The sequence below is a fragment of the Nesoenas mayeri genome (assembly GCF_963082525.1).
Source record: "Nesoenas mayeri genome assembly, chromosome: 20".
NCBI lineage: Eukaryota > Metazoa > Chordata > Aves > Columbiformes > Columbidae > Nesoenas > Nesoenas mayeri.
Genome location: NC_137569.1, coordinates 10,748,600 through 10,869,069, shown reverse-complemented (window position 1 = coordinate 10,869,069; position 120,470 = coordinate 10,748,600). Strand labels below are relative to the sequence as shown.

The window sequence follows — 120,470 nt, the reverse complement described above, 5'->3', positions numbered from 1 at the left end:
GTGCTGTGCTGGGTGCACAGGACACGGGTGGCCCACTGGCTCCCAGGCTGTGCTGGCTCTTGTTCAAAGACATTCATCCCTGGCTGTTCCACAGCGTCACTTGCAAGGTCTCGGGGCACCCAGCTCTCTGGAAGCAATCAGCTGGCTGATGAGCAAACTGCTTGTTCCCTTTCCATGGCCTACTCCCACTCTCCTTCCAGCACCCCGTGCTCCCCATGGCTCTCCTCCAACACTCTCCATGCACCCCCCCACTTGCTCCAGGGTGGCACTACACACCATCATGATCTGTATGAGTGCCCGGTCCCCTTGCTGCCGCTGCCGCCCCCCGGCCACACGCCAGCCCCCGGCAGCCCCAGGCTGGGCGCGGGGCACAGCGGGACAGCGGTGCCGGGGCTGGCGGGAGCACGGCCAGCCCAGCCCTCCCACAGGCACACACACCAAGTAAAGCTGCTCAGGTCTATTTTTACAACACTGAACCACATTAATTGTCTTATTCTCCTTTAATTCTCTTGATCAAATTCCACTTCAAATACTCCACTATTTTGCCCAGAAGCAAGGTCGGGTTTATCAGTCAATAATTACCCAGCTCATTCCCTCTCTCTTCCTTTAAAAATTGACTCTGTGCTACGTGCTGAGCTCCTAGAGCCCATCAGGTATGTGGATACTTATTGGAAATCAACGCTAATGGCAGAGGCAGCCTCTTACTCAGCTCTCGGAAAACCTCCCCATCAATAACTTCAGGTGGACTGGACCCAGCAGTGTCTGTTTTTGGTACCAACTGTTCAGTAACAACCGGAATTACTGTTGGAATGTAAGAATTTAATAATCAAAAGATACCCCACATGTTTTCTCAGACACTCAAAGAAAGTGTTTCTCATATGCTTCTCTCCCTTCTATTATACATTATTCTCCCATTTTCCTTTATTAATTTACCAAAACAGCTGAAAGGTTCCTGCTCTTCTTCAAGTATGCCACAAAAACACTCAGCTCATCCTTCGGGCTGGCGCTTGCTGGACTTTCCAGCTCCCTGCGACTCCCAGGTCCAGCGTCTGTGAAATATCCTCCTCCTGCCCACCATGTATGGGCAAGCAGAGATCAATGTAAATCAATGGCAAGTAAAACTCCAAAAGTAGGAGTTACAGAAAACAGGTGAGAAATACAAAAGGATGCACTGAGAATATAGTGCTTTAAATTTGTTCTGTGCACACATGATACAAAGGAGCAAGTCATGATCATTTATACCAAAGCTGCTCACTTTTCACCTTGTCCTCAGTTCCCTTTATCTGCTGAGACAAAAAGGGGATGAGGCTCTTCAGCATGAGCACAGCAGGTCTGCACAACACAGAGCTTTGCCTCTCATTCTCCCAGGCTCAAGGCTGTGGTGCTGACACCGGTCACCCCAGCGCCGAGACCTGAACACGAACGGTGCTGCTGCACGGGAGGTCCCTCCCCAGGCTGTGACAAGGACATTCCACATTTCAGCAAAGCAAAACCTTCTTCTAGGTCTGAGTAACACAAACTAGGCTGAATTTGGGATCACAAACGAGCAACTGCAATTCTCTGGTTTATTAATTGCTCTTGTAACAGATGTCTGGGGCAACTAAATAATTTATTTTTGTTCCGTGCTTAATCTTAGGATCATGGACTTACAGAGTAGTTTGTGTTGGAAGGGACGTTCACAGATCATCCAGCCAAGCCCTGCCATGGGCAGGCACATCTCCCACCAGAGCAGGTTGCTCAGAGCCCCGTCCAGCCTGACCCTGAACACTCCAGGGATGGGGCACCCACAGCTTCTCTGGGCAGCCTGTGCCAGTGTCTCACCACCCTCATCGTGCAGCATTTCCTCCCCATGTCCAACTTAACCCCATCTTTGTTAAGTTTAAAACTCTTGTCCCCTGTCCTGTCACTGCAGGCCCTGGTCAAAACTCTCTCCATCTTTCCTATAGCCCCCTTTAAGTACTGAGGGTCCACCAGCAGGTCTCCCTGGAGCCTTCTCCAGGCTGCACAGCCCAGCTCTCTCAGCGTCTCTCCAGGGCAGAGCTGTTCCAGCCCTTGGACCGTTTCAGCGGCTCCTCTGGCCCCGCTCTGCCAGGTCCGTGTGTGTCTTGTGCTGGGGACCCAGAGCTGGACTCGGTGCTCTGGGGGGTCCCAGGAGAGCAGAGCAGAGGGGGAGCATCCCCTCCCTGCGCCTGCTGCCCACGCTGTGCTGATGCAGCCCAGGAGACACTTGGCTTTCTGGGCTGCAAGCACACACTGTCGGTTCATGTCTCATCTGTCATCTACCAGCCCTTCTCCACAGGGCTGCTGTCCATCTATCTATCCATCCATCCATCCATCCATCCATCCATCCATCCCCCAGTCTGTGCTGGTACTGGTGTTGCCCTGACCCAGGTGCAGGACCTTGTACTTTGCCTGGTTGAATTTTATGAGGTTCACATGCCTTGGTAACTTTATTCCTATCACCCCGGATGTACACTAAAGCATTTGATCTGTTTATCCTCCACTCCTTTGGGAGGCTGCCTCTGAGCCACCATCAGGAGAGCTTCTTCCTGCAATGAGCGGTGACCCGGCCATACTCTCCACCACCCTGAGCACCCCAGCCCACGCTGCTTTCTTGTTGGTCTAGGAATAGCACTTGTTTATCTGACCTTGTTCTAGAAAGCTGAATGTAATGCCAGCTCAATCCAACTGAGTTATAAAAACTAAAATAAAAAGTTTTGGACCTCTCCGAAGCCCAGAGCAGGAGGCAGAGCTCTGGAGGGCAACAGCCATCCCAGCCCCCACCAGACACTGCTCTGCAGGACAGCATGATCACACATGCCACAAGCCTGCCTCGGGACCTTCCTTGGACATGTCCCTGGCCTGTCCGGTTAGCCAGTCTCCTTCAGCAGGGGCAGGAACAGCTCTGCTGGGAGCAGAGGGCTCCGATGGGGAACGTCCCACACATCAACCAGCACAGCCCACTTCTGCATGACCCATCATGAGCCCAGCGCTTATTTGACCCAGGACACACCATGGCTCTTCCCAAAAGCAGATGTACCCCAAATGCCATGTTTAAATTGTTCAGGATGTGAAAGCAAGTCCAAGCCAGAGAGTCTATGCCAGCAAGGGGCCCTGGGCTCCGAGCAGACCGCAGGGCAGTGGAGAAGCAGGGCCTGACCAAGGGACTGGGAAATGTTCACCTCATGCACAAGGTGATGCAAATCACATATGGTGACCCCATTTGGACACAGACAAACAGGGCTTCGTGCGGAAAGGCAGCCAGCCAGGGAATTGTGGAAAAGTTCTTTTTAGAGTTGCACATTTCCATGGTAAAGAGCAAGTATCACCTCTTGCTGGAAAGAAAACCTTTTCTAGCACTGGTGGGAAAAAATGACCTGAAGACGTCCTACCACCCAGAGCTTCAGCGTGAGCCGGCATCCTTCAGGACACTGCTATTCAGTACACAAAGCCACACGTGAGGAATGAAGCCTCAGAAAGAACCCACTGAAGAGTACGGACACCTGTGCTGCCCAATCCAGCATTTTATTTTCCTTAAAAAAATGCTCTGATTTATGTTTTTAAACACAGACTGAAGTGCAGGGAACTGAGTGACTGTTCACTCAATTCCTGCTTGGATTTGGAGAGCAGCATCATTAGGTCCAAGCGAGTACAACACGTAGGCAAGACATGGTGGCCAGAAAGAGCTAGAGGTCGTTCTGCAGCCGCTCCACCTGCAGCCGGCATCCTTGCGTATTTGTCGTCTGGTGCTTTCTTCAGAATCCAGTAACTAATGGCAATGGTATAGACCCAGCTTCCAAGCTGGAAGGTATAACCACATGAACTTACCCAAAAGGAGTTTCTTAAGTGGCTCCAACATTTCTTAAGAGGCTCCAACATTTCTTAAGAGGCTCCAGCAGCAGCCTCTGCTGAGGCTTCTGTGCTTCCCAGTGTGACGCGGAGGACGCCCGCACTGTGACCCAGAGGAGGGACGAGCACGCCCACCCTCTGCTGCGCCACCGTTTTGCTCATAGATGCATGAGTTACAAGTTGCAAGTTATGAACTTGAGTAGTTTTGAGTTCGAAATTGCATTAATTGAAGAACTAATGAATTTGCATGTCAGGACTAGTCTGTGCAAAGCGTATTGAGCCCTTGTTTATCCTGTTTGTTTTCTTCCTAATGAGCTCACAAAATCAAGTTTAATTTACAGACTGTGTTGTCCTGTAAATCTGAGAGATCCAAACGGACCATGACAAGCTGCGTTGCTAGTGGCCCATTCCCAGGCAGGATGGCTGGTATTTCTGCTGTTGTGGTTCCCTGTCCCACTCACCCTGACTCCCCCAGTCTCCCTGCCCCGGGCGCTGAGCACGGCAGCAGCCGTCTGACAGCTCCCACCCCAGCTGGAGCTCCACAAGGTTTGCTAAGGGAACACCCTGTCCGAGTCAACCAGTCATTGCAACCTGTGGCTCTGCCGGGTGGCCGAGCAGACGCTTTGTGCACAGAAAGGCCGGGAAGGTCCCTACGAGCCACCCGCTGCTCGGCAGCCTGCTGCATCTCCATAAATAGCAACACACAAGCAATCATCATAATGCATTTAATCAGAAGAGAAAATGGGCTTGGGTCATCAGGAGGCTTTAGCAGCAGCCCAGGTCACAGAGTGTCACTAGTGAGGCAGCAGGGAAGAGATGGAAAATGGCAAAATGGGAAAATATCCAATTCACAGGGTTTGGCACTTGCTTCATTATCTTTTTCAGAGGATCACTGACTCAGAGTGGTTTGGGTTGAAAGGGAACTTCAAAGATGATCCAGCCCAAGCCCTGCCATGGGCAGGCACATCTCCCACCAGAGCAGGTTGCTCAGAGCCCCGTCCAGCCTGACCCTGAACACTCCAGGGATGGGGCACCCACAGCTTCTCTGGGCAGCCTGTGCCAGTGTCTCACCACCCTCATCGTGCAGCATTTCTTCCTTACATCAAACCTTAATCCTTTTGCTTGGCCACCTGTCAGGGATGGTGCTGGCACGGGCTGCAGAGCCCCCGGCCGCCTGCTCTGCCAGGCCCCTGCTGAAGGTGCTCGAGGGCAAAGCTGGCTCTCCCTCACCTCAGGAATCGGCTTCATTCACTGAGGCTGGGGTCACTCAGGCCCCAGGGCCATGGATCAGGGCAAGCAGGTGACTGCCGGGGGAAGGCAAGGTCTGCTCCTTCCACCTTCTCATGCACCCACCGCTCCAAACACAAAAGCAAGCCAGCTTCATGCCTCCGTAAGACACACGTGCTAGGGCTGTGCCCTCTTTCCACAATCTCCATCACAAGGCTGCCCCACTGCTGAGCTCTTCTGTTCCTTTATTAATTTACAGAAATCAGAAACAAATTGTTCCTGATCAGGAACTTCCCCCTGATCCAGCTCAGGAGCACAGGAGTGCACCTGCTGCTGCCTGGAGACCTCCCAGCCCAGGCAGGGCGAGCACATCGCTGGCTCCGGACCATCCTCCCCACCGCCACCGCCCAGCTCTGCCCAGCACATCCCCATCCACCGGCCCCGGCACTTTTCCTGCTGCTGCTGCTGGTGAGCCCCTCCCGCTCCCCCGTGCCCGTGCTGCCTGAGCAGGCAGGGCCTGCAGCCGCGGGCAGCGCCAGACGCTGCCTGCCATGGCCGCAGTGCCGACGTGCTCCGCAGCACGGTGCTCCCAGGCATGGCGCTCCGCGGCACGGTGCTCCCCAGCACGGCGCTCCGCGGCACGGTGCTGCCCAGCACGGTGCTCCCCAGCACGGCGCTCCCCGGCACGGTGCTCCCCGGCACGGCGCTGCCCAGCACGGCGCTCCCCGGCATGGCGCTCTGTGGCACGATGCTCCCTGGCACAGTGCTCCCTGACACAGTGCTGCCCGGCACGGCGCTGCCTGGCACGGTGCTCCCCGGCACATTGCTGCCCGGCACGGCGCTGCCCGGCATGGTGCTCCCCGGCACGGTGCTGCCCGGCACGGCGCTGCCCGGCACGGCGCTCCCCGGCATGGTGCTCCCCGGCATGGTGCTCCCCGGCATGGTGCTCCCCAGCACGCTCACTCCAGCCTCCTGCTCCTCCCCAGCGTGGCCTCAGTAGCCAGTGTCACCACACTGTCACCAGCCACCTTTTCCACAGTGCTCGTTAATTCATTGGAGGGGAACTCTCCCTTCTGATGGAGGAGGGAACAGGGGATCCCAAAAGCAAGGGGAGCACCCAGACCAGCAAACCCTGCTTGCTCCCCACTTTACAGCTCCAAACTTCCAGCACTGTCCTTGCTCAGCGCCCCTCAAAGAAGGGCAGGTTACCTCTGACTGCTCAAAATAAAAACACAGAAACTGGAATGGCAGTAGGAAGGGAGAAAAAACAACTTGCCTTTAACAAGAAAGATGAAACAACACAGCTGGAACAAACAGAAAATTGCAGAGACCCTACAAAATCACTGCAAAAGAATGCAAGGATGTGTTCAGGCTGCATGGAAAGGAAGGATGCAGGTCAGCAACTGCACAGACCAACTGCCAAGGACTCATCCGCCCTCCTCAGCTCTTGCATAGGAAATATTTTTGTGTATGGTCTCGTGTTGATCCCAACAGTCCCTCCTCGGCACCCACTCACCCTTTCCCTTCTGGCCCCACATCTCTGCAGCCTCTTCCAAAGCCCTGCACCCCCTCGCTACATTGGACTCCTCTTGCTCCTGCCATCTGTCTCCTTTAATTACAGCTTCCCCAGCCTGTTCCCTCTCCACACACTGGGATTCACCCTCCCCTGCCACTTCACTCTCTTTCTTCATCAGGATTTGCCTTCCCCATTCGCGGTGCTGCTCACTCTCAGCTAATGACCCGGTACAGCAGTGGGCTCTGCCCCGGCAGCCTTCACACTCTGCCCCAAGCCCCTGCTGCGGGCAGCTGGTTGGCCAGTCACTGCTACCTGTCTGATCATTTGCACACTTAAAAAAGTAGGTCTAAAATGTCACTGCTGTGCAAGCAAAGCCGTCTGCAGGCACCGTGGCCCCTGCTGCCATGTGGCTGGGCAGCCCCACATGTCCGGCAGAAGGTCCTCAGGCAAGAGCACTGCCCAAGGCTCACCCTCCTCAGGACCTGGGTGACCCACACACGGCCAGGGGAGCCCTTCTGCCCCCCAGCTCTCTCAGGGGGGACTTCCCTCTCCCTCCAGGGTGATCTTTCTACCTTTTAGACAGCAGGTTTTGCATTCCCCAAGGGGAAGACTTGGGGAAATCTCATGCCGGCATTTCTTCTAAACATCTGTGGACATCCTGGGTCACAAGATGTGGCTGTGTTCCCCACCTCATACACTATGGTCGTGGTGCATCCTCATCCTCCTTCACAAACCCTGACAAACAGAGGCTTTTCACCATCACCCGCCTTTTTCCAAGTTATCCCGCCTCACATTTCTGGCCGCTCGATGCAAACCCTCCCACTCACACCACGGGCGTGGGGCTGCTCCGTGCACAAGACACGTGGCCATCGCCCACGCTTCGCATCCAGACGCGCATGCGGTCCTGCAGCAGCTCTCGCAGGGGCAGCAACGCTCTCCTCGGAGGCTGCAGAGCCCGACGCTAACTCCCAGCGAACAACAGCTTCCATACACACCGGTGACGCTCAGGAATGACAACAGAAACCTCCAGCTGCTGCAGATGTGAAAAGGCACTGCTGCTAGAGTGGCGTGGATCTAACACCACTCAGAAGCAAAACCAGGCGCCGGACAGCTGAATGCTTTAATTGAAGTAAAACGTGAAAGGAAACAAGAGTGGCAAGGAGAGCGCACCTTTGGTTCTTCTGCAGTTTGCAGCAGCCCGGCGCTAGGCAGGGACGTACGGGTACACCACATCCATGATGTCAGGCTGGACACAGGGACCAGGTAATTAAAGATGTGGAGTCAGATTGGGGAAAAATGAGGAATGAGTCCCATGCAGGGGTCACTCAGAGGTCCAGTTCAATTCAGTACTTTCATTAAGAGCTTGCAGGCTGGTGGAAAATCCATTCCCCGTCTGGCAGAGGTGGCACAGAGGCGCTGTGCTTGCTTCACCTATCTGATTTAAAGACACTTGATTAATGACAAAACCAGGCTAAAAAACAATTAGAAAGATACTGAAAAAGGGCCAATCTCAGCTGGTTCCCATGGAGAGCAATAATCTAATGGCCAAATGCAACTCCAGGACCTTGTATCTGCTCGTACGCTGGCAGGAGGCTATGGAAGAGTCAGCAAGGAAGGCGGCAGCCGATGGCAGGACAGTAAGGACGTGGATTGAAGGCGTAGTTAATCCAGTTTTCTGGAAGTCATGCCCACTAATGCTTGGCTTGCCCGCTTCTCGCAGCCTGTGGAGAGTGAATCCCCTGTTCAGTTCTGTCCTTCTGGGGCCAAGGGATGGGCAGGATTTCCCACACCAGCCTCAGCGGGGCCACAGCACCTGGTGCTGGGACAGGGACTGCACCCAAACACTGTGTTGCAGAAGATCCAGTGCCTGTGTGCAATGGTCAGGGGGCGATATGCTCTTCTCGTTTCCATCTCAGGAGCTAATAATGTTCTTTGAACAACTTCTGAAGACAGACACTAGCTATCACCAACATGGTCCACTTGATAATGAAGATATATGCCCTCAAGAAGTCTTCTCTGATCCAAAGCTCATATGCTCTGGATCAAAATAAGCACCAAATTTGCACTTGGGTTGTCAGGAGCCTCCATCAACTGGGGCCCCATCTCTTTCATGGAGGACTTATCACCCAATCAACTCCTTTGGCACAGGAGGATTTCAGTCTTTCCTGCTTTTGACCTGCCAGAGTGTCCAGAGGTGGAGCGGAGGTCCCTGCCAACCTCAGCCAGCCTGTGGTTCTGTAAGGAGTTTTCTACTGCGATGGTGACTGATCACAGGTCACCTAGAGACACTGAGGAGCCTCCCTCCTTGGAGATATTCGAATCTGGCCATGGTCCTGGGCAACCTGCTCTAGGTGACACACCTTGAGTAGGGGTGTTGGACCAGGTGACCTCCAGAGGTCCCTTCCCACCTCACCAATCCATGATTCTACAAAAAGAGGAGCTGCAATGCTCTGTGACTGTAACGTACCAGATCAGACAGAGAAGCTCGTGTGCCGTGTTTCATTAAATGTATGGAAAATAGCTGTGCCACAGGAGGTTACACGGCTGCAGATGCTGGTGGTTACTGATGCTGGACCGCGGGCTGGGGGCAAGGGAGGGGAAGGAGGAGCCTGCACCTCGCTGGACACGTGCAGGGGAACGTCCTTGTCTGGGAACTGGCTGAAGATGGGAGGGGATCCAATAAAGCAAAGAGATGGCACCAGTGGAAGAAATTGTTCAAGAGGAGAGAAAACGCCTTACAGAAGGAGATTCCAGAGCCCAGGAGAAGACTGTCTTGTTACAGTCTGCTCCCACCTCACAAGGAGGAAATGTTGAAAACTGAAGGTGTGGTTAGTCTTTACCTGGTCCTTATATCAACACCTTGGTCTTGCAGACCACGTCCTTTGTCAAACTCAAGTTACCACGTTCAGAGGAGGGAGAACCAGGACCAACACCACAGCTCAAGGCACACGGACACCCAGGCAGCACCACAGTGCTGCCCAACCCTGCACCATTTGGCCAGACAGCACCAGCCAAACCCCCATCCACGGCTGCCTAAACCAACCAACTGCCTTTTTCTCTGCATGTTGCACCTGGCCACGTCCTGCAACACACGATGTTCTCAATCTCCTTCCCCACACCGCCCGGACACCGCAGGAACAAGGAACAACGGGGAATATGCAGCAGCATCACACTCGACAAGGATGTGACATCCGACAGCGGGAGCAGTGCTGCTGATCCCACAGTGCCTGTGCACAGCCAGCTCCAAAGAGGTAAACCTCCACAATGGTTTTTGGCAAAAAAGTCCATCAATTTCACACTGAAAACACTATCCAGAGCAGCAATAATTAAGGTTAGCACCGCCTTTCCGTACCGATTATATACACGAACACTGGCAAGGAGAGCAGTCACCCTCCTGGCACACTCAGTATCTCATCTGGCACAAGCCCATTTCCTCTTAACATTAATTATTACACATTAGGAGCCTGCAAAGTTTTAATAGTCAATTCCAAAGCTCTTCCTAGTTGTTTCAGCATTTTCCTTCTACCAAAGCATGGTGGGACCTTCTGCCCCCACGCTGTGGAAGACACCGTGTAGTAGAAGTCCCCAGCCCCCAGGCCAGAGCTCCTGCACCCTGACAGCATGGACAGGATGAGAGGAAACGGCCTCAAGTTGCACCAGGGGAGGTTGAGGTTGGATCTGGGAACAATTTCTTCCCCAAAGGGCTGTGGGGCATTGGAACAGGCTGCCCAGGGCAGTGCTGGAGTCACCAGCCCTGGAGGGTTGGACAGACGGACATGAGGTTCTCAGGACATGGGGCAGTGCCAGGGGTGGGTTATGGTTGGACTCCATGATCTTGAGGGGCTTTTCCAACCAAAATGATGCTGTGATTCTATGAGAGAGGGGAGCGAGGACCTTTTCCCACCGCTAATGCTTTCCTCGAACAGACACAAGCGTGATGCTTGGCGGCACAGCGGGGCAGGACACAGCTTGCAGCGTTGGCCCTTTCTCCACCAGCAACGGGGGATGTCTTCATAGCGCCTTTTCTCTAGTGCATTCTCAGTGCTTGCTCCAAGCCACATATCTAACAATGATTTAACAAGCCCTTAGCAGGTGCCACATCCCCTCAGAAAGCAGAGGACGTGCACCCTGGCATGTGGCAGCGTTTGTCACCACCGTGACCGCGGCAGTGCGCTTTGCCTGCTCTTCCTGACACCTGCACAGCTTCCACAGGAGCTATTTTTGTCCACCTGCCGTGTGGTCTTTGTCGAGGGCTGGGGAGGCAGGAAAGGGGAGGCGAGCGGGATGCAGGAGCCGAAGCCCTGGAGAGATGCTCCTGGCAGCAGTGGGTGGTGCAGATGAGCACCACTGCCAGCAGGCTCATCCCATGGCAAACCTGCACTGTGTCCCCAGCCACATGAGCTGCTTGAGAGCAGATCTGCCCCAGGCTGGGGTTTGGGAACCCCCAAAGGGCCATCCAGAAGGAAGACACGGAATCACCCCACCAAACCTGCCAACCCCCTTCCTACCCCCACCAGCAGCAGCACCTGCACGTCCCAGCGTGAGCCTGTGCCAGAGTGGGACCAGCTCAGCTGAAAGCCAAGGAGCCTGCACAGCATCAGCCTTGGGAGGATGAAGTGAGAGCGCAACTCACCACCAGGAACCAAGCCTTGGGAACAGCTGCGGCTGGCAGCCCGCGCCAGCTGCTGCACCCAGCCCTTCTGGGAACGTTTTTGCCTCTGCAAAGCAGGGTGGATTTTGCATTTGCATTCATTCAGCCATACGAGTTATGACCCCCCAGGCACATGTAACAAAGGAGAGGTTTCCAAGCTCCAGGTCTCACCAAGCCAGAATTTGCTGCCTAAAACTCCAGGTCACACTTTAAACAAACTTGGACAATTCAGAAGTTAGTGTCTTCACGTAACTTGACTTGGTGTTTTACAGAATTCAAAGTCTGGAAACAGGAAACAGTTACTGCCTGAACACCAATCCTGACGGGCAAGCACCACGGTCCGCTTGCTGGAAATGGAGCAAGGCGGGCTCCAGGCTCAGCGCCTGCTGCCCGAGGTGCCGATGCAGCCATCTGCAAGAGACACCGCTGGCAGCTCACAAAAGCCCCTTTCCATCGTGACATTCTGGATTTTTCACTTAACAAATTACTTCAATCAAAAAATAGGTGTTTATTTCCCTTCCCAGTGAGCGGATGGGATGCCATTCCCAGCCCCTTCATCCCGGGCAGTCACCCCCTTCCCACCAGAGGTGTGCTCAGTGTGGGCAGCGCCTGGTCCCCGTGGGAAGCCTTTCAGCAAACTACTGGCTTCTTCACTTCAGGCTGCTGAAAGAAACAGCTCAGAGCTTCTTCAGTGAGAGGTTCAGATGCTGTGAGCAACACCCTGTTCAGAGTTGGTACAGAGCTGAGTCCACCATGGAAATGGAGCTATGGTGGTGCAGGTTGATGACTCCTTTTAGACAGCATTTTTTCACATAAAACTGAACAACAGGACAATGAAATAAGCATATGATTGAGGGTTTAGATATGGCTTCATTTGATTTGCAATTAAGAGCACAAATTAGACAGCCTTCCAAAGCTAAATCTTGAGAGCAACTCCAGTTGACGTGGCTCCACCAGTGCAGAAGTGGAACTGCTGAGCAGGATCTTAAAACTCCGAGGAAAATAAGGTAGGTGGTGTTCTGCTTATGTTCTTCAAACTGCCTTCCCACTAGGCTGCTTTCCTGGAGCACCATAAGCTATTAAAAGCCCTCGCAGTACTCTCAAGGCACAGAATTATCTTCCAGACTGGGAGCTCCAGATTCCTTTTGGTCATGGTGAGATATATAATCCACACATGGTGCCATTACCCACTCGAAGCACCATCTCTGTAAGAACACAGATGGATGCCAAGAATAAGGCACTTCTTATAGCTGTAGCATTTTTAAGAGGCGTTAACATGCCTTGCATAAAAGTGTCCTAATTTCTGACTCGGTTGAACACACAGAAGGCTGCATCCTTCCCAAAGCCTACACCTGTACAGAAAAATCCCACCTTCTCTCTCACATACCCAACCGGCACAGAAAAATGGGCATTAGCATGGACACAGTGGCTTTTTCTTCGTGATTCAAACCCTTTAAGCTCTCAATGGAAAAGCTGTTACTATGCATATCATTTCCAAATGCTTTGCGAAAAGCACTCCTCAGCGGAGGATGCAACACACAGTGTCAGCTTCTGCCGTCACCACAGGCTGGTGCTTCCACGGGTGACCCTGTGCTCAGAAGAGCCTCTACCCCCAGATCCTGTGAGTCTGCATGAGGTCTGAATTCTCTTTCATCAAAGGTCAGGAAGTGGGGTGACACGAAGCAAAGCTGAGACTGCAGTGGCCTCCTGGGCTGAGGGGGCAGAGGGAAGACGTTCTCCAGCACACAAGGACACAGCTTTGCTGCCTGCGTTTGGAGAGTGGATTTAGCGCCTGGCTCTCTGCTGCTTCTCCTACAGAAAGGGGGGCCTTTCAACATCGGCACCTCTTCTCAAAACCTCCTCACTGTGCTCCAAAGAGCAAGAAAGGAAAGGACCAGTGGAGGTCACACCAGTTATGACTTGGGCCAGCGAAGAGAACTTTGTAACTTCAGCCTCATTTCTTCACTGGAAAAGCTTCAAAGAGAAGACCTGGCAATGTGTGCACAGCGGCGCCCTGCAGGGAGGCGCCATCACGGGTTTTTCCAACAAGCCCAGAAAAACCCTCCAGTGAGCCTGTCCTTGCTCTGCTTCCAACACAGAAACTTCTTAGGAGAAACCTGTGGTCTTCTATCCACTGATTAACTGAGGCGACCACAGAAACGCACTGCAATGTCGTCTCATCTGTGCATTTTGCTCTGGATCAGCACTAATGCACGCCGAGCTGCCCAGCTGCTCTAGCGCTCCAGAGACTCCCGGAGGCCTCAGCTCCTTCTGGAGCTCAGGCGCTCTGTATCTGAGGCTGAGGACCTCTTTCTTCTGAGCCTTTTATGATTACATCTTTTAAGGCAGCACTTCATTTAAGAGATTTAAGGCAAATAATCTTTTAAAGTGGAAATTAAGACCTGAAGGTAAAAAACGGTGAACTTGAAACCCTTCAGCACAACCTGGCCAGCTGGAATAGCCCAATTGTTTATTACAATTTTTGAAATATTAATGCAACTCTAACCCTTTCCATGTTGCAGTAAAAAGCCAAGCACTATTCAAAGCATCAACCACGGTCATGGAACAAGTGATGGTTCCATGGCTGGAACTGACACAGGCTCAAGTCTGCAGGTGGGCACAGCAGGATGTTATTATCTTCCACCAATACGTCCCCAGCACCTGTTCCCTTCCTGCCTGTGATTAGAGGGACAGAGGAAGACGTTTTAACACTCATATCCAACACTTTTGACCAGACCCAAGAGAGAGAGGCTTCCAGCAGGCTCAGCCTGGGGCCAACGAGGTGACAGCTACAAGAATGTCAACAAAGAAGCCTTCGGGTTGTAGGAAATGGCACACGTGCCCCTGCACACACACACGCACACTCACCAGCTGCTTCGGAGACAGTGTCCATCAAAGCAGACTAAAACAACATCGAGAGCATTTAAATGAACATCTCTGATCTGACTTGTCTCAGATGGGGTCAGTGAATGGGCCAGGTGCCCATGGGGGTCCTCCATGTGGGCACAGTGCCATATTGTTACAATAAACCCCCAAAACTCTGCTGCATGGGATCCACCATGGGACAGCTCCTAGCTCTGTAACTCACACGGGGTGACGGAAACGAGACAGCACAACTCAGACTAGATATTTGGAAGAAATGTTTTACGGTGAGGGTGGTGAGAGCCTGGCCCAGGTTGGCCAGAGAGGTGGTGGCTGAACCATCCCTGGAGACATCCCAGGCCAGGCTGGACGGGGCTCTGAGCACCCTGAGCTGGTGCAGATGTCCCTGTCATGGCAGGGGGGGCACTGGATGGTCCTTTCCAACCCAAACTGTTCTATGATTCTATGGCAAGTGTCAGGCCCAGCCAGCAACTGCTATAGGAAATTCTTGAGTCAATGCATCTCTTGATGGCCTTCAACCCTGAGTCAACAGGGAGACTGGAGGGCACATGGAGGAAGCAGAAAGGCTCTGGGGTCCACTGGGCACATACAAGGCCTTGCACAAACAGGCTACACACGCACCTGCCCAAAATAGGGAACAGCCATGTTTTTACCCCAGGGACAGAACACCACTGCTGTTCCCTAAGGCACAGAGTGAATCTAGCGCAGAGATACAGAACAATGCTAGTCAAGGAATAATCAGATTTCTCGCTCATCCTGCGCTCCTCCTTGCAGCTTTCACCACGTCCAGGATGAGGTTTCACTTTGTCCTGGATAAAAAGTCTTCTGATTCTTATTGACACAACATGGCTGGACTCAGTACCCCGAGTACTGGGCAACCCCCCTCAGCCGAGACTAACGGGAACACCACAGAGCTCAAAACACAAGGGCAGAAACGCTTCCCCCAGGTGCAGCGCAACGTCTCACACGGGGTCACATCTCACCTCTGTGCCACACAGCTTCTCTTCTCGCTGATGACCACGTTGTACAAGCACCAGCATCAGACATTTCCAGAGCCTGTCTGTGGGCACTGCCACCAGTGCAGAACACCAGGGCCACCGCCTCCCCTGCTCCTCAGTGCCACCCTTGCAAACGGGAGAGGAGCTCTACATCCCTTCCCAGGCACAGTTACCTTAGATTTACAGGTCAAAATGTCACTACCAGCACCACTACCAATCCCTGGCAGTTATCTGAGCAACAAATGATAGATCACTCTCCTATTAGAAGTGCACAAAGAAGTGGTTCGCAAAGGGCTGGAGGCTAGAAATAAATAATATCTGCAGCAGACAGCCCTCGGCTGTGTGCACATCAGTATTTACAGATCAGAAGCCAAGTTCTGATCTGTTGGATTCTACACCAGTTGATTAATTATTTACCTCAGAGCTAATTAATCATCCATTAACTCTTCGTGAGCTCTTCTACCAGTAGGGTACACTCAGGAAGTGACTCAATAAATGCTTCTAACATCTACAGCTTCAAACAATTAAGAAAAATCTTTCATGGGAGAGCCCCAGGCCAGCAACCAGAGCGGGCCCATCCCCCTGGCATTTTATCTCCTTTCCCTGGCAATTATTTGGCCTTGTCTGATCCTTCATTATCTGCTATGTGGTGTCACAACAGAATGCTTCTCCAGACACTGATTTTCCTCTTTTACTTGCAACCAAAGCAGCTCTTTCATTTGCATTTTTGCTAATAATCTGATAACTTGATTAGAAAAACACAGTTCTGCTCCGCCTCTGTGGGGCCTGGAAACTCATTAACGGCACTGGGAGATTGCAAGAACCTTAAACTTATTAAGCAGGCTCTGCTGGCATTAAAACCAAGCTCAAAATGTATGCTGCCTGTCTTCAGAAAACATTTGTCTCCAGTGGAACCACAGAAACTGAGTTGGGGTCAGCAGGCAGGTCTGCAGGGCCACGGGGAGAGAAATGCCACCCAGAGGGCAGCCTCAGGCCACACAAATCCATGTTCTCCTCTTGAGAGCCTTCAGAACCAGTGCTGCTCGGCCCGAGCCTCCGCAGCCAGCCTGCCGCAAACTGCAATCATCTTTGTAGTTTCTCAAAAAAAATGCAAACTAAAGGCCTCCCCAAGCCCCAAAGGTCTCAGGTTTATGCTGGTTCTGCTATGACACCATAGCTCATCACTACTTTGCTTCCCATGTGAAATCCCTGCATCAGCATCCACCAGCAATGCACAGGCTCCCCTCTGCTATTTGCCTCCATTGATAGTCGCAGTTGCTTTTGTCAGAGGAGCTTCCTTTTCTACGTAATTTGAGGCTGTAACTCAGCGGATTTCCTGGATGGTAGAAGTGCTGCGAGAAGAAAAGTCCCCCAGTAACTTTGCATCAAGATCCTCCATCTTCCAGCTCCTGTGACGCTCACGTTCTGCCACCTCTGTGCACGTGTCTCCAGACACACTCTGCTCCCATGTGCAGGGTGTTTCCCACACACCCTTCACTTCAATCCACTCATTGAACTGGGACCTCAGATTGGGATGTTTAAGGGGATTAAGTGTCCCGCACGTGGCTGACAGGTCCCTGACTGGAGGTCCTTGACTGCCTGCACTATGGTGTGACACAGCTGCCACATGGAGCTCAGCCCCAGTCCCCCAGTAACGTCACCTGCCTCTCTGGGGCCCAAAACACTCGTGTGAGGGTCCTTTGAGCAGCAGGATGCAGGAGCTGGTCACCTGCTATTTGCAGCTCTGCAGGCTCAGTGCTGGAGAAAGTCCATGTCCATGGCGTGGGGGAAGAAGCCAGGGGACACGCTGGTCCAGGCTTTGGAATGCACTTGAAGCCAAGCCTCCACAGAAACATAAAATCATAGAATAGTTTGAATGGGAAAGGACCTTCCCAGCTCCCCCAGTGCCCCCCTGCCATGAGCAGGGACATCTGCACCAGCTCAGGTTGCTCAGAGCTCCGTCCAGCCTGGCCTGGGATGTCTCAGGGATGTTTCCCCTCTAGGCACGTCTGGAGATGGCAAAGGAGGAGCTCCCAGTCATACCCAGAAACATCACAGAGATGTGTCCCTGGTGTGCGGGTGGCAGAGCTGGTGACCACCCATGGGGATGTCCATGCACACACCATGGGAGGGCTGACCAAGACGCCGCTGGTGTCTGCACAGGAGGGAGCAGGGCTGGAGAGCAGCAGCTCCCAAAGGCAGGAGGTACAGCCTGCACCTGCCTGCAGGTGCTCCCCCAGCAACACCCTTGCAAAGCATCAGGCTACCTCTACCAGCGGAGATGTCGAGCCCTCGCTGTGCAGGCAGCTCAGTGCAGGCAGCGCTGTGCAGGCAGCTCAGTGCAGGCAGCCCAGTGCAGGCAGCCCTGTGCAGGCAGCCCTGTGCAGGCAGCTCAGTGCAGGCAGCCCAGTGCAGGCAGCCCTGTGCAGGCAGCTCAGTGCAGGCAGCGCTGTGCAGGCAGCGCTGTGCAGGCAGCTCAGTGCAGGCAGCCCTGTGCAGGCAGCGCTGTGCAGGCAGCCCTGTGCAGGCAGCTCAGTGCAGGCAGCTCAGTGCAGGCAGCCCTGTGCAGGCAGCTCAGTGCAGGCAGCTCAGTGCAGGCAGCCCTGTGCAGGCAGCGCTGTGCAGGCAGCCCAGTGCAGGCAGCTGGGCTCTGCCTGCCCAGGCTGGAGCCGGCAGGTGCTGGAGCAGGACAGCTCCGAATCAGCAGCTTCCAGTCACTTACCAGGAGGCAGAGCCCCGTCACCCAGCTCTCTGCAGGGCTCCCAGTTAACAGCAAATGGGCAGCAGTAACTCCCGTGATGATTAATCGCCTTCCTGGCTTGCAGGGAAACGGTTATTTCCAACAAAACAGTTATTCCCAGCCACCCCCATGCAGCTGCAGATGCACCCACACACCCGGGCAGGACGCACAGCCCGGCAGCAACAGGGGTGAGGCAGGAGCCCCCCAGATCAGAGCCGCGGGTGCCGCAGGAGTGCGGCAGCAGAGACCCAGGAGAGAGGGGGCTGGCGTGCCGTGGCGGCAGCGTGGGCAGGAGCTCCATGCTGACGGTGGGCGGTATCATGAGGCACTCAAAGACGGGGATTTTTTAGGGATTTAGGGGGAAAGACAAGATATTTTCTGCGTGAATGTTTTCTCCTAAAACAAGCACTGAAAATATTTGGAATGACATTCAAACACTTGATTACTGCAGCAATTCCATAAAATACACAGCAGCATTGTGTTAACTACCTTTGAAAAACAAGAACAGGATTATATTCCAAACTTTCCCCTAAAAATACATATTTTTTTTGCCTTACTGCACTGTAAATTAGGCCACACTTCCGTATGCTCTATTTGAGCACTGAGTAAAATATTGGTTTGGGTTTCCAAGCCAAGAGCAGAGATTCTCTCTATTTTCAAACTTCTTTATTTCCCATTTTTCAAGCACAGCGGTTTCGGCACCTTTGGGTGCAGATCCTGGTGCCGCACAACCCTGCTGCTGTGCAACAAGCCAGCACAGCCGAGCCGACCGTCCCACCAGCCCATGCTGAGCATCTCTTCTTCTTAGGTCAGAGGCGTCTCATCAGCACTTCCAGCAGCACTGTCAGCGCTGCCTGAACAACTCCAGTCTCATTCTTGAAGGACCAAAGGAGGCTCAGCAGTGAGCACCCACTGCAGACCAGCTGGGAAGGGTGGCAGGTCCTGGCAATGCCGGGCAGATGTGCCCAGCAGCTGGGTTCACCATGGGCCAGGGCAGAGCAGCTCAGTTCACTGGTTCCTGCACCTGGGTCTGGGCAACCCCCAGTATCAGTCCAGGCTGGAGGATGAAGGGATGGGGAGCAGATCTGTGGAGAAGGACTTGGGGTGCTGGGAGGTGAAAGACTGGACATGAGCCAGCAACGTGCGCTTGCAGCCCTGAAGGCAAATGGTACCCTGGGCTGCACCCCCAGCCCCGTGGGCAGCAGGTCAGGGAGGGGATTGTCCCCTCTGCCCTGCTCTGTGAGACCCCCTGCAGTGCTGGTCCAGCTCTGGGTCCTCAGCACAGGACACACATGGACCTGCTGGAGAGGGGCCAGAGGAGCCACAGGAATGACCCAAGGCTGGAACAGCTCTGCTGGGGACAGGTGAGAGAGCTGGGGGGTTCAGCTGGAGAAGAGAAGCTCCAGGGAGACTTTAGTGTGGCCTTTTTGTACTTAAAAGGGGCTGATAAGAATGATGGGGACAGACTTTTGAGCGGGGCCTACTGTGATACGACAAGTGAGGGAGATTGAGGCTGGACATGAGGAAGGAATTGTTGCCCTGAGGGTGGTGAGAGCCTGGCCCAGGTTGGCCAGAGAGGTGGTGGCTGAACCATCCCTGGAGACATCCCAGGCCAGGCTGGACGGGGCTCTGAGCACCCTGAGCTGGTGCAGATGTCCCTGCTCATGGCAGGGGGGCACTGGGGGAGCTGGGAAGGGCCCTTCAACACAAACTGTCCTACGATTTCCCAGCCTGAACCACTCAGACACTGGCCACACTATTTCCTGAATTGTTTTTTTGAGGACATCTCTCCAGCAACGACTGTCAGGGTGGGACAGGCTCTCCTTCCCAGTGGCGAGCCGCCCACCCTGACAGCAAACCCATCCCCAGTTGGGCTTGTCCAGCCTGCTGCTCCCTGGCTGCCCGCAGGTTTCTCCCAGAACTGCTCCCATCACCACCCACCCTGCTCTCCCACCGGGCACCTCGGCTGTCAGCCCTTTGGCTGCTCCCCCAGTTTCTCCTCGACATCTTTATCATTTGATGCACATTGTTCTAACACCATGGACAGCCAAACTGGCTGCAGCACTTGTGTCCATTCAGACAACACACCAGACACAGTGACTCCCCATTTCCCACCTGGACATGACACAACCCAACGGGCAAGACGAGCCACTTCTGGCCACTTTAGCCCTCTCTAGCACAGTGTCCCATGTTGCAGCCATGGTCTCAACTTCTTGATGTGGTCATCTACCTACCCAGCCCAGGCCCTGTGCCAGGGACCTGTCCCACCTCCTCCTCGAGACTCAGCCCACATGTGCTCCTTGCTGGGCTCCTGTTTCTAAACACTGTAAAAGTTCTCAGGGTCCTTCAGTGCTGAGATTTCCTGCTCCATCTACCCGCTTCCTCCTACCACTTGCCTAAAATCTCCACTTTAATCACCTCCTCCTCTCTTGTGTTCCACCTGACACACAACCACGCACGCCCCCCGCAGCGTGCAGGCCAAGGTCACCCAAAGGCACACGCACTGCTGCTGTTTTCCCAGCTGCCCAAGACCCAATAGCTTTTTACCAGTTATTCCTCCCCCCTGCTATTTCCAGCAGTTTCCAACACACCATCTCTGACCTTTTCATCTCTCTGTAAATTAGCTAGAGCTTTGAAAAGCCAGTTCTTGGAATCCCCCTGCAGCAGGAGTCCCTTGCCTGCAAAGGTGATGCTGTGGACTCAGGAGATCACAGGACCACCGGCCACCCCCTGCCCTGCTCTGCCAGCCAGACTCCGGCTGCCCCCCTGCTCTCGGTGTGCCTAGAAAGCACAAAGTCACAGCATGCAGGGAAGTAATCCTGGGAAAGGACAGCAAAGGATTTATGGCTTGTTCATCTCAGCCCGCCTAAACTCATTTATCCAAATAAGGGATTATCCCCCAGTGTCAATACTGAGACAATGGAGATTCAGCGAGAGAAAGCTGCGCTCTAGCTGCAGAGCATATGCTGCGGGCTTTGGAAGAGGTCTGCTAGAGAGCATCCGACCCCACCCGGGGGTCTCTGTCCCTCTCCGCCTGTGCAGGCAGCCCCCCCAGCCCCCTGCGCTGTGGCAGCCCCGCCGCGGGCAGGCTGGCGCGCAGCGAGCCACGCTGCTGGCACACGCGGCCGCTGATACAGCGGGACACGGTTCCAAAGAGCACCGGTGCTGCAGAAGCCAGGCGCACAGGCGTGCAGGGCAGGGCTCGCCTGCTCGCTGCGCAGCCGCTGGGTTGCAAACCCTGATCTCACCATTTGCTTTTCCCAGCACCTCCCGAAGCAGCCCCGCATTGCTGTTCTTCCACTGTTTGGCCTTTCAGCCCCCCATCACCTGCCTCCCCCGCCAACACAAAGCCTGGGAGATAAAAGCATTAGAAATTGCAGTAATTTTCATGCCATGTGGAGCACAGAGGGGATGGGATCCTGCCTGCTGTAAGCAGATGAGAGAAACTCAGGTTGGAGCCAAAAGCAACGCCCAGGAGCAGTGCCGCTGCACGGTATGTCATCATGTCAACCAGCGCACTGCCCGCCGGGCCCGGTGCTGCACCCGACTGCTGCCCACTGCAGCAGGGCCAGGGCAGTGACCGTCCCTGTGCTGGGACCTGGGGAGCACAAACCGTGAATCCTGGGGGCAGTTTTGGGCCCCTCACGCCAGGAAAGGCCTTGAGGTGCTGGAGCGAGTGGAGAGAAGGGAACGGAGCTGGTGAGGGGCTGGAGCACAAGTGTGATGGAGCGGCTGAGGGACCTGGGGGGTTCAGCTGGAGAACAGGAGCTGAGGGGAGACCTTCTGATCTCTGAACTGCCTGAAAGGAGCTTGGAGCCAGGGGGGTCGGGCTCTGCTCCCCAGGAACAAGCGCCAGGAGCAGAGGAAACGGCCTCAAGTTGCGCCAGGGGAGGGTGAGGTTGGATGTGGGAACAATTTCTTCCCCAAAGGGCTGTGGGGCATTGGAACAGGCTGCCCAGGGCAGTGCTGGAGTCACCAGCCCTGGAGGGTTGGACATGGAGATGAGGTTCTCAGGACATGGGGCAGTGACAGTGCTGGGTTAACACTTGGACTCAATGACCATGAGAGTCTCTTCCAACCAAAATTATTCTATGATTCTATTTCTCTTCTCTGCTTGGAATCCAGGGACCAGCTGGCACCAACCACTACGAACCCGGCCAGGAGAGGCAGGAGAGCCCAAGGAGGCAGCAGCCCAGCCTGCCGAACCCATCGCTTGCTGGAAGACCTCTAGCCTGGCCAACCTACTGGGCAAGAAGGACTAAGCTCCTCCAGCCAGCGCTGCAAGGGGCAGAGCTGCCAGATCCCCTCTCATTTTTGCTCCTTTCCCTTCTCCTCCATCTTTCCAACCTCCCAGGCCAAACAACCCAGGCTGCAGGAGGCAGCAGGCGGCCTCGCCATGCAGCCAGCACCGCGGCGTGGCACAGCCAGCACTGCGGCGTGGCACAGCCAGCACCACAGTGTGGCACCGCCAGCACCGCAGCGTGGCACAGCCCTGGCGCGGGTCACCCCTGCCTGCCCCCCAGCCACAGCTCAAGGATCAGCCAAGGCTGGAGAGCCCAAGGAGAGGAGACGTAAGGTAGGGAGCTGAGCCAAATCAGCACACAGACAGGAGAAGCCAGTGGAGAAGACATGAGGGTGCAATGGGCAGCGGGGCTCATGTCTCTGTACCCCCAGGGCCACTCACCTCCTGCCAGCCACTTGATCCCAAAGCCCAAGAGAGGGGAAGCAAGCAAGAACAGGGGCTATGCTGCTGCGAGACGTGTGAGTCGAGGAGCCATGGGAGCTCTCCTGCACTACAACAGGAGCAGTAAAACCTCTGTCAGCAAGGACGCACTTCTGTTCCAAAATGTGCCTCCTCGGAGGGCACTGCCGTGCACCACGCAACAGGCACTGAGGTGCAATGGGGTACACAGCACAAAGGAGATAGAGTTTTTCATCAAAAGCTGCACCATGTGGCAGCAATAACATGTCTTCCAGGAGTGCCACTGTTTGGTCTAAATTAAGCCCCAAATAATTACAGAGCAGCTGATTTTCTTTTTTTTTTTTTTATGGCGCAATGAATCAGACTACGGTTAATTGATATTTACTCTGCATTCACTCGGTGTCGCGGATCACCCACCGCTGTTCTGGATGACAGAGCAGACAATAAGCACCAGTGATCACAAAGCTCGAGAATGCACGGGGCTTGCACGGGAAAATGGAATCTCACCTGGGCTGACACGTGGCACGTCAAGGGGACACAAAAGAAAAGCCACAGGGGCACAAGGGAGAGAGGACAGACCTGCAGCTCCCGCAGCCCTGGGAGCCGCTGCGGCTCGTCCTGCTCCCAGCGGGTACGACACGGCGGTGGGAGCCCGACACGGGGCCGTGCTCAGCGGTGGTTGTGGCCGGGGCAGGACCAGCGTCAGCAGCCCTGCACCCACACTGGCCCCGGCAGCCCTGCACCCACACCGGCCCCTGCGCCGCCTGGACCCCGCGACACCCGCTGAATCGGTGCCGGGAGATGCTGGGCTGGTTTGGTGCCGGAGGGAGGCGTTTTGCCAGCTTGACCCCAGTTCCCCCAGATCCTTTCAACAGTGCTCTACAGAAGCACGCATTCCTGAAATATCGAGTGTCAATTTTGATCCGCACACTATAAACCTTAACAAAATAGGAATTAAGAAATCAATTTTTCCATAAAGATGTTAAAAAATCAAAGTCTGTAAACAAATACAGAAAAGAGATTATATGATATCCTAAATAATTCAAGTTAGTACTTTGAATTTTAACTGTAGAATTTCATTGGAAAGGGACCTTTTACAAGGCATGTAGTGAAAGGACAAGGGGTTATGGCTTTAAACTGAAAGACAGTAGATTTAGTTTACATATAAGGAAGAAACTCTCCCCCATGAGGGTGGTGAGACACCGGCACAGGCTGCCCAGAGCAGCTGTGGGTGCCCCATCCCTGGAGTGTTCAAGGCCACGCTGGACGGGGCTCTGAGCAACCTGCTCTGGTGAAACGTGTCCCTTCCTATGGCAGAGAGGTTGGAATGATATGATCTTTAAGGTCCCTTCCAACCCAAACCGTTCTATGATACTATGAAGACACCACAGAGGGCTGCACTGCCGGCTCTCCACACACCCATCTCCACAATCCAACGCACAGCCAAACCTCTTGCTCACAGGCAGAGGTGCCACCACAAGCCACCAACCCTCGCTCTGCCCGTCTCCTTCAAACACTCATCGCGCGCAGGTGCCCAGGCCCAGCACCCACCACCTGGGCACGGCAAACCCTGGCCACCCCACACAGACACAACTTCCATGGGGGCAGCGACATGACGAGGTAAGATAAGGGCAACCCAGTCTTAAAAGCTCAAGAAATGATGACCAACATCCAGGGCACCCCAAAAACCCTTGAGACCTCATGCCTCAGGGTACCCCAGCCCTTTAAAACCAGAGCTGGGGTGGGTGACAGGGACAGGGAAGGCAGAGGCTGTGCAAAGCCCTTGCGAAATGACCGAGCTGCTGCATAAACCTGACAGGATGAAGCCAGAAGGGCAAACAGCTCTTTAAGCTAAATATATTTGTTCTTGGGATGACGTTGGTATGTAAATCGATCATAAACAGACTCAGGCTGGAAACGAGAAGATGTCTCCTGACCACTGGAGATTAAGACCTAGAGCGGCTCTTCAACAAGAATCACCAGGAGAAGAAACAAAATTTGTTCAAGATGGAGGTGGAGAAATGTGTGAAATGGTGACAAAAAGGATCCCTGTGTGACACAGGGAAAGGATGCAGCCACCTGAGGCAGTGCTGTGACCACGGGCATCATTAGCACAGCTCTGCTGGGGATGCCCAAGCCAAGACCTGGAGCTGCTCTGCACGAACTGCTGGACCTCCCTGGTAGGCAGAGGAACGCTCCCCTCCCCAAACCAGGCACCTTCCAGTTTCTCCATCTCACAGCAGGTTTGCTACGCCAGGCAGTGCCAGCAGAGCCATCCCTCGCCATGGCTGAATCAAGCACGGGATGCAAAGCCAGCCTGAGATCACCTTCCCCACAGGGACCTGCCCAGAGGAGGAAGAGAAGTGGGGCCACCAGGAGGCAGGACACTGACAGCCAGGGCAGCCAACGGCACCCCCTCCTCCCACCGCATCCCTATAAGTGCCCATGCGTGCCCCAAGGGGCTGAAGAACCATCTGTATTGGTGGGATCCTGCCACTTGAGGAACCTGAGCACACATACATCCATGGGACCCGACTAGATGCATCCCAGAGTCCTGAGGGAATTGGCTGATGTAGCTGCCAAGTCATTTTCCGTGATATTTGAGAAGCCCTGGCAGTCAGGTGAAGTCCCTGGTGACTGGAAAAAGAGAAACATGGCACCCATTTTTAAAAAGGGTAGAAAGGAGGACCCCGGGAACCGCCAGCCTGCCAGCCTCAGCTCTGTGCCTGCGCAGACCATGGGACAGACCCTCCTGGAAGCTGTGCTGAGGCACATGGAGGACACGGAGCTGATTCGGGACAGCCAGCACGGCTTCACCAAGGGCAAGTCCTGCCTGACCAACCCAGTGGCCTTCTATGATGGAGTAACTACCGCAGTGGACAAAGCAAGGGCTATGGATGTCGTCTGTCTGGACTTCTGTAAAGCCTTTGACATGGTCCTCCACAACATCCTTCTCTCTAAATTGGAGAGATGTGGATGTGATGGGTGGACCGTTCAGTGGATGAGGAACTGGCTGGATGGACACACCCAGAGATGGTGGCACAATGTCTGGATGGACACTGGTGACAAGTGGTGTCGCTCAGCGGTCCATACTGGGACCAGAACTGTTTAACATCTTCATCAGTGACACAGTGGGATCAAGGGCACCCTCAGCAAGTTTGCAGATGACACCAGGCTGAGTGGTGCAGGTGACACACCTGAGGGACGGGATCCATCCAGAGGGATCCGGACAAGCTGGAGAAGTGGGTCCACGCAAACCCCATGAGGTTCAACCAGGCCAAGTGCAAGGTCCTGCACCTGGGTCTGGGCAACCCCAGTACCAGCACAGACTGGGAGATGAATGGATGGATGGAGAGCAGTGCTACAGGAGACTGGGGGAAACTGCTGATGACAAATGTGATAAGAGCCGGCAGTGTGTGCTTGCAGCCCAGAAAGCCAAACAAATTCAGGCTTTTCAACAAAACCATTGCTTGACCTCCCAAAGGAGCATCACACGCACCCGAGCCTGAAGCCCCCAACGCAGCGTGACTGCAATTCCTGGTCTTCAAGTAAACCTCCTCTCTGCCCTTGTGTGACTGGGTACCAGGGCAAACGTGCCCCCAGAAAAGCCCTGCATAGCGGGAAATGGAGCTAAGAGGGCACAGAACACAGTGCCCAAGGGCAGGTCCAACAAGAACCAGCTGCAGCCTCCCTTCCCCCAGCAGCACCTGAACAGCATCTCAACTCCAAACTGCCTTTTGGCACTGGCCAGTGCTGCCTCAACACATTAGACAGAGACAAGCAGCTGCAGTCTGTGTCCTGGAGCACCTGGCACATCTCTGCCTGGAGATGGGCTGCTCAGAGTTACAGAGGCCACACTCCAAATAATTTAAAGCTCCTCCAGTGGACAGAGGCCCTGAACAAAGCCACCCAGGACCTGCACCCTGGTGTCCAAAGCCACCGCTTTGATTCTGCACAGCTTAAAATATAAAACTGGAGGTCAAGTGCATATGCAACTGAACTTCCATCCTGGTTCAGAGCCATGATCGACCTGCTTCCAGGTCTGAAATATTTATTGGGTCTTCCAAAGCCTGCAGAGATGGACTGAGCTGACAGGCTGAAAGACATGACTTCAGATTTGAAGATTTACGTTCCCAGGGGCAAATCATTCACTGAACAGCATCCGTTGCACAAGGCAGCGATGAGGAGCCACAGAGCATGGCCGCGGGGAGGGATGCCATGCGTGGAGAAGAAAAATGGCATAGAAGTCCTTCCCAACCACTCCTTCCCAACCACTCCATCATTTAATTCCTCTCCAGCTAGTGACTTCTCATTGAAAGCCACCTCCTCGGGGAAGCGGCACGGACTGGGGACAAACACCAGGAACGACAAACACCAGGAATGACAAAAGATCCAGCAGCTCACTGGGAAGGGTTCTAGGAACAGGTTTATCAGGAGCTGTGACTCAAACCAGGAGCAGGAGCAGCAATGGCTCCATCCCAAGGAGGAACGCAGACCCTGGGCTGCTCCAGGCCCCCCGAGTCCTGACATGATGCTCCATGGTGCGGAACCGCTCAGTGGGGACACCCTCCTGCCCCCAGCCGGGCGTGAGCCCATCGCAGCGCAGGGGGCTGCCACCTCGCCGGTGCGACGGCAAAGCCACCAGCTGCCCACACACCAGGTGCCAAAGTAAGCCCGGCCAGCAGCCGCAGTGCAGATCCACCTGCCAGAGAGGGGACGGGAGGGACAAGCACTGTGCGACACAGACCCAGCCCAGCACCTGGGCCCCGCGCCAGGCCAGTGGGTAAATCCAGGACTTGCAGGGGGTCCTGGACCTCACCTTTTTCTGCAAGAGGAGAGCACCACAGGCCTGACTCCACCTAAGTACACAGTCATTGAAGACACAAGTTCTGGTAGGACTGTATCTGTGGAGTCTATTAGAGACCCTGAAAAAACAGCAAGTGATTCAGCCAGCAGACTTGTACGACCATCCACCCATCCTTTCACTCAGCGCCCCAATGCCAACCCTAACCACTGTTCATCTGCTCCCCAAATTACCAGCTCAGCTCTGCCCTGATCTTCTGAAGCCCCACACCAATGTCCTCCAGCTCCAGAGAGCCTTGCTGGGGGTGTTTAAGGTGTTTCTATCTCTTGACAGAGAAACTGCACCACACACCGAATCAGGCTGCACCCTGCACTGCACATTTGCCTCCAGACAAGAATGAGCAGCCTGTGTCTTTCCTCTGACACCCAGGAGGACGGATGGTTTCCTACCACCCTGTAGTGAAGGTTTCACATGATGCTAAAGTGCTAAAGACACTGGCCCAGGCTGCCCAGAGAAGCTGTGGGTGCCCCATCCCTGGAGTGTTCAGGGTCAGGCTGGACGGGGCTCTGAGCAACCTGCTCTGGTGGGAGATGTGCCTGCCCATGGCAGGGCTTGGCTGGATGATCTGTGAACGTCCCTCCCAACCCAAACCATTCTGTGATTCTGTGAGCCCAGCTACCACTGAGCACCAGATGCCCCCGCTGCACCTCCTGGACACACCACAATATTACAAAAGACTAATTTCTAAACAAGGTGTAGGCTCTTCTTTCACTGCCCAAAGAGTCTTTGGCACTATAAACTAAATTTTCTACAATACCAAGGCAAGGTGACACTAAAACAAAACCAGCAGCACTCCAAACATCCTGGATGCTTCTGGAAGTCACATCAATGTCACCATACCTTGCTCACTGCAGATCTCAGACTTTCAAACAGATTATTATCTTTTAGGCCATGAGTGCCCTTTGCAGCCCCAGCTCCGGCTCAGCCCCTGCAGCCACCGTGCCAGCGGACGCTGCACAAGCCCAGCAGCCGGGAGCAAAGCAGTGACAGCTCCTCCCGAAAACACCCAAACACTGCAAAATCTTACAGTGCGAGCCCAGACCAAAAGAGCCTGGAGGACAATTAAGCACCAGTCTGAGACGTGAATTCTCTTGAGAAAAGCCTTGGCTTCCAGGCTTGGCCAAGTAAATTTTAGCTGAGAAGCAGCTGCCAGGTGAGGGGAGCGTGAGACAATTCAGGAAGAGCCAGGTTCTTCCAAGCAATTAGCAATATCTGCTGATTTGAAGTACGGCCGGACACAGTAAAACGTGTGTACGGACAACCTCCTGGGACCTCTAGAAACAATTCACAGTTGGATACAAGCAGACGTGGAATGGCACTGGGCCAGTGAAAAGCAGTGGATGGGAGGAGTGTAGATGGCAAGACAGAGACCTGGTCTCAGCTCTGCAGCCCCCTCAGCACACCTTTGTGCCAGGGTCACTGCAACCTGGAGGGCACAAGAAGCCTTTGGTTCCTCAGCAGTCGCCCACTGGCCTGTGGAAGTGACACCTGTGCCAAGGTCAAAGGCCCAGCAGCTCAGAGCCAACCTGCACAGCTGGCACTGCGGGAACCACGAGCCCCGCAACCAGCAGCACCACGAAGGAGGTGGGCAAAGGAGAGCCCACGTGGGCTCATGGCAAGACTGACAGACAAGCTTGGGGCAGCAGAGATGTTCAGATGATGTCCCTTGGCAGGTGAGTCTGGCCAAGGTCCAGCCCCAGCCCCTCAGTCCAGCCGCTGCGATGAACAGCTCTGCTCAGCCCGCCCTCCCTGGCACAGCTCAGCACCTCGGTCCCGCCTGCGCCCAGCGCGGGGCTGCAGACACCAGAGCTCAAAGCCTCTGCTCTACGGAAGCCCAGCTGACCCCAGCAGCCCCAGGTGCTCTGCCAGAGCCAGCTCCTGCAGCCCCCCAGGAGATGCACGGCTTGCACCTGGGGACAAGGGAGCTCATCACCCACAGCTCTAACTCTGCCAGATCCTGCAGACTCCCAAATGTTGCCACCTCTTGGGTGCTGCTATTCTTAACTTCTGTTCTGGGCAACAAACCTCTTCTCAGGAACATAAGACTGGGGAAGAAAACAGCAATGCATCAGTAAAAGCCAGAAGGAACAGACTCTTTGGCCAGCCAGCAACAAAAGGTTCTTCAGGACAGAGAGGACAGCATCCCAAGTGCACACCGCGGGCTCAAAGAAGAGCTGTACCATTTCTGGACCAAGTGCTGTCTCATTCACGTACCCTCCTCAGGCAGTCTGGGGCAAGATAATGGCCAACCAGCATAAAAGCAGCCATTTGCTCTTTTCAACCTCCGCATTTGCCCATCCTGCTTGAATTCCAGTCCCGCAGCCCTGTTTGACCCTCACCGCTTCTCAAGGTCAGAAAGCCACCGCCCGTCCCTCCATCTGCTGGCCATGCAGGTCCCAGCCCTGCCTCGCCCCGGCCACCAGCCCCTTCGGCAGCTTGTGGCTTTCCAGCCACGGCCACCTAAAGACAAGAGGACTTGGCTGTGACTCCATCCGCCCCACAAGCAGCCCAGCCCAGCCCAGCGCAGCCGCTCGCCCACAGGGACGCGAGCAGATCACGGCTCACTCACTCTCATCGGGGTTGGGCGAAGCGAGGATGGCGCTGTGCTTCCTCTTCACTTCCTCCACATTCTCTGAAATTTTATCAATGAATCCTCGAATTTCTTCCACCTGTAGAGACGGACAACAAGACAGGTCTCCTGTGAAAAGCCTGGACTTTTGGAAAGGAGAGGGATTATTAAATCCTACCCCAAAGCAACTATGATGTGCCCGCATGACAGCAAACATCTCCCCGGACAAATATTTTCCAGCTGGATCCTCATGAAGTCAAGACCTTCCACACCCCAGCAGGCCAGCTTTGCAATCACAGCAACGTAACACAGACTCTACGTCCGCTACCCGTTGCGATGCACTGAGAAACATTTGGGGTTTATTTAAATTAACGTCAGATCTACAGATTCCCAGCGTCTGTGCCTCCAGCCCAGAGAACATTGCCGATGCTGCGTAAGCCAGGCTCGGTCTCAGCTCAGTCCCCCATGGCTCTTCGCTCCAGGGGCTGAGAAACCCAGTTTGACCATCACCAACAGACCAGGGCGGCCACATTTGCCAGTAAATCCAGGCTGGCATCTTTCCCACACTCCTGTACTACAGGAGACACGCCGGCATCGCCGGGAGGTGAACCTGCGCTTGCGCCCTGTGCCTGCGGGGCTGCCCACCCTCCAGCTCCCCTCCTCCTTCAGCTCACACCGCCACTTGTTCATCTTCCTCCATCTGCACATCAGACTTTTTTTTCCTTCCCCACTCCAATGCCTGCACAGATACATTTTAACACCCCCTACACACACGCCATGTGAAGGGTGTGCTAAAAATCCGCATGCAGATCTTACAGCCACCCACATGCCAAAGACAACCTCTTGTTTGGTAAGGAGAGGCACAAAATTAAAAGCTCGATCCCATGCAGAACACGCTGCTCCACAGAGGTGCTTTCAGGAGAGGTGTGAGCGGGTCCGCGGGGCAGGCTGGGAGCTGCAGGGCTCACCCGCTCCGGCCAACTGGGCACCAGCCCAGCTGCACCACTGGTTTCTGGGGGAGGAACTGGAGCAGCAAAGCATCCATAGGGCCAGGTGGGACCACGACCGCCCCGGGTCTGCGTGGAAGCCTGGTTCCTGCTCATCAGTACGCTGAGCATAACCCCTGGGCACCAAGCACCAGCTGAGCAGCGTCAGCTGGGGCAGGACCACCATCCCCACCTCAACCACTGCTCCCTTCCTGCGGTGGGAACTTGTGCCACATCCCCCCAGCCTGCTCCAGTGCCAACAGAAAGGTCTGAACTGGCTTTAAAGCTGCACTGGAGAAACAAACTTCTCACCTGCTCAAAGAACTCATCCATGAAGCGGTCCCGGTCCACACTCACGGTGACTTCATCATCATCATCACTGTCCTTAGCCTGCAACGATACAAAGAGAGGCATCAGCAAGTGCTTCCTGCAGCGTTTGCACCTCCAGTTCAGAGCTCCTCAGAGGCATCTTCCCCTTCTCCTTTGATCACTTGCTCCCAGGAGCCGGGGACAATGCCAGTCAAAGTGTGGGACACCCCGAGCCCTGCCCCGCCAGAGTGCTCTGGGGACACCAGAGAGGCAGTAGATGGGCCATCCCTAGAGACACTCAAGACCAAGAGAGCAGAGGACAGCCAACTCCAGCAATAAAGGCACAAGACAAGACACCGCTGCAGCAGCTACCCCACCATATGGCCTCCTGTGCCAAGTGCAGAACAGGACTAAGGGTATCTGTGCACTCACAGAGAGCTGGAGGGGGGAACTTTACGAGCCACACTCAGCTGTGCACAACGGCTCTGCAAACAGCAGCGATGGGAAACACGAGGGATGCTGCAACGGGGAAGTGTGAAGGACGCAGTGCTGAGAAAACACAAGGGACGCTGTGAGGGGAGACCACGAGGGATGCTGCGGGGTGCAGGAAATACAGGAGAGAACACAAAATACAACAGAAGTAGTAAAGCCACAGCAGGCAAATGAGGGGTTGTCCTTGTCTGCAGCAGCATGTGTGTCATTGTCACCAGAGATGAAAACACCGCCCATCCCAGCGAGGCAGAGGATGCAAGCTCACAGGTGAAAGAAAAATTACAGTCCTCTGGATAAGGAGACATTTAAGAGATTATTATCCAAAGCAGATACATGATGGAGGGAAATGGAAAATTAATGAGGTAGAAAAGTTTCTTCTTATTCCATCTTCACCACAGAGAAGGAGCCAGGGGAATGGAGAAGATTTAAGAGCATGGACTGTCTCTGCGCATCTCATAATTGCCCCACATTGTGCAGATGTTTGCAGGTCAAAGCATGTCCCCTTCACACTTAGCAGAGCTGGCCAACAGCCTCCAGAGAGATGCCTCTTATCCTTATACAAGTCAGATGAAATACCCAGCCTTCCCCCTAACACTGTGCACTTCACTTTGGTAACCACCTCTCAAGAGGCTGATCCAGAGACCTGGAGACCCGAGTGCTACCACGACCCCAGTGAAAGCCTCACCTTGAGAAGGAAAAGCGGATGTGCCGCTGCCCTGTTCCACCACTCTGGGGGCACAAAGAAGCCAGGAATTCAGGAATTGTCCATTTTGGTTACAGCAGGGCCCGCACGGCCTGGGCTCAGCAGGCAGGAGCTGTCTGCACAGCCAGGCTGGGGCACCAGCCTGGATGGGTCAGTGTACTGAGATTTTGATGGGGCTGGGCAAGATGAACATGAGGATGGGCACCTAGAGCTTTCTTTTGCTTTCAGAGGGGCAGGATTTGGCCATGAGCTCTATTACAGCCCTCCTGCACTCCGACGCTGCCAGGCTGCAGGGACCTATGTCCTCTCCTCCCCCGTGTCCCCATGTCCACTGCCATCGCTGCTCCAGCCCTGCTCAAACCCACCTTCGCAAAACAAAGGTTGGCACCCTCGAGTCCCAGCTCTGCGGACTGCATTGTCCACTCAGCTGGCAATCAAGCCCTGCTTTGCTGGCACAGTCACCGCTGCCTGTAAGCATAGGTGCGTTTGGGCTCCACAAATGGACCCAGAGCGATGCTGACACCCACTCCATTGCTCCTGGAGCAGCGCAGGCGCTTCCCCCGCATACACAACATGTGAGTAGGAGGCCTCACGATCAAGGAGGTTAAAAACATCATCTCCTAAAGCTAGGAAGGACGTCTGCATCAGATGGGTCTGTGCTACATAGGTGTAGCTAACATCCATGTTTGCATTTCAGTTTACACACCACTAGAAATCCCGTTTGGTTTGTGCCATGCTTGATTTGAAGCAACAACTGTCTTTGACTGAGGTAGGTGGTACCCAGGGCCCATCAGATGGTCAGTTGTAGAACCACAGAATAGTTTGAGTTGAATAGCTTTGGGACGTTCAGAGCTCATCCAGTGCCCCCCCTGCCATGAGCAGGGACATCTGCACCAGCTCAGGGTGCTCAGAGCCCCGTCCAGCCTGGGCTGGGATGTCTCCAGGGATGGTTCAGCCACCACCTCTCTGGCCAACCTGGGCCAGGCTCTCACCACCCTCAGGGCAACAATTTCTTCCTCATGTCCAGCCTGAATCTCCCTCCTTTAGTTTAAAACCATCGCCCCTTGTCCTGCCACAACAAGCCCTGCTCAAAAGTCTGTCCCCATCTTTCTCATGGGCCCATTTTAAGTCCAGAAAGGCCACACTAAGGTCTCCCTGGAGCTTCTCTTCTCCAACTGAACACCCCAGCTCTCTCACCTGTCCCCCAGCAGAGCTGTTCCAGCCTCGGGTCATTCCTGTGGCTCCTCTGGCCCCTCTCCAGCAGGTCCATGTGTGTCCTGTGCTGAGGACCCAGAGCTGGATCAGCACTGCATGGGGTCTCACAGGGGGGGCAGAGGGGACAATCCCCCCTCTCCACCTGCTGGCTGCACTGCTTTTGATGTAGCCCAGGGTACGATTTGCCTTATCCAGCAGGGACTGAGGGACATTTTGCCAGCACACGCACAGGGGTATGGTTTCTGCCCACCTTGTGCCGGCGTTATCCCAAACAGCATGAGCCGTCACAAACTCTCAGCTATACCCCTGCCAGGACCTTATAAATACATAAAGCCTGGGGGGACACGTCCTAAGTGACAGAAGATGCAGCTGCCAACACAAATGGACACACGTACCCCCAGGTCACAGCATCCTCCTTCCCACTGCCCTGCCAGCCTCTCCGTGTCAATGACAAGGATGTCCCCGATGGCCCCACAGCCAGTGGACTCCACATGTGGGATTTCAGCTGTGGGGTGTCTCCTTCATCAGCTCAGTGCCGCTGAGAGGCTGCTGGGTGGTAGGCTGTGTTTCAAGGAGATTTCAGAGGAAAACAGGGCTGTTACTCCAGTTGACCTCTGGAATCTGTTGCACCACTCCTCTCCTGTGCTCCTTCCAGCCCTGCTGACTCCAGCTCTGTGCCACGATGCTTTCCCCTGGGCCAGAACCCAAGTGTCTCCTGGGCTGCATCAGCACAGCGTGGGCAGCAGGCGCAGGGAGGGGATGCTCCCCCTCTGCTCTGCTCTCCTGGGACCCCCCAGAGCACCGAGTCCAGCTCTGGGTCCCCAGCACAAGACACACACGGACCTGGCAGAGCGGGGCCAGAGGAGCCGCTGAAACGGTCCAAGGGCTGGAACAGCTCTGCCCTGGAGAGACGCTGAGAGAGCTGGGCTGTGCAGCCTGGAGAAGGCTCCAGGGAGACCTGCTGGTGGACCCTCAGTACTTAAAGGGGGCTATAGGAAAGATGGAGAGAGTTTTGACCAGGGCCTGCAGTGACAGGACAGGAGGCAACAAGTCTTAAGCTGAAAACCTCAGTTTTAAACTGAGGGTAGGTTTAGGTTGGACATGGGGAGGAAATGCTGCACGATGAGGGTGGTGAGACACTGGCCCAGGCTGCCCAGAGCAGCTGTGGGTGCCCCATCCCTGGAGTGTTCAGGGTCAGGCTGGACGGGGCTCTGAGCAACCTGCTCTGGTGGGAGATGTGCCTGCCCATGGCAGGGCTTGGGCTGGATGATCTGTGAACGTCCCTTCCAACACAAACCACCTGTGATCCTACGAAAGCCCCTCCCAGGGCCAGCAGGATGGGAAACACCCGCCAGTCTCTGCAGTCCTGCACAGGAAAATGCATCTCCATCTCAGCTTCCTCTGAGACTATCCAGCTTTTCTCACCTTCATTCTGGCAAGATCTTAATTTGCAGGAATTTCTGAAGCTTGTGAGGAAAGCATTCCCCATCACTAATTTTAAACACAGACTTTCACTGTAACCACAAAGGCCAGAGACTACCGGCTGCAGAGGAAAGGTAGCAGGTCAGCATGCCACCAGCCAAGATGCCCATCTCCTTGTCACCTCTTGTCCACCCTTTCCACACCCCAAACAGTCCTGGTTCATTGCACTCAGGATGCCACATTGCTGCTTAGTTCCATTCCTGCTGCCCACTGGATCGTGCCGTCTATTAGACCCAGAAATCCCAGAGGAAGGCAACCCACCGGCAGGGAGAGGGTTTCTGCCCAACCCATGTGCAGCGCTGTTGGAGGCACTTCTATTTTTGAGGCAGGTCACCCCCCGGGTGCAGCAGAGCACTGATGCACAGGCCGGGTGATGGTTATTTAGGGCAGGCACTGAATGCGGCGCTGCCCTGCTGCGTGCAGGGAGGGCGGCACAAGAGCCTGCCCAGAAACCCTGAGAAAAGGAAATTGCAAGGATGGAGCCTGCTGGTCAGGAGGGCACGTGTCACTCCGGGCTGGAGAAGGGCACCATCTGTCCAGCCCATCACTGGAACTACTCTCCGTGCCGCATCGCGTCTGACACACGGTGTCAGGCTGATCCCCGGCCCCACCGCTCCCCACCTGACACCCCGCGTGGGGGCGGCGGCAGCGGCTGCGGGGCCATCTGGGACCCAAAGGGCAGGAGATGTCACTGGGCAGGCACAGCTCGCCAGGATGCAGAGCACCGAAGGATCATCTGCTCACAGCATGTCCCACCATCCCAGGGCTCGGTCCAGGCACAACGCCAGCCCCCGCAGGCACGCTCACCCCAGGCTTCAAGTGTCTTCCCATACGCTGCTGCCAAAGCAGAAACAGAACAAAAGCACCTTTCCTAAGGAAACCTAATGTGTCCACCAAGCTGACAGCATTTTGGCTCCACACATCCCAGCTGTCAGCATCCCAGGTTTCCAAAGCCACACGGAAGGCTCTAGTCTAGGTCAAAGCTACCAGCTGGCACTGCTTGACACAAACAGCAAACAATCCACAGCTTTCAAAAGCCCAGGCATGCTTGCCAGCGACAGGCAAGGGGCACACACCCCCAGTGCCATGCAAGGACACTGGGCATGCCATCCTCCCCGTGCTTCTTGGCTGCATCCCCTGGGCACACCTGACACATTGCAACCTTGGGCAGCACAGCCTGCCCCGAGTCTCCTTACAGGGAGAAAGGAAATAGAGCCAAAGCAAAGCGCTGCAAGTCTAAGTGCCTTAAGTGAGATTAGCTTTAAAACCAGCTTACAGCAGGCGATGAGCACAAGTTAATTAACACAACCAGTCGGCAAGCAGCTCTGCTGCCCTGCAGCTTTGGTGGCTCACTGCTGCTGCTCACATAGGGACCACACGACCACGGCTGCGTCACAGGGAGCGGCTGCTCTGCCACAGGCACGTCTGGAGCAGAAGAACAGGAGGGGTTTGATCAACCTCTCTTGACACCTGCTCCTGCCTTGGGGACATTCAGGCAGCACCATGGACCCGGGTTCAACAGGCTTTGGGCCCCGCACAGGGCAGGTGAAGATAAGCTGTCTCTCAGAGGGTTAACTCTCCAGCGCGCTGGGGCCGAGCAGCAGGCACTGGAGATGGCTCTGGGAGCTGCTGAGTGCGGGGAGCGGGATGGGGAGGGCAGGTCAGCCCGACCTCCTCCAGCATCTTTCGGGGCCTCACAGGGTTAAACGTGGCCCTGCACAAGGGCTGAAATCCCAAGAGGAGGCAGAGCAGAGCGGGGACACTCTCCCCAGCAAAGCCGAGCAGCAGACAAGAAGATGGGTCTGGAGCCCCAGAGCATCCCAGCAATGTGGGGTTTGCAACCAGCACATCACTAATACACTCATTGAGCACATTACATCCTTCTGTTTCAAAATAGCTCTGTTCCCTCTGCAGGTGCTTTCTGGAAGATGGCAGAGGAGCACAAACCAAGGGAAAAGACTCGAAGGCTGCTCTCCTCCAGAAAGCAAGAGGCAGGAGGCAGGGCAAGCTAAGGCAGGGAGTAAAGACATCTCTATTATCTCAGCAGCGGCTACGCTCAGGCTTTAGCTCCTGCCCTCTTCTGTTAGCATTGCAGATGCATTTGACCATGTCTGGATGCATCTGCAGAGCTGGTACAGGCAGCAGAGCCATGCCAGGGAAGAGGAGTGACAGGCCAGCTGCCGCCGGGCACCTCTGCACCCCAGGGGACCGCACCAACCCCTCGGCTCGTTCCTCCACCAAGCCGAGCCGGTAGCACCCACAACGGTGCTAGCTGGGAAACACAGCGAGCCCCAGCCCCGCCTGCAGCCCCCGCGCGCTGCCTCCCATCCCCACTAGAGACAAGGCAGAGCTTCACAAGAGCAGAAGGAAAGCAAAAGGCCGTAACAGCTGCTACCCGCCTTGTAGGGACAATTAAGTTAAGGAAAAAAAGGCCTCATCCCTAAAAGATGCAGGATGCTGCTCACCAGTTTCACTTCCAGGCTGAATCTGTGGGTTTTTTTAATTTACCGGACACCTCCATACCGATCTGCCCAGCCATCTGGCCTTGACTTTCTCTGCAAAATGACGGTCCTTTCTGTACAGAAATCAAAGCAGCCTGTGGGATGTACAACACGAGGCTGCTCAGCGGGGGGATGCTCATGGCCAGGACCGCAGACCCACACGGACACGTGGGGCCAGCACCGGTTGCCTTGTTCCCTGTGTCCGAGCCCACGGCGCAGGGCTGGGGGCTGGGGGCTGGGGGCAGGGAGAGCCCCAGCGGCTGCTCCCTCCCGCGGCCCCGCACGCAGCTGCGCGTCAGCGAGGAGGACGAGGTCAGAATAACTCAGCAGCGAGCTGCACCGACATCTCTTCTCAGCCATCTTAAAAAGCCTACAGGACACGTAGCAAAGTGTCTGGTCTGGCTGCCCGGATTCCTGGGAGCAGCCCAGCCCAGCTCTGCGATGCTTGCAGCAGAAAAGCAGCTCGCTGTCGCTGAAGCTTCATGTGAACAAGGCCCAAAGCACCCGCAGAGTCCCTGACCCACCAAACTCCCACCACGCTCACCCAGGAGGCTGTGCTAACCCTTCACACCCCAGGGTGTCCTCGAGTGTTCCAGGGCAGCCATACCAAGGCTCTCCTCAGGAGCGCAGAGGCAGGAGTCCCACTCGGGAGTGTTTCCAGGGCGGTGGTGTCGGGGCTGGGGACGAGGACAGCCAGGGCGTCTGCTCCCGGAGAGAGCCCTGGGGAACTCAGCCACCCGAGAACACTCATTACCTACAGCCTCAGTCTAGGCATTTTTCACAGACTAGATATATAGTACAGCTATGCAGCACAATAAACTGGGTATGTTATAGCACATAGGCCTCAGTTCAGCTACGACCAATCCCAATATTCACTAAAGTAGGCCATGCTTCCCACTAACTATTTGATGAAGGTAAGTTCAAAGCGTAAATGACTTTAGCATTTGGCAACATCTGTGTGAGTCAGAAGGCATGTCCAATTTCCGACACCAGCAGTGCAAGGGACAACAAGATCTCCAAGAGTTCTGTCCTTAGGTGTTGGCTTTCATCACTGCAGAATTACGTTACCGACCACTGGCATGAAGCCCAAGCCTTTTATCAGAGCTGTGGTCAACTCTTAAACTCAGTTTTAGAAGCAGGCAGGTAAAATTCCACTTAGCTATTAAGAACAAATGTCAGAGGTGACAGCAGTGCCACCAGTCCTGAGAGGGCAAGGAGCTGAGCTCACTGACCTCTAGGACATGGACAGCACTGTGATCTCCTGGAAAGTCATCAGCACTTTACAGTCAATCCTCTACAAATTTGCAATCATGGCTAAAGAATAATTTGGGTGAAAAATGGCAGACAAACTTAATTCATCTGAAATCAATTTCTTAACGTCCTCTGATGATGGCAGCACAGTGACCATGGGGTCTGTCCTGGGAAGCTGCTGGTGAAAGAGAAGGAAAGCCTCAGGGAGAGGAGGTGACACAGGCAATTCCCATGGCCCCAGAAGAGGATCACCATGTGAAAACCAAGGCAGTCCAAAAAATGCTTATTCTTCAAATCAGATCGCGCTACCCACAAACAGATACTTATGGAATGTGTTGAGTTGGAAGCGACCTTCAAAGACTCTCCAGCCCAATCCCGCTGCCGTGGGCAGGGACATCTTCTGCTAGACCGGGTTGTTCAAACGGTCACGAATGCTCAAACATGGGAATGACTTTTTTTGGTGCTCTTGCCCACACCATGTAAAGGAAAGTCGGCACCACCCAAGTGAGACACCAACCCTCCCAGAAGACAAATACAAAATGTCTTCTGGAAATCAAAACAAACAGTCGTTTCATGCACCACAAACACAAAGTCTGACAGGACAGAAGATCTGAAAGCAATAGCAGATAACAAGGAAGACTTAAAACTAGCAAATCCACAGCAGACATCACAGAAGAAGTACTGCATGGCGGGACGTGGTCACGGCCAGCAGCGAGCTTCCAAAAATTCACTGGACAATGGGAGCAGAAGACTTTTTTTAAATCATGTTTTTAGTTACTTCCCATGAAAAGAAACCCAGGTCTCTAAGTATCCACTAGAAACGGAAACACTGCACTATTAACGCAAAGCTCGGTCTCATCTAACGGCAGATTTTGACACCAGGCAGCCCAGGTTTGCCGCACGCCTGGCAGTGAATGTTGAGGTGCTGGTGGGTGCCAGAGGAGCAGGCAGCAGGGAAGATGAACCTTCTGCAACGGCAGGAGAACAACGGCCTAAGAACAAACGAACATAAATAATGTGGGCACAGGACTAAGAATTTTACAACGCAGTCAGGATCCAATCTAGTGGAAGATGTCTCTGCTTGTGGCAAGGGGCTTGGATCTTTGAAGGTCTTTTCCAACGCAAATCATTCAACAATTCAATAACCATCATCCTGCAACAACTGTCCAATGGCAGCAGGGACAAGCAACTTCTCTGCAAGTCTTGACAAGATTGTGAAACAGGCCGAGGAGGTGACAAGGTCTCGAACGCAGCCGCCCACAGACAGCACCAGTCTCAGCCTCCCGGGGACCCGGAGCAGCCCTCCTGACGGGCAGCACCAGCACCCCTGGCAACCGAGGTGAAGTTTTCCCTCCGCCTGACCTCTCCGTGGCTGCTGTAGCAGAAGGATTTCCCGTTCTCCTCTGGATGCCCCCAAGGACAGCTCTTGGCCAGCAATCAACCTGTGCTGCACTCACTGCTTCCACGGCTCCAGCAAAAGGTGATGGAGGAAGAGAACCTCCTGCCAGAGAGGGGCTGTACAGGGGTACCTCCTGCACCTCCACTGGAAATGCTGAGTACCACCCTGAAGAAGGTTGAAAGTTGCTTCAGGACACTTCTCATGTGGGACCTGAGCACTTAGTATCTGCTTGTATTCAAGGCAGCTTAAAGAAAAACAAATAAAACATCTATGTATAAAACTCACTCAATCAAACTAAATGAAATGAGTTTGCAGCTCAAGAAAAGATGACCACCAAAATTAAAGTTCATTCACAGTGGTTTTCTTATCACAGCCCACATCCAAGGACACTTGGTTCGGCCAGTCACCTGCAGCTGCTCACACAGGGTCAGCAACAGTCCTACAGACGTGAGGTCTTCAAGAGACTTTCTTCCTGACGTGACCTGCTGGCTTTCAGACAGAGCAGTGTAGAAAAGGGACTGGAGAAGTGCAGACTGGAGGGGCATGGCCTACAGCCTTCTGAAGGAATGGCAGCAGGGTGCCTCGATGTTCACAAAATCACCTCCCAAATACCACCACATCAAAAGGTTGCATCACAAGGGTGACCAGCAGGTGGAGGGAGGGGATGCTCCCCCTCTGCTCTGCTCTCCTGGGACCCCCCAGAGCACCGAGTCCAGCTCTGGGTCCCCAGCACAAGACACACACGGACCTGGCAGAGCGGGGCCAGAGGAGCCGCTGAAACGGTCCAAGGGCTGGAACAGCTCTGCCCTGGAGAGACGCTGAGAGAGCTGGGCTGTGCAGCCTGGAGAAGGCTCCAGGGAGACCTGCTGGTGGACCCTCAGTACTTAAAGGGGGCTATAGGAAAGATGGAGAGAGTTTTGACCAGGGCCTGCAGTGACAGGACAGGGGACAAGAGTTTTAAATTGAACAAGGATGGGGTTAAGTTGGACATGGGGAAGAAATGCTGCACGATGAGGGTGGTGAGACACTGGCACAGGCTGCCCAGAGAAGCTGTGGGTGCCCCATCCCTGGAGTGTTCAGGGTCAGGCTGGACGGGGCTCTGAGCAACCTGCTCTGGTGGGAGATGTGCCTGCCCGTGGCAGCGGGGTTGGACCAGATATCTCTGAAGGTCCCTTCCAAACCACTCTGTGAGCCCATGCCACACCACATGCCACAGCCTGTCTGTTCACAGCCCTCAGTCTGCTCCCTCATTCAGGGGACAAGGCAGTGCCCACATTCCAGACACCAGCCCTGCTGCCACAGGCAGAGGCGCAGGCAGAGGCACAGGCAGCCTGGGCACATCGCCCCTGCCCTCTCCCACTGCCCTCCAGCTCAGCAAAACTTTCTGCTCCTTGTGCTTGCAGCGTTGCCTTGTTTTGTATTTTTCTAAGACAATCCTGTTGGCTTTATGCCTGGTCTGGTTCAGACACAGCATCGCTCTGTTTCTGTCCTTCTCCACTCACCTTCCCCACCCCACGTGTCTCCTCTAAGGATCATCCCGCTGGCACCGCGGTCCAAGGACATTCAGCCATCCCTCGCCACAGGTTTGCTCAGGTCACCGCCGCCTGCCCAGAGCCAGGGCGTTACTGCACACCGCCCTCCCGGCTCTTCCACTTGGGCTCACTCTCCTCCTTTTTGCTAATATACGTAATTTTCTGGAAGTAGCAATTTATCACAGTACTTAGCTTAATGAGCCTTACTGTACATGTTCTGCCTGTAGTGATAATTTTGCATATTTCCTGAGAAATCTTGTTAACAGGGAGATACATAGCAAAACAAACATTTGTATAGCTTCCGAGCAGCTCACACAAAGACAAAGACACTTGCAATTAAAACAACGGGAACTAGTCTAAACCCCTTTGGCTCGAGCCCTTTTAGACACCCAGTGCGCAGCCAACATACGCAGCTTGCGAACGCAACGTCTCATTACTCGTCGGTTCTGACAGCGTGGCACTGGGTTCCAGGAGGCAAAGAGTGTTTCTGCATTCAGGTCGACTCCAGTGGGACCACTAAGCCCTGACCACACAGCCCCTGAGCTCCCCAGCAGACACCAGGGGGCTCGGTGTCCCCCCGAGGCTGGTGCCTGTCCCCCAAGCCCCGTCCATCACCCGGCTCCCCTGCGGGACGTCGATCCGCACTGCTGACCCCAGTCTTCTCCCAGGGTGGGGACACTAAACATTGACCGGAGACAACCTAGAGAGTGGGCTTTGTATGCTGCTGTGTTTAAAGCACATCAAGGGGTCTTCCCCATTTGAAGTTTTCTTTGGCTTGCTCTGCACGCCCACTGCTGCTAACAACACCCCTGCAGCATGGGGACGCCTGGGACCCCGCAACTGCTGGGGAGCAGAAGAACGTCTCAGATGGAGACCAAGTTGTGGGCTTGTTCATGTCACCTCTGTCATCTTCTGCCGTTCCAGCTGACAGGCCTGGCAGACCCCAGGGAGGAAGGACTCACCTGAGTCTCGCCCTGTCCCACCCTCCAGGATGACAAGGGAACAGGCGAAGCAGCGTCCCTGCCCAGAGACGCACCCTCGTGTGGGGAGATGCTCCGGCCAGGCCTTCCCCATGGTGCTCGGCCTTCCCCAGCAGCTTGGCTCCTTCCAGCCCCCAGAAAATCAGCTTTTCAGCATCGCTACCCACCCCACCAACTACAGCCAGACAGGGCGGCTGTGCACACACAACATGGACCCGCCGGCTGCCGCCCGGCACGTGACAGCCCCAGCCCCCTGACGGGCGAGGGAAGACGTGAAGCTGAATTATTTACGTGACCCTTTTGGTTGAATAGAAGAGCTTGAAACCATGCCGGGTAACCAAGGGGCTTAAAAAGAAGGAAAGGAAGATAACATTTAAATAAGGAAATATGTCCATATCCAGGGTGACCAGGGACTTTGGCACCTGGGGTGGGGGGACTTCATCCACAAAAGCCCCACTGCCCAAAAAGAGATCAACAAGACTTAACTCCTGCTGCAAATAGCAACTTTGGTTGACTTTACAGTTGTGCACCCAAGAGAGAAATCATCAGCGGGAGCAGCATGGGACTATTAACGAGCGGGGCTGGAGCGAGGTCTGGCTGAGAGCTCCTGCAGGGCCGCGCTGCAGACTGCAGCTGCCGCAGGCGGGAAGAGGGTGGATCCGCGGAGCCAGACCCACAGCCGACCTCGCGCTCTCGCTCCTGTTATTTTTAACGCACACCTCCCCGCAACTCCCACGGGCAGGAGGCAGCAGAGCAGGGCGCGGGCAGGTGGCGGCAGGCAGGAGCGGGGGTTTCGGCGGGCTGGGGGGGACGGCAGCGCGGTACACAGGGACCTGAAAGCCGCTGCCAGAGAGGATCGACGGGTGCAGGAGGAAAGGACCCCGCAAAACCGTTTCCACCATTTCTGCAAGCTGGAGATGTGCAAAAGCAGATCCGGTTTTGCACCCATGGCGTGGTTTGGGAAATGGCTCCTTACTCAAAAATGAGGTATGATGAGAAACTAAAGCTCGACATAAAATAAAGAGCAACTCTTCAAACCCTGGAGAGATTATTCTCAATTAACACTCATTTGAGCAAGACAAGCTTTTAGACTCAATGGGAAGGTCACCAGAAACATGGCCATCACTTTATACACTTGCTTTGTTGCAAGCAACCACTGAGACTTTGGTCCTACAAACACCTCCTGCCCACACAGTCTTAGACGGACAAGCAGTCCCATCCCCGAAGGTCTGTGCTGCGGGGCAAAGGGCAGTCTCCAGGTCCAGACTGTCCTTGTCACCACCTGGAGAAGGTCCTTCTCACGCTGGGGAAGCTTCTGCCAGCACTGAAACCTGCCAGGCCTGGACGCTGTCCCACAAGCACGGTGGTCTTGCCAAACCTATCCCCACAGCACTCGATCTCAGGATTTGGGCAGTGTCCACCCCAGCATCTCAAGGAACACTTCCATCGTGTAATGCAAAATAAAACATCAGGCGAGCACTGCCTGGTAGGGAGCGGGGAGAGGATCTGTCCACAGATAAATGTCTCTCCTGGTCCAATTAGAGCCCAGCAACTGCTACAGTCACCAAAAATCAATAACTATTGGAAATTCTTCTAATGTGCTGTACGAAATGTTGACAGCAGAGTCCCATCCTCCCAAAATCACCCAGCCACTTGTTTGTTAATGGTCGGTAATGCCAAGTGCACGGGCTTCGTCCACCAACCCTGACCTGAACCACCTGGGTCCACCCAGCCACTGACCCCTCACATCCCCCCAGAACCCCTGTCCTGGCCCGGGCAGGTTTCACAGCTCCTGAGCATCATCTCACCACTTCAGCAATGGGGAACCAGTGCAGGGAATTGAGCCCTGCAGGAAACAGGACAGAGTGGTACCAGGAGCTGCAAAATGCCTCTTCCACGGCACGCTTGACATCTTCATCAATGACAGACAGTGGGATCAAAGGCACCCTCAGCAAGTTTGCAAGTGACACCAAGCTGAGTGGGGTAGTCAATACGCTGGAGGGAAGGGGTGACATCGAGAGGGACCTGGACGGGATGGCTGGCTGGCTGGCTGGCTGGAGAGAAGCCCTGTGGAGAAGGGCTGGTAGATGACAGATGAGACATGAACCGACAGTGTGTGCTTGCAGCCCAGAAAGCCAAGTGTCTCCTGGGCTGCATCAGCACAGCGTGGGCAGCAGGCGCAGGGAGGGGATGCTCCCCCTCTGCTCTGCTCTCCTGGGACCCCCCAGAGCACCGAGTCCAGCTCTGGGTCCCCAGCACAAGACACACACGGACCTGGCAGAGCGGGGCCAGAGGAGCCGCTGAAACGGTCCAAGGGCTGGAACAGCTCTGCCCTGGAGAGAGGCTGAGAGAGCTGGGCTGTGCAGCCTGGAGAAGGCTCCAGGGAGACCTGCTGGTGGACCCTCAGTACTTAAAGGGGGCTATAGGAAAGATGGAGAGAGTTTTGACCAGGGCCTGCAGTGACAGGACAAGGGACAAGAGTCTTAAACTTAACAAAGATGGGGTTAAGTTGGACATGGGGAGGAAATGCTGCACGATGAGGGTGGTGAGACACTGGCACAGGCTGCCCAGAGAAGCTGTGGGTGCCCCATCCCTGGAGTGTTCAGGGTCAGGCTGGACTAGATGATCTTTGAAGGTTCCTTGCAACTCAAACCACTGTGATCCTATGACACTTGCACATCCCTCTCACCTCCTCATGCTCTCTCAGAAAACACCATTCATCATATTTAACCATTTGGACTTGTCTCATGCCCTGGAACTCCCCATGTTTCACCCAAATGGAGCTGCCACCTCCCAGACACAACAGAGCAGCGTGGGACCCTCGCAGAGCCTAAAGACATTTCAGATGCATGGAGTACAAGGAGAAGCAGCTTAGAGACTGTCTCAAGAGCAAAATAAATTATTTTTCAGCTGATTTTTGCCCCATCCCTGCTCTGTCACTAACACTGCACAGACACAACCGCAGCAGGAGGGGCAGCTTCTGGGGGTTTCCGGGATCGGGCTCCAGCACCACTACAGATGGGGAAGAACCACCCGTGGCCAGAGCCACAGCACCTACCCAGGAGCAGCGGAGAGCAGAGCTCTGCTGGTCTGCTCCAGGCGGCCTTCGTGGCCAGTCCCCGGCTGCTCCTCCTCCACAACATGAGGACATTCTTCAGCCATAAGCTGAATTTCCTGTCCCTGGTTCAGAGCAGGTCTGGGGGCATCACCGCCCCCAGGGCACTACGGAAGCTCCAGTGAGTTTGAACACAAGTGGAGGGCTAAGGTTCAGAAAAGACACGGGATTAGCATTTTGAATTTCAAGTACTGTTTTAAAAATCCCATTAAGACATGAAGCTCTTGTTCTGCACAGCAGCAAAGCCCTGCATCCCCTCCTCAGCTCCCATAAAGCCATTTTTTTTTCTTTTTAAATTCTTCTTTTATATCATCCCCAGCAGAATTTAGACAATATATCAAAACAGGAAGAAACTGGCCCAGGCTATTAACGAGGCTGGCTACTTGCAGCACAGAAAAAACAAGCCCAAACGCTCCTGACACTCCATCCACTGCAGCATCTCGCTCCTCCCAGGTGACCGCCACCACCGGGGCTGTAAATCCACGTTCCCCACGCGCTGCCCCGCTCCCCGCAGCCCTGCCAGGCTCTGCCCCAGCACGGACACCCGCTCAGCTCCGGGGCACCCGCATGCTCCAAACCAAACCTCCGTCCCCAGGAGCCCCCGATGCAGCAGGGAGGCCTGAGGAGGATGCTGAGCCCGGGGGCTGCGCAGCCCTTCAGCACTTGGCTGATGAATAAGGAACAGCAGCAGCAACGAAGCAAAAAATGCACTTAATTTTTCTTGAGACATATTTAAAGGAATGGAGAGATTTTAAAATACTCTACAGCATCACTTCTCAGCCAGCATCGGCTGCCAAGAGGACATTCACAGGGCTGGTTTTTACTATTATTATTAAAAAGCCTGTTTTCCAATCCTATTTCACAGCCTGCGCTGTCAGTGGAGAAAGAGCCCCCTGTTTGGGTGCTTTCCAGGCGCGATGGCTGGGGGGGGTGCAGTTCTTTATATAGTCCCTTCCTCCTCCAGCACTGACAGCCACCCCCTCGGCCCCTTGCTGGCGTCACCCCAGCTCTGTCCTCCTGACGTTTTCCAGACCGAGCCAAACTCTCAGCTGAAGCAATTTAAACAGGGTTTCTGCAGGGACTGGCCAGCGTGGGCACCCACGGTCACCCCCGCTACCCCTCGCTCCACATCTGGGTCACCCCCTCCCCTCCCGCAGGTCAGCCTCCTGGGAGGGAGCACTGATGGACACAGCTGAGCCCCCACTCGCCTCCCTCTCCACGCAGCCCCCAGTTCACCCCCCAGGCGGCTTGGCAGACCCAGTCGTGAAGAAATTGGAAAAACAAAAAACAAGAAAAAGCAGCAAAGCAAGTGGCAACGTGATGGCACGAGGCAGGAGGCTGGATGCTGGAGCAGCACCCTGGGATTCCAGGCTCTCACACCCCTGGGCATCCCTGCTGTCCCCCACATGCTGCAGAGCACCTCCCAGCACCAGGTGAGCCGGGGTACCCCAGGTCCCGGTGGCCACCCGGGCAGTGCCACCACCACAGACCCCGGCAGGCAAAGGCACAGGCAGCAAAGGGGCAGCGAGGGGCTCTGCCATGGCACCCACTGAAGCTGCGGGCTGTGCTCCACCACCCCGAGTCCCCGTGACCCACTGGGGGGTCTCCGAGGCCCCTACCAGCGGGACAGAGCGCGGGTGCCCCTGGCCCCGGGCGCTCCTCTGGGACAGGCTCCAGCGGCAGGCGGTACCCGATGCCCCCGCCACCCCCACGGTCACCCCCGCGGCCTCAGCAGGACCCCCGGGTCACGGCATCGGGCGCCAAGCGGCCGTTTGCAGCGGAGGCGCTGGGCCCGGGGGCAGCGGGGACAGCAGGGGCAGCGGCAGCACGGGGCGGGGACCCGCAGGCTCCGGCCGGTGTCCCCCGGCGGGGCAGCACCCAAGGGCTGCGCGGCGCCGGGCGCTCCCCAGGCCGGATGACATCCGATGAAAAAGCAAAACGGGTGCGGAGCGGGGCGGCCGGGGGCAGAAACGGCCTCGGGGGGGCAGCGGACCGGGCAGGGCCCGGCTGTCCGCGGGCACCCCTGCCCGCAGCATCCCCGCCGGGCGCTGCCTCCCCGCTCCGCCTAAGAATTAACATTGTATTTTCTCTTTCTGCAGCCGGCACGGCCCCCGGGCCGCCGGTCACCCGGTGCCGGGCCGATGTGGTTGCCAGGGGCAGCGCCCGCGGCTCACACTGGCCGCCCGGGAGCCGGGGGGAACCGGAGCGGCCCGCGGGGAGGGTTGGGGGCAGCCCGGAGAACCCCGCTCCGACACCCCCGCGGGGCGTCTCACTTCAGCCCCGCTCCCCCCACCCGGCCCCCCCGGCGCCGCCGCTCGGGGCACGCTGGTCCCAGCTCGGGCGGGGCGCGGCGGCGCCGGGCGGTCCCCGGGCAGGGGCAGCGGCGATGCCCGCACCCCGCGCCGCGCGCCCCCGCCCCCACTCACGGCGCGCAGCTCCCCGGTCCGGTCCTTCATCCTGCCCGGCCGCCGCTGGCTCCGGCCGCCGCGCGGGGGAGGGGCGGGCGCGGCACATGCGCGGCGCCGAGCGGAGCGGGGGGGACGCGGAGGGCGCTGCCGGGGGTGGGGGGCGGGACACGTCGGGGTTCTTGGGGCCTCACACCGCGGCAGGACGGGAATGGGGAGCAGGGATAACACCGATGAGGGGGCACCGCTGGGGAGGACACACCTGCGGGGGGGCGGAGTGGGGGCAGTCACCGCGGGGGGTCACGCAGGGTCTCACACCGGGGAGGATCGACACTGGGAGGAGTTAGTGGAGGATGACACCTGGGAGGTCACGCCAGAGCAGTCACCGCAGCGGGGGCTCCAGCGGGGGAGCACATGGGGTCTTATAGCCGAGGGGGGCAGACCTGGGGAGTCAGAGGGGTGGGGTCACACTGGGAGAGGCACATCTGGGGGAGCTACAGGCGGGGGGTTCGCACTTGGGAATAACATCTGGGGGAGATCACATCTGGGGGTCACACTCGGGACTCAGCTGGGGGGGTGACACCTCGGGGACATCGCGTCAGGACACACAGCGGGGCAGCCCGAGTGCAGGGTCACGCCTGGGGGTCCCCAGGGCAGCCAGCAGCGCAGGGGCTGGGGGGCTGGCAGACACCACAGTTCGGGGCCAGCAGCAGGAGGGGGTCACACTGACACCCAGCCCAGAGGCGGGGGTGGGGGACATGTCCACCCTGGGGGACCTCAGCCCTGGGCTCACAGGTGCAGTGAGGTGCCAACAGGGCTCAAGGCAGTGGTGCCACTTTGCTGCTTTGAGGGGACCTGACGGTGTCAGGGAGACACACCTGTGTCTCTTTTCCCAGGGACCTCCCCAGCCTGTGCCTGTGGGTTCCTGCATGTCCTGCGGCTGCCCTGGGGCCAGCAGGTCCAGGTTCGGGGCCATTGGCTGCAGCTCCAGCAGCCCTGGACATGTCCAGCATCCCCAGGGTGCCCAGTGCTGCGGAGCAGCTGGTGCAGAGGCTCGGGTCTTCTCCTCCCAGCGCTCCTGTGCCAGGGAGAAGCTTCAGAACCACCAGTGCTCTGCACAGACAGCCTTCACTGTCCTAAACCAGGCAGGTTAGGGTCAACAGAAATGTTCCAGCAAAAGCCTGCTCCTGTTCCCAGGGAAACATCCAGCCATCAAAACTCAGTGTCTTGACAAAGACCTCTTCCCCATGGTCCTCCAGGTTCACACACTGAGCAGATCATCCCTGGAACTGGATCTACATCTTGATGAGAAATAGCCTGAGCAAACCCTGCCCAGGTTTAAATGTTTCCATAGAAAAATTAAGATGCCCAGATTGAAGATTCATGGGACCCCAACTGATTTTAGAGAATGAAAAATGCCAAGACGCCGTTTGCCAAGCAAACCGTTGTGGGATGTAACATGAAGGAGCATCAGCTGGCTGGGAGGTGCCACGTGCTCATGTCACAGGAGATGTTCAGAGATTTCTTGGGACCTGTCAGACATGGGCTTAGCCCAGGGCTCCCAATGTGCCTGGCAGCGACATGGCTGCAGGACGAGAGCCTGGGGTTTGGGGGCACAGCGGGGCTCCCCTCATGCTGCTGCACCACCTCTGCTGCAGATGAATTTGGTGTCAGTCATTTTTAGCAGTTCTTCCTTGTGGCCCTGCCAGCATTTCGCTCCCCGCTGCCCTCAGCTCTGGGACAGGGATGTGATTTCTCCTCTGGCTCCAAAAGCTCTGACCCCGCCTGCTCCATCCCAACATGCTGGTGCTGGGGTGTGAAAGTCTCCCTGTGTCACAGGAGCAGCCCAGAACTATGGCAGGAAGGACTCACAGAATCACAGAACAGTTTGTGTTGAAGGGCCCTTCCCAGCTCCCCCAGTGCCCCCGCTGCCATGAGCAGGGACATCTGCACCAGCTCAGGGTGCTCAGAGCCCCGTCCAGCCTGGCCTGGGATGTCTCCAGGGATGGTTCAGCCACCACCTCTCTGGCCAACCTGGGCCAGGCTCTCACCACCCTCAGGGCAACAATTCCTTCCTCATGTCCAGCCTGAATCTCCCTCCTTTAGTTTAAAACCATCACCGCTTGTCCTGTCCTATCACAAGAGGTCCTGCTAAAAAGTCTGTCCCCATCTTTTTATAGGCCCTTTTTAAGTCCTGAGGATGCCCAGGCTGGGAGACACTGCTCTCAAGCTGCATCCTCCATCCCCCCTCAGCAGGTGACTTGTCCTGACCCCCAGGGCAGCAGGTGCCCTGCCTGTGGCTGGCAGCACTTCAGGGAAGGACACGCTGCTTGTTCCTCCCGCTGCCCGCAGCTCTGCCAGCAAAATGCTGCCCAGCACTTGATTCTGCTGTGCACATCACCAAAGATGTTTTGCTCATGACACCCCACTTCAGCAAGGTGCTGGGGTGTCAGACCCACCTGCACCAGGCAGGTGCGGGCACCTTTCCCATTCCTCCAGCAGACCAACCACCATGGCCGAGCTCAGGTCCCCCAGGGCCCCCCACCCTGGGGTAATGCCAAGGTCGCCCTCACCCTGTGGCTCCTGGGAGCCACATATGTTCCTATATTTTCCCATCCTTGTTCTTCCCTGAATCCCCCAGATCCATAAATTTTTCCACATTCACTTCCTCTCTTAAACATCCTGTCAGCTCTGTGCAATCCCTCCTGCATTCCAAAACACACCCCATGCTCCCCGGCAGAAATACCACCCCCCTCTCTCTGGCAGGTGTCCTCACGTGGGGTCCATGGGACTGAGGCTCTGCCGGGAGGGGACCAGACAGGGTGTCGCTTCCTCCAAGTCCCCAGTTTGGGTCCCCACCCACCCTTGTGCCTCTGTGCTCCCCAGCTCATGCCAGCGGGACCCACACAGGCTGGTGGCTCCTGGGAGCAGATATGACACCGAGCAGGGGGGACAGGGACCCCCGGGGCGCGGCGGGAGCCTGGGCAGCCTCCCCGGCAGTGAGGGTGAAGGGGGATTTCACATGCACGAGACCTTGGCTGTATTTCGATGGGTGGTCTGAGTCCCACGCAGGAGTGTAGGCAGGGGGGCTTTGCCCAGCCTGGAGCTGTGTTGCCTGTTTGGCAGCTCAGCAGGGGCACAACATCAGTAACACGGTCAGGAGAGAGCCAGCCCGTGCTGGGCAGGACCTGGTGCCAGGGAACATCAATTACTGCTTTAGGAAGTTGGCATCTACGAGCAGAAATGGAACATGGCAGGCTGTCATCGCACCAGCGTCGCTCTGTGTCCGGTCAGTCTGTGCGGCCGAGCTCCCGGTCCCACGCACGGCTCCATCCCCTGGACCGAGGCACATCGGGCTGTCACAGGACCTGCCCTTTGGTCTGACCTGTGAGCCGGCCAAAGCCCTGACCATGGCAGAGGCACCGGCAAAGGCCTCAGCAAACCAGGAGGAGAAGGCAGGTGTCAGGGAACAGGGCCGGATCCAGCAGCCGGTGGAGGGTCCATCCCCCAGTCCAACCAGCAGCAAGGCTGAGCATGCACTGCTGCCAGGTACACACACGTATGCAAACACCCACGGACACGCATGGCCACACAGACAACACCAACGGCCTCGTCCCGTTCCCCTTCCTGAGGAACACATCTGTACATCCGTATGTATAGACACAGTGGAGATCTACATATAGTGTGTGGATCTCTCCAGCAGCGGGGCGACCTGCACCCCTCCAAGCCCTGGTCGGACCCCGTTGCTGCACTCGCTCCCCCGCACACACAGGACACGGAGCCGTCCTCCCAGGCAGAGTTAGAGACGGAGTTTAATAAAAGTTAAGCCAGCCTGTGGTGCTGTCCAGGCACAGTGCGTGGCCAGGGGAGCATGGCGAGCAGCCACTGTTCACATGCAACCTGCCCTTTCCGTCCCCTTATCCCTCTGTCTTCCTATGCTTGTTCTGTCCTAAATCACTCAGATCCATCCCTTTTCCTCACCTTCACTGTTCTCTTAAACATCCCATAACAAGACCTGCGCAAACCCCAAATGCTCTTCCCCTGCATCCCCAAACGCCTCCCATGCCCACAGGCAGACACAAACCCCCTCTCTCCTGCATGTGCCCTCACACCTGGGCTCTGGGGCTGAGGATCTGCCAGGAGGGGCCTGGACAGGGTGTCCCTTCTTCTGAGCCCCTCATGCGGGCTCCCACCTGTCCTCCGCCTCCCCCAGACTCCTGTAGATAGGATGCACATGGCTTGGTGGCTCCTGGGAGAGACCCAACAGGGTGTTATTTGGGCTCCCCCTCCCACCAGTGTCTCCCCGTGCTCCTTTGCAGGCGGGCAGAGGAGCTTTATTGCACATCCCGTCAGTGGGGAGAGTTCCTGTCACCAGGAACAGGGTTTAGTTAAGTCACAAGAGCACTGTGCATCTCCAAAAGAGACGTCGCCTCCTCTGCCGTCACACCCCGGCGCGGTGGGGCAGCCACCTTCCCCTGCTCTCGGCTTCTCCTCCTGGGGAGGAGGGCAGGCATGTCAAAGTGTCTGCTCCCACCAGCTCCCCCTGAAGAGCAGTGTTAATTGCTAACACAAACCACCCTCCTGTCCAGGAGGAGCCACAGCAGTGGGTGCTGACTGCCCAAAATCACACCAGGTGCCGGCACCTCAGTGCTCCAGCCTCAGCCCCTTCTCCAGCCGCCCTCGTGATCCCCACAGGCGGCTCTTGGCACAGCACGTGCCACCGTGCCCCTGCCACACACTGCTGATCATAGAACCCCAGGCTGGCTGGGCTGCAGCAGCTCTGCAGATCCCCAGCCCAGCCCTGCTCACGCAGGGTCACAGAGCAGATCACACAGGTGGGTCCAGGCGGTTTGAATGGCTCAGAGCAGGAGACTCCACACTCGCTCTGGGCAGCCTGGGCCAGGCTCTGGCACCTCCCAGCAAACAAGTTTCTGCTCATGTTCACATGGAGCCTCCTGTGTTTCAGTCTGTGCCCGTTGCCCCTCACCCTGGCGTTGGGCACCATGAACAGAGTCTGGTCCATCCTCTGACACCCACCCTGAGCTATTGATCAGCATAAATAAGGTCCCTGTCAGCTTCTCTTCTCCAGGTTGAACAGACTCAGCTCAGCCTTTCCTCGTAAGAAAGATGCTCCAGACCCCGCAGCATCATTGTAGCTCTAATAGCTTCTCACACTGACCCTCCTGGAGCCCAATGCCCCAAGGAACAACCTCGTCCTCACCTCGAGCAGCTCTGCTCATCTGCCCCACACAGACGGCATCCAGACACCCTGAGCCAGGACTGGTGTCCATCACGCTGCTGCCCATTGGCTTCAGTGGAGAGCTGGGACCACCCGCGTTCCTGCAGGGGAAGGGACACACTTTCCTCTCAGAGGATTTGAAGCTCCTGCTCCCATCACATACACAGATCTGCTCAAAACATGCGCTAACATGTGGAATAGGCATCTGGGTCTGTGTTTGGGTCACCACCATCCAGATGACTTTCAAGAGCTCTGATATCAATAGACTCTTGCGGACACTTTGGCCAAGAGGGCAGGAGCAGGGTCTCATGGGCACAGAGAGGTCTCAGTGTGCATGAAGCGTTGGGCACAGCTGGACGGGTTCCTGGACCCAGCCAGCTCTTGCAGCATTTCGCAAGTGATTGCACTGAACTTATTTACTGTAGTTTGTCAGGGCAGGAGTCCACTTCACCCCCATCCCCATGTGGGGGGCACAGAAGGCCTCACTACTGGAAATTGCTCTTAACACCATGAATGGTCTCACCTATGGAGGGACACACAAATCCACTATATTACAGCAAGGAAAAGCCCATGTCTGGTGTCCTCCCACATTGCAGCACAGAATCAGAGAATCACAGAACAGTTTGTGTTGAAGGGCCCTTCCCAGCTCCCCAGTGCCCCCCTGCCATGACAGGGACATCTGCACCAGCTCAGGCTGCTCAGAGCCCCGTCCAGCCTGGCCTGGGATGTCTCCAGGGATGGTTCAGCCACCACCTCTCTGGCCAACCTGGGCCAGGCTCTCACCACCCTCAGGGCAACAATTCCTTCCTCATGTCCAGCCTGAATCTTCCTCCTTTAGTTTAAAACCATCACCCCTTGTCCTGTCACAACAGGCCCTGCTAAAAAGTCTGTCCCCATCTTTCTTATGGCACCCACAATAAGGTCTTCCAGGAGCATCCTTTCCCCTGCTAAAGCTGAACAGCTCAACTTGCCTGTCCCCTCACAGCACCACTGTGGCCCCACAGCTCTGCTCTCCCCGCATTTCCGCTGCTCAGCACACTGGGCACAATCCAGGACTAACATCAGGCTGCCAGAGCAGAGACCCCCCTAGTGAGACAGGTCAGCACCTTCCTCCACACCAGACATTGAGCAGGACCCCCCGCCTCCATCTGAAGTGACCTGTTAGCAAGGTCACTTCAACAGGCTCCCAAATAAACATTTTCCTCCCCTCCTAAGCTCCACAGAGTAACATGGACACAGCATTCCCACTGTGCAAACTCCCCTGTCTGCTGCACAACAGCCTTTCCCCTTCCCTGGCCCAACAGCCGCTCAGCTCCAGTGAGGGCTACAGGTCCCCTCTCCCAGCCCCGTCCTCGCGCCCTCCCCCAGTGCTGGTGTCACCACCATCTCATACGGGGCACTAGAGAAGCTGCAGGAGCCTCATTGTGTGGCAAAAGCTGGGACAACGGATAGAGCAAAACGCTCTCAAGCACCCTCTGACCTCAGGAATGGAGACATGTCTGTAGGGGGACCAGCTCCCCAAGAGCCCTGCGGTTGCTGGGACCGAGCGGAGGAGGCTCTAGACAGCTCTTCGTGTGTGCCGCAAGCAACGGCAACTGCAAAAAAAAAGCAGTCAGAGACACACTTGACTTTACCAGCATCTGCGTCTGCAGCACTTGCTGTATTTACGAGCTCTCAGGTGAGTCAGGCAGCTGACGGCAAATGGAAATGCAGCGCAGAAACCCGAGGAGTCACACGTGCTCCACATACACATGAAAAATTACCAAGGTATTTTGAGCGGAGGCTGCATGAGGATGGCTGGGGAAGCCTGCGGCTCATCCCAGGTCTGTCCTGAAGCACAACCTGCCTCCACCGGGAGAGACTGGGCTGCAACCGCCAGCGGAAGGAAGAGCTCAAACGCACAACAAGGCGGTGCAGAACGAGTTCTCGCCAGAAATACAGAGATAAACGAGCCCTCGGCCCCCAGTGAGGCTGACAGCACAGACACAGCAAACGCGGAGCTCAGCCAGCTCCACGTGACACGGGAGCGGGGGCTGCGAGGCTTGCAGCTTGGCTGCTGCTCAGAGACTGCCTGCAGCCATTCATTCATTTTGCAGCCACTGCTGTCACTTCAGGGACAATATTCCCAGTTGAAGGCACAGGACAGAGATCCTGGAGCAGCTGCCAGAAGTAATATGTTGAGGAACAGACTGGAAAGCTGTGCAGGGCGGGCAAAGACTGGAGCCGCTGAGCACAGCAGTGCTGAGGGAACCAGTGCTGAGGGAGTCTCATTTGGGGCCAAGAACAGAGGCCAAGTCTTGTGGCACAGCACAGGCGGGACCTCAGAGGCACGGTGGGGATGAGCTAATTGAGAGGGGCCACTTCACAGCACCTGCCTGCACAGGGACCCCCAGCACCAGAGGGTGTCATCCCAGCCTGTCATCCCAGCTCGGAGATGCGGGCGAGGAGCGGAGCAGGGAAAGGCGCATCTGAGCGCAGTCACGAGTGGATCCACTGACTCGCTGCAGGTTCCCTCTGCCCGTGCCAGGGGAGCAGAGATGATGCCAGCGGCAATTCCTCCAAACCCTTGTCTCTGTGCCAGCAGTCATTCAAAAGCAGCTTTTGACAAGCTAATATTGCCACACTCTCATATACCCAAGTGACAGGAGGATGCTTTGCCATTGCTTTTCTATTTCCACACTGCCTGTGAGGCAAGAATCCAGCCCCACAGGAGAGAACAAGGGAAATGACGCTAGGAGGGGAAGGAACGTGTGCTGTGACCTGCAGAGGTTGAGCTCGGGCATACAGAAAGACATCAGACTCTGGTGGAAAAGGGACAAGCTGTGCCCTGCGCACGAGGGGTCTCTCCCCAGGCTGCAGTTTTGGCCAGCCCAGGTCAGTTGGGCGCATTGAGCGGGCAACGTGCGCTTGCAGCCCAGAAGCCAATTGTATCTTGGGCTGCACCCCCAGCCCCGTGGGCAGCAGGTCAGGGAGGGGATTGTCCCCTCTGCCCCGCTCTGTGAGACCCCCTGCAGTGCTGGTCCAGCTCTGGGTCCTCAGCACAGGACACACATGGAGCTGCTGGAGAGGGGCCAGAGGAGCCACAGGAATGACCCGAGGCTGGAACAGCTCTGCTGGGGGACAGGTGAGAGAGCTGGGGTGTTCAGTTGGAGAAGAGAAGCTTCGGGGAGACCTTGATGCAGCCTTTCTGGACTGAAAAGGTATAAGAAGGATAAGACTGATGGGGACAGACTTTTGAGCAGGGCCTATTTCAGTAGGACAGGGGGTGATGGTTTAAACTAAAGCAGGGAGATTCAGGCTGGACATGAGGAAGGAATTGTTGCCCTGAGGGTGGTGAGAGCCTGGCCCAGGTTGGCCAGAGAGGTGGTGGCTGAACCATCCCTGGAGACACCCCAGGCCAGGCTGGACGGGGCTCTGAGCACCCTGAGCTGGTGCAGATGTCCCTGCTCATGGCAGGGGGGGCTGGGGGAGCTGGGAAGGGCCCTTCAACACAAACTGTTCTATGATTCCATGATTCACACCATTCTCAGGGGTTTGTGTGAGGCCAGGAGCCCTGAGCAGGTGGGGATGGCCCAGGCTGGTGTCACAGTGTCCCAGTGTCCCAGTGTCCCAGTGTCCCAGCTCAGCTCTGCTCTCAGTGGGAAGGGCTGCACGGGGGAGCAGAGCAGCTTCTGTGCTAATAGTGAGGGGCAAGGGGCACAGGTGAGTGCAGATAGAAAGCAGGGCCAAAACTACACCCAGGATTAAAAAGCTTGGCGTGTGACATGCACACATGAAGAAAAAGTCAAAATAGGACGTGGAGGGGGAAAGGATGGAGGAGGAGAGGAGGGCGAGGGGAAGAGGGAGGAAATCCAGTCCTTGCAACCACAGCTGCCATGGAAAACGTTGGGACATGGCAAACAAAGCACTGAGAAGCCAGCTGGGCTCGGTGCTCCCGGCAGCAGCAGAAATACCCCATCACTTGGGTCCGATGCCCCTCTGGACTCTCAGGCTCCCGGTGCCATCTCCAGAGCTCTTAGAGCATCGTGGCACTGCCAGGGAGCCCAGCGGCACAGATCTCACAGGCCCCGGCACTGTGGGACGGGAACCCCTGAGGAACAACAACCACCTGGCGGGAATCACACGCTCCCTCCTCCTCCTCACGCAGCCTGGCAGCCGGCTTTGCTCAGCCCAGGCACGAGCTGCCACCAGCAACAGCTCCGAGCGAGAAAATCTGCTGCAGAGATAAAGGAAAACATCCGCAAAGGATGGTCTGTAGTCTCCATCTTCATGTAAAGAATGGGTTGAGCACACACCTCCTGGGCTTTAAGTCAAGGTGAAGATGCCTGAAGGAAAGCAGCAGACATCTTGACACAGAGGCCGATGCTCTGGCTTTCTAAGGCCAGAGTAAGTCACGGGAAATCCACCTTTCCCACCTGGCAAAGGGACAACGCTCTCAGCGCAGGGAAGCTTGAAACAGCCTGGAATCCCACATCTCCGAGACAAGTTTATCTTCCTCACATTGCAGAAATCCTCCCAATTGTTGGTAATAACTTGTGAATAAATTATAGAGAAGTCTGAATCTATCAATCCTTTCTGATCTCGATGGGTGAGAAAGGGAAGTACCTCCAGTCTACAGAGCACTTGGGTTCACTTCAAAAACCTGCTTGAACCAAAGCAACGAGAAAAATCAGATTGAATCAAAGCAATGATTTCAGTGCAGAAAAAGGGGGACACGGACACTTATTTTCTGACTGATCCAATGAAGTGTGATTTTGCTCTGGTCAGCTGTGCTTTGCCTTGCATTGAAATAGCAACATTAACTTCAGAGAACATAAGCTGCACCTTGAGAAGACAATAAGGATAATAAAAGGTAAAGCTCCTCCACTCCACTGCCAGGATGGAGCCTGCAGGGAGCTTCCCCGCCATATGCCAACCCAGTGGCCAAACTGCCACAACCTGAGGCCGTTTCCTCTGCTCCTGGCGCTTGTTCCTGGGGAGCAGAGCCCGACCCCCCTGGCTCCAAGCTCCTTTCAGGCAGTTCAGAGATCAGAAGGTCTCCCCTCAGCTCCTGTTCTCCAGCTGAACCCCCAGGTCCCTCAGCCCTCCTCACGGCTCCAGCCAACAAGGAGCTTCTGGTGGTCACTCAATGACAAGGGCAGCGCGGACAGAGCGCGGCTCTCGGTCCCCACGCACCGCGCAGCCACACGCCGCCTGTGGCACTCGCGGCTGCTCCCGGGATGGAGGGGGTGGCACAGCCCCCGCCCCGCGCAGCGTGTCCCCAGCTCATCGCAGCCCCACGGGGACCAGCCCAAAGAGGCAGGTGATGTTTGCTGGCAAGTCTGACGTTATCACAGCACAGAACTTCTGCAGCTGAGAGCAAAACCCATTCCTGGGGTCTGACTTCTCTGAGTCTGTTCTCCCAGTCACGTGAATGACTCATTTCTAAGTTTTCTTTTCCTGTTACATTTACACTGGAATTTCTAATGGCTGATTTGCAGTCCTGCCAATTGCCCGCAGCCCTTTTGTCCACCAAGCCAACACTTCTGCAATTATGCTTTGTTTGTATATTTAATGAGACACCCAGAAGGCGCAGAGGGACTTTCAGCTGGCTCCTGCCCCCCCCAGCCCGCCGCGCTGGGGCTGCAGGGCTCGGCCTCAGACACGTGCCCGTTCAGCTGGAAGTTCAGCTGGCGCTCAAAACCCCCCGCTGCAGCCTGTCCTGAGGGAAGCAGCACACGGAGCTCAAGAGAAACCGGCCATGTCGCTGCAGCTGATGGAGCCAGAGCCGGGGACAGCGCAGAGCCCCCGTCCCACCACCAGACCCGTCTGGGCACCAGGAGCCTGCGGCACCTCCAGCCTGTGCCTGCGCCCAGCTCCTCCCGCCCCTCAGCCCCCTGGATCCCCCGGCCCATCAGCGGGTGTCCTCCTGGCCCAGGCTCTGGGGCACTCATAACCGTCCCTTCCTCTCCCTTTGGCTCGAGTTCCTCTGCAAAGGCACCTTCCAGTGCAGCCTGCAGGGACGCTTCTGTACAGGGGAAATCACAGAATCATTTCGGTTGGAAAAGACCCTCAAGCTCAAGTACAACCACAACCCCCCCCTGGCACTGCCCCATGTCCTGAGAACCTCATGTCCGTCTGTCCAGCCCTCCAGGGATGGTGACTCCAGCACTGCCCTGGGCAGCCTGTTCCAATGCCCCACAGCCCTTTGGGGAAGAAATTGTTCCCCACATCCAACCTCACCCTCCCCTGGCGCAACTTGAGGCCGTTTCCTCTGCTCCTGGCGCTTGTTCCTGGGGAGCAGAGCCCGACCCCCCTGGCTCCAAGCTCCTTTCAGGCAGTTCAGAGATCAGAAGGTCTCCCCTCAGCTCCTGTTCTCCAGCTGAACCCCCAGGTCCCTCAGCCGCTCCTCACAGCTCCAGGGAGGTCACTGGCCTCCCCTTCTGTCTGTGCCCATGAGCTGCCTCCAAAGTCATCCACACATACCTGCTGTATGCGCAACCCCCGTTCCAGCTGTCCAGGCTCCTTGGCAAGCTCAGAGCACAAACCCTGCACCAAATGCCAGTTTGGATTTAAAGATCAGTGACATTTTCATACATGCACATGTATATGGAAATTTGCTAGTTTTATTTATAAAAGGGCATATTCAAAGAACATTTGCTGAAGGCGTTCACCGAAACATCTTTTATGAGGACCATTTTGTTCTGTCAGGCCAAGGAGGCTGCAAGCATGAGGGTGAAACACTGCTAACATTGTCTTCCTTTGGAAGAATTGTTTCTTTGGTTATAATAATTTTTTATTTATAAATTTTACACTTTTCAGTTTTAAGTAGCAAAACTAGTATCATTATGCAAACCTCACTGCATCTCCGTGCAACCTTAACACACTCAACACACCAAATCCTGCCGTGTAAATGTGCTGAGCAACGACCACGAGTCAGGAACCTGATCTTCTAATCAGAACAGTCCACTCGCTAACAGATCTGCCCTTGGCATCATCTCAATCTGAAAGGTGTTTTGTTACTTCACTGAAAAAAAGAACATTCCCTTCACCTTGTAACTCAATCCTGAAAAGGGCTTTAGAGACCGGCAATTCAGCTCTTGGTGATAAGCACAACAGCAACACCCAGAAGGGAATTCAGTATTGCTGATAGGAGGCAATAAGCATATACGGCCATGACGTGAATTACTATTAAAGAAAAAAATCGATAGTGAGCACTAGGTGTTCACCCTGGGCACTGCGCGGGCCAGTCTCTGTGAAACGCGACTGTACCCATAGTGCACACACCTCAGAACTGCGCGTTTGCCAAAGCCCGAGGGGAGACCTGGCTGGTGCACGAGACGCCATCGAGCTCCAGGCCATGCTCTCATACACACCGGCAGCCTCTTCCGTCAGAACACAGGGATTGCAGGCACGGAAGGTGAGCAAAACTCCTCGTTCGTCATTGAAATTGCCAGACACATGCAAGCTGCCATGCAGACTGAGGAACTACAACACAGGTCAAGGAGGAACTAACCCAAGAGTTTGGTTTCCCCAGTGAAAGCTGGGACAAGATGAAAATGGCAAGAAGGGAGTGAGGAAGACAACAGAGCACCAGGGGAGAGAGGGATGTTCGAACAGTCACACACGGCCGCGAGCAAGAGTCTCACATTCCCTGCAAAGGAGGAACGTGCAGAGCAAGACAAAGACCCATTCCTGCTTCATATTCTGCCTGTGAGTTCTAACTTCACAGACACACTCACACCTGCCTGATCTCAGCCTGAGATTTCCCTTCCTATCCGTTGTGCGAGGAGCAGAGAACACATGGAAACGTGACTCATGCACGGATCACCGCAGCGCTGACAGCCTGCAGTAGCCTTGCTCCTGAGAACCTGAGAGAGGAACAAGAACATGGAAAAAAGAAAAGAACAGAAGAAACTGGCTAAAAACAGAGTGCACACGTGCTTCCCCGGGAAGCGATGCCATGTACCGCAGAGGTGGAACAACGAACCATCGCGCAAATGAACAGCTTGAGCCGTTCAAAGTTCAGCTGCTGTGCAAATGCTGTAAGCTGCTCTCGTTGTCTGCACACCGCCCAGCCCCAGCCAAAGCTCTGCTGCGAACTATGGGGAAAGGAGTTTTCAGTTGTATTCTTGAACAAGGAATCCGCCTGCTCATCACTGCAGAGCCAGAAATGTTATGGGCACATGCACGGGAACAGAGAACGTGACCCTTTTCTCCAGTTCCCAATCTGTCAAGCATCATTCCTTTGCTTTGATTTCATACAGTACAGGTGGCAGGGAGCTCGCTCTCTAAGAATGAATCAATCTTAAGGCACAGGTGGACAGATTTATTTTGCTATTGACTGACCTATGCTGACAATTATCAGCACTTCTCAAGTTACCTACTTATTTTGTTAAATTAGTACTCATGCTTCAACCTTCAACATCACCCTCTTCTTTGAGAAGAAAACTAAATTTAACAAGTCATGTAGACTTGAAATTTTTCTAATCCTTCACTATTCAATTCTTGAAAATGTGTTAAAAGGTTCACAGGTCCCATGTCTGTATTTTCATCTGCTCAGCAGAAACGTGAACAATTGGCTATATTGTTAGGGACTGGTAACAGAACACGTTGCAAAAAAGGGGCTGCTTCCACAGGTACCGGTGGAAATGCAAAGATTCTGGGTCTGGATGTGTTACAGGCTCCTTCCCCCATCCGGGGAAAATGACAAAGGAAGGTCCAACAGGTTCCAGGCACCAGCACCGTGGCTCCTGCTGGACTCCAGGAGCTCGTGTTGGAGGGAGGACGCTGGCAGCCGAGGGGTCGGTCACGGTTCCTGCGGGTGGTGCCCAGCGGGGGCAGAGGTGCTGATGAGGTCCTGGGGATGGCTCTGGCGCGCTTCCTGCATCCGGCGCCGGGCCCTCTGGAAAGCCTCTACAAGGCAGCAGAACGTATCAGCCAGCGTCGGGAAGAGAGGGGTGAGTCTGGCCAGCAAATATCATCCCTCCTGGAGCAGAACGCTCACTTCTTAACCACAGAATCAGAACCACTTTGGTTGGAAAAGCCCCTCAAGATCATGGAGCGCAACCATAACCCACCCCTGGCACTGCCCCATGTCCTGAGAACCTCATGTCCGTCTGTCCAGCCCTCCAGGGATGGTGACTCCAGCACTGCCCTGGGCAGCCTGTTCCAATGCCCCACAGCCCTTTGGGGAAGAAATTGTTCCCCACATCCAACCTCACCCTCCCCTGGTGCAACCTGAAGCCATTTCCTCTCATCCTTTGACTTTTTACTTGGGAGAAGTTACTGAGTTCCAGCAACAAAGCACCCAGTCCCTGCTGCTCTTTTCACTTATTTCTATCACTGTCTTTGCTCTGCACCCAATGGAACTGGATACAGAGCCCGTGTACCGGTGCCAGAACCTACGCTCAGCGCCACGCAACACCGGGCAGGCTGGCTTGGGCTTTGCCCTCACAGAGCGGTTATCCCTCCTCCCTGAGCTGATGCCTCCTGAAGTTTCCAGCTGAGATCAGAACATTTAACCTCTGCTATGGACTCAGAGAGCTCATGGGGGGCAATTATCCCCACAGTAATAGATCCTTCTGAAATATCCAGCCCACTCTGCAAAAAGGGGAGCAAAAGCGAGCCAGAGGCTTGTCAGGGAGAACGATACCGAAAGCCCTACCCAAAACGTTGTAGACAGAGCACTGCTGGCTGAAGCCTCCAAACCGGTCCAGCACGCTCTGCATGCGCTGCCTCAGGGCACTGGTTTCCAGAAATGCTCTGCGGAGAACCACAGCAGGTCAGGATCGCAAAACGTAGCACACAACACGGAGCTCACACTCACTTTGCTGCACTTACTTAGACTGCTGCAGGCAGTAAAGGCGGAATGTGACGCTGCCTGTTGTCTCTGTGCGAAAACCAAGGCGGCTCAGACGTGATCCCTGCAAAGACGACACAAGTTAGAGTCACCACATCCAGCAACCCGCTGCACTGGGCTGATCCAAGTGAAAACGAGCATGTCCCGCCAGTACCATCCCCTCAGCTCAGGAAAGAGATTGAAGTGCTGGAGGGTCCAGAGAAGAGCAACAAGACTGGGGAAGGGACTTGAGCACAAGCCCTATGGGGAGAGGCTGAGGGAGCTGGGCTTGTTTAGTCTGGAGAAGAGGAGGCTCAGAGCTGAGCTCAGCACTCTCTAGAGCTACCTGAAGGGCAGTTCTAGCCAGGGGGGGATTGGGCTCTTCTCCCAGGCATCAGCAATAGGACAAGGCGCCATGGGCTTCAACTCTGCCAGGGGAAATTGAGGCTGGAGATTAGAAAGCAATTCTGTGCAGAGAGAGTGGTCAGGCATTGGAATGGCTGCCCAGGGAGGTGCTGGACTCACCGGCCCTGGAGGTTTGTAAACTGAGATTGGACATGGCACTTAGTGCCATGATCTAGTCAATGGACTGGAGTTGGACCAAGGGTTGGACTGGATGACCTCTGAGAGCTTTTCCAACCCAGTTGATTCTGTGGTTCCGTGATTCATGTGGGCAGAGTCTCTTCCTCCCCTGCCGCACAGGGAAAGCGAGGTCAGGAAGAAGGGCACATGGTCCAGGCTGCGCTGAGGGCAGGATGCAGACACCAGTAAGCTGCTAGGGCAGTGCTGGGGGAAGGTTTCAACAACTGGACAGGGCTCATTCCCACACAAAGCTGCTACTAAGATCAACTTGCTCATTATACCAGTGAGCACCTCTGCAGCTTCCTTAAGATCATGACATTTATGCCTGTCTCCCAACTGTCAGCTGCTTGCTTTGGGAAACTGTTCCAGGCGCACTTCAGCCCAGATTCCTTACAAAAGCACAGGAAGAAGTCTATAGCTGGTAAAAAATGCTGACCTGACAGACACTTGGTGGGCAGGGTCAGCACAAGCAGGGGTACGTCAAGGCTTTGATCCACATTCACCCACTTCTCTAAGCTGCACACACCTCAGAAGGCAGAGCTTTGCCTCTGTCTGCCCAGTTCTCTGTCCATGCTCATCTCACAGAGGAGACATTTCTTTGGTTAGAGGAACAGGACTATCCTTTTCCAAATCTGGTCCAGGCTGTCCAGACATCCAAAGCTGAGAGCACCTCTCCCATCTCCCAGAAAGATCAATGTCCCGCAGCTGAGCCCACCTTGAAGGTCGATGGCGTCCTGACGTAGGTGATGTCCTCCAGCTCAGGAGATCCACCGATGAAAAACCTCCTCAGCTCAGCAACTGTGCCCAGCTCCACGGGGCGCCAGGTCGGGATGGTGAGCGTGTGGAGACCTGGTGCAGAATAACAGGACAGCTCAGCAGCCATGAGCAAAGACCCACTCAGAGTCACAGAGGACAGCGTGGGAGACGGACGCCTGCTGACCCACACCCCAGCAGCTGGGCATGGAAACACTACATGGTATCTCTCATTTTCCCAAGCAGTTGCCCCACGCAGTCAGGCGGCCAGCGCCGAAGGCGTGCCCTGTCCATGAGGAACGCCTCCTTACTCCACACGGGTGTCAGAACAGTTGTGACCCTCAGATTCCACATGGGACAGAGAAGGTTGCTGCCAGTGTAAAGACAGACACGCAGCACCACCCCAGAGCTTTAGCACACAAGATTTTGTGACGGAACAACTGAAGGAGCAAGAACAGCAACACATGATGCTTCTCTACAAGGCAGAACGGTGCAGGATGCATCAAATCCTTTGCTGCCGCACAGACAGGTAACTATCCGCTTCAGTACACAAGGAAAAGCGTTCCCAGGACCAGCTAAACCTATTCCCAAGAGAACCACCCAACCCATCCTCCCAAATAAAGCCCCCAGTATGTTTTACCTGGAGATGCTGGCAGCACCAGGGAACCGTATCCTTCAACACGATACCTCTGCCAGAAATCCAGGGACAGGACCTCAAAGTAGAGAACAGGCCACTGGGGGAGACTGTCTGCAAGGCAGGGAGCAGATCACAGCTCTGTGAGGGACACGATCACAGACAACAAAATCCTAAATCCCCAACTCCACTAGTAGGAAATCCTTTCTGTGCTTCTCCTACAATGACACATCTAGATGTACGGGTGATTATTTTCCTCTGTAAAAGCTGAACCCTCAGATTTGAGGATGAAAACAGAACTATTGATGTTAAATACTTTGGAAAATTCTTTGTTTTGAGAACAAGTCCAAACTGGTTCAATTATTTTGGGGCAGAACAGCCTTTTGTGAATGACCTGATGCCAAGCACAGGAATCTTTTTATTTCTGACCTTTCCCACCATTATTGGGGGATTATTAACTTGGATTCTCCTACAGGTCTCCAAGTGCTGGTTTTTTTTTCCATAGTGAAACAAACTCATCGTGTTTATTCTACGCTGAAAATTCATTAGTCTTGGTTGAATACTCAAATTCAAGTGCCAAGGCATGCCACAAAATTGTCCCCAGCAATTGCCATCTGAAGAGCGATGGGGTTGGTGTAGTGAAGCAGCAGGAACAGGCAGCAGAGAACCCCAGCTTAAAATAGAGCTGGGATTTTCAAAGTGACATAAACTATACAAAGATTATACAGGTCACTGAGTGTGTCTACAAACGTAAGACTCAGCATGGAGTTTTAGTTGTGTACAAAAGCGCTGCCTGTGTCTGCAGTGTCCCGGGGCTCTGCGCAGTGCACAGGCCACGGCAACACAGACCAGCATGGCGGGAATTCTGAGACAGATAAGCCAAGATCCAAGGGGTTTTGCAACTGGATGAAGCTGACTGTCACCGGCAAGCTGCGTCCTGCACTTGGTTCACAACAACCCTGTGCAACACCACAGGCTCAGGAAAGAGCGGATGGAAAACTGCCCAGCAGAAAAGGACCTGGGGGTGCTGGTCAACAGCAGATGACCACAAGCCAGCATGTGCCCAGGTGGCCAAAAAGGCCACCAGCATCCTGGCTGGTACAGCACTGGTGTGGCCAGCAGGCCCAGGGCAGTGACCGTCCCTGTGCTGGGACCTGGGGAGGCCAAACCTCGAATCCTGGGGGCAGTTCTGAGTCCCTCACACCAAGAAAGGCCTTGAGGTGCTGGAGTGAGTGGAGAGAAGGGAACGGAGCTGGTGAGGGGCTGGAGCACAAGTGTGATGGAGCGGCTGAGGGACCTGGGGGGTTCAGCTGGAGAACAGGAGCTGAGGGGAGACCTTCTGATCTCGGAACTGCCTGAAAGGAGCTTGGAGCCAGGGGGGTCGGGCTCTGCTCCCCAGGAACAAGCGCCAGGAGCAGAGGAAACGGCCTCAAGTTGCACCAGGGGAGGTTGAGGTTGGATCTGGGAACAATTTCTTCCCCAAAGGGCTGTGGGGCATTGGAACAGGCTGCCCAGGGCAGTGCTGGAGTCACCATCCCTGGAGGGCTGGACAGACGGACATGAGGTTCTCAGGACATGGGGCAGTGCCAGGGGTGGGTTATGGTTGGACTCGATGTTCTTGAGGGTCTTTTCCAACCAAAATGATCCTGTGATTCTATAATCAATGAATCCATACAATTGCTGTGTGGTGCAAACACAGTATGTGTCCAGAGGTCGTGTGGTGACAGGGCAAACATTTGCTGAACGAGCAACATTTCCCTTTGTTTCAATCTGTCCTTTCATCTTGTTGAGGGGCCAACAACACATCTGACAGCACAACACCTGCACTGCCATCAAAAGATATCAGAGTTTCACATTTCAGAGCAACAAGGAAACGCACCTTCCGCTTCATCTCCTTGAGTGAAAAACATCTCCAAAGTGAAGGGGTAGCAGAAGTGTGCCACATTATCCTAGAAAAGGAACAGGACAGAAATATCAGATTCCTGGACAAGAAAATTCACACTAGCATTGGAGGGGCCACAGAGAGTGGGGAGAAAACAACTAACGGTGGAGAAAAGGTAATGATGCCCAGACAAGATGAATCACATCACAATAACAACCACATGACTGCGTGATGGACCCACACGCTCTCAAGTGCCACACGGATGGAACAGGCTGTTAAAAATAATGAAAGAGGGAAAAGAGTAACACTCCACAAACAACAACTGAGCATGTTGCAAAGTTATTGCACCATGACGATCTTTACAGAAGCCAAGTAAAATACCTCAAACAATGTTACTACTGAAATGCTGTGCAATGATGATTTCTGCTGTATACAAATTAGCTCACAGAAGTGATATCCAAAAGTTGGTAAAATTCATATTTTCAAAGAGAGAAGCTGGAGACAGCAATGGAACCAACGTCCCAGATGGGGAGAGGGGTTCATTGTGAGAAAACCATTTAGAGACTGGGTGCATTCCTGCCCCAGGTAAGACAGAACAACTCTTTGTAAACTCTGAGCAGTTGGAAACGCAAAAATTAAAGCTCCAAAGGCAATCAGTCAGAAGGAAGAAAAATGTGAGATTCCAGAAACTGCTTTGAAGCAGTTTTATTTGCTCTGGTTTTATACGGTCACAGTGGCACGCTGTAAAAAGGCTCTAAAAAGTATAAACAGAATGAGAAGAATCCCAAACACGCTCTGCCCTTGAAAGGAGCTCTCTAGTCACAGTCTTAGCTGAATATATCTGCAGCTTCTCATACACTTTCCACCCCAGAGAATGCCTGTTCAAATCCTGCTCCGCAAGCTGAAGGGAGTCCTTACCCAGCCCACTGCCTTGGTGGCACAGGTCTGCGTCACTCCCGAGAGCTGCTGCAGCGCGGGGCTCGACCACCCTGCAGGGAGAACACAAGCGGTGACGGCTCTGGGTGCGGGGCAGGACTCACAAACCAGGGCAGCTCAGAGGAGAACGTCAGTGCCAGATGAGCGGGGTAACAGACATCACCCACACTGACTGTCCCCAGATGTGTCCCACCCCTTCTGGTTCCAGGAAATGGCTGCTCCCCAGAATGCCCTGAACTGTCGATGAAAAGCAACAACTCCATCTTAAAAGAAAAGTAGAACCTTATCTAAATGCAGCAAGTAGCAGAGGTGGTCTCTCTTCAGACAGACATCAGGGCATAACCAGAGAGGGGAGCCAGAGCCATAGCTTCAGGGGGATTACACATGCAGCAGGATGAGCGCGTTAGTGCTGGGAACCTTATTTATCAGTCAACATTTAATATGTCAGTGTCAGCACAAAGCATGAGACATCATGGTGAGCACTGACATCAGACAAGGTCACTGCTGAGATGGAGAGGACAGAATGGTTATTCTCTGCAGTATAAGGGATGAACTTTGGGTAGGCTGCTGCATATGAGCACCACTGGTTGAGAAGCCAATGGATCCGTGTGTCCCAGCCTGATTTGGAAGATATAGAAGGAAAGATGCTATTTTCTCCCAGGCATGAGTTTAATTCAAACCACTGAGTTCTTCAATTTTAGCTCTGAAGACCTCTGACTAGATCCCAGCCCCTCCATTAACTTTTACTGACTTCCAGCAGAGCTGATCCAACAGAACAGCCAAAGCATTCATTCCTTAAAGTGCTGTGATACGGCTGGAAACGTGAATACTCACGGTCAGGCAGCTCCAGGAAAAAGTGCACATAGAGATTGTCATACTCATAGCCTTGAGCTGAAACTGAGAACAACGCAAGAATGAACCTCAGCTGCTCGCTTCCACACCAACTCCTCCCGTACTCATGTCGGCTTTTGGGAGAGACAGCACCAGTAACCTCAGGGACAACAAGTCAGTGCTGGAAGCTGGGAAAACCAGAGGCTTCAAAGCAACAGAATACGACCCTCAGAATAGACTCCTTCTCCAGACTGGCCCTGTTCCCATATCACTAACCAGATTAGGGAGGTCACACATTTAATTGCTTTCTTTGCCATAATCTCTATTAACATCCCAGTCTGCTCTCCTTTTTTCAGATCTGCATGTCTTCCTAGAACAAGTGCAGTATTTGTAACCTCCAATCTGCAAGTGCCACTCAAAGGGTTACTCCTAAAAAGTGGGGAGGAGGAGGAAGCAAAGGATTCTAGGGAGACAATCACCTACTCTGGACCAGCCTGTGATTCAAGAATCCTTTAACACTTTGTAGCCTCAGTCATCCCAGCAGACCCAGATTTGCCTCTATAGTTACTGTTTACAGGAAGAACTCACCTATTTCCCCATTCACAAACAGCCGCAGTGTACCAGGAAGAGTCTGTAAGACCAAGCAGAGAAAAGGCTCAGTGACTGCTGGTGGAACCTCATACAATCCCCTCCCAACGGGATCCCACACAGATGTTTCACAGCTATTTGTCCAGGAACAGTTCACCCTGCTGGCCAGGTAGGGATGATGACTTGTCATATCATCCTTTCTAGAACCGAATGGTCGCTCTGGAGAGACGCTCCCTAGAGAGATCAAATTCCTACACTGCAGGAGTTCGCTACTCTGTAAATCAGGTCCTTTTCAGACTTCAAGCTGGATACAGAATGTAGTGAGAAGTCACTTGCAGAAATCACAGTCCTGCAGTGTTCCTGTACTTGCCCAAGGGGGGCTGGAGGAAGCATGACAAGCTGAGACACTCTACGGAAGTACAAGAAAGTGCAACTTTCACACTCTGGCAAACACGATTTGAGCAAAACAGATTGCAGTCTGGGTAATTCAGTGAGAAGGGAAACTGTGCATGAATTTGGGGGTGGGAGGGGCTGTTCCTGTGAATAAAATGTCAAACAGATGTGTTTGACATTCAAGAAGTTAACAGCAATCACTATCCTAAAAGATATAAACCCTCCTTTCTTCCTCAAAGTCCTGGAGTCAAAGGCCTTCAGACAACACGCACACGCAGACCGCAGCGCTCAGCACACTCCGCTGCTGGGCCCACAGACCTGCAGGCCACATTGAAACTTGGCCCTTGTCACCCAGCTCTCTGTTGGAAGCCACGAGGTAAAAGCTGCCATCACATCCAGAGAATGAGACACTCTTTGGAGGCTGCGGTACAAACGGCATCCGTGGTAACCAGCCCAACCGCCTCCACAGGCAGCAGGGCCCCAGGTCTCTGCCCAGCGCCACCGCTGCTCACCGTTTCAAATTCCGAGCCCACGAGACCACTGAGGTATTCCTTGTGCCGGCCGTACAGCTGGAAACACACAACAAGAGCATGAGAAAAGTGTATTTTTGATTATGTATGGTTTTACTTTTTGCAAAAACTGTAGTGGATAGAACTTAAAACCAATTTAAATTGCTGACAGGCTTAGCACACAGGTTTTTATAATTCTTATAGCAGATGCAGAAAATTTAAGTATCTCATGGAAAAAAGATGCACAACTGGTAATGCTGCATGGAACTTCAGCTTCAGAGAAGACAAAGGCCAATGTAAAGAAAAAGAAGCTCTGAAGAATCAGCAGATCTTAAATGACACGTTAAAAACACGGGCATGAACTGGTGCAGTGAAAACAAGTGCAGCAAAGTTGTTATTTCCTTATTGACCACAAAAACAATGAGGAAACGCACAAATGAAAAACTAAAATATTAAGTACTTTCATAAACTGTTGCAGCCAAAAAGGAAATTCAGAGGATCAAGACATAAACTGAGATACATATATCCTGGGACACTATGGGTAACAAGAAATCATGCAATAAGCACAGAGGCAGCAAGAGGAAGACCAAAAGGAAGAAAAAGGGTTTGCCCGCTGCTCAAAAGGGAAGGTAAACCAACAGCAGGTGACACTAGAAAGGCACAGTTTAGGTAGTTCTTGCACCAGTTCTCCCCACACAGATCACTGCAGTCAGAGGCAAACACGAGTAACACTGATAAGGCTCCTCCCTCAAGTACGGAATGAAGCCGTCAGGGAATTATTTGTCTGAGTTTTCAAACTGCTGGGCATGAGACTCACAGGCAGGGACATTCATTTTGTCAGCGTTAGGTGTCTGCAGCACTAACAACTACATCTACACAGGGGTCTGAGCCTCTGTCAAATCAGGACTAGTCCATAAGATCAGTGGAGGCCGGTGCTTACATCTCTGAACACGCGCTGCTCGCGTTCCTCCTCCTCTGGCTGCACCTGGACAGACGCGTTCTCAATGGTGTATTTCCACACCTCTCGCTTCTCTCCATCCAGCTCAATCCTGTAGAGCCCCAAAACGTATGAGCAAAACTCCCCCATTACACAGGGAACAGGCGCAGGCAGCAACGGCATCAGCTGTGCCACCCTGACCCACATCCCCTCTCCAGCTGGGCTGTGTGACACCATGGGGGCACAAACGGTCTCTCGGCACTCCCACGTGCCCCACAGCAGCAGTGACGCCCAAAGGAGACTCATTGGTGTTCAGCACCTGCATCACCGGCATCCCCAGGGACTGGCACCAACACCCCACACAGTGACACCAATACAAGTACACAATCATCTTGTCTTAGAAATCTCTGGAATAAAACTAAAACTTGTCCCTCAGTTGAAGCCCTGATCCACTGCCCTGATCCACTGCCTGATCCACTGCCTGAAGGGGGACAGGGAGATGCCCAGTTCAGCCCCATCATGAGGCACCAGCCCTGTCCCACTCACCGGTAGGGTCCTTTGGTGCCAGTAAAGTCGGGCTTCACCGTGATCACCCCGTTGCCGTCCACCTTGATTGTGCAAAGAACATGTTCATACTCCCTGTGACCAAGCCTAACGGAAGACATCAACAAACAATCTGAATAGAGAATACGGACACTGTCTTGCTCTGGAACAGCAGAGCTGGTAAAGGCACATGGGGGTACAGAAGGAGACAAACACGCTCGTGCTTTCCTATGTTAGTTTAAGAAGCCTTTTGGAGGGATATTCACAGTTACCTCTCAACTGAGGAAAGGGGCAGAAAGAAACAGAAGCCCGAGCTACTGAGCTCTTGGAAGCCTCTTCCCTTAACTAACAAAAAAACCAGGAGATTCAAGGAAGGAGGGAAGATGGGTTTCCTTCTGGGAAATTAAGATCACTTCAAGGTTTTACTTACTTCCCATAAGGTCCCAAGTCCCCCATGATGTACATGGTCTGTACAGGAGTGTTAATCACATGATTGTTCTTTATAAATTCTTCTGAGGGTTCCCAGGTGATGATTTTCGACTTCAGAGAACTCGCTTCTCTGTCAACAAGACAAGCCACAAGTCACAGCTCACCGCAGCAGCCCCGCACAGGCAGCACCGAACCCCTCACAACAAAGAGTCAAACCACCAGACTCCAAGTGTGACACTGCTCGAGTCACCCCAGCACCAGGAAATCTGCATTAGCAAGCTCCGAGTCCCAGTCTGCACTCACATTGGCCTACGGTCTTGTCTTCTCCTCCTCACATTGGCCATCCTCTCTGCCAGATACGATGGCACCTCATGATCTGAGTCAGTGACCTTCTGGCAGTGCTGGAAAGGAAAAACAGACAGGAACTGGCTTAATTATAACAAGACATCTTTCCCAATCACAGTTCCACATTTTGGAGAACAGGTGTGCACATACACACACATGCAAGGACAAACTGCTAAAAGATTGTAGATTTCATTCACTCTTCTTGTGGCCAAATACAGCTAAGCTACAGCCAGCAGGTTACCTACAGAGCAATGCTACAGGTCCCTCCAAGTTGTCCCTGACCATAGTTCTGAAAGAAGGGAAATCTCATCCCAGGTCTGGGGAACCTGGTGAAGCTGCTTTGCAGAATCTGTATGTTCTGCACACAGGATATCTGGCTTGCGTCTGCATGGCCAAGAACTGATTCCCTCTGCAGAGCTTTCCCTCTGCAGAAGCCTGGTGGTTCACACAGACACTGCTCTATAGCTTATGTGTAACTGAGAGCTGGTACCTCCTCTAGGTTGGTGAATCGGTCATGGTCAGTGTAGGTGAAGATGCGACAGTTCTTGCGACCTCCAGCCTTCTCCAGTTTCAGGATCTCCGCGTGGTACTGCCGGTCCAGGGGAGTCTGGCAGGCTGACTCATTTTGGTACAAATCCACCTCGAACTGAGAGCACCGCAGGTAAAGCAGAAAAGCTTCCCTCACCAGCACGGTCAGAGCCACAAACCACTTTTCAGCTGACACTTCCAAAGCCACCACAGAAACAAGATCCTTTGGGAACCCGGCAAAGAACCCGAGCGGCTCCGGCGCTGCTCAGACGGCGGCCGACAGCACCCACCGCTGCGCACCCGCGGGAGAGAGCCAGGAGACCCCGAAGGGAGCGGGGCAGGGGGCCCCCGGGCGGCACAATGACAAGCGCCCCGCTCCGCGCACCCACCTGGCTGAAGAGCTTCTCCTGCCACCCCACCTCGGCCTCCTCCTGCTCCTGCTCCGGGGGCCGCCGGGCACCTGCGGGAGTCGGTCGGGTCACCTCCGGCGGCGGTGCCGCGCCCGCCCCCCGCGCCCCCCGTCCCGCCCCCCCCGTTCCGCCCCCCGAGACCCCCGTACGCCCCCCGCGCCCCCCGCGCCCCCCGTTCCGCCCCCCGTACCGCGGGCGGCGCGCTCGGCCAGGCCCAGGAGCTCGGGGCCGCGCGGGCTGGCGAGCGGCGGCGGCGCCTGCGGCAGGAGGGGCCCGGCCGACGTGAGCCGCTGGATGCGGACCCTGCGGGGAAGGAGAGGGGCAGCGTCACGGCGGGGCGGGGCGGGGGCCGGGACGGGGCCGCGGGCGGGGGCGGCCGCTCACCGGAGCCGCAGGTTGCGCACGGGGTCGCGGGAGCGGTAAACGGCGCCGCCCGCGCCGCACGGCGGCTCCGCCATGGCCGCGGCGCCGCGCGCTCACCATGGAGACGGGCGGCGCGCCGGGCACAGCGCCCCGGGCACAGCGCGCCGGGCACAGCGCCCCCTGCGGCCGGAGGGCGCGCGGCGGCCGCGCCCCTGTCCCCGGGCACCGCGGGGCTGGCGGGTCCCGGCGCGGCCCCGGGCGGCGCTTTGCGGCCGCTCCCGCCCAACGCCTGCGCCTGGGCGGTTCCGCAGCGCAGAGCCCCCCGCCCCGCCTGGGGGGTCACCCCACCCCTCCCCGTCCCAAGCGCCTCGTGGCGATGCCGCGCGAGGGCGCGCGCAGCGGTTCCCCCCGCGCCCCGCACGCGGAGCTCCGCGCCAAACCTGCCGCTTCCTCTGGCTTATCCCTCCCCCTCCCCCAACCTCTCCTGACGTTTGACCCTGCACCTCTTCACGGGGAGCAGCGCCCGCTCTGCCGGGGCCTCGCTCCCAGGTGGCGGGCGGGCTGGCCCTCGGAGGGTCGGCCAGGGGGCGGCCCCGGTCCCCCCCTACGGCACCTCGGTGCCATTTTGCTGCCGCTGGTGCCGCTGGCGCCGCTGCGTTCCCCAGCCCTTCCCTGCCGCGAAAGCAGTCTGGGCATCCCCATACACCATATGACACAACCTCTGTGCTTGCAGAGCTGTTCCTAGTGTTGCAGGGGAGTAACTTAGGGTTCTGCTCCTTGCAGAGCGATGTTTAGATTTCTCAAAGAGAAATGCAACTTAAAAGAGTTCAGTGGCAGGTTCACTCTATCATTTACTGCGCGGGGAAACAAGCCAAGCCGAACGCTGCTGGCCGCCTCTCCAGGAGCCTGGACCTGTGCACAAAGCAAACGTTCAGGCGTCTTCCCTCCTGATAACCGTTCACTCCAGAGTCTGTATTTAGAGCTCCAGAGGCAAACTTTGAGGCGAAGCCTGATAACCATATGCAAAGTAGACTTTCAGGAAATAAAATTCTCAGAAAAAGAAGATTTAATGGAGTAGAACAGCAGGAGGGCTGGCTCAAGCTGGGTACCTGCGCAGGGGTCCAACTTGAGCGTAGGAAACCATCCTTTCCAATCTCTAACATTCTGTGATTCTGTGATTTTTATCTCTTTACAGACCATTCACACCCAGGTTCCAGTATAAGTTGGGGAATGACCTGTTAGAGAGCAGTGTAGGGGAAAGGGACCTGGGGGTCCTGGGGACAGCAGGGTGACCATGAGCCAGCACTGGGCCCTTGTGGCCAGGAAGCCAATGGTACCTGGGGTGGGTTAGAAGGGGGTGGTCAGTAGGTCAGAGAGGTTCTCCTGCCCCTCTGCTCTGCCCTGGGGAGACCACACCTGGAATCTTGTGTCCAGCTGTGGCCCCTCAGTTCCAGCAGGACAGGGAACTGCTGGAGAGAGTCCAGCGCAGCCACCAAGATGCTGCAGGGAGTGGAGCATCTCCCGTGTGAGGAAAGGCTGAGGGAGCTGGGGCTCTGGAGCTGGACAAGAGGACACTGAGGGGGGACCTTATTAATTTTATAAATATACAAAAGGTGAGTGTCAAGAGGATGGAGCCAGGCTCTTCTCGGTGACAAACAATGGTAGGACAAGGGGTAATGGGTTCAAACTGGAACATAAGAGGTTCCACTTAAACTTGAGAAGCAACTTGTTGGGGTGAGGGTGTCAGAGCCTGGCCCAGGCTGCCCAGGGGGTTGTGGAGTCTCCTTCTGTGCAGACATTCCAACCCGCCTGGACACCTTCCTGTGTAACCTCATCTGGGTGTTCCTGCCCCATGGGGGATTGCACTGGATGAGCTTTCCAGGGCCCTTCAACCCCTGACATTCTGGGATTCTGTGGAATAATTTAGTGTGAGTAAAAAATTCCAAGTTCCCATGATACCTGGTGGTAAATCTGTAAGGTTTTTTTTCTGGAGTAAAAGAGCTATAAACTCGTGCTCCAGGCATGGCTGACTTCTACATGGAATAAGAAAAAGTGCCTTTGGAGAGATCTGTGTCCTTTCTATCTGCCTTTCCACTATTCAGGTGTTCCCCTGACAGACATGTCGCTGCTGCTGAAGCAGGAGGAACAGCCCACGTGCAGCATCTCCTGCACTCCTGACTGCTGAAACACAATGAGAGCAGCAAGGGAAAAGGCACCATCATCAGTCTTTGATGTACAGATACACATTCCTGTTAAATACAGGGCAATACATGCAGATACCTCTCACATCCCAATGCTAAACATGCTGCTCCTCGAAAATAACCCATGACAGTAATTTTAAAAAATATTAACACAAATCCTGTCTTAAGTTCAGAGGTTAAAATTAGAGCTTTACCCAGTCACAGCACACAGACAAATCTCAAACGCAAGCACATGCTCATCAAGAAACAGCAACCGCTGTACCGAAACAGTATTAACCGATCAGTACATCAATCATCTGAGAGCAGTGCTAAAAGCAGGTGCAGAAATACAGCAAAATTACAAAAATAATTAGAAAAAATAGCAATTAGTACATACATCCATAGGTTGAAATCTGGGAAAAAAATCCATGGACTATGTTTAATGAGCAAATAGCTGTTTGCTGCTGATGAGAGTGATTCTGACACTGGGAAAGGACCTGGAATGCTGTGTCTCTCCCATGTGTCTCAGAGCTTGACCCGAAGCCGCAGCCCCGCTCTGCAGGAGCCCAGGAGGATTTACACTGCCCTTGGCTACTTCTGCTCTCTTGTCTTCCAGGGCTGGTATATGGGAGCATCTGTTGCTCAGCAACCACCGCAGCTCTTATAGCTGAACAGATTCTGAAATAATCTAAGTCTTCACCTGGAAGATAAAGCCCAGGCCGGGTTCTCCACCCCAGCAGGGCTGAGCTTCGCTGTCCCATGTGTGCCCCAGCCTGACGAGCAGGGTGCACAATTAACTCCCGGTTGAGATAAATGTCTGAGACAATCAGACGCCCGAACACTCGCTGCTCAGCCTGGAGACCAGCGGAACAGCATCGCTTGTACCGAGCTGTGGGGACTGTACCGAGTGTGCAAGGCCTCGAATCAGAGGTTGGTCTGGTTACTTTGTTTGGATTTGTTGGCCTGTTTGGAGGGTTTTTTTCAGCTAGTTTGCCTGGAATAGCGTTTTTTCAATTAACCAGATGGGTGCGGATAACAACCATCAATGTACACAGACAGCAGCAACAAGCAGGGCTTCTGCAAAGGATGATGACGCAAAATACAGATCTGGCAGGACAGCAGAGGCCTTGAGATGTTGTGAGAGTCGGTCTGAAGATGGAGCAGCATTTGCCTGAACATCACCATCAAGAACTTAGAGAACTGAGGCCCTGACCAAAAGAACGGATGGACAGTGACTTGGAGAGAGGCCCGGGGAGCAGCATGGTGCTGCACTGTTTCTCCGATACGGGGGGCTCCTGATAACAATGGCTGCTGTGTGGGCTTCACCTGCTGCTTCAGCCAAACCAGCCCCCGCCTCCTGAAAGCTGTTGTCATGAGGGCCTCTTCAACCCAGGGACAAGAGCTGCCGTCCAGAAGATGTGTTCCCACCTGCAGCCTCAGTCACACATGTCCCCACCTGCTCCCCCAAACAATGGCCAATGACAAGGAGCACGGCCAGAAGCTCAACAAGGGTCCTGAGGTCACCCAATGGACCAAAGACCCCTTAATGCTGGACATGTAAGCGTTGGCAAGAGAAAGAGTGGATCTTTCGAGCCTGCGCAGTACGAGCCTGGGTTGCAAAATCAAGGTGGAGACTGGCCTGAAACAATGGGAGCGAGGGGGGATGAAGAAGCATAAGAGATGAGACCAGAATGGACACCGTTGAAGATCTTCCCACCAGAGGATCCCGAACCACGATGGAGGACCGGCCGGACTCCACGGGACCAGAGACCAGAGGGACCTTCTAGAACTGGACTGGTGAGAAACGCAACCTTGTTTCTCATCTTTACCTTTAGTTTTCCCTGTTTCTTTCCCCTTTCTTTCCTTTCTCTCCCTCTCTATCGCGTGCCACTTTATGGGCATATTAATAAAGTAACACTGCTTGACTGATCCCTCGGCATTTTGGTCGCCTTAATTTTATGCTCTGAGATCAAGGTAAAAGAACCATCACGAGTCCATCACCAAATGGACCGTGACAGATGTGGGACACAGGGCTGAATTCAGGTGTGGGAGGGTGACAGACAGAGCACAGGAGATCCAAGGCCAGATCAGCGCTTGGATGGCCAGATAAAGAAATGTGGCCCCAGAGCGCGACAAAACAGCTGTAAGGGTAACACAGAACAGGCGCCCAGCTCCTGTGGGACACGGTGCTTTACTGAACTCCATGGAGCTGTGAGCTTGCAGCTCAGCAACTGAAAACAAGGTGTAAAAGTGCATTGCAAACCTACAGCAAGTGACCCCAAACAGATCCTGGAGCAGGAAAAAGGAACAATCACCATCAACTACACACTCTTGACGAAAGACCTGGGGGTGCTGACGACTCACCCCAACAACCGCCAGCAGACTGGAGCCATCGACAGCAGGACCCTGAGCCTAACGCCAGGAACGGGGATGGGTATAGGAAACGTACAGGTAACTATTATTATTATTACTTTTTTCACATAGGTATTAATTTGTCTTTATCTATAAGAGCTAGATCTTGATTAGTAACTCTTTGATCAGACTACTTAGATTTCAGTTATGCTAGAAATAAATTATTCTCTCTTTCTCTCTTTTGTCCGTAGAAATATTTTTGAGCGTAAGGGGCAGACAGTGCCCTGTGTGTGTTCTCAGCAATTGTGTGCATCAAGTATCGTACTTAGTGGCAAAAATGGGAGAAAAGACCAAAACACCTGAAAAATCAGGGAAATCAACATTCTTGGAGCAGTTGCATCTTCTAAATACCCTAACAGTTGTGTGCCTAAAATCTTATCTTTGTATCGCATTATCTTCCTAGAAGTTCTGTCAAATACAATCTTTAATTAAACAAACAAACACACACACACACAAACAAAAACCCCCCAAACAACAGAATAACCAGCTTACCTGGGTAGAGAGATTCTTGGAGTTTGGAACTCCAGTTCAGAACTTAGAAAACCCAGCACTAAAGAGTAACTAAAATGATTAATTAGAAACTTCCCCTCTCAATTTTACTCAAGAAAATCCTGTGTAGATAGTGAAGAATGACAGTGTTGTGTCAAACCAACGGGACCCTGAGTTGCTCGGAGCATCGATGATTCACTGTTCAAAGGCAAGACGTGGCGCCCACGGGGGATGAGTTTGATGAGACCCCAGCGCACGGGGGCAGTGAACCCCCCAGCGCACAGGAACCACCTACATGGACCAGCAGCCTCTTGCGGAGACGTTCCGGAGTGAAAGACCTATGGGACAAACTAGCGCTCGAGTGGCTGCACTTCTGCTCCGGGACTACACCGCTCCATGGCTTGAGGAAAAGCAGCGACCCGGCTGCGGTGTCCACTGAAGTATTTGCTGGTTTCAGCGCAGTATTTGCTGGTTTCAGTGCAGTATTTGCTGGTTTCAGCGCAGCCGCGGGGACTCCGCTCCACGCCCAGAGCCGCGCTGGCTCCCGACAGCAGCAATTCGTGTCTCCACTCTCCGTCCTCCCTCCTCCTCCTGAACTCGGCATCCCACACGCTGCCAAAGCTCCTTTCATCGCCTCCTCTGATGGCAAGAGAGATTCTTTTTGGATCTCCCTCCTAAAACTGTTTTCCAAATATCTACAAAACGGGACGGCTGGTTTTGAACTCAACCAGCAGGCGTCCTTCTCATCTGGCCACCCTGATCCTGGAAGGATAAATTATTAAAAACACTTGGCGATTGTACCGGCAGCATGACAAAGGAAACCAAATGCCTTCGGCTTCGGCTTCCGCGATGTTTTGGGTAAACTGGAAAAGAAAGATCATCCTTTGCAACGCACGAGCGAACCGAAGGCAGAGTAGCGGCGGCGCGCCGCCGTTAACCCAGCTCCTGTGTCGGGCTTTTGGCACGCTGAGTTCTGCGCGTTCTCTTGCGGCTGCGCGCAGAACAGACCGCGGCTGTCGCGACAGGAGCGGCTCCCACCGCCCCGTCCCCGCGCTGGGACAGACCCCGGGGCGGCGGGACCGGGGGGTCCGGCGGGAGCGGAGCGGAGCGACCCCGCGCGGGCCCGGTGCGGCAGTGCCGGGGATGCCCCGCGGGCCGGGGCCGCCGCAGGGTGGGGGGGGTGGGCTCCCGGTCCCGCCGCCGGCTCGGGGGGGTTGGGGGCCGCGCTCCAACCCGGACAGCGCTGCCCACCCCCGCACACACAGGGCGCTGTATTTCAAATAGTTTAATTTTAAAAATATTCTATTCAGTGCTAAAATAACTTTCCACTTCCACGCGCGGCCGCGCCTTCGGCTTCGCCAGGCTCGATCACAGACTCGGCGGGACATGCAGTGGCGGCGGGGGGGGCCGGGGCGGCGGGGCCAGGGGGGCAGCGGGAGCTCGGGGGCGGGGGGCAGAGCCCCGGGGCGGGGGCGCTTCCTGGGGGGGGCCGGCGCCCCGCGCATCCTTCCCGGGAACGGGGCGGGGGTCCCCGGGGCGCAGGAGGGGCTGTGGGCCCAGCCGGTCCCTGCCCCCGCGGGGGGCGCTCCCGTCCCTCCCGACACTAATGGCTTTAACTAGCACCTTATTGCACGGCGTCCCAGCGCGTCCAGCCGCTGCAGGGCAGGACTTGGGCTTCCTCCCGCCACCCCCATCCCACCTCCCGCCTCTGCTCCGAAGGGAGCAGACAAATCACACCGTGGAGGGGGGGGCTCTCCCGCTCCCAGCACCTCGGGGAAGGCGGGCAGGGGAGGCAAACAGCATCTGCCAGGGGCCGGGGGGCCACGGAGGCCCCCCAGACAACCTCTCCTGCGTGAGAGACCCCCCTGCTCCGGGACAGGTCAGCAGGGAGAGAAGGAGCCAATAAATAGAAGCAAATTTGCAGGTACTGGTGGCAGCCCCCTCCGGCAGGGAACGCGGCTCCTGCCCCCGAGAGCAGGCAGGGCAGGGCAGGCTGGGGGGCAAGCAGGGGAGCGCCCGTCCCCCGGGAAGGGGCGGGCTGGGGGGAGCACCCCGGGCCCCCGGGGAAGGCAGCGGCTCTGCGAGGGGCTGGCGAAGCGCTGTCCGGGCCGGCAGGCTAGCTCTCCGAGGCCGTGTGGCACGCAGAGTTCTGATCGGCACAAAATCTCTTCAGGGGCGGCGCACCCGAGTCCTCCTCCTCTTCAGTCACCTGCAGGAGCCAGAGGTCAGGGACAGGAGCTCAGTGTGTCACCGAGCCACGTGGACTCAGGGACACCCTGGGCTGAACCTGTGAGGAAGCTCCAGGGCAACAGGAGTCAGCCAGAATCACGGAACCGTTTCGGTTGGAAAAACCCCTCAAGATCATGGAGTCCAACCATAACCCACCCCTGGCACTGCCCCATGTCCTGAGAACCTCATGTCCGTCTGTCCAACCCTCCAGGGCTGGTGACTCCAGCACTGCCCTGGGCAGCCTGTTCCAATGCCCCACAGCCCTTTGGGGAAGAAATTGTTCCCCACATCCAACCTCAGCCTTCCCTGGCGCAACTTGAGGCCGTTTCCTCTGCTCCTGGCGCTTGTTCCTGGGGAGCAGAGCCCGACCCCCCTGGCTCCAAGCTCCTTTCAGGCAGTTCAGAGATCAGAAGGTCTCCCCTCAGCTCCTGTTCTCCAGCTGAACCCCCCAGGTCCCTCAGCCGCTCCATCACACTTGTGCTCCAGCCCCCCACCAGAACCACTGTTTTACTGCACCTCCATGTCCTTCCTCACACCTTGGCACCTGAGCTGAAGCAGGGACAGCTCGGGAAGCCGGGAGGTTTGGGACTGTGGAACGCGCCCATCACGGTGCTTCTGCCGCCACGAGCAGCAGCAAGGGGAAAGGGCCCAGCTGGGTCTGTGCGCATTCATAGAATCGTTTTGGTTGGAAAAACCTTTGAGATTATCAAGTCCAACCATTAACCTGCCAAGTCTGCTTCTAAGCCACTTATCACTAAACAAATTACACAGAATTTAGAAGGACCTTATTTTGACTCCGAATCTTATTTTCCTTGAGCTAGGAGAGTATCTTTTCAAATAACACAAGGGAGAACAGCCACTCTGTTCTTACTCTATAGAGTAGCCAAAGGCAATATGCCACATTCAGATACAAAAAGACAACATCCAAAAATGTGCTTTTCTTGATTAGGATATTAACAAACCTTAAAAAGCCAATCAGAGACAGGAATGCAAAAACTCATTAATACTGTTTCCCATATTTACAAGAGTAGAACTATCCTGTCAGCAGAAGACCCTGATGTGCTCACAGGGGTCATTGCAGGCTGACATTTACAGGGTTTTTTCTATATTCAGACATGGTTTCAACCCCCCTTCCCTTACCTGAGTCTCAAGGGGGACCGGCTCTTCCTTTGTGAGAGTGGGAGGCTCATCTGCAACTTCTGAGGAAGGCAGGGAGGGCTCTGGGGAGAACAGACAGGTTATGGACCTGCCGAGCCGGGGGCTCAGAGCTGAGCCAGTGCAGGAGACGAGTCTCTGCTGCCCTGTCCCCTTCCGGCAGCACCCCAGTCACCTGCCGGCACGGGAACGGCTCTGGCAGGGCCTCCCCCCGCCCAGCGCCCACCCCTGGCCCTCCCAGCCCAGTGTCACCTTCCAGCGTCTCCTGCCCCAGGGTGGGAGGCTGCGAGTCGTCCGTGCGGAAGTCGGAGGTGTGTGCAGGACTCATGGACTCGCTCTGCTGGGGGCTGGGGCTGGAGTTGGGGCTGCTGTCCACCTTCAGCTGGTAGACGTCCGACAGGGAACTCTGGTTGCTGTTCTCATCTGCAGAAACAGCACCTAGTGAAGAAGAGCACCTTGACCCAGGGGCACCACAGCCGAGGGCGGCACCGCGAGCCAGAGCTGGGGTCTTTGGGAGAAGGACAAGCAGAGCCAGAGTCAGTCTGCGTATCGGTGATTCACCGTCACTGGTCGACAGAAGCGCTGCCGGGCAGGAGACACCTCACTGGGAGGCACCAGCTACGCAACTGGCTCATGGGAGAGGGTGGTTCTGCCCAGGGACCAAATCTGAGCAGCCACAGCCATTCAGAACAAATCAGTAGAAAGCACAGGGGTGACACAAAGTGCTGCGCTGCCAAACCTCACACCCCCAGCTGGGGAGGGCCACAGCGGCCAGGCATTTGAGGGCAGGAAAACTCTTGCTGGTGCCCCAGGGTTTTGTAGCTCCACTGTTCGCGGGGCTGCAATGTGACACCAGGAGCAGTGCTCAGCACCTGCCTCCAAAGGGGAAGCAATCCTGGCACACGCCTTTCTAGGTACAGCGGTCCCGGACCACAGACCTACAGCGTTAACCCTTCCCACCGCAGCTCTAAAGTGCCAGCACGTCCCCTGATTGCCTTCAGACGCACTAAGAGCTGAGCTGAGACACTGTGAACAGGCAGCAAGTCCATGTGCTGCCCAAGCCTCACATGGCTCCACCGCAGCCTGCTGGAGGCTGCTCGCAGGGCTCCGGGATCAAGGGCAAGGTCAAGGAGATCCTCTGCCCTTCCATCCCATGCAGGTCACCGCTGGGGCTCTGCTGCAGGCAGCTCCCGGCCTCCCCTCGCCAGGACTGCAGGGCAGGCGCAGGAATCCCCACTGCTCCGGTGCCCTATGAAGTTTCCCACAGGGACATCCCAGAAGCTGGATGAAGATTCTTGCTGACAGCACAAACAGCTTCAGGAGGGACAGTCCAGAGGCGGATCAGCCCAGCCCTGCACTGCAGGCACACACTGCTGTCCCAATACACGAAGCACACAACATCCCAACCTCTGCTCAGCCTGAGCGTATCTCCCCAGCTTGAAGGGCTCAGCCAGACTCACCTTGGAACTCCAGCAGGAGAGAGGAGTTTGCAGAGGTGTCGGCTGGGAAGCCATTGGGCTCTCGGGCGGTGCTGCTACTCGACTTGGATTTCTCTTTCTTTAGGAGAGAAAAACAAGCAGGAGGTCAGAGGAGCCCCCACTGGCAAGAGGAAGCAGACGTGCCCGCTCCTCCCGCAGCCCAGGGGGACGCGCTGGTGCAGCCCCTTCCCTTAGAGGCAAAACTCCAGCTGTGGAGGGTTCAGAATCAGGACACAAGACAGAACTGACACCTGTTTAGAAGCATCACCAGACACAAGGAAATGCCCCGGGGACGGAGGCAGAACGCGCTGCAGGCAGCGGGAGGAAAACAGCCCGGCCCAGCCCAGTTCGAACAGCAGCCCCAGCGCCGGGGCCGCCGCGGGGCCAGCGCAGGAGGCGCCGCGCCAGCCGGGCCGGATCGGCAGTGCCGGGGCCTGTGCCGGGGCCTGTGCCGGGGCCTGTGCCGGGGCCTGTGCCGAGGCGCCGCCTCACGCAGTCCCGGCCGGGCCGGGGAGGCGGCGGCGAGCAGCGCAGCCCCGGGAGCGCCGGGCCCGTCCCGGAGCGGTACCCACCTCCTTGCTGTCCGCCACCGGCACCCACTTGAATATCCGCAGCGAGGTGTCGCCTACCGTCACCCACTTCTTCTCCCTGCGCGGACACACACGGACACGGACACGGTCACGGTGACGCCGCCGCCCCCGCCGGAACGGGGCCGGGGAAGCCGGGCCGCGGGTATCCTGGCAACAAGCCCCGCCCTCCCGCCGATGAGGCTCCGAGTGGCCCAGACGAACGCCAATCGAGAGCACGCCAGCATCCCCGCCCCCTCAACCTGCAGGTCTCGTTGTGATTGGATGGGACGCCCGCCGAGCACCGGCACTTCCGGTCCCCCCCGCATTCCCGAGCCGACAGGGCGAGCTAATTGGCTGCTGCCTCACGCAGCACGCTGATTGGACAGTCGCTACCGGAGCACTTCCACCGGCACCCGTGTGGTGCGGTGATTGGCTGCACGCCGGGCAGGCCCCACCCCCCCCCGCGGCCCCGCCTCTCACCATCTGCGGACGCGCTCGATGGCCGCCATCACTTTTTTGATGTCATCCTTGGCGCGGCTGCGGGTCTCGGCGCGCACCGAGCGGCCCGACATGGCGCCCGCAGCCCCGGCAGCCCCGGCTCCGCTGCGCCCGCCGCCTCCCGCCGCGCATGCGCGCGCCCCGCCCCGCCCACGCCCTGCGCGTGTGCGTCACCGCGCTCGCCACGCCCAGCAGAGAGGGGCGGGAGGAACAGGGAGTACGTATGCGCAAGATCGCCCCGCCCTCCTGCGGGCAAGGAGGCGGTGCAAAGGCGGGGCGACGCCGTCACCGCCATCTTGCTTTAGGGCAGGTCCCGCCCAGCGCCGGGCACGAACACGGTGGGGTCCTCCAGGCCCGGTTCAGCGCCGAACGGCGCCGCCCCAGGCCCGGGACCGCGCCCAGCTTGGCCTCAGCTCCGTGAGCCGGGCTGTTTTAGCAACAACAACTCCCCGTTTTTGCAGCAACAACTGAGCACGGGCATCTCCTCTGAAAAAGAAAAAAAACAAAACCAAAACACAACAGAAACCCCCAACCAACCAAAAAAACCCCAAAACATACCCCCTAACATCCTTTTTTTAACCCCAGAAAAGCTCCCCGGCCTTGTCTGCGCCCTCCCGTGGGACACAGGGTGGGGACAAGCCCGTGGAAGGAAACAACACAAGCCCCGGGGAAGGCCCCTTGGGTTCCCCCCGCAGCGTCCAGCTCTCCATCCCGACAGCACAAGGAGGTCCCGGCGCTTTCCACACTCTTTTATTACAAGTTATTCAGTGTTATGAAAAAAACAGTCCCCAACGGCAGCAGGTGCTGCCCGTGCCCGCAGGGACCCGGAGGTGTCCCTGCAGATGGAGGTTTAGTGCTTCTTGCCGTAGATGGCGGCCAGCGCTTTGCGGGCGCTGCAGATCTGCTGCTCCAGCCGCTCGCACGTGGCTTTGTTCGCAGTCTTTCTCAGCATGGACTCCAACTCCTCCACCACTGCCCGGTGACCGGCCGTGTTGTGGAAGACGCAGATCGCCCGGTCCCCACACGACACCAGGTAGCGGCTGGTGGTGTCAAAAGCCAAGTCAGCGATGGGCTGTCCGTGCACGGCGAGGAAGCGCTCCTCCTCCTCGCCTCTCCTCGTGTTGTACACGACAATGTCTGCGCCGCTGGAGATGGCGACGACACGAGCATCAGGGGACAGGGCGATGCGACAAGGCTCCGTCACCTCGCACTTCCCCGTCAGAAGCAGGTAGGGATCCTGCTGCTTCTTGTATTCCACATCTGTGTCCCAGAACTTCCACGTCCCGTCTTTGGAAACAGTCGCCATCCTGCAGCCAGGAGACAGAGCACAAGTGAGGGTGAGGAAACCGGGCAGCACCTCGACCCTGCCACACCAGCATACTGGGAATCCTTTGTGGACAGAGAGATCATAGAATCACAGAGCAGTTTGGGTTGGAGGGCCCTTCCCAGCTCCCCCAGTGCCCCCCCTGCCATGACAGGGACATCTTCACCAGCTCAGGCTGCTCAGAGCTGCGTCCAGCCTGGCCTGGGATGTCTCCAGGGATGGTTCAGCCACCACCTCTCTGGCCAACCTGGGCCAGGCTCTCACCACCCCCAGGGCAACAATTCCTTCCTCATGTCCGGCCTGAATCTCCCTCCTTTAGTTTAAAACCATCAGCCCTTGTCCTGTCACAACAGGCCCTGCTCAAACATCTGTCCCCATCTTTCTCAGGAGCCCCTTTTAAGTCCAGAAAGGCCGCGATAAGTTCTCCAAGATATTTTGGGAAGTGTGAGTCTGTACACACACGCTGTCCCCGTCCTCCTCCCAGAGCACAGAGAAGAGGAGGAAACCCCCGGGGAACGCACGGTGGCACGAGGCAGGGAGGGCTCTGCCACCCTGGTCTCCCAGGAGAGCACGCAGGGGAGCAGCCCCTGGCACAGGGAGGGGTGAGAGGCTGAGCCAGAGCCACTGTGTTGGGCAGCAGATGGGACACACGTACCTCCTGGAGTCATTGGAGAAGGAGAAGGAAAGGACGCCAGCAGTGTGGCCTTTCAACTCAAAAGCCCTGGTCACCTCCCGGAAATCCCCATTCTTGGCAAAACACACCTCCCACACCTTCACATCGGGGGTGAAGCCACAGGATGCCACAAACCTGGGTAAGAGAACAAGTGGAGACAGAGGGGATCTGTCAGAGAGTGCGGGCTGTGGGGCAGCCCCACAGAGCGGGGCGGGGGCTGAGGCAGCACCCCTGCACAGAGGGGCGCACGTGACAGGGCTCTGTGAGGGAAAAGCTATCCAGACTCCCACATTCCAATCTTCGCTTCAGTCAGCTGAAAAAAATAGTTTTCCCTTTTCCCTGAAAGCAAGTTGGTAAGAGGAATGGTAAGGACGACCCCGGGGAGCAGAGCAGCACCTGCACAGTCTGGGCATGAGAAACTCCACATCTGAAATAAAAAAGCCAAGGGTTTTAGATCCCCAAACTGACTGAACCTTGAGCGTGGCAAGTCTTCCTGCAACAACAAGCGACAGACAGAGCAGAGAACACGATCTTCCTGATAAGCAAACTCTTGGTAAGAAAGATTTTAATTCTGTAATGAACTTTGAGAAGGTTACAGACAAGCTAGAGGTGGTGTTTCATGGGCCCACCTCCATCATCTGAGGCCGATGCTGTTCTCAGCTCTTCAGGAGATGGTTCCCAGGAACAGCAGTGCTGAGGGACAACCGCAAATCACCGCATGTCTGAGACGGCGCAGATGAGAGTCAGCGCTCCTGGAGGGGCCACAATCGCTTTTTAAATTATGGAACCCTCAGAAAATGGCATTACAATAACAGCTAACTGCTGAGGGTCTGAACTGATAGAATCGTAGAATTGTTTAGGTTGGAAAAGACCCCTAAGCATGTCGAGTCCAAGTGCAACCAGGATGAGGTCCCCTGGGAAGGAGCAACACTCCTGCTCACTCCTGGGGTTCCCCTAACCACAGCCAGAGCAGCCGAGAACCCCTCACAGCCCTCACCTCCCGCAAGGTGACACCGCAGCGTAGGCGTTGTTCATCTGGTTGGTGTTAATGCTGGCCAGGACGTCACCCTTCGGGCTCCAGATCAGGATGGTTGTGTCACTGGAAGCTGTCATGATGAACTTGCCTGCAGGGGAAAAGGCAAATATCAGGAGAGGTCCCAGGCCCAGTGCTGCCACAAACTTATCAAAGCCCTGAGGAGGTCTCTACACAGGGCAACCCCCCCTGCAGCTGCACAGTCAAGAAAACCAAAAGCAGCACCAAAACTCAAAGAGTGCCAGTCTGCTGGCACAGAGCAAAAAGCCACGTCAGAAGAATCAGCTCCTGGTTATCTTAAAATCATAGAATAGTTTGGGTTGGAAGGTACTGTCAAAGGTCACCCAGTGCCCCCCCTGCCATGAGCAGGGACATCTGCACCAGCTCAGGCTGCTCAGAGCCCCGTCCAGCCTGGCCTGGGATGTCTCCAGGGATGGTTCAGCCACCACCTCTCTGGCCAACCTGGGCCAGGCTCTCACCACCCTCAGGGCAACAATTCCTTCCTCATGTCCAGCTTGAATCTCCCTCCTGTAGTTTAAACCATCAGCCCTTGTCCTATCGCAACAGGCCCTGCTCAAAAGTCTGTCCCCATCTTTCTTTCCTTTTAAGTACAGAAAGGCCACACTAAGATCTCCCCGGAGCTTCTCTTCTCCAGCTGAACCCCCCAGCTCTCTCACCTGTCCCCAGCAGAGCTGTTCCAGCCTCGGGTCATTCCTGTGTCTCCTCTGGCCCCTCTCCAGCAGGTCCATGTGTGTCCTGTGCTGAGGACCCAGAGCTGGACCAGCACTGCAGGGGGTCTCACAGAGCGGGGCAGAGGGGACAATCCCCTCCCTGACCTGCTGGTCACACTGCTGGGGATGCAGCCCAGGGCACCATTGGCCTTTGGGCTGAGAGTGCATGTTGCCCGTTGTATCTCAGGGCCCCCGTGTCCCCCACAGCCACCAGTGGGCGATGGGCACACAGAGACCATACGTGTCTCACCCCAGCACCCCTGATCCCCCTCAAAGGGCTCAGCACTGAGCTGGTACCACAGGAGCAAGGCAGCAGACTCAATCCTCCCCAGGCGCTTCAAACACAACTCTGTAGCTTTCAAGTCACAGACTGGGGCAGGCAGCTGGCTACAACTCATACTGCTATTACCCAGGATTACTGGTTGTGCCGGCATTTTGGACTCCTGGTTGTTTCCACAGGCAATGTTTTTCCCCTTTTCCATCTCGAACAGGGAGTTACCCCATTTACTCTCAGGTACTTGTTACAAGTTTAAGTTTTCACTTTAACAGCTGAACAAAGGTCTCAGATAACATTTTCTCTGCCCTCCTATTACAGAGGTGAACTCACCTGCCTCGAACTGTCCGCTGGCTCATACTTGAAGCATTAATCCCTCAAGCCCTCACCATTAACAGGTACCTCCCCCTCCAGCCTCTGTTCTAGAAAATCCCAGAAGTCCAAGAGAGACCATATGAACTCACTAGAGAGATTTTTGACTCGTTAAACAGAGACTGGTGGGCTAGAGAACAGTGATTCTCTCATTACTGAGACCAGAGCTCTTTGCAACAGCATCCATGAACATGTAAATTAAGAGACTGTGCATATGGAGGAGCTAATTCTGTCCTTACAGGAATACAGCTTCACCCACAGGCTGCTGTCCTTACAATTCTGTCTGAAAATTACATCTTTCCATTTACCCAGGAGTAAACAAAGGCTGAAAAGTAACATCTAGAAGACTACAGAGAATCAAATAATGGTGCAGAAATGGGCCTTGAGAATGCCAAAAACTTCAATGCTTTCAAACCAGCAGCTCTGACTTTACAAGGAAATCAAACCCAGTCTCAAGAATCTGAATGAATGAGAAGCTCTGTCATTTCCATACCTGTCTCTGCAATTCCTATGTTAATAACAGGAGCCTTGTGCTTCTTTGGGAAGTCCCCAGAAGTTGCAGTGAAGGTGAAGCTGCCATCATCCTTCTTGGTCATTTTATAGACACGAATAGTTTCGCCATTTGCCAGCCAAACAATAAAAGCCCTGAGTGGAAGGACAAACACCCTGAATCACTGAGGAACAGGCCACCTCAGCTCAGCCCAGTGACAACAGGTAAACTGACAGGTCATTCACTGGCACCTTGGGAAAGAGATACACTGGGAGATAAAAAGCTACACACTTTATGAGGGCATCAGGTTCTCTCCCTGTGTTAGCTCTGCTGCAACACTGACTGGAAAAGAACAGTATTTATTACTCCACATCTGGAAAGCGGACCCCTTCCCCTCTCTAAAAGAGGCCACTTCACAAAGTGCTGAGCTGTGCTTTTCACCAACCTTCCCAAGCCCCTCAGAGGCTGAGCAGCCCTGCCCAGCCGCAGCACCTGCTGGCAAAGACCTTATCCAGCACCTTCTGGGGGGGCAAGTCAGGTATTTGCCCTGAGCACCACAGTGAAGAGTCCCTTGCTCTCCTGACTGCGGTGCTGTCACGGCCCCGGGAGGGACGCGGCCCCTGTGCAGCCCAGCCCGCGGGACATTCCGGTGCCCACACACCCCGAGTGACCCCGGGCTGGGACGAGGCCGGTGCGGAGCCGAGGGGTGTCCGGCCTTACCGTGAGTCGGGGCTGAGCCGGACGCGCTCGGCGTGGTCCAGCCGCACGTTGGCCCGCAGGCAGCGGTGCTCCCGCGCCGCCAGCTCCCGGGTGCTCCACAGCCGCACCGTGCGGTCCTCGGCGCACGACGCCAGGTACCTGCCGTTGCTGCTGAAGTCCAGGCAGCACACGGAGCCGCTGTGGCCCTGCGGGGAGAGCGCGGTCACAGCGCGGGGGCGGGCGGCGCCAGGCGCCGGTACCGGGGCTCGCACGGTACCTTGAGGGCGGCGACCAGCAGCCGGTGGGCGAAGCTGTGCTGCCGCGGCTTGTCCCTCCGGGCCCGCGCCGGCGGCTTCGCCTTCCTGGGCTCCTCGGGTCTGGCGGCAGCGCGGCCGTTGGTCCCGGAGTCTGCGGGGAGTGAGCGGGCGAGCGGGCGGGTCAGCCCAGCGCCGCCCGGCCCGGCCCGGCCAGCCCCGGACCCCCGGTACTCACTGTCCGGCGGAGCGGCGGGCGGCCTCCGCGAGCCAGCGCGGCGCAGCGCGACCGCCACCAGCAGCAGGATGAGGAGGAGGGCGAGGGCGCCCGGCAGCACCGACCCGCCGAGCGCCGACCCGCCGAGCGCCGCCGCCTCCATCTTCCCGCCGCCGCCGCCGCCACCTCAGCGCCCCCGCCCCTCCCCCCGCCTGCGCGGGGCCCAGTGCGCGTGCGCCAGGCCGGCGGGCGGGGCCTCCGGGCACGCGCGGGTCCGCGCCACTCCCGCCGCGAGCTCGCGTAGAGCGGCCCCTGGCGGCGGGGGGTGGTGCCGCTCCTCTGCGGACCCGCCCGCCCCGCCCCGCCCCCGCCCCCTCCCCGCCCCCGCCCCGCCCCGCTCCCGCTCCTGCTCCCGCCCCCGCCCCCGCCCCCTCCCCGCCCCCGCCCCGCCCCCGCCCCCGCCCCGCCCCGCCCCGCCCCGTCCCGCTCCCGCCCCCGCCCCTCTTCCCGCCCCGCCTCTGCGACCCCGCCCCCACTCCCGCCCCTCCCGGCGCCGGAAGAAGCACGCAAAGGCGTGTGGGCAGAGCGAGGCTTTACCAGGCGTCGCGGCACAGACCCGCCGGGAGCTGCCCGGGCCGGGGCAGCACCGCCCTCCCTGCCCCGCGCTGCGCCCTCCCCCTGGGGCCCAGGCGGCCCGGGGACGCGGGGCCAGGGACAGCAGCCGTGGGCTGGGCCTCCCCGAGCCGGTGGCGGGGGAGCCCTGCGGCCCCGAGCTGCCCCAGCCAGCGCTGTCCCGGGCTCCGGCCGTGGCGGCTCCGCGCTGGCGTTGGGCGTTTGTCCGGCTCCGGGGCCGCGGCGGGGACTGGGAGCCCGCGGGGCTGCTACGAGGAGCCGCCGCCGCGGCCCAGCCCCCCCGCCGCCCGGGCCGCCTGCTCGGGGACGCTGGCCGGGTCGCTCAGGATGGAGGTGGAGATGCTCAGCTGCCGCAGGGAGCTCAGCACGGCTGCGGGGACGGGGCTGTGTCAGCCGCCCCGTGCGCTGGGGCTGGAACGGGCCCGTGTTCACCCATCCCCGGGGGCCGACCGTTCCCAGCCTGCCCTGCCCGCCTGCCCTGAGAGCAGCGCGGCAGGTCCCTGCACAGGCCCGGCGGGGGTGCAGGGAAACCCACCCCGTGGGGCTTTGGGGGCCGCGCCCTGCCCGGCCGGGACACGGGCTCTGGGGTCTGGGCAGCAGCAGCTCCGCTGGAGCGGGGCTGTGACAGGAGCACGGAAAAGCCCTAGGCACGTGGCCCCGGGATGTCCCACCGCTGCTTCCCCCCTGTGCAGTGCCAGCCCCACCACCCCCAGGACACCCCTTTCCTTTTCCTCTCTGCTTTGCCGCCAGTCCATGCCGACAGGCCAGCCCCGCTTCTTCGGGGTGCCTGGACAGGAGCAGGGCCACCTACTTGGCCGAAGCGCAGGGAGGGAGCAGTGCTGGTCCAGCCAGGTGAGGGACGTCTGGGTGAGGCTGTCCATGCTGGCCGTGGAGACCATGCCATTGAAGGACTCAAAGAGGGGCCGGATGATGATACTGAACTGGTGGGAGCAGCAGACTTAAGGACCAAACTTGCCAAGGCCATGGTCATCCACCCAGTAGCTGTGGGCAGCAGGACTGTGGAGCAGATCTGCTGGTTCCTCAGCACTGCGCTGGGCACCAGCTCATACTGCTGGGTGACACACATGGGTGTCACCCGGGGCACGCTGGGGAGGGCTGTGTAAACCCTGTCCCAGCTGGGGCTGACAGGAATGGTTGTTTAGATACAAGACAACTCTTCCAGAGCAGATCAAGGAGCCAGCTAGCACAGTGTGCTCTGAAGTGCCCAGGAGCAGGGTGTGACACCCGTGTGCTCCCATGGTGCTCCCAGCTTCCAGGGACCACTGCTGGGGACCAGTGACTTTGTGTGCATAGTAATCCACAGCAAATACCTCTGCCAGGAGCTCATCCTGGAGTCTGTGTGAGCTTTAACATCCCCAGTGTCCCGCGGAAGGAGCTGCACAGTGCTCTCGAACTGCGGCAGGAGCCCCCTGTGCCTCACCTGTGCTGCCTGTGCTGTGGGCTGCGGGGCCTGCCCGTCCCTGTGACAGTGGGGACGTCGTAGACCACAGAGTCTCTGCAGGCTCACTGGCCCCAGCGTGTCTGATCCCCACTCACGGAGAAGCAGGTCCAGCCCTGTGACACCCTGTTCCCTGGCCCTTGGTCCCCTCCATCCTCTCCACCACATGGAGCCCAGACTCATGTCCCAGGCATGGGCATAGCTGGGTTTCCAGGTTGCTGTGCCCCATGGCCACCAAGGCCAAGCCATCATGTCCCCAGCTTTGTGTCTGGACCTTTCCTAATCCCTAGCTGATGGCTGCTGCCTCTCAAAGCCAGTTCCTGTGTCACCGGGAGTTCTTCCCGGGATGAGCTCAACTCTGCTGGTGATTTCCCTTCTTCCCAAGGACAGACCATTTGCTCCTACTCTATTTGCTCCCTTGTCACAGAAGCTTCCTCCTGACCACAGCACCTCAGCACATTTCCACCATGGCTGGGAAACATCTCCCCATGGTCCCCAGAGCCTCTGGAGCCAGAGGGACCGCACATCCCAGGAGCAGCGGCTGAACCAGAGAACCTGGTGCTTGGTGGACGGGTCAGAGTGAGCAGCAGGCACTGGCCCCAAAGGATACGATCCAGAACTTCCAGTTCTGCAGCGTGGAAGAGCGGACGTACTCGTCGAACATGCTGCGCATCTGGTCGAAGCGCTGGCGCGTGATGGGCACCCCTGTGGCTGGCAGCTGCTCCTGGCACAGGCTGTGGGGCACAAGCAGTGCCATGGGTCTGTGTTCGGGAGGCTGGGAGCCATGGGGCTGCCCCATGGGGCCTCAGTCGGGGTGGGCAGGCCATGTCCGCCTCCCAGCGTGGCTGTGCAGCACGTCCACATGCTGCAGTTCCATACAGTGCTGCTTCCTGAGCATCATCCCTCCCCCCTAAAGAGGGTTTGAGGGCTAGCAGAGCCAAATGCATGTCCTGGGAGCTTCAGAAAACCTGCTGCCTGCCCGGCGGCCCCGACGCACACAGGGGCTCCCTTCCACCATCTCCTCCTTACTTGATGGAGCTGTTGAGCTCCTCAATCTGCTGCCGCAGCCGCTGCGCCTCGTCCTGCAGAGCCGCCCGCTCGTGCTGCAGCTTGCAGATGTACTCGACTGTCTTCTGCAGGGTGGTGGCCTTACTGACCTGGGAGAACACAGGGCTGAGATGGCGAAGGGACCTCACCGGCTGGGCAGGGTGTGGGTCACCAGCAGGGCTGGAGGTGCCGTGTTCCCCGCTGCTGAGCCTGAGCAGCTTCTGCCACGGGCTCCCGAGCCCAGAGCACCCCGGCATGGCTGCACTGCCTGGGTCTCCCGTGCCTGGGGTGGGCTTTCAGCCTCCTGCCCCACAGGCCAGAGCAGCCCAGGGACACAGCATCCCTGGGTGACACACCGTGTCCCTGTGTGCCCAGGGCCCGTCTGCACAGCTCTGGGTGCTCACCTTGATGCTGGGCTGGGCGCTCAGCGTGCTCACCAGGCTGTGCAGTGTGTCGAAGCCCAGCTTGATGTTGAAGCGTCTCTTCTGCTCGGCGGAGATGTGGGTGATGCGCCGGCTCTCCATCTGCAGGCAAGTGTCGTCAGGCACCTCCCAGCAGTGGTAACAGCCCTGGGCTGCCCCAACATGGGGGACGGGCTGCCCAAAGCTCACAGCAGGGTGAGGGTGGAGCCTGGGGGGCAGCAGGAAAGGGGGCTGTTCCCATAACAAAGGCAGCACTTGCTCCTGCCGTACCTTGCTGGACTCAGGCCTGCCCCGCCGGGGCGCGGGGTGATGCAGAGAGATGCCAGCACCCCGTCCCACAGCGGGACCCGGGGAAGCCTGGCCGGGCTTGGGCCAGTCACTGCCTGGAAAAGGAAAGGCGATGCTCTGGGGACAGGGGCGGCAGCAGCCGCAGCCCCTCGTGACGGGTGAACACCAGGGTCCTGCGCTGGGATGGGCAGAGAGGAGCAGCCTGCGGTGTCAGCCCAGCACCGGGGCAGCCACTCTGCTCAGCTGATACGGGTGCTCTAGTCCAGCATCCAACTATGTCTTATTGCTTTGTCTTATCCCAAATGCCCCTCATTCTACAGCTGCTCAGAAATGGGTACATTAGGGGTGGGACATTTTAAATTCCCAGTGTTCCTAGGGTGGAAATCACCAGGAGAGAGTCCTGCGGGCAGCAAGGCTGTGGTCTGCAGCACCAAACTGAACTGGGAGCGACACCAGAGCCTGGTTTCCAGCCGCCGCTCTGGTTTCTGTGGGTGAAAGCAGGGTGCTTCCCACTTGAAAACCAAGCTTTGGGTTTTCAAAACCACAGTCTGACATTTTGCTCCTTTTTGTCTTTTCCTGTTTCTGCTTTTGCCCCTGTAGAAGGAGGCAGGCGAAGGGGCTGTGCCGTCCCCAGCACAAACAAAGCCTCTGTGCTCGGCTGGGTGAACGTCAGTAGCTGGGATAGAAGGTGAAATTAAACGTTCCTACAGTGTTTGATCGGAGCTCCATGCAGGAAACAAGGCATCCTGTGGAGCTCCTTGGGGCACCCCAGACTCACCGCAAACCGATGTGGGGGAGAGCCGCTCCGCCTTGGGGACCAGCAGTGGGCCTGGCTGGGTGCCCATCGGCGGCACCGGTACCGGCACCGTTTGGGAAGGGCTGGAACCAGGAGCCAGTCCTGGGCTCAGCTGAGCCATCCTGGAGAGGAAGGCGGCAGGGACATCGGGGACAGCGCTCTGCTGCTGGGAGGAGGCAGAGGGAGGTTGGGGCGCCAGTGCCCCATGCACACTGGGGGCCAGACGTTCCCCTTTGGTCGGTCAGTGCCTGGGCACTGATAGCGTGATGCCTGTGAGGACACCCGGGGGGGGATGTACAGCCCCATCCCCCCACCCGCAGGGGCAGCCCAGCCCCATCTCCCCAGGGCAGTGTCACTAGGAAAGTGGCCTTGCAAGCCAGGTGTTTCCCACCTCTGCCCTGCTTCTTTTACGGGAGAAAACACCCAGGTGACTCCTGGCACCCTGGCCACATGTCCTCTCCTTTGCCCTGTGCCTGTCCAGCCCCATACTGCAATGGGTGACCCCACAGAGCCCCATTTCCTACATGCCATAGGGTGGCTCTCCCCCTGCCCCAGCAACCAGGAGGGCAATTGCTGACCTGGGGGAGTCAACTCCCAGCCTGGGGCAGCAGGCAAGTGCTTACCGGGGACACAGGGGACGCGGGCATGAGTCCTGCACCCATCGGGTGTGGGGCATCCAAGGCCAGCTCCTGCCTGGCTGCAAGAGGGCAGGGAGCAGAAGGGTGTCTCTGTGTGAGGGCATCAAGGCTCGGGTGACCCTTCCTGCCCCACGGGACAGCCAGGCCCCAGCGCTGGCCTTGCTGCAGCCCCTTCCCCGCCCATCTGCCCTGGGGAAGGAAGAAGCAGCCCCTGGAGAGAGGTGCCCCCGCAGCGGGGATGTCCCTGGGAGCCGTGGGGCAGGCAGGGACCCCCAGCCCCTCCTCAGCCCAGCATGAGGCTGGATGTGACAACCTCTGCAGGACCCATCCCATCACAGAACAGGTAGGATGCCGGTGACCCCCCACCCCATCTGTGCCAACAGGGCCATGGAGATCAGGGGATTCGGCAGCGGTGCCCATGGCCAAGCCCTGGGGATGGCTGGGCCCCATCTCCCTTCCGGAGCTGCTGCAGCCGGGGGGCTCCCCTGGGCTTCACTGCTGGGTTGGGTGCTGCTGCGCGGTGGGGACAGGCGCGTGCCCTGCCCAGCGCCCCCAGTGTCCCAACCCCAGGGAAAAAGCGACCCTGCCTCCAATTCCCCCATAGCATCCCCCGTGTCCCCGCAGCCCCAGCCCCGGTACCTGTGGTCAGCAGCTGGCTCAGGGAGGTGGTGGGCACAGCCCGGGGGGGCGGCGCGAGGGTTCCTGGCAGCCTCTTTGCTTTGGTGCCGCTGGACTTCGCCTTCGGCCGCTCACTCTCGCCCTGGGGCTGCCCCTTAGTGGGGGCAAACCTGGGGTCGCCCAGCAGGGCAGGGGGCAGGAGCTGGGGGGCAGCCAGGCTGGGGTACCCCGGGGGCACCATGCCCACCCCATAGCCCAGCCCTGGGGCGTGGGGGGGCAAGCAGGGTGCTGAGAGCGGGGACGCAGTGTGGGTGAGGAGCGAGGGGACAGGTGAACCCCACTTGGAGGGGGGAACTGGGGCAGGGGAGAATAGGGGGTCCGGGGCCAGCAGTGGCACCCCAGGGGATGCATAGGGGGGCTCCGGTGGCTCCAGGCCGAGGCGCTTGCCGGGGATGCCATACTGCAGCAGGGGCTTGTGTGGGAGCGGGGGGCTGAGGCTGGGCGCTGCAGCGGGGGCCTCGGGGGGCAGCGGGGCTGGGGGGAGCTCAGGGGCCAGGAAGGCTCCGTGCAGGCCAAGCTGGGAGGCACCGCTGGGCTGTGGGAGACACAGGAGGGTCAGGGTGGGGGGTGGCTGGGCCACTGGCAGCCACAGGCCACGGGCCAGGGTCCCGCTCACCTGGAGGAGGGTGCTAGGTGGGAGCGGGGCATCAGGGCTGGCGGGGAGATCCCGGGCACCCATCAGGGGCCCCCCGGTGCCAAACTGGGTCTCAGCCATGGGCACGAAGCAGGGCAGCTCCTGGTAGCCTGGTTGCATCTGCGGTGGTACTGGCCGGTAGCTGGTGAAAATATCTGCAGGGACAAGCGGAGGCAGGGTGACGGGCGCGAGCGGCCCTTCCCAGAGGGGCTGAGAAGCCCCAGGGGAAGCTGTACCCCATGACCAGCCCTGCCAGGGATTTGCCAGTCCTGCAAATTTGCCAGCCCTTCACCTTGTGGGGCTGGGCAGGTCCCAGCTCTGCTGGGGGGTTTGTTACCCAGGTTGTGAAATGCTGGAGTATGGAGGGACGAGGCAGCCCGTGCACCCTGGGCCAGCCTTGCCACATGCATGGGGACAGGAAAACCCACCCGGAGTGCCACCCAAGGGTGGGGACCCTGCCTCCGACACCCAGATGGGTGCTGCATGCTTCAGCACTGGGGCTGCTGCCAGGGGTGCCGGGCCGTCCCGCTCCTCTTGAACCAGCGCCGGGCCGGGGCAGGGACCACGACACCTGGGCTGTGGGGCAGCCACAGCAGGAGGCTCAGAGGAGTGGGTCACCACGTTCACAGACCACGGGGGACAGTCCCCTGAAGCCATGGCGAGTGCTTGCCTCCCCACGCCAGCGCTGCCGTGCCTGCAGCCTGCGGCTAACCACATCCCATGGCCTTCCCGGAGCCGAGCCCCGTGACCCTGCCGTGACTCCCTCTCCCTTCCTCTCCCTTTCACACAGCCCTGCTCCTTCTGCAGGCCCAGACACCGTGGCACAAAGGGCTGGCCTGACACTTGGGGCAGCCGCCACCCTAGTCAAACGAGCTCCCTGGGCACATCAACTCCTCTCACAGCTCGGCTCAGTGCGACCGTTGCCTGTACCAGCCCTGGCTCAGGCAGCACCACCAGAGGGTTTCCCTGGAGAGGATGGCTGTGGGGCCGGGCCGGGGCTGCAGGGTGCAGGACGGAGCAGGAGCACTGACTGGGTTTGCAGGCACCTGAGTGGCACCTCCTGGCACAGACTCTGCCAGAGCAGCCGCCCCAGGACACAGGCGCTCACGTCCCCTTTGGCAAGCTGTGCTCCCAGCCCCTCAGCTGGCATGAGCACGAGCATCACTGCTGCCAGCAGAGCGCAGCTGAGCCCCCGTGCTGGCTGTACCTGCGCGGCGTGCAGCCCTGCTGTGGGCACCAGCGAGGCTGCAGGACCTTGTGCTCCCCAGGCTGTGGGCCCTGGGCTGCCCGGCTGGGAGCCCTTGGAATCTACACCGGAGGAGTGAATGTGCAGCAGAGTGGGATGCTGTGGGGCCGAGCATGTTGGTGATCCCAGCAGTGCCATGTGCTGCCAGCTGAGGGTGGCACTGGTGCAAGATGGAGCAGTGCCAGCCCCGAGCCCTCAGACTGCCCCTTCCCCTGCCGAGGGACCATGGCACAGCCTCCCTTGCACCGCGGTGCTGCCCGGCGGGGTCTCAGCGCCCAGCCCCATGCTGTCCCCAGCCCTCTGCTGTGCCCAGCCCCACACTGTCCCTTGCCACCAGCACCGAAGCTCTGTGGGTATTTATAGGCATTTCTGGTGCCCGGCTCTGCAGATTCAATTCCTCTTGTGTCTCTCGCTGTGCTGCGGGGATAGAAGGTGGCTGGCAGCCACTGGGCACCCTGTCCTCCCTTTCTCCTGCCCCTTCCCCACCCCACAGCCCTTGACCACGCTCTTCTCCACCCCTGTATCACCCTGACCTGCTCCCAGGCCACGCGGTGTGTCCAGGACATGCCGCTGCTCAAGGGAGAGGAGCCCGTGCGGCCGGCACACCACACCTTTGGCACCCCACTCACACCTGGGTCTGCTTTCCAGTGGGATTGGGGCTAGAGAGCCCATTCCCAAACCAAGGGCCCTCCAGCATTAGCCCCAGGCTCTGGGAGGGCCCTGCAGTGTGACGCCATCCTATGGGACAGCCAGTGCAGCCCCCAGCACCCTGGTGCCTGGCGTGGGTCCTACCTGGAGCGTGGTGCCAGCAGGGCACGGGGCCGGGCTGCTCCCTCGCCTCTGCCATTGGGACTTCTCCATCCCCCTACACCAGGCTCTGGCACGCGCTGTGGACACGGGGTGCTTCCTCATGTGGGGATTGGTTTGCATGTGCTGAGTGACAGGCACCGAGCTCTGCCACTGCCACCAGACACGGTGACAGCGCTGTGACCCTGCGGCAGCCCTGTCCCTGCCATCGCGGTGCCCACCCTGTACTCTTTCACCTGGTGCTCTGCACAAGGCTGCTCCCCAGCCACGAGAAGCCATCGCACACCCTGCTAGAAAAGTGGCCTTGGGGACATAACTGGGATGGCTGCCACCCACAGCTCTGGTACCCAGCACCCAGCTTTCACCCCTCATCTCCTCTCCCTGCTGCTCCCATGTCCCATGGGCACACAGCACCGGTGCTGCCCATGGCACAGTGTGGACACGTGTCTGCTCTGCACAGCTGTCCCACACACCCGCACAGCCCACTGCACACCTCACCCAACACGCGCAGTGCTCAGCTGTCATGGGACTGTCACCCCTTGTCACTGGGGTGAGCTGCTCTGTGCAGCATCCCTGCAAACACCACATCCAGGACAAAACTCTGGGCAATGCATTTCCAAGTGCCCCCCAGGGTCCTGCCCTCCTCATGGCACAGAATCCTGGGGTGCCATCCCTGACCCCACCTGGGCTGGGACCCTCCACCCCGCACCAGTCCGCCCGTGTGGAGCTGCTGGGCATGGTCAGGATGGGAAGGGACACTTTCTTGTGATGTACTTACAGCAAGACTCATCCTTTTCCCAGGCAGCACCCTGGAGCAAAATGCAGGGTTTTTCCCCAGGAAATAATGACAGGACAGGAGTTGGACTTGATGATCCTTGCGGGTCCCTTCCAACTGAGGACATTCTATGATTCTAAATTGGCTGCTCATAGAAATATGTCACTTCAGATGGGCACTGCCATGCCCCTTGCCACCTCCTCCTGAGCACAAGCTCTGCCACGCTGGCAGCATGGACAGGATCTAGGTCCACCCACAGAGGTGCTGGGGCTGCTGCTGTGACACCACTGTGGTGCGGTGATGCTTGAAAGGGGTTGCTGCAGCTTCCCATGGCCATGCAGGAACTCCTGGGGGATGGGACTCTTGTCAAATGTCATTTTAAGCCATTTGGAGCTGTCCCACCTCCCAGCAACTGACACCCTGAAGGGGCACCTGAGGACAGGAGGCAAATCATAGAACGTCCTGAGCTGGGAGGGACTCCCAAGGATCATGGAGTCCAACTGCTGTCCCTGCACAGGACACCCCACAGGTCACCCCGTGTGTCTGAGGATGGTGTCCAGTCTCTTCTTGAACACTGTCGGGTTGGGGCCGTGACACCTCCCTGGGGAGCCTGTTGAGTGTCCAGCACCTCTAGGGGAAGAACCTTTTCCTCATGTCCCACTGACCCTCCCTGGCACATCTGCTGCCGTTCCCTGGGCTCTGTCACTGTCACAGAGCAGAGCTCACCCTGCCCCTCCTGCTCCTGCTGAGGAACCTGCAGCCCATGAGCTCTGCCCTCAGGCTGCTCTGCCCTCTGGCAAAGGCCCAGCCATGGGAACAGACTCTGCCCAGCACCACTCACCCCAATGGGACCTCTGGAGGGAATGAGCAAGGGAGGGCTGGCAGGAGCCTTCCCACCCCAAACCCTCCATCCCCAGGACATCCCAGCACTGCCCCGGCACATCAGGTGCCCCCGCCTGCTCCCCACCAGCATCTGGTCTTGCATCACCCCACAGCCATATGGTGCAAACACCCTTGTTTCCTCCCGCTGAGGGAAGTGCTGCTCACAGACACGCAGAGGGCTCTGGAGATGCTGCAGCCCCAGCTCACACCAGCTCCCACTGTACAAAGTGTGCCCAGGCCAGCAGTTCAAGGGCAGAGCTGGTCCCTGGTACAGCGTGCACCAGAGCCCTGGTGTACGGGGACTCTGCACAGCACAGCTGGGACCAGGACACGTCCCCACCAACTCCACGGTGCTCATGGGCACTCGTGGCTCAGCCTATGCAGCAGCACCAGCAGCACCAGTGGCAGCCCTACAGGAGGCTGCCGTTACAATTGCTCACTTGTCCCCTCGGCAGTCCCCTTGCCTCCTCTGGACACCAGGTTTGTCTCTCAGGGCCAGCCTGGCAGGGACGGTGACCTGTCCCCAGAGGATGTAGCACAGCCCAGCACAGGGTCCCATCTCTGGGCCAGACCCCCTTGGTGGCTCAGGAGTGAGGAGGGGGACACACCAACACACAACCTGCTCTCTAGAGGTTTTCTTCCTTCTTGCAGAAAACAATTATCCTTTCTCTGCCTGTAGACAAACTGAGATGGTTTCACAGCCCCTGGGCAGGCTCTTCCTGACCCGCCGTGGCTCTGCCCCAGGTGCAGGCAGCTGTGCTGAGCCCCCGCCCCACAGCACCCTGCCCCACACATGCTGTTTTTCTATGCCACTGGATGTCTGGGGCTCTCTTACCTGAGATCTCCATGTCATCCAGGCTGGGCTGCAGGGGTGCCAAGTCCGGCTGTATCATGTCAGCATTCCCAATGTATGCTGGAAAAGAGCAGAGCTGAAACATTGGGACTCAGCCACTGTACCCCCAAGACCTTCCTTCATGGCTACTCCACCACACATGCCTGGCTGCCACTCCTTGCTGGCACCCCAGAGTCACCCCACGTCACTGCACCCTGCCCTGCAGCTTTGCATGGGCAGGGACTTCGGCACCCGCACTGCAGAGACTCAGAGCCATCCTGTTCCCACCTCTGGGACCTCATCCAGCACCCAAGAACCCCAGAGAAACGCTGATCCTTGGCATAGGTCCTGCCTAGTGCTGCAGGAGCTCCAGGGTCCATGCCAGGCAGGGGTAGCAAAGAGTGGCCATGGAGGTTGGCACAAGGTCTTTCATGGGGGCAGCCCTCCCCAGGCAGCTCACCCCATCCCACCTGGGACAGCCGGGCTGCTCTGTAGGGAGCTACCAAAAGAGGGGGTACTCCTACCCTGCTCAAATTGAACAAAAGCTCTATTTGGGCCGAGCAGGAGCATCTCCTCCTCTGCTGGCTCCCTGTTGCATTTGGGCAGGGCAGGAGGGCAGGAGAATCCCCTCCTCCTGCCCTGGGCAAGAGGGCTGCCAGGAGACCTCATCTGCCCAGAGGACACAGGCGGCAGCTCTCAAAGGCTAAGCCAAGAGGCAAGAAGCTGCCATGGTGCATGCTGCCCACCTGGACCTCCTCCACCTCCTGTTAGAGCGTGGTCTGGGGTACATACCATCTTCTGGGAGTTCCTGGTGGGCGCTGGGCATCTGTGTCATGGTGAAGAGGGTATCAGAGATGTCGGAGAGGAAGGTGTCCAAGTCGAAGTGCTGCCTACCCCCCGGCTCCTCTTCCTCATCCCCCAGCAGCATGGGCACCACATTGCAGAAAAGCTGGTTGCACCATTTCTCTGTTGGCTTCCAGACATCCTCATCCTGCATGAGATGGAGCGAAGGAGCCAGGTGGGCACCTCTTGTGGGTCAAGTCCGTGCCTGGCTCCCCAGCTCCTCTCCAAAGCCTCACACCTGCCACCCTGGTGCCTCCAGAAGGGTGAATCTGCCATCCTAAGGGCTTGGCATCCCATCCCTTTGGGCTCATCACACCCTGGGGCTTTCATCCACCCTCCTCCCAAGCTGCCCAGTGCGGGGTCTGTATTGCATCCCCTTTTCCCCTCCTCCCCACCCTTCCCAGGCTCACCTGCTTTGGACTGGAGAGCTCTCCCTCCCGGGTGGACTTGCGAAGCTGGAAGGAGAGGACAGCCTGGGTCACCCCCCAGGCAGGGCGGGCAGGGTGTGGGGCAGAGCCAGGGGCAGGGGAGGAGCGGGCAGCGCTCAGGAGCGGGGTCACTGGGGGGCTCAGCGTGGCCGCCGCGAGTTCACATCTGCCTTTACTCCACAGGGTCTGGGCTGAGCAGCTGCTGCAGTGGTGGGACAGGCGGTGTGTGGCGGTGCGAGGCTGCCAGCGCCCTGCCCGCCCGCGGCACCCCCGGCCTTTATTGGTCCTGAGCGAGTGTCTGGGGAGGAGGCTGGACCATGCTCCACCCCGTGTGGCAGGTGGCCAAGGCTGTGTGCCAGCATGCCCAAGAGCGGGCACCTGGAGTGATGTGGAGCCTCCTGGCCTGCCTGGCAGCACGTGCTGCCGGGGTGAGCTGCGGCTGCCAGCGGCATGCCAGAAAATCCCAGCCCAGCCGGAGCGCGGCGGCTCAGCCATGGCCCCACTTAACCCACTCCAACACGTGTGCTGTGGGTACACTGCCAAACCCAGCCCCGTATCGTGCTCCGAGCAGGGCACAGTCCAGTCAGAGAATCACAGAATCATAGAATCATGGAATCATAGAATCATAGAATCATGGAATCATTTTGGTTGGAAGTGACCCTTGAGATCACTGAGTCAACCGTAACCCACCCCTGTCCCTGTCCCATGTCCCTGAGAACCTCATGTCCGTCTGTCCAGCCCTCCAGGGATGGTGACTCCAGCACTGCCCTGGGCAGCCTGTTCCAATGCCACACAGCCCTTTGGGGAAGAAATTGTTCCCAGATCCAACCTCACCCTCCCCTGGCGCAACTTGAGGCCGTTTCCTCTGCTCCTGGCGCTTGTTCCTGGGGAGCAGAGCCCGACCCCCTGGCTCCAAGCTCCTTTCAGGCAGTTCAGAGATCAGAAGGTCTCCCCTCAGCTCCTGTTCTCCAGCTGAACCCCCCAGGTCCCTCAGCCGCTCCATCACACTTGTGCTCCAGCCTCTTCACCGGTTTGTGAGCCCAGGTGGGGCTGCTGGAGCACACCACAGCACTGCAGGCAGCTGGGGTCCCCACTGTGCTCCCTGTCACTGGCACCATGGGGACAGGCAGCATCCCACTCCCATGCTGGCATCTTGCGTGCCATGTCTCGCTCTTGGTCAGCCGTGGCTCCACACTGGGCATGCTAATATCTTGCTCCACCAGTGCCACTGCCATGGGATGGGGAGCAGCATTGGCAGGGCCACTCACCCGCTTCTTGTAGTAGATCCTCCACTTGTGGTACTCCCTCATCACCACCTCGATGCGGCGTTTCCAATAGTTGCCCTCCAACACAACAGCCTGGGGGGAAGCACGAAGGTCACGACTGAGACCCCCAGCCCCAGCACCCCACAGCCAGGGCTGGTTCCCTTGTGCCATGTCAGAAACACCTTTCCCAGCAAATCTATGAAATACAGTGAGCTCTGTGCCCTGTGTGCTCAGCTCCCACCTGTGCCACCCAGACCTGCTTCTGGCCTAGAGAGCTGCGAGGGACCATGCCCTACCTCTGGTTTTCGGTGCTCATCAGCCTCCGACCCCTCCAGCGGGGTGATGAAGCCACACACGGGGTTCTTCCTCCGCTCCACATCTGCATGGGGGAAAACACAGCTGGCTATACCCATGGCTCCATCCCTGGGCACAGGAGGGTGTCCGCGTACCTGTGCATCGCTGCCCCAGTGCCAGCCCCATTCCACCCAACATTGCCAGCATGTGGCTGATGGAGCAGGGTCTGCCCCGTACTCACACTGGATGTACCACGCTCTCCAGATTGCGTTGTTGAGGCGGATTTTTTCCCGGCAAAGCAGCCGCAGCCCCTTGAAATTCTTCCACTTTGGAGACACCAGCTTCCCACTAAAACACCAAGCAAAGGAGAGGCTGAGGGGAGGGCACTATTCCAGAGCCCTCCTGGTTTGGGGTCTCCCAAGGAAGCCGAATCTGGAGATGCCCGGAGACCACCAGCCTGGTTACAAGTCTGGAGCAGACATGGCCATGTGGCTCTGCTGCACTCTGCTTGCCTGGCACCCACGGGAGCACCCACGGGAGCACCCACGGGAGCACCCTCAGCTCCTGTTCGCTCTGAGAACAGCACAGACCTAAACCATGAACCTCATAGGCTCACACAAGGCTTCTCAAGCCCTGAGATTAAAGCACAGCATATGGAGGAATTGATTCACAGAGGCTTGAAGCCCAGGTCCAAGGTGGGATCCCGCTGCCTCTGGCCAGGACGGCTGAGTCCCAGCCCTGTGGGATGGGAATGGAAGTCTCCTGCCCAGGCGAGACACCTGCAAACATGTGCTGCTGTGGCTCTCGCCTCATTGCAGCATTTGGGCAGCTATTTCTGACCTTCCTTTTAGTGCCAGGCAAGGCTTGGAAGTGCTACCTTCAGCTGGGGGCAGGCGCACGCAGTGGGACAGGCAGGGGCAGCGATCTGCGTGGGGCTGGGGAGGACAGGACAGCCAGCTGGAGGATATTAAGGGGCACTTGCCTGTGCCCCAAGAAGAGCATAGAACAGGACCAGTGTTGCCCTGGGCTCCTCTCCACATCCATCCCTGCAAACCTGCACCACTCGCCCCAGCCCCCAGCCCGAGCTGGGCTCCCTCCATCTCAATTCCCAGCTCCTGGAGGCAGCCGTGTTCATTCTGCAGCTCGTCATGGGGTGGTGATGCCCCTCATGGGTACTGCAGTGTGGGCAGCCTCATCGCACTAAGCCTCATTTCTTTCCAGCCGAGGGACACAACCCCCCTGCATACACCTACTGGGGGGTCCTGAGTGTCCTGCTGCTCCAGGAGCTTGGGGGGAAGACTGGGGTCACTCCACCTTACTTTGGGCCCCTTTTCACTGCTCTCCACGAGCCCAGTGTCTGCCAGGCTCTCCCACCCACCAGGGCATGGCTTTGGGGCAACGCTGGCTGCACAGAATCATAGAACTATAGAATCACAGAACAGTTTGTGTTGAAGGGCCCTTCCCAGCTCCCCCAGTGCCCCCTGCCATGAGCAGGGACATCTGCACCAGCTCAGGTTGCTCAGAGCCCCGTCCAGCCTGGCCTGGGATGTCTCCAGGGATGGTTCAGCCACCACCTCTCTGGCCAACCTGGGCCAGGCTCTCACCACCCTCAGGGCAACAATTCCTTCCTCATGTCCAGCCTGAATCTCCCTCCTTTAGTTTAAACCATCAGCCCTTGTCCTATGGCAACAGGCCCTGCTCAAAAGTCTGTCCCCATCTTTCTTTCCTTTTAAGTCCAGAAAGGCCACACTAAAGTCTCCCTGGAGCTTCTCTTCTCCAGCTGAACCCCCCAGCTCTCTCACCTGTCCCCATTAGAGCTGTTCCAGCCTCGGGTCATTCCTGTGGCTCCTCTGGCCCCTCTCCAGCAGGTCCATGTGTGTCCTGTGCTGAGGACCCAGAGCTGGACCAGCACTGCAGGGGGTCTCACAGGGGGGGCAGAGGGGACAATCCCCTCCCTGACCTGCTGGGATGGCCCCTCAAGATCATTGATTTCAGCTGTTAACCCACCCCCGGCACTGCCCCATGTCCTGAGAACCTTATCTCCATCTGTTTGACCTTCCAGGGATGGTGACTCCAGCACTGCCCTGGGCAGCCTGTTCCAATGCCCCACAGCCCTTTGGGGAAGAAATTGTTCCCACATCCAACCTCAACCTCCCCTGGCGCAACTTGAGGCTGTTTCCTCTGCTCCTGGCGCTTGTTCCTGGGGAGCAGAGCCCGACCCCCCTCGCTCCAAGCTCCTTTCAGGCAGTTCAGAGATCAGAAGGTCTCCCCTCAGCTCCTGTTCTCCAGCTGAACCCCCAGGTCCCTCAGCCGCTCCATCACACTTGTGCTCCAGCCCCTCACCAGCTCCATTCCCTTCTCTACACTCGCTCCAGCACCTCAAGGCCTTTCCTGGCATGAGGGGCCCAAAACTGCCCCCAGGATTCGCGGTTTGGCCTCCCCAGGTCTCAGCACAGGGACGGTCACTGTCCTCGTCCCTGGTGCTGGATTGCTGCATCCAGCCCCTGTCCATCTCTGCAGACCGTTCCGCAGCTCCTGTTGCCTGCATCTCTTCAGATGCACCATGCGGTGCCATCTGGCTGTGCTGCGGTGCTGCAAACAGGAGCAGTTCATGGCTAATGCTTTAAGAAGCTGTACACTTGTTCCTTCAAGCTTGTGGAACTTCCGAGCACTCTTGAATGAATATTCTGACTGATTCTGCATTAACCCGCCTGTAAATCTGTCTCCCGCGGCACAGCATGGCCGTGTCGCAGGGGGGTCCCTGCTCGGTGGCTGTGCCGGCTGGGTGAGGAGCTGTGCTGGGAGCTCTGTGCAGCCAGCAGGCAGGTGTTTTGTTGCAGGTGCTGCCCTCCATCCTGCAGCCAGGCAGCCCCAACTGGCGACAGCGCAGGCAGTGAGACCCCCGCACTGCTCCTGCGCAGCTCTATGGGCACAGGGAGCGTGCCAGGGCGGAAGGGACGGTGTGCTGACCCATCTCACTGCGGGAGACAAGGACCAGGGACCCCTCCAGAGCCCGGTGCAGGGATGTGTCTGGGAGCGGGTGCTCCCACCTGCAGGACTGGATGGGGATGGTGTCCCCAGGGACACCAAGCCCGACCGCAGCTCCAACCTGCACAGAGTTAAGGATTTGGCTGCACACTGACCACTCCATTATCACCAGGATTTTGAACTTTCCCCGGCGGCACAAGGCAAACAGCGCGGTGGTGCGAACCAGAGGAGCCAATGGAAGGGACAGGTTTCCCGGGCACACGGCCAGCTCCTACCGGTCAAGGCTACCTGGCTACACTCCTCCCCGGTGCCGCCCGCCCCGACAGCCGGTTAAAGGAGCGGCCCGAGCACACGGACCGTAGCCCCGCGGCTGCAGCCGAGCATCTCGGGCACGTGCGGGGCTGGTGGGGCTGCAGCCACGGAGCTGCTGTGGGCCTGGAGGCAGAGGGGAGATGCCTTTGGGCTTCGCCACTAACTGCCGTTTTTCCCTATTAACGATCCTTTCAGTTTTGGGGCTTATCAGGCTGATCTTTGCTCCCTGGTTTGCCTTGAAAAGTGTTCCGCCCTTCCCTGAAATTATCTCTGCAGGGAGTTGGATGCAAATGCCATGTTGAGCGTGAGAAAGGTTTGGGATGCACTAAATAGGCTGGAGGTCCCGCTGCAGAAATGGGGACACAGACCCCTGCACCAGCTGTGGGGTCTCTGTGGGATGGGGTGAGGCGGGGACACGGCTCAGCCTGGGACCAAACCTGCTGTGGGTCCACACGGACTCTGTTTCAGCCACTTGCACCTTGTTTGCTCCGTGATTCATGTAGCCTGTATAGAAGTTGAAGGTGTTACATCCCCTGCTTTCCTGGCAAAATGAGCATTTTGCTTGACATAACAGCAGGAGGAAGGGGGAGGAATTACTCGATGAAGAGAAATGGGTGGTAGCAGAAGGGGAACAGCCAAACTGAGGGTCCTGTGGCAGGTAGGAGCCCGCCGGACCTTCCCCCCTGCAGCCGGGGGCAGGGTCCCCGTGGGGCTGTCAGGGTCCCCCTTGCCCCCCAGGCTGCCGGGACACAGCTCAGTCCTGGCTGGCTGAATGGCAACAGCCTTCCCTGGAAGTTTGAAAAGCTCATATTGCATTTCTCATTATTTTATCTTGAATTTTTGTGTTTTAAAATCCAAAGTCTGGCAAAGAAAGTTAAAAATCTAACCACAATTTTCCTGAAAAGTGTCCCAAAGCAAAAAAAAAAAAAAAAAGACTGTGCTCAAATCTGACTTCAAATCTCTACTATCTGAATGAGTTTTTTTCTTCACTGTGTTGCATTGATGAAAAGCCTGTGGTGGGAGTGAGCTCTGTCCTATCAGGGGTAATTTGAGGGCAGTGCTGTGACAAAGGTGTCAGTACCCTGTACTGGGGATTAGATAGGGACCCGCTCTGTCTATTTGCTCCCAGATAGGAGAGCCTCTGCCCTCACAGCTCTGCCTCTTGGGCAGCCATTTACCCCTGCACAAAGTGAGCATGAAGTGCCCCAGATAAGAAGGGAAGTCATTTAAATCCTCTTGCAAATAGTTGTCTGGGAAGCCAGATAGCTGCGAGCCAAGCTAGGTGCATATCCACAACCAGCTCTTTTGGGGATGTCTGGAGATAGGACCCCACTGTGAACAGTGTGGGAACAGGCTGCACACTGCTCGGAGGGGATCAGCCCCAAATCCTTGGGAAATGACAGAGAAAAGGCTGCAGCTCCTGCTGCTGACGACAGCACAGCTCCACTGCAGCATGGATGGGTTTAGTTGGAGCACAAGCCTTTCCCCCTTGCCAGACCTGCCATTGCCCATCATGTGGATAATTCATCACAGAAGCTGCTGAACTCTTTGCAAAGCCCCAAAGGGATGTGCTGAGTGGGGCTGCCATCATCCCCGAGCTCTGCTCCCCCGGCCGGAGCATCCCGCTGCCCCCGGCCTGGCTGCGGTCCGGATGGGACCGAAGCCTCATCAAACGCTGGGGCTGGACGCAGCAATTGCAGGACGTGGCCACATCCACAGGAGCCACTTTCAGCTGTTCTGAGCTCATGCATGGGGCTGCAGGTGAGTGCTGGGGAGCTGCAGTGAGCTGAGGTGAATAATTTGCCAGGAGGGCGAAGAAAATCGCAAGTTAATTCAGACAGTGAAGTGGAGAGAGGGCAGCTCAACATCTGCATCCCCGGAGTCTCTGCCTGCATGCTTTCCACCCCATATGTGTGTGTTTGAGGCACTGTGAATGAGAGAATCAATTAGAGAGTATAGCAAAGCTATAGCAGCAATTCCACTTCAAGGAAACCGCCGAGCCTGCTCTCAGCTTGCCAGGAGGATGAATTAGTACCAAATGACCATGCGAGCGTGTAATTGAAGCCTGCTGTGTTTTAAATGACCACAGGGCCAGAGTTAATACTCCACATCACTTACCAGTCTCATGTCCCTACTTGCTAAATCTCCCCTCCTGGTATTTGCAGGGGGTTAATCTATATTATGCTCTGGGCACAGATACAGGAGGCTTCTTCTGAAGCACGAGATAAATATGTGCAAGGTGAGACCACAGGTGTCTGCAGTTTGCAGTTCCCATCTGCACCCAGCTGTTTTCCCTCAGGAGGACGGTCCCCACGTCAGTCACCTGGTAGGTCCCTGCACTGGGTGACAGGAGGGAGAGTGAGTGCAGGAGACCAGCTCTGCAAGGCAGGACACCAGGGAGCGAGGAGTGACACTGCCGTGATGGGGACACAGCTTGCTCTGCCAGACGGGTCACGCTGAGGTGATGACAGCGTGAACCGTTCCTCAAGGAGCTCGGTTCCACGTGCTCAGCTCTTCGGGAGAACCTTGGGAGGCCACGTGTGCTGCAGGGGGGTCACCCATGGGAGAAACAGCAGTCTAGGGAGGGGGTTCAAGCAATACAACAGGTTGAAGAAGTGGGTTTTGGTCTATTTTCCCAAGTAACAAGTGATAGGACAAGAGGAAACGGCCTCAAGTTGTGCCAGGGGAGGGTGAGGTTGGATCTGGGGAACAATTTCTTCCCCAAAGGGCTGTGGGGCATTGGAACAGGCTGCCCAGGGCAGTGCTGGAGTCACCATCCCTGGAGGGCTGGACAGACGGACATGAGGTTCTCAGGACATGGGGCAGTGCCAGGGGTGGGTTATGGTTGGACTCAGTGATCTTAAAGTTTGTTTCCAACCTAAATGGTTCCATGATTCTGAGAAGGAGCGGAGGAGAATCATGAAGTCTTTAGCAGGGATGCTGCTTGAAGGAGAGTAGTATCCTGGAAAACGGGTACAAAGGGCCTGGGAACTGCTCCATCCCAGCCCCCAGCACCAGGAGGAAGATGTTGGTGGGGGGAGTTGCCTCTCTCTGAGGAATCTGAAGAAACAAGTTTCTGCTGCAAAGCAGCCTTGATGGGGAGAGAGCGCTTCTTTCCCAGTGAGGGGGTGATGCACAGTCCGGGACGAGATGGAGTAAACAGCAGATCCTCAGAGCGACTGCTCAGGCTGGGCCAGGACTGCCATGAATGTCTGTGCAGTGCTGCGGAGGAACTCTGGTGAAGGGAGGAATTACAGGTGTCCAGATGTACAGCCACAGCCATTGAAAAATGGTGCCGTTCAGAGACAATTGAGTGTTTGTCCTTCGAAATGGCGTGAGCCCAGGCAGCGGGGAGCGGCGGCTGAAACAGTCACAGCTGAGCCAGCAGGCCAGGAGAGGTGATAGTTCTGCTCAACTCAGCACCGCTGGGACCAAGCCTGGGTATTGCGTCGAGATTGGTCCCCCCAGTAAAAGAGATCCCCACGTGGAGAGATCTCAGAGGAGGACGTTAAGATGGTTGGGAACTGATGTACATGACGGAGGAAGAGGATGAGTGATGGGTTTGTTCAGCCTGAAGAAGGGAGGGTGAAAAGAGGATCTACTTGCTGCCTTCAACTACCCAAAGGAGGCTATAGAGGCGGAGCCAGGCGCTTCTCAGGCATGCTCTGAGAAAGGACTAGAGGCAACGGACACAAGCTGGAAGAAGGGAAGCTCCAGTTAAAGCCATGGAGAGAAGTCTTCCCTGTGAGAGAGGTGCAGCCCTGGGACAGGGTGGACGGATGGTGGGATTACCGTCCTGGGTCTCCATCCATCAGGGTGATGGCCCTGAGCAACTTGATCTGGCTTTGGAGTTAGCCCAAGGGATGGACTATGAACTCCAGAGGTGTCTCACAGCTGATACGTTTCAGTGGAGTCTGCTTCACCAGGAGTTAGTCTACAACACAGCTGTGGATGCACTCCTGAAGACTGGAGGACATATGAGGGACCACTCCAGCTGAGCCTGTGCTGCACCAGCACCCTTTCTGAGGAACCTGGCTGGAAGGCATGAAACAGCAGATGGTGCAGAGAAGTATTAAATCAGATAAGACTAAGAGGTCCACCAAGTATCTTTGAACTCCCTTTCCTCCCTCTGACACCTTCCTCCCACTGCTGCTTAAAACTGTCAATAGTGTATTAGCAAAGCTGCCATAGGTTTCTGAAGGGAGAAAAGAAATGCTTGAAGAGCAGGTAGCCAGCAGCGTGGTCAACTCCAAAGCAAGGGTCCAGTCGCACCTGTGGAGAGGCGCATCCAGCACTGCATCCAGGTCCAGGTTCGGCTGAGCCTGATCTCTGACCGATGCTTGTCGTCCTGTTTTTAGGGTTCCAGCAAGCTGCAGAGCATGACAGCTGAGAGGTGAAGGGGAAGAGTGTCTAAAGATGAAAGGAACTCCAAGAGAGAAGAACAGAGCATGAAGTTTGGAGAACATCCAATGTCAAAGTTTCCTTGTTTGGGTTCCATGGCCTGCAGCTACCCTGGCTCCATGGCAGACCAAGAACTGCTCCCATGGTTGCTGAGCGAGATCTGTTCTTGCACCAAGGCAGTCAGGAGACGTCTGTAGTGCTCTTGACTCTGGGGTGGCTGTCGGTGATTGCACTAATACTTTGTAGCTGATGTGGGTCCTCCTCGCTGAGGCTACTGTTCAGCTGTGGTTACAGGTTGCAGTGGTGCTGGGCTTGGGGCTGGTGTGTGCACGGTCATGTGTGCAGGAGGGAAACAAGGCTCTGCAGGAGTGCAAGGGGTAGAGAGATCTGGAGTGACGGAGCCCTGTCTGCAGCGCCATGGCCAGCCCTGGGTGACATACAGCTGTGGAGGTCCCCTCCACATGTGAAGGCACTTGCACCCTGTCCCCTTCCCTTCTGCCCGGGGAGCACCAGAGCTCAGGGGCACAAGGAGGCTGTGATGCATCTCAGGAGTCCAGAGCTGGCGCACCTGGGGTGGAGCAGTGTCTGCTCCTCCAGTCCCAAGCTGCGAGGCTCAGAGTAAGGGGCTGGGAGAGCAAAAGAGAGTGAGGCCACCAGTGTCCCCTGTGCATGGCACTCAGGGGTGACTTGCCTAACAGTGCCAGGCATGAAGCACGACCCCCAGCTGGGTCACTCACGCTGAAGCTCACCATGCTCCCACCAGCCGGAGCAGCAGCTCGGGGAAGAGCTGTGCCCCACCAGCTGTGAGCAACCCACACAACCAATGGGCCCAATGTACACAGCTATGTGACAACCAGTACCCTTGGATTGCTGTCCCAGTGCCCAGTGTCACCAGGGCTGCCCTGGCAATGACCGCATATTCCACCATGTCGAGCACCGAAAGACTTGAAGGTGAACCCGAGAGCTCAGCAACTGAGTGAGATGTTGCGTGGAACAAGGTAATGGGCAACTCTTCGAGGCTGTTTTGCTGACATTTTTTCATAGGGCATCAGTAGGACATCATTGTTCTGGGCCTTCACCTGGACATTTTAGGAAAGCTGTGCAAGCAGTTTTACACTGATACCAGCAGAGCAAGTCACTCTGATGCTATGTGTGAGAGAAGTCAAAACCTTTGGGCCTGCCTTCCAGAATGGGGACCTGGGCACCAGGAGATATGATATAGGCTCTCCTAGTATCACCGAGGAGCTGTAGGATGAGCATCCTGGGCTTGTGCGGTTGAGGCAATGATGCAGTCACCCATCCGCTTTTGCAGGACAGAAGGAGAAGCTTTCAGGAGGCCCTGCGCAAAGCCCTGCGCAGCCATCCAGCCCAGTGAGGATGCCACCGCCAGTGCAGTGACTCCAGATCTCATGGACACATCACAGCCCCATGGAGAAGAGGAGGATGATGTCAGCTGGCAACTAGCAGCATGTTCCCGGATGGGCAGTAGGGATCAAACAACCTTGTGCCTTCAAAGAGCCAGGGGGTCCCTGAGATGAACGTCAGCGTGGGCTGGGACTCACCTGTACTCCAGGCTCATGCACTCGAAGAGCCGGGTGAGGGTCGGGTCGATGCTCCGGGGATCGGCTGGTTCGGGCTCAGCGCCATGGTGGCGCCGACGGGGCAGCAAGTCACTGTGCGGGGATGACACCATGAAGTGGCCACTGTGGATGACCTGGGAGGGGTTCTGCAACCCGGTTTCAGGTCCTGTGCCACCCGCAGCTGCATCCTCGGAGTCTGAGTCAGAGTCAGAAACAGGGCATGGCCCAACCTGGGGCTCCGGGAAAGGTCCCGGGAGCCCCACCTGAGCTCCTGCCATCGCCCGGAGCCTCCTGGAGAGCCTGTGTCAGTCTGCCCCGGTGCTGTGGTTCACGTCCTGGTTGTGCCGGAGCCCTACGGGCGCTGTGTTGCCATCATGCACATGCCATGGAGCTCCCAGCACAGGACACCCGCAGCACTCGTCCTCCTCCCCGTCGCTTGCCCCACGCCAGACCACGCTTCTCCTCCACGCCCCGAGGTTCGACTTTCGGTTTGTCTCGCCCGGGCAGCTCACCAGCCCTATTTATAGCAGCAGCAGCTGATCCCGCCCATGGTGCTCGTCAGCCAGGCCATGGCACCACGACACCGCGACACCGGCCACCAGGCACCGGCCACTGGAGCTGCAGCTCCACGCTGCAGTCCTGGTCATGCAAGGCACCCAGAACCCTGGCTTTTATCTCCCCTGCAGACCCGGGGAGGAGCGACTGCAGGTCCATGTCCCCCCAGCCACACGTTCTCTGGCAGTCGGCTCTGTTTACCCGCTGTTAATCGCTGCTGCCGGCGTGGAGAGGGGCGGGAGGTGTTTACCCAGCGCCTCTGCCCTCATGTGTCTCCCTGCACTTTCAAGGGAACAAATACAGATTAAGGGACACAAACAGGTAAAATTATAGCAACGGGCATCCAGCTGAACAGAAAGCACGTCAAGTCACTGAGCCATGAGCCGAGCGGAGAAATAGCCCAAGCAAATATCTGTTCCAGCGGGAGAGGCGATGCAAACACTGAATGGAAGAGAGGACAGTGATGATCTCGGGTGCAGTGGGATTTACACACCACTAGTCATGCAGTCTTTAAAATTCACACCTTTAATCCTGGGGTCAGTTTTGGGCCCCTCACGCCAGGAAAGGCCTTGAGGTGCTGGAGAGAGTTGAGAGAAGGGAACGGAGCTGGTGAGGGGCTGGAGCACAAGTGTGATGGAGCGGCTGAGGGACCTGGGGGTTCAGCTGGAGAACAGGAGCTGAGGGGAGACCTTCTGATCTCTGAACTGCCTGAAAGGAGCTTGGAGCCAGGGGGGTCGGGCTCTGCTCCCCAGGAACAAGCGCCAGGAGCAGAGGAAACGGCCTCAAGTTGCACCAGGGGAGGTTGAGGTTGGATCTGGGAACAATTTCTTGCCCAAAGGGCTGTGGGGCATTGGAACAGGCTGCCCAGGGCAGTGCTGGAGTCACCATCCCTGGAGGGTTGGACAGACAGAGATGAGGTTCTCAGGACATGGGGCAGTGCCAGGGGTGGGTTATGGTTGGACTTGATGATCTTGAGGGGCTTTTCCAACCGAAACGGTTCAATGATTCTATGACTCAATGTGCTCCTCCACTCCACGGGCCAAGGCCGCGCAGACATCACTCATTACTAGTGGCAGCTTCACATTGCACCGTACCGTACAAATCCCAAAGGATTTTGCCATCACTGCTTGCGTGCCACGTGTCCTCTGCTGTGAAGCTCTGCACAGGGCGGGCAGAGGATGTGCCCCCGGGCAGCACCTGCTGGGTCTCACCCCTGAGCATCCAGTGCCAAGGGAACGAGGTTTTCTCTTTCCCCACCGCAGCGATGCAGGGGATACCGGGGCTGCAGGAACAACTCACTTGCTCATTTAAATGTCTGCATAACTATGTAATAAGAGCCCTCCTCAAGCTAAACTTGGATCCCTATATCATTATGAGGGAAGAGAAACACCTGAATGCTAGGAAAGAGTGAGGAAACAGGAGCCTGAGCCACAAGGAGAAGTAATTTCTATGCTTATACCTTCAAAATATATGCATATTCTTTTAATTGCTGTATTTCCCTTATAGAAGTTTCTGCTTTTACACCTGCAGTAGGAAGCCACAGGGGGACAAAATATATATAATTTCAGGCTTAAATCACCTATTTTCTCTCTAGTTTCTGGCAACTTCATCCCCAGCTCCAAAACCTGGCACAGGCCTGGGGAGCACCCAGGTGCAGCTTTTAGGCATCTCTGATGAAAACATGGAATAAAAGGTGGCAGAAAGCTAATACAGATGGCCACAGGCGTCTGAACTTCAGCCCAGCTTGCAGGTGGAGCAGAGCCCCCTCCGTACCGCACAGGTGGGTCCTGCTGGTGCTCTGGAGAACTGAGCTGCCACCCGGGGTATTTTTCAGAACTGGAAGAATATGCACAAATAATTGTTTTGGGTAGTTTTCACAATGATTGCAAACCTCGCTTAGGAACAATTTATTTGCTTTCAGCCAGGTTTGCTTTGCTCCATATCTCTATTTTCCCTCTCTGTGATTCATTACAGCCATGTCAGCCTGTCCCAAGCTGCCTGTCAAGATGCCGAAGAGAGAAGTGATTCTAAAAGTACTGTCTACAGACATTTTAAAGCAATAATGAGTATGTAGGTGTCCTGGAAAGCAATGATTTAGACAAGCATAAGAGAAACAAAGGAATCAGAGATACTTGGGCTTCCTGGAGCCCTCTGCTGTTCAGGGCCATGCTGCACAAGACAGACTTACCAGGTTTTTGCCCAGGATCATTCGCCATCTGCTCACTGGCTACAGGCAGAATTCGGTCCTTTGGGACAATGTATGTCTGAGGGACATACATACATCCCAAACACAAATACAGGCTGGGCTGACAGCGGTCTTGAGAAGAAGTACTTGGTGGCTGAAAAGCTCAACATGAGCTGGCAACATGCACTTGCATTCCAGAAAGCCAACTGTGTCCTGTCTGCATCCCCAGCAGTGTGACCAGCAGGTCAGGGAGGGGATTGTCCCCTCTGCCCTGCTCTGTGAGACCCCCTGCAGTGCTGGTCCAGCTCTGGGTCCTCAGCACAGGACACACATGGACCTGCTGGAGAGGGGCCAGAGGAGCCACAGGAATGACCCGAGGCTGGAACAGCTCTGCTGGGGGACAGGTGAGAGAGCTGGGGGGTTCAGCTGGAGAAGAGAAGCTCTGTGGAGACCTTAGAGCAGCCTCCAGTACCTAAAGGGAACCTACAAAAAAGCTGGAGGGCACATAGTGACAGGACAAGGGGCAATGGCTTTAAACTGAAGGAGGGGATATTTGGATTAGATATGAGGAAGAAATTCTTTCCCCATGAGGGTGGTGAGACACTGGCACAGGCTGCCCAGAGAAGCTGTGGGTGCCCCATCCCTGGAGTGTTCAGGGTCAGGCTGAACGGGGCTCTGGGCAACCTGCTCTGGTGGGAGATGTGCCTGCCCGTGGCAGGGGAATTCACACTAGAGGATCTTTAAGGTCCCTTCCAACCCAAACCATTTGATGATTCTGTGAAGCAGAGAAATACATCAGTGAGGCTTTTAGGGACATCATAACTCCCTCATCCTCAGCCCAGCAGCTCTTGTGCCATGAAGGAGGGAAATCTCATGGGTGGAGGGCACCCAGCCTGGGGAAGAGGGTGATGGATCCACAGGGGAACCTTCCCCAGCAGACAGAGGAGTGGAGCAGGGGTCCCAGACAGGCTGCAGTGCGGAAGGATTTTGTAACTGGCTGTTTGGATCCTAAAATACGTGATGCCAAGTACAGCCATATGGATGCAACCCAGTTTGGAAGAGACTGCAGCAAAGGAGTTGCAGTTCTGAGTACAACACAAGATGAATGTCCCAAAGGTGTCTCAAAACGTGCACTGTCACATGGGAGATTAGAGACCAGAGTCCCCAGAGCAATTCTCCAAAATGATCCCAACACCATGTGCAGACACAGGGAAAAACAGACTCTGCGCCTGGGAGGAGAACGGTGTTGCGACAGAGAGGTCACATTTATTAGTAACTGAAGAAACCGGGAACTGATGGGACCTGCACAAGCACGAACGTCCACACTGGACGCAGGCAGAGCCAGGATGCTGATGTGCGCAGTCATCACAGCGGTGGGTGGGGACGGGCTGGACCCTGAAGGGTATTCAACAGGTGCAGAGGAGCACACAGCTCCCAGCTTAGTCCCTCAGGGCGAGGATCCTTTGAAGTCCTACAAATTCAAAATCCTAAAAAAAAGGGTCTAGGACTGAAACTGCCAGCATTACACCGGGAATAAGGTAGAGACAATAAATATATTGTAAAAGTATTATTATTGACCAAGCAGCAAAGTTGGTGGCCTGAATATGTTGTATTCCCGGACACCAGAGAAACTCTGGGTAGAAACGGTGGGAAACATCCACTACGAGCTTGTTAAAAGGAGATTAAAAGGAGAAGGTAAGAAGGTAAAATGTAGGGAGGGCATTTAGAAACACCGCGGTGAAGGTTTGGAACAAATGCAATCAGCTTAACCACAGCCAGATACTGAGAGGGTCAACAGAGCCAATAGGGACACCAAACAGAGGAGAGGAGACTGTGGGATGCCATTCAAAAGGTAGAAATCATCTTCAAAGAAGAACAAAACCAGAAAGCATTATGAATTTCAGTAAGTGTAATGTAGACCTGCAAAAGGCAGGCCAAAAATAATTTTATCAAGCAATGTGACAAAACTTTGTTCACAGCCACCAGAAGCGGAAAGCCTGCCAGTGCTCTGCAGCAAACGCACCAGGGCTGCCACCAGCAGGAGGGCAGCGCTGCAGGAGTCGCCGTGGGGCCGGCGTGGGCAGCGGCCGTGCCCGGGACCCGTGCCGTGGGAGCAGCGGAGCAGAGCGTTCCCACCTCCCAGCCCTCGCGGGGCTGGTGGCAGGACTTAATATCGAGAAGTCAGCACGAAGAAGTCACAGAGCTCATCCCAGGTGAACCCAGACCTGCAGGACCATCCCCCAGGGAGCCCTCACCAAACCCCGCCAGGACGGCCAGCAGCTGGCTCTCATTTCTGCACCTAGCAAAGTGGCAGTGAGGTGCGGAAATGACCTTACAACCCTTGAGATTGTAAAGACGGTACGCATTTATTTATTTAGTTACAGCGCCAGACACATGGGGAATCATTTCACCTAATATGTGTGTAAATTTCCAGTAGCTGTGAGCTTGGTTAAATGCAGTAAGGTGTTACATATTCATGAAACTTTTAGGAACGCCTGTACATATTCATAACCTGTCCTCGAGGAGGCGGTTCTTATTACAATGAGTTCAGGAGACCATTTCCATAGTCTCCACCTCCGGTTCGTCCCGGTTGCAGCTGCGCAGTGATCGTGACCCCGGGTCCTCTTCTCTGTACAGCGTCACCTTTGGTCAGTGTGATGAGTTGGTTGGGTCTGAGACTGCTGAGTTGGTTAGAACTGGCGTATCTCCTGTCCTGTGCCCAAGTTTCTGTAATCTAGTGCACCCAAGGGTGCACCAAGGATTATTATCCTTGCAAGGCGTCAATGAACTCCTCATCCAATAAGTTACACAGAGCTAAGCAAGGCTGGGCAATAGTGATGTGGGTTAAAGGGTTAGCTCTCTAAGTGTCTTTAAGTGTTAGTTCTTTAAGTGTTAATTAGTTAATTGTTAATTCCCCGTATCAGTAGAAATTCTAATAAACATGAAATTTGTAGGAACTCCTGGATAAGTATAGTGACTTGAGGTCACTATAGCTTTTTAGAGGAAAGTCGTGGCTCAGAAATCTGTAACAGTTGTTGGAAGGAGAGGTATGAACAACAGTGATCCGACCGATATAATGTAATCCCAAACAAGGCTTTTAAAAAGATCTATAACGGAGTTTTCAAAGACACTGAGCTACAACAGATCAATAGCTTGCAAGGCTGGGAAGCAAAGACTGGTAAATTTTTACGATGCAGAGAGATTGCCTATTGGGTGCTACAAGTATCTCTACTGGGGCTGCATTTTTCAGCATATTCGTAAGTGAGAGCAGAAAGGCAGTAAATCCTGCCACAGTAAACAGTCATCTCTAAAGG

At 56.4% G+C, this 120,470-nt stretch overlaps 4 protein-coding genes across 9 annotated transcripts; all 4 read right to left on the bottom strand.

The window, feature by feature from the left end:
- Window positions 1–31,327: 31,327 nt before the first annotated feature.
- On the bottom strand, window positions 31,328–74,186 carry MKS1 (MKS transition zone complex subunit 1; the record flags this gene model as incomplete). Of its 2 annotated transcripts, XM_080356798.1 has the most annotated exons (18): window positions 60,164–62,503; window positions 63,255–63,352; window positions 63,431–63,513; window positions 64,726–64,859; window positions 65,404–65,511; window positions 67,277–67,346; window positions 68,198–68,268; window positions 69,050–69,112; window positions 69,635–69,677; window positions 70,540–70,596; window positions 71,477–71,585; window positions 72,020–72,124; window positions 72,447–72,575; window positions 72,749–72,846; window positions 73,281–73,436; window positions 73,708–73,778; window positions 73,919–74,031; window positions 74,113–74,186. In XM_080356798.1, the coding sequence occupies 18 exons, from the start codon at window positions 74,184–74,186 to the stop codon at window positions 62,397–62,399; spliced, it is 1,689 nt and encodes a 562-aa protein (XP_080212924.1). In that variant the 3' UTR covers window positions 60,164–62,396. The 2 variants fall into 2 exon arrangements, with proteins under 2 accessions (XP_080212925.1, XP_080212924.1); XM_080356799.1 differs by lacking the exons at window positions 60,164–62,503; window positions 73,708–73,778; window positions 73,919–74,031; window positions 74,113–74,186 and adding an exon at window positions 31,328–31,375 and having other exon boundaries at window positions 73,281–73,593.
- A 6,270-nt stretch (window positions 74,187–80,456) lies between these two features.
- On the bottom strand, window positions 80,457–85,249 carry BCL7B (BAF chromatin remodeling complex subunit BCL7B). 2 transcript variants are annotated; one of them, XM_080357205.1, is made up of 6 exons: window positions 85,084–85,249; window positions 84,607–84,682; window positions 84,017–84,113; window positions 82,809–82,994; window positions 82,542–82,621; window positions 80,457–81,381 (listed from the first exon to the last, which is right to left on the bottom strand). In XM_080357205.1, the coding sequence occupies exons 1-6, from the start codon at window positions 85,173–85,175 to the stop codon at window positions 81,289–81,291; spliced, it is 624 nt and encodes a 207-aa protein (XP_080213331.1). In that variant the 5' UTR covers window positions 85,176–85,249; the 3' UTR covers window positions 80,457–81,288. The 2 variants fall into 2 exon arrangements, with proteins under 2 accessions (XP_080213331.1, XP_080213332.1); XM_080357206.1 differs by having other exon boundaries at window positions 82,809–82,979.
- Window positions 85,250–85,837: 588 nt separating this feature from the next.
- Window positions 85,838–91,355, bottom strand: TBL2 (transducin beta like 2). Of its 4 annotated transcripts, none has more exons than XM_080357202.1 (7): window positions 91,190–91,355; window positions 90,975–91,105; window positions 90,719–90,903; window positions 90,002–90,153; window positions 88,096–88,222; window positions 87,081–87,233; window positions 85,838–86,408 (listed from the first exon to the last, which is right to left on the bottom strand). In XM_080357202.1, exons 1-7 carry the CDS (start codon window positions 91,329–91,331, stop codon window positions 85,952–85,954), a joined length of 1,347 nt encoding a protein of 448 aa, XP_080213328.1. In that variant the 5' UTR covers window positions 91,332–91,355; the 3' UTR covers window positions 85,838–85,951. The 4 variants fall into 4 exon arrangements, with proteins under 4 accessions (XP_080213328.1, XP_080213329.1, XP_080213330.1 ...); XM_080357203.1 differs by having other exon boundaries at window positions 90,719–90,868; XM_080357204.1 differs by having other exon boundaries at window positions 90,719–90,865.
- Window positions 91,356–92,049: 694 nt separating this feature from the next.
- MLXIPL (MLX interacting protein like) lies at window positions 92,050–114,694 on the bottom strand (the record flags this gene model as incomplete). The annotated part of the gene is made up of 17 exons (XM_080356867.1): window positions 92,050–92,171; window positions 92,613–92,742; window positions 93,871–93,994; window positions 94,290–94,417; window positions 94,712–94,831; window positions 95,000–95,112; window positions 95,796–95,979; window positions 96,437–96,510; window positions 97,091–97,664; window positions 97,746–97,918; window positions 102,309–102,386; window positions 103,098–103,296; window positions 103,559–103,603; window positions 104,845–104,934; window positions 105,138–105,220; window positions 105,377–105,483; window positions 114,399–114,694. The coding sequence occupies 17 exons, from the start codon at window positions 114,692–114,694 to the stop codon at window positions 92,050–92,052; spliced, it is 2,640 nt and encodes an 879-aa protein (XP_080212993.1).
- Window positions 114,695–120,470: the final 5,776 nt, after the last annotated feature.

Coding starts and splice junctions, on each gene's coding strand:
- BCL7B (XM_080357205.1), bottom strand. CDS start 85,175: ATGTCGGGCCGCTCGGTGCGCGCCGAGACCCGCAGCCGCGCCAAGGAT. Junction 84,683..85,083: donor ATCGAGCGCGTCCGCAGATG/GTGAGAGGCGGG, acceptor GTGTCCGCGCAG/GGAGAAGAAGTGGGTGACGG. Junction 82,995..84,016: donor TCTCCTGCTGGAGTTCCAAG/GTGAGTCTGGCT, acceptor CTTCTTCACTAG/GTGCTGTTTCTGCAGATGAG.
- TBL2 (XM_080357201.1), bottom strand. CDS start 91,331: ATGGAGGCGGCGGCGCTCGGCGGGTCGGCGCTCGGCGGGTCGGTGCTG. Junction 88,223..90,001: donor CATAGGAATTGCAGAGACAG/GTATGGAAATGA, acceptor TTTCCCCTGCAG/GCAAGTTCATCATGACAGCT. Junction 87,234..88,095: donor GCGGTGTCACCTTGCGGGAG/GTGAGGGCTGTG, acceptor TCTCTTACCCAG/GTTTGTGGCATCCTGTGGCT.